This window comes from Dromiciops gliroides, chromosome 6 (assembly GCF_019393635.1).
Source record: "Dromiciops gliroides isolate mDroGli1 chromosome 6, mDroGli1.pri, whole genome shotgun sequence".
Lineage (NCBI taxonomy): Eukaryota > Metazoa > Chordata > Mammalia > Microbiotheria > Microbiotheriidae > Dromiciops > Dromiciops gliroides.
The window spans coordinates 187,347,667-187,469,562 of record NC_057866.1 but is presented as its reverse complement, the minus strand read 5'-3'; the positions used below and the strand labels follow the sequence as shown (position 1 = coordinate 187,469,562).

The window sequence follows — 121,896 nt, the reverse complement described above, 5'->3', positions numbered from 1 at the left end:
ATGTATATTTGATGGAAAACATCAATATTTAATCAGACATTCCACACATATTTGAACTGCCTGCAGTCTTTTTTTTTAAAGCTTCTTTTCCCCTTTAAGTTCCCTTTATATATTCATTTTAATTTGATTTTTTTTTCCTATATAAAAGGTTAGAGGGTAGAGATATAGGCATGTCTTAGGCCCTGAACTCCACTTTGGGATTGCCATAAACAGACCTCTCTTCCTACCTAGTCACTAATTAATTTAATATTGATAAAATAAGTTTAAATAAATGCACTTAAACCTGATAATTTTTATTACCCCTGATTCATAAATTAGTAAAGTACTGTAATTTTTAAAAGACCCCTTTAAAAGAAATAAGCATATACCTTGACAAATACATATTTTTGGTTCAATAAAAAATTAAAGCTAATTTAGAGGAGGACCTTGTGATTTTTCCAGCTTCATTTCAGGGATAATTAGCAGCCTACAATTGTGAAGAAATGTCAGTGTTTGGGGACCTCTTTAAAGAATGGGGATGTAGTCTCCTAAATTCATCTTTTTTTCCTTTTAATAGTCTTCAACATCACCAGCACAGATGGCAAGCAAAGCTTTCTCATAATGTCCTGAAGCAAAATTCTGAAATGCAAAACATAATGTTTCCAGTAGAAAAATGTGGCAATATTCCAAAAAGCATCAGTCCCTTCTTTTTCAAAGGTAAGACCAGGAGAGGTTTCAGTATTCTGCAGTTCTCTACAAAAAAAAATCTTAAATGATGTGTAAAATAGCTACAATGGAATTTATCATAAAGTGAAGTCAGGAATGTAATGCTTTTTAAAGAACTTGGATGAAGTGATAAATCTGGTTATAAATGACTGATTGGAACAGAAAACCACCTTCCCTCCATCCCCAAGGCCACAGCATTCTGTGTTACAGTCATTGCAATTTATCATGCACTTAACTTGGGCCAGAAAAGTGGTTCTGAATGCAACTAAAATCCCTCCATCCCACAAAATTAGTTCATAAATACAATGATCAAAACTCTTAATTTAAAAAGCCATTATATTAATATTCTCTCTCTTGAGCTAAAGCCAATCATGACTGACTACTTCTAGATGCACAGAATACAGCTGTATTAACTGTGTGTAGGTATGAATGCACATGAATGGGTTGCTGATTTACAGTGAATGACTGAGGACTGGTTTCATTCACCAAGGAAATATGACAGGATAATTATTTCCCAACAGGAAAGTCAGCACAATAACTGATATTCAGTTCAGTTCAATGTAATAAGCATTTATTAAGAGTCCATTAGGGGGGCAGCTAGGTGGCACAGTGGACAGAGCATTGGCCCTGGATTCAGGAGGACCTGAGTTCAAATATGGCCTCAAACACTTGACACTTACTAACTGTGTGACCCTGGGCAAGTCAATTAATCCTCATTGCCTCACAAAAACAAAACCAAAACAAAACCCCAAACCAAAAAACCCTCTAAAACAAGAGTCCATCAGGCTAATTTCTGGGTTTGCCAAGACAAAGCAAAACTGCAGCTACCTTCAAGAAGTTTGCATTCAAGTTGAAGGAGGGACGAACAACATATGCACAGAGAAGTTAAAAAAAATGTATGTTTGTGTACAAACATGTGTATGTATACATACATCACAAATTAATTATTTACAGGAAGTTAGGGGAGGGAATCAATTGGGGGAATTAACGAAGGCCTTTTGTAGCTGCTAGCACTTGACTGGAGCCTTGGTTCCTAAGACTGAGGCCAGGAGAGGGAACCTTGGTGGGGGTGGGGAACAATCTGTACAAAAACACAGAGACTGGAGAAGAGGACCCTGTTCTGAGAACATTTAATAGGCTCTTGTGGGAAAAAAAACAACACACAACACAACAAAAAAACAAAATAAGAAAAAACAAAATAACCTAACATGTGTGCATGTGTGGGTACAGCTTGTTTTTGTTTATTTGTTCTTACAAGAAGATAAGATTGTTAAGAAAATATCTAGTTTCAAGACAAACCAGACAAGATGGAATACTTTACTTGTAAACAAGGTGATTCAAACATGAAATAGTCTAATCAACACACCATATATAGTGTACTGTATGCTAGAAAGATGTGAAAATAAAACAAACAATATTCCCTGCCTTTGGAAAGCTTACAGTCTACTGTAAGGAATATACAATATCTACAAAGAGAAGTAAATATAAAATAATCTTAGGATCAAGGGAGCAGCAAAAAAACAAGGGATCATATCATAGATTGAGAAATGGGAAGACTTTGGAGTACAGCTAATAGAATTATCTGTTTTTAGAAAAGAAGAAATTGAAGCCTGGGAAGGGTAAGTGACCTGCCTACATTTACAGAAGTAGTTAGGGACAGAATTGGGATTTGAACTCAGGTCCTGAGATTGCAAATCCATCACTTTTACCCTGTAACATGCTTCTTCCTGCATAGGAAAGACTTCAGAGAAGTGATGACTGAGTTGGGAAATCTGGACAAGTTTTGGGTTGGGAAGATGAGTTCCATTTTGGACATGTTTAATTTGAGATATCTTATTAAAGCCTATTAAAATTTGACTAAACCATAAAGTCTAGTAAAAGCTGAGACTTACTTTGATATCATGAAAAAGAGATTTTCCATATCTTTCTTTGTATCTTTTCCGTATATTCATTAGGTCTATTTCACTTCTGGCAATTAGAATCCTGATAATGGTTTTGTTATGGAAACCAAATTCCTAAAAGAAAAGAAAGGAGAAAATTAGAAAGCCTAAGGTGTGTTCTAGTTGTTTTTCTCTCCAAGGATTTGAATGAAAAAAAAAATCTCATGTCAAAATCTGGGCCTTGGAAATAGAAGTAAAGTTGAATGAAAAGTTTCCTGTAAGCCTAAATTAGAAAATCTCAGTACAACAGTAATTAACATGAAAACTCCTGGATGATTTTGGTGAAACTAACCCCAAATGTCCAGAACAAGAGAGGCAGGGTGGTGTCATGGATATTTGAGAGGTGGCCTTGGAGCCAGCTTAACAACTCCCAGGTAAGTTCACCTGAAAGGTTACACTTTTCAAGTACTATATGACTCCCTAGTATTCTAGGCAACTCTTAAAAAACTTTGAGTTGCAGAGAAGTTACCAATCTTCATTGATAGAGGAGGCTTTTAACTTGGAGCCTTCGAAACCCATGAAATCCCAGCTCTAGTCCCTATCCCTGTTCTTAATATGAAATAAAATGGTCAGAACAGCCTAATTTAAACCCATTTCCAATTTGTTGCTTAATGGGGCAATTCTGACATCTAGTGGCCAGCGGTGCTAATCTCAGTTTCAAGATTTGAACATTCTAGTGATGTTCTTCCTAAATCAATTGTGCCTGTTTTAGGAAGATAGAGACCCCATATTCGAAATTTTTTCCATTTAGAGTCCCAAGTCATATGTTGGATTTTACTTGCAGATTGTCTTTAATGTATGGCCATATGGATGATTTCCAAAATGCTTCTGCTTTTTAATTTAGTACAAGAAGCATTTATTAAGCACCTCTTATATGCCAGTCCCTGTGCAAAGATGCAGGAGACACAGAGATAAAAATGAAATGGATGAAAAAAACCCCTGCATTTAAAGAGCTTCCATTCCTCCGAATTATTATTAGAGTTAAGCATTTTGTCTATCTTCTATACTAAAATATTGGAACAAGGCACTTTCTTCATCCTGACTCAATTGAAAACATTCTTCTTTTCTTTCCTCTCTTTTCCTCTACCGTCTTTCCTCCCCTTTCTCCCTTTCTCTCTCTCCACTCTCTCTTCTGTGCCCTACTCTGCTTTTTACTTTCTTTTCTCTCTGCCTCTCTTCCCTCTGTCTTTGTCTCTTGTTCTGTGCCTTTCTCTTCTCTCTATTCCCTTGATTTCTCTTTCTCCTCTTCCTGTCTTTGTTTTTTATCCTTTCTCTTATTCTTTCCATATCTCTTTTTCCTGTTTCTCTAATTTTCTATTTCTATTGTTCTCTGTATTCTCTGCCTCTCTTTGTCATTCTCTCTCTATCTCCCTCTTTCTGTCTCTCTGTCTCTGTCTCTCTCACTCTCTGTTTCTCTCTCTCCTCTCATTCTCTGTCCTTCACTTGGTCACTTTCTTTCTATCTCTCTGTCCCTGTCTCTCTCTGACTGTCTTTCTGTGTGTTTCTGTCTTTATCTCTCTGTCTCTCTCATCAGGACTTGGGATTTCAATAGTGTGTGGTTCTCAGTAAGGAAACTCCCTCCACCAGTGCAGACCAGTGCCTTGCTTGTAGTTTACAGTGTGTGACTGGGGGACTAAGTGATTTGCTCATAGTTCCACATCCAGTTAGTGCCATACATAGGATCTGAACCTATGTCTTCCTGACTCCAAGGTCAGTGCTCTATTTACTATATCATTTGAGCTCAGCACACATTCATACAGATTCACAAGCACTCATCTATTTAGAAGTACACACTACTTCCTAGGGTGGCCCACTATGCAGGGCTGAAGCCAATTTAACTCCCCAGAGTCAAGGCTAGGGTTGGAGGAAATGCTAGGATGATCCTCCCATCTTTGCCAACAAGTGAAGTTTTTTCCAGCTGCAATGCCTTGTTATGTGAAAGAATAGTGACAATGGGCATATTATTCTCTACTCAAGTATCATCTACTAGGTTTTAAATACAAAGTAAATAGTTTTGCACTGAGGAAGGTCTTGAGGCCTTGGGTTTAAAACTTGGGGACAGAGGGGAAAAGCACCTACAATTAACAGGCACTGGGCTGAGTGCTTTACAAATATTATCTCATTTGAACCTCACCAAAACCCTGAGAAGTAGGTGCTACTACTTTATATTCCTGTGATGAAATGATGGGATTTAGCAGATACTCAAAGACCCACCTGGAGATTAATCTAGACTGATTGAATCAAGTGAGAGGGATTGACCGCTGATTAGCCTACTTCAAGTTAACTGGATTGTAATCACACCTGGCTATCCCTTAAGAAGGTATTGTTCTCAGAAGCTAGACTGTGAACTCAACTTGAGAACACCTTCAAAATCATTGGATTTGGATGATGCCAACCAATCAGCTTGAAGCAGTGTGTAAGGACTGCCTCTGTTCCAGACCTATAAAAAGCTTCCACAATCAGGTTTCTGGAGAGTTCCTGATTAAAGCAGGCTCGTGCAAGAGGACTGGAGGAAGAACCCAACCAGGCTGGAACTCTATGTGAGATAGGCCTTTTCTTAACTTTCTGAACTCCATGTTAATACCTGTATGCTTTAATAAATGTTTAATGCCCAAAGATTGGTGCTGAACCTTCTAATTTAAGGCGATCACACAATATAGATTTTAAACATCACATTACAGAAAAGGAAACTGAGCCAGGCAAAGGTTAAATGAGTTGTCCAGGGTCACACAGCTAGCAAATGTCTGAGGCTGGATTTGAACTCTGATCTTCCTGATCCCAGGCCACTGTACCACTGCTTAGAGGCAGTATTTTATAAGAAAAAACCCCCACCATGTTTAGAGTGAGGGGTTTCTGGCTCAAATCCTATACTTAAAATGATTAGCTGTGTTTACCTTGAGCAAGTTCCATCATGTCAAGTTTTCTCATATTAAAATTATGGGTTGGAATACTTATACTAGCTACCTGCCTAACAGAGCTATTGTGGGCAAAACACGTTTTACACATTCAAGTGACTTTGAAAACCTTAAGGAATATCATAAATTTGAGCCATTGTTATTGTTGTGACTTGTCCAAAGTCACACCCCGAGTATCTGTTAAAGGTAAAAGTTGAATCCAGGTTTTCCAGTTCTGGCTCTCTAACTACAAGTATTTAGGTAATTTGGTACCTAAAGCCCTAGACTTTTATGAAGAGGATCTGAGTTGAAAAATTGCCTTAGATACACACTAGCTGTGTGACCCTGGGCAAGTCACTTAAACATTTTCTGCCTCAGCTTCCTCATGTATAAAAAGGGAATTATTATAGCACTTAACCTCATAAGGTTATTGTGAGGAGAAAATGAGATAACATTTTAAGTTGGTTTGTAAATCTCAAAGGGCTACATAAATGCTAGCTATAATTATTACTATGAAATGCTGCCTTTTATCCTCATTAATTTCATTATAGCATAAATGGGAACCTATTTCCATTCTTTGTTTGGGTGAGGGGGATTATCTGGTTCAGTGGGTGAATAATAGTTTCTATGGCCCTTTAAGACTTATAAAATGCTTTTTCTTTATCATCCCATTAGCCTTTATATAGAAGTACAAAATGCAAAGCACATTATAAATATTTTCTCATTTTAACCTCATACCAACCATGGAAGGAGGTATTCACGTAAGAATAAAATGAAGTAGACAGAGGTTAAGCAACACATAGTTGGTAAATGTCTGCAGCTAGATTTGAACTCAGGTCTTCCTGAGTTCCCTATCCACTGAACCACCTTTACTGTTAGGTATGAGTATTATTCTCCCCTTTTGACAGATGAAGAGCCTGAAGTTCAAACATGTTAAGTGCCTCACCCAATGTTACAGGCATTTTGAACCCCGGTTTTCTAACTCTAAGTTGGGGTGCTATTTACAGTACAATGCATTCTGTAGAAAAACAATGCTCATTATGTTAGAACTAAAAATAAAATGATTCTCAAGATAAATGAGCATGCCAGAAGTTCCTAAATAACTATTTAGGAAGAGCTGGTAGCTTATGAAAAATGACTTCTATTTCAATGCAAGCTGTAATCTTTTGAGAACACTGATAGATTTGCTCTCCATATTTTTCTTGTTCTTGAGCCTGTGACACATGTACAACAATAAAAAATAGTATGGCATGCAGCATTTCCACTTGCATTCAAAAGCTTTGTTGTCATTAAACTCCTCCTTTGACTGACTGGAAACTGTCTAAATGAGCAACATCACCCCATTTAATTCAACAATGCTTTTTGAGGACAATCAGCTGGCTCAATAGAGTGTTAAATCTGAGATCAGAAAGACCTGGGTTCAAATCCTTCCTCACTTATCAGCTATGTAACTGTGGATGAGTTGCTTAAACTGTGTTTGCCTCAGTTTCCTTATCTGTAAAATGGAGATAATAATCACGACTATTTCCTAGGCTTCTTATAAGAATAAAATGAAATATTTGTAAAGCGTTTTGTAAACTTAAAGTGCTATATAAATGCTAGCTATTAATTATATTAATACATGGTTAAACTAGCTTGTGGTTTCATAAAAAGGAGAGGGAAACTTCTTTACACTTATCAAGAGAATTCTCTTTGTATCCAGGATTTTGGGGATATTTTTTTTTTAAAAATAAAAGTATTTTATTATTTTCCAGTTACATGTAGAAATATCTTTCAACATTTGTTTAAATAAGATTTCCAATTTCAAATTTTTCTCCCTCCCTCCCCTCCCTCCCCACCTCCCCTAGACAGGAGGCAATCTGATATAGGTTATATATACATAGTAAGATTAAACATATTTCTGCATTAGTCATGTTATATGCGAAGAATCAGAACACAAAGGAAAAACCTCAAATCAGAAAAACAACAGCACCAAAACCAAAAAAAAAAAAATAGTATGGTCCAATCAGCATCCATATTCCACAATTCCTTTTTTATCCCCTGGATTTGGAGAGCCTTTTCCATCATGAGTCCTTTGGAACTTTCTTGTTCTGTTGGATTGGTGAGAAGAATCTAGTCTGTCACAGTTGATCAATGCATAATGTTGATGATACTGTGTATAATGTTCTTCTGGTTCTGCTCATATCACTCATCATCAGTTCATGCAAGGCCTTCCAGGTTTCTCTGAACTCCACCTGCTCATTGTTTCTTACAGCACAATAGAATTGCATTACATTCATATACCACGACTTGTTCAGCCATTCCTCAGTTGATGGGCATTCCCTCAATTTCCAAGTCCTTGCCACCACAAAAAGAGCAGCTATCAATATTTTTGTATATGTGGGTCCTTTTCCCTTTTTTATGGTCTCTTTGGGAAAAAGACCCAAGAATGGTATTGCTGGGTCAAAGGGTATGCACAGCTTTATAGCCCTTTGGGCATAATTACAAATTGCTCTCCAGAATGGTTGGATTAGTTCACAGCTCCACCAACAATGCAGTAGTGTTCCAATTTTTCCACAGCTTCTCCAACATTTATTATTTTCCTTTTTTGTCATATTAGCCAATCTGATAGGTGTCAGGTGGTACCTCAGAGTTGTTTTAATATTTGCATCTCTCTAATCAATAGTGATTTAGAGCATTTTTTCATATGGCAATAGAAAGCTTTGATTTCTTCATCAGAAAACTGCCTGTTCATATCTTTTGACCATCTCTCAATTGGGGAATGAATTGGATTCATATAAATTTGATTTAGTTCCCTATATATTTTAGAAATGGGACCTTTATCAGAAATACTGGCCATAAAAATTGTTTCCCAGCTTTCTGCATCCCTTCTAATTTTGGATGCTTGCTTCTGTTTGTACAAACCCTTTTTCATTTAATGTAATCAAAATCATCCATTTTGCAATTCATAAGATTCTTTATCTATTGTTTAGTCATAAACTGTTTTCCTTTCCAAAGATCTGAAAGGTAAACTATTCCTTCCTCTCCTAATTTACCTATGGTATCACCTCTTATGTCTAAATCATGTACCCATTTTGACCTTATTTTAGCATAAGGTGTAAGGTGTTGGTCTATGCCTAATTTATGCCATACTATCTTCTAGTTTTCCCAGCAGTTTTTGTCAAATACTGAATTCCTATCCCAGAAGCTGGGGTCTTTGGGTTTATCAAACAGTACATTTCTAATGTCATTTACTACTGTGTCTCCTGTGCCTAGCCTATTCCATTGGTCCTCCACTCTATTTCTTAGCCAGTACCAGATAGTTTTGATGACTGCTGCTTTATAGTAGAACTACAGATTTGGTACAGCTAACCCACCTTCCTGCGTATTTATTTTTTTCATTATTTCCCTCGATATTCTTGACCTTTTGTTTTTCCAGATGAATTTTGTTATTATTTTTTCTAGCTCTATAAAACCATTTTTAGGTAGTCTGATTGGTATGGCACTGAATAAGTACATTAATTTAGGTAGAATTGTCATTTGTATTATATTAGCTCAGCCTATCCATGAGCAATTGATAACTTTCCAATTTTTTAGATCTGATTTGGTTTGTGTGAAAAGTGTTTGTTAATTTTGTTAACAGAATTCTTGGGTTTGTCTTTGCAAGTAGACTCCCAAGTATTTTATATTGTCTACCATTACCTTAAATGGAATTTCTCTTTCTATCTCTTGCTGCTGGACTATATTGGTCATGTATAGAAATGCTGATGATTTATGTGGATTTATTTTATATCCTGCTACTTTTCTAAAGTTGTTAATTGTTTCAAGTAATTTTTGAGTTGATTCTCTAGGATTCTCTAAGCATACCATCATATCATCTGCAAAGAGGGATAGTTTTGTTTCCTCCTTGCCTATTCTAATTCCTTTAATTCCTTTTTCTTCTCTGATTGTTAAATCTAACATTTCTAGTACAATATTAAATAATAGAGGTGATAATGGACATCCGTGTTTCACCCCTGATCTTATTGGGAAGGCCTCTAACTTATTTCCATTACATATAATGCTTGCTGATGGTTTTAGGTAGATACTGCTTATTATTTTAAGGAAAGCTCCACCTATTCCTAAGCTCTCTAGTGTTTTTATTAGGAATGGGTGTTGTATTTTTGTCAAAAGCTTTCTCTGCATCTATTGAGATAATCATATGATTTTGGTTAGTTTTCTTATTGATGTGGTTGATTATGTTGATAGTTTTCCTAATGTTGAACCAGTCCTGCATTCCTGGTATAAATCCCACCTGGTCATAGTGTATTATCCTGGTGATCACTTGCTGTAATCTCCTTGCTAATGTCTTATTTAAGATTTTAGCATCAATATTCATTAGGGAAATTGGTGTATAATTTTCTTTCTCTGTTTTTGCTCTGCCTGGTTTTGGTATCCCCCCCATATTTGTGTCATAAAATGAATTTGGTAGAACTCCTTCTTCACCTATTTTTCCAAATAATTTGTATCATTTTGGAATTAATTGGTCTTTAAATGTTTGGTAGAATTCACCTGTAAACCCATCTGGCCCTGGGGATTTTTTCTTAGGGAGTTCATTAATGGCTTGTTCAATTTCTTTTTCTAATATGGGCTTATTTAAGGATTTTATTTTCTCTTCACTTAACCTGGGCAGTTTGTATTTTTGTAAATATTTACCATTTCATTTAGATTGTTAAATTTATTGGCATACAGTTGGGCAAAATAGTTCCTAATTATTGCTTTAATTTCCACTTCATTGGTGGTAAGATCACCCTTTTCATTTTTGATACTGGTAATTTGCTTTTCTTCTTTATTTTTTTAATCAAATTAAACAGTGGTTTATCTATTTCATTTTTTTTCATAAAACTAGCTCTTAGTTTTATTGATTAATTCTATAGTTTTCTTGCTTTCAATTTTATTAATTTCTCCTTTAATTTTCAGGATTTCTAATTTAGTATTTAATTGGGGATTTCTAACTTGTTCTTTTTCTAGCTTTTTAAGTTGCATGCCCAATTCATTGATCTCCTCTTTCTCTTTTTTATTCATCTAAGCAGTTAGAGCTATAAAATTTCCCCTAAGCACTGCTTTAGCTGGAGATACCTTTTTTTTTTTTAAAGAGGTATCTGCAAAAGGAAATTCTCACACTAGGCCACTGTTTGAAGAGAAATAATGCAAAAACTATTATTGTTTTGAAGCAAATATGTTAGTGAGCACTGATTTGGCTGATGGCTATGAGTTCTTCATGAATTTACAATGTATTACACTCTTTATGAAGCAGCTAGGTGGTACAGTGGATAGGGCACTGGGCTGGGAGTGAGGAAGACCTGAATTCAAATCAGGCCTCAGAAACTAACTAACTGTATGACTGTGGACAAATAACAACCCCTGTTGGCTTCAGTCCCTCATCTGTAGAATGGGGACACATGAGAAGGAAATGACAAACCACTCCAATATCTTTGCCAAGAGAATCCCATGGACAAGTCCTTGGAGTCACATAGTGTTGGACGCAATTGAACGATAACAACATATCATGTGTATCATACAACATACTCTTTATATCATGTTTTACATTGTCATTTTACCTTTGAAGATGTGGACCATCAAAATCAAGGAGGTATCTAGAGGCCTATCAAACTACTGATTAGTTTTAAAACATCTGGGGGAATAAAATAAAAAAAAACATCTGGGGGCAATTCAATCCTCAGAAAATACTACTCATGCAATCTGACATTGTAAACAGATGTGGAATATGGGAAAGAATTTTGCAATCAATCTGGGATTCTTCATGATCAAGAAGTCTTCCCAGGATAGGGTATCTTTGAAATGGATATGTTTCCATAGACTATAACAAATGAATAACATTTTAATTAAGTAAAATTGCTAGTTAGTACTTTGGCAGTAGGGACATGATTCATGTAAAAAACTACTTAAATACATAGAGAATAGTACTTACATGGATTGCACTGTACAGTCTATAAGCAAAGAAGGCAGGTTTGTCCCGGACACAGAGAACTATAGGATACAAAAGAGGAAATACTTTGAGATTTGTGAAAGATGGTTGTGTCCATTTTCTTCCACATTTCTGATTAATTTATGGATAAAGGCATAGGATAGTTGAGGGTGATTATCATTAGAGAGTACTGATGAGTGGTGTTCTTTGAAGACATATTTATGTCGTAAATTTTAAGTAAGCCTAGAGATGTGGTCAAACTCAAACCCATTGAGAACGCAGATAGGAGTGGGATAGTTGGTGCCCCTTGACAATGTCCTCATCAAATATCTCTTCCAAACTCCATTTAAAGTTCCATACACATAATTATTAAAGTTGAAAGGAAACTAAGCTTCCTTCTTCTCTCCTAATCCCCCTAATAACCCTCATTTTAACTCTGAATACATTCTTTTAGCTACATAAAGACAAGAATTGTGAAAATCAAAATGAAACTGAGCAGACACAAGGGGTCACCACTATCACAGAAAATGAACTTAGAACTACACATGGCAATGCTCTCTGTGCATATTCAGACCACTGCCTCACATTCCAGTCAATTCTATGCTCTTGCCACCTTAGTAATTCCACCTGGCTTAGTGAATAGAAAGTTAGCTTTGGAATTGGGAAAGCTACATTTAAAGTTTACTTTTAGCATATACTTGTAGGCCATCCATGCCAAGTTATATAAGCTCTTTGTGCTGCAGGCAATTTTCCTAGACTGCAAGTGGAAGAGAGATTGAAAAATTCACATTATTAGAGGGAATTCTCTCATCCCAGAGTTCTCTAAACCAATAAAATCACAAGTCCAGTCCAAAAAACATTATACTTGTAGTATATACCTCATAAGTTTTGGGTAAGGCTGAAATGAGATAATATATGTAAAGTGCTATGTAAATGTCAGCAATTATTATTATTCTTGGGATATTTTAATCCTTTGGGCTACCTATGAACTGGCCATTCATAGAATTTCTCTGGGGACCTGACCTCAACCCAATGTTAGAAGGCCCTGAACCAAAACTGTATTGGGGCTTGATGATGTGTAAGCCTAGAACACAAATACCAGAAAATGGTGCATTGGATTTATTTTCAGAAGACCTGGGGTTGAATTCTGACTCTGCCATGTGATAGCTAGGTCAGTCAGTTAACATACATTTATTAAGTAATTACTTTGTGCTAGGTATGGGATAAACAATGGAGATATAAAGAGAGGCAAAAACAAGGTGTCCTCAAGGTGGTTATATTAATAATAGAAGGGGGGGAAGGGGAAGAGAACAAGAACTTACTAAACATCATTGTATTAAGTACTTTACAAATACTATCACATTTGAAAGAACATGCAAACTGCTAGGTTTATGAAAGATATCGACAGTAAATGGAAGGTCATTTGAAAGGGGGAAGTACTAGGAACTGGGAGAAATGAGAAAGGCCTTCTGCAGAAGGTGACATTTGGGCTGAGTTTTCAATGAAGCCAAGAATTCTAAGGGGGTGGGGCAGGTGAGGAGGGATAGAATTCTACACATGGGGCACAGCCAGTGCAGAAGCAGAGATGGGAGATAGAGTGTCATGTAGGAATAGTGACAAGTAGGTCAATGACCTTGAAGAAATTGACTGATGTCACCAAACCTCTCTTGAGACCTCTGCTTTTTTAACAATAAAATGAGGGCCTTGGATTAGATTATCTCTAAATTCTCTTCAATCTCTAGAGCTCTGATTCTGTGAATAGTCACAAACCTGTTATGTGGCAGATAGTATGGTTTAGACTTCAGGGTATGGGAAAAAACTATTCATCTAGCTAAACCTTTCAGGTTCTATAAAACTACATTAGGCACAATCCAGACCAAACAAAATGCAATGTCTTGTCATTGCTACTGAATACTTGTGTGTTTGGAAAAGGAAAAAAAAAAAATGTTGTTTCTGCTATCCCCCCACCCCCACCCTGCCAAGAGTCAGATTTAATAATGCTATAGGACAATAAACTCTTTCCATTTTGCCTTAATTACCTTTAGGACTAGAACTTGTGGGGGCGGGGGGAAGGGGAGGGGGAGAAGAAAATAAAACTCTGTAATGCCAGGTGGCATAAGATGAGAACAGTCTCAGTATTCTTAAAGATACACAGGTTTCTGGGTGTTGAATTGTAGTGTGTGTGTGTGTGTGTGTGTGTGTGTGTGTGTGTGTGTGTGCTTATGCATGTATTCTGATGTATCTGGTAACTTAGGCTGTGCACCACATCAAGCATGGTAGTGTAATGAATATTTCTATTCTAATTTTGTGTTTTTGTCTCTTACAAGTGAAAACAGCTTCAACAAGATCATCTGTTTTGATTTTTTGTTCAAAGACTATAGTAATAACTTGTATTTTGATAAACCTTTTAATTCTCCCTCCCTACCCCCTGATTCATGAATTCATTAGAGTAATGAACTTCTAGTGTGGAAAATTCCCTTCAGTAAGGTAGATTGTCCATTCATCTGTCACATATTCTTAAAGATCTGACTGGAACTTTGATAGTATAAGTGACTGTGTGGCAGAGGTAAGACTTGAACCCAAGTTTTTCTGACTCCAAGGCTTGCCCTTGCTTCATTTTACCATATTGCTTCCCATATAGAGTATTCTGTTTTACAAAGTACTTTCCTCTGGGCAATTCTGTAAGGTATTTTTAAGGTATTCATTGAAAGTATTGTTATGCCCATTTTTAAAATGAAGCTCAGAGACTTGTTTAAGGTCATATAATTAGTAACTTTTAGAGCTGGGGCTTGAATTCAGGTCTTTCTTAATTCAGGGCTCTTTCTACTCTACCTCATACTCAGAGGTATGTTGGTAATGTTTAACAGCTGTGTCTCCAGAAAAAAAAAAGTGGACAGCAGATGCACTTTTAAATTTAATCTGCATTATTAATATTTTTTCTATCACCTTCTTAAGTCTAGACCATCATTAGAACAGCAAATCAAGCCCTAATTTATCATATTTGTCACTTACTGAAATATAAACACCCAAACTGAACACTTAATAATCAGCTATTGGGAAACATTCCAAGATAACTTCAGCACACCTTTGTGTCATGCTGATTACATGCTAAACATAATTTTATCCTCCTGAGACCTTCTTTCATTCTAAAAATCTAGTAGGGATTTTGGCATCCAAGAGTTCCTTAAAACTAGGAACAGAAACATTTTCTTGTCTTCTAGAAAGCATTGTATAGAAAGAAGCAAAAGGACTGTATTTGGAGTCAGTGGCCCTGGGTTCTTACTCCATCCATCATTCTATCTATCCCATTCTGTGATGCTGGGCAATGGACTATCTACCCTAGTGTATTTAGTTGCAAAATGAAGGACTTGGGCTCTTTGACCCATTACCAATCTATGACTATACCATTCTACTCATAGCAAGGTACATTTTATTAATTATATATATTTAATTAATAAATATTGTATATTTATACAATACATTTCATTGACTTATTCATCATACCAATATGTATTATGTCTACAATATACCTATTAATTGCATTTTGAGACTCTTTAACAGTCCTACTCCAAATTATCTGGGTATCTTGACCTTCCCACTGTGAATATGAGGCAAGTCCCAAAGTAATACAAGGATGAATTAGGACATTTTGGGTTTTTTTAAATGCACAGCAGCTGTGTTTCCCCACACCCATAGCTGTTTTATTTTTGATCTCCTTGAATGGGATAGTTATGCTCACTAGGATATGATAATAAATATTTCTCTTTCCAAGAAGGCTGTTTGACACATGGCTAGAGACTGTTTCATAACCCATTTTTATTCCAGCAGAATTTCCCAGGATAAAGACAAAGTTTTTTTTAAGAGGAGCTGAAAGGAGATCTTAGCTTAGTCAGGGGAGGCCATATTAGAAACATCTTCCTGCCCTTGAATTAATAAATGAATAGGAAAATATGCTGAATATGAGAGATGGTTAAGTGGTTAATATTCATCCTCCTAAAAGATAAAGTAAGTGCATTAACTATTTGAGGTCATGTAGCTAATTTTGTACATCCTTGTTACACAGAACCATAAAATTTCAGAGTTGATTGTGACCTCAGCAGACATTCACACTTAAGGATCATAAATATAGAGCTGAAAGAGACCACTGGGGTCTTGCAAGTAGGGAAATTGTGGTCCATAATGGTGAAATAATTTGTCTAATATCATCCAAGTAGGGATTGGCTGAGTCAAAATTTGAACTCAGTTCCCATGGATCCACATTCAATGCTTTATATGCAGTCTTCTCAAACTTGTACATAGATAGGTGTCCCCTCTACAATATCTTGGAAAAATAGTCATCTGTTTCTACTTGAAGTCCTCTACCAAAGGGGAACCCTTTAATTCTTAAAGGAGTTTACTCTAATTTGAGGCACCCCTAATTATTAGCAAATTTGTCTTCATATAGAGTAGAAATCTGCCTTTTTGTATCATTCTCTCATTGTTCCAAGTTCTGCTCTCTGGGGGCAGGCAGAAATATTACTACTTCTTCCCTATATAATGCAAGTATATAGGTACCAGTATATGAGTTGAACAAAATGGACAACCCTCCTTCCAATTCTGAGAGTTTATGATCATTATCTCTTCAAATGATTAATGTGCCTGTTCTACTTAAAATTAAGGTTCCTTTAGAAAACCAGATTTTTTACCTCCATAATATACATGTGCACAATTTATTTTAATGAGAAAAACATTACATCTTAGTGATTTTGAAAGTTCTATCCTACACATAATAGTTTTCCACTTACCTATTGCCACAAGTAGCTCCTGAAAGTATCCATCATAGCATTCATTAATGGCATCTACCATGTCTTGTCCAGAAATATTTTGAAATTCCTGAAAAACTTCAAAAGATATGTACAACTTACATATAACTTGGCAAAGACTAACAATACCAAAACAAATATTGGTTGGATAGGTTCTGGTGATATATCACCCCTAAAAGAATCTCCAAAAGTTATTTGATATTTACATTGATCCATACTTTCATATGGGTGAGTATTCCCTTCACTGGCGTAGATACCCATCCATTTGTACTGTCATTCTATATGGTTCTTGCTTGCGTTCTCCCATAGATCCTCAACAGTGGATTTACCTTTGGTTCTAGAGGCCTTCTTCTGTGTACCTTCTGTGTGTACTACCAGAAAAAGTACTGGGGCTCTCCCTCTATTATTCCTCATTCTTGCCACATACCTGTAAATATGCTACTATCTATTTGTGCCTACTGTGTATACAGCCTTTACTGAAGAATATCAGTGGCATTCCCTCAGCTCCAATGATAAGGATGATGGGTCAACTACAAATCTACTTCTTTCAGGATTGTGATATTCTAAGGTTAGGAATCATATAACTTCACTGGGAGAACATTTGACTCAAATAAAAGATGAGTTTTTGTGTCAGGGATCTCTTGCAATCATTAAAACTACAGCATAATTTCACATATAATCCTGCCAGCTCTCTATTTTTCCTATTCATTTCTGGGCTAATCTCACTATTCATTTGCAGTTCCTTTTTTTTTTTTTTTTTTTTAGTGAGGCAGTTGGGGTTAAGTGACTTGCCCAGGGTCACACAGCTAGTAAGTGTTAAGTGTCTGAGGCTGGATTTGAACTCAGGTACTCCTGACTCCAGGGCCAGTGCTCTATCCACTGTGCCACCTAGCTGCCCCATAGTTCCTTTTGAGACATATGCACTGATGTAATAACTTACTGAACTGGCAATCAAACTGTATATTACTATGTTGACAATAGGAATTTTCACAATTTGATTTTTTTCTCTTTTCATTGTTAGACCTTTTGCTATTAAGTGATTATCATTAAGGAGACCCTGTAATATTCTGGATCTTGATGCTAGCAGCACAACATAATTTACATATGGAACCATCTGTAGGACCTCGCCACCTATAGGGAATTCCTTTCCCATTTGAACCTTAGTTAGGCACATTGCAAAAGAGTGTATGTCTCCTTGCTTTATGTCTCACTTAGCAATAATAACCAGAGGTGCATTGAACAGCAACCTTTTATCAAGAAATCTTACTTTACCTTATCATGTTCATGAGATATACCTTGTTGAACATCTTCTAAGATTGAATTTTGCTTTCCTGAATCATTTTTTTTAAGTATCAGAAAACATCTAATGGAGCAGAATCTTGTATTCTCTTCTTCCTATTCAATTTCATGTTTCTAAAAATGTAATTTGCTATAAAAAAGTTTGTCAAGGTGTATCTATTTAATATTTTAATTAAGCATACTCTTAATATATATGTATCAATGATCCTGCTAAAGATTTTTTTTTTTGCGGGGCAATGAGGGTTAAGTGACTTGCCCAGGGTCACACAGCTAGTAAGTGTCAAGTGTCTGAGGTCAAATTTGAACTCAGGTCCTCCTGAATCCAGGGCCATTGCTTTATCCATTGAGCCACCTAGCTGCCCTAAAGATTTTTTAAAATGAGAAATTAGGCATAAAGGTCAATGGTTATTGATCTTCTGATGATTGTGGGTAGTAATACCATCCATAGTTTTTTCTTCTATTCTTTTGATATCTTCCCCTACCTGAGATAGTCTGTAAAGAGATTCTCTGATGTGTTCTATATTGTGCCACTTTCAACATAAATTTCCTTTGAATATATTTGGTTTGGTACATCTAAACTTCTCAATGTCATCTTCTTAAGCAACATTTTTACTTTGTCATGTAACATATGGTAGTGGTGGAAGGGTTCATATGTTATGGCCACAATGTGGTGGTTTTACCATTATTGATGATAAATTAGAAACATGGACAACTATTCTATTGTCTAATATTTGACCTATTGTTTTCATCTATGAATATCCTTAAGACTAATCTTAAGTATTCTGCAGAATTTCCTCTGCCCCCCTCTTTTACTGTTCTATGAGGCAAAACTTCTAGTCTGCCATCTTAATATTTTGGAAATGGTCATTTCCTTCATTTGATATATGTCACTATTAAGTAAGGAGATTGAGTGTTTGTTAGTAAAAGTAGTTTCTGGACTCTTTTGACCTACATATGGTGGTGAATGTCTTTTGCTGCTAAAATTTTGTAGAAAGTGGTGATATTCAATGTTGTTATCTTTATCTTTTTACATTGCCCATTTTGATGTCATAGCAAGCTTGTTTGAATATGAGGTCTTACATTCTTCCTAAATGTATACAGTGTCTTCTTGCTGTTATCCTTTCTGTTAATTCCATGTTAGTTTTGAACTTAACTCTAACTAGTAAATAATCTAATTGTATATGTGTAGTTAGTTATGTCATGACTTCAATCATTTTCTATCTATTAAAGGTAGACCAAATTTCAATTTTGGGATGTTTTCCCCCTCAGTATATCTAGAACCTTCCAGTTCTCTTTGAGAAGATAATATTCATGATATACTGGTGTGGAAGTGACCCTGGTTTCTCAAAGACTTGGGGGAAGGAGTGGGGAAAAAAGCAATAAAGCAAAACAAAACTCTGACATGCCCTAATACCCTGGGAAGGCATTGGGCATGGGCCAGGTGATACTCTGCATGCCTTGTCTCTGAGCACCATTCTATCTTTGTATAAAGAGGTTCTTTAGGGTAACCATGAGGTTATGAAAAATTTAAGCCAATATGATTTATAAAAATCATCTACTAATCCTTGGGAAAATTTCAATCTGTATTGGGAGAGAGAGTACCCAGATTGATCAAGTCACAAGTCTTCTAAAGTATAGGAATACAGAGTGGACCTAAGATTTCATTGGTATAGGGAATCTCCATATGAGGAAACTCCCTCTACCAATGCAGGTCAGCAATTTCTCTGTGTGTGTGTGTGTGTATATATATATATATATATATATATATATATATATATATATATATATTGGTGAGAAATTGGGGTTAAGTGACTTGCCTAGGGTCACACAGCTAGTAAGTGTCAAGGGTTTGAGGCCAGATTTGAACTCAGGTCCTCCTGACTCTAGGGCCAGTGCTCCATCCACTGCGCCACTTAGTTGCCCCAATTTCTCTGTATATTAAATTCTTAGTTGCCCAAAACGCCAAGAAATTAAGTGACTTGCCTAGAATCAAACAATCAGGTTATGTCAGCAGTGAAACTTGAACACAGACTCTCCTGCTTTTAAGGCTACTTCTTTATTTGCTATTCCAAACTACCTTTCATTTGAAGTAGATCTTTTTAAAAAGGCAAGTGGAGTCTCTATTTTTTTTTTAATTACCACTTGAAATAGTTAAGCTTTTAAACAATTTTTTAGTGCTTTTGTCAATCAATCAAAGTAAACTAATGGATAAATATTTATTTATTATTCTGTGTCAGGAACTACGTTAGGCACTAGATTCATTTCTTGGAGTTGAGATATAGAATTTAGCTTCAGTTATCTAGAATATTTACAGATATGAAACCACTGCTGGAGGTAGAAAAAATAAGGCTTGCTACATATAAATAAATTTTTGTTGTCTCAGCGTTGTGGTGACTATCCTTTCTCTGCTTTCAGTTTGTATTTTCCTATCTTTTCAGTTAGCTATTTGTCTTTTATTACACACTTAGATAAGAAGGCAGAAATGATTAATAATTACCCATCCACAATTGCTGGTAGCTCTTGTTACAGAGGATCATTTGTAGCATGGTTTTATGTTCTCCTGTCTTTTGTTGACAAGCTTCCCATAGAACCTGGAATATTATGAAACCAGGAAGGGTCATCAGAACAATCCCAAACCACAAGGAGGGATATCCTCAAGGAAAAAAGATGTTTGAAATTTTGTCTTTTTGACTGCTTCACTAGATTTACCATTGCATCTTGGGCAGCCATAGCAGGATTGGCGTAACCTTCCTCCCTGGTTCCCTGTAAAGAGAAATATAATGTTTATTCCTTTTTTGTTGTTCTAAGTATACTTACCATAAACTAAATGTCTGGAGTACCTCTCATAAGTATTTATGTGTTTTTTTTAAATAGTAGAAGCATTGGTAATTCCCAAGAAAACTCCCCCAGGAATGTGAGTGAATGATGTCATTAAAGCACAATTCTGACCATGTTACTCACTTGTTCAAGAACCTTCAGTGGCTTTCTACTGTGTCTATGATAAAATGTCAATTCCTCAGTTTGGCCTTTAAAGTCCTTCACAGTCTGAGTCCAAGCTATCTTTTTAGATTAATTAAATATTGCTCCCCCCGCCATGATCTCTATGTTATAAACAAACTAGATTCTAGAAATTGTACATACATAGTAATCCACTTCCCACCTTTTTATCTTTGCACAGACTGCCCTCCATACCTGGCATCCTCTAATTCCTCATTCCCATCTCTTGGAACTCTCAGGTCATGCAAACAATGTTCAACTCAAGTGCCAACTTTTCTGATTTTCCCAGTTGCTAGTGCTCATCTTTCCACACCTCTCCAACTAGCTATTATTTATTTTGAATATATTTTATATTGATTTATCTATATTTCTATTATTTCTTTCCTTCTCTTGTCCCAGCTTTCTTAAGGTCAGTTACTATTTTGTTTTGATTTTTGAAGGAAAAGAAGAACTGAACATATTTGTTGTTGTACATCCTTCCTTCCCAAAGTGGACCAATGATGTCATGAAGCTGATATCTTCACTTGCCCATGAATTGGATTTAAGTGAAGCAGAGCTACTCAAAGTCATTAGCCTCCCTCTCTCCTCCAGAGTTATCAAAGTCTAGTGGCCAGACAAATGTCAAGATGACTGGTGATGGCCCAGGATGTAGTGGATGACCTTGGTCTTTCTAAGTTAAGCTCTTTCCCAGGCCTCAGTTTGTCCAAGGCAACACTCACTCAATGACTAAGGGCTAAGTGAAAATTGAGTTAAAAGACAGCCTCATTCACCATCACAAAAATATCTATCTGGGAAGGGAAACTCTTATAGTCTTTGGCCAGGACAGAAAACTTTTGCTATATATACTCATTAAATTTAAATAATAAGTCACAGAGGTTTGGGGTGGGCACTGTTATTGCCTATTCTATGAAAGCCAGAGTGATTTGGGTTTAAATCCCTAGTCAAGTAGCTCTCTTTAAAACATAATGGGCTTTTCAAAAGCCTGTTTTTTCAAAGCTATATTTAAATAAATCATAAATGAAAACTGCACAGGACAAAAATAAATTGGTCCAGTTTTTTTAAAAAATGAAATTACCTAAAAATACATAAATAAATAGAATTTAAAAAGGTTATGACACCCCAAATGGACAGAGGAACCACATGTGATGAGGAAAGCAGAAGGAGGAGGAGGAGGAAAAGGGAGAAGCATTCCTTGACTTCTGTTTGAATTGATAGGTTCAGTTCCAAGAAGGCAGATACCAATACTCTCAGGGTTCTAGAGATAATTTTCAGAAACTGTGCTTCTATTACTATAGGTCCTGAGTGCCCAATGCAGAAGTCCCTATTGGCTATCATGAAATAGTCTCATATTTGTATGTGTCAGGAAAAGATACAGGAGAAAGAGAGATTGACGGTGAGATAGGAGAATGAGTGATGGAGAAATGTCCTTGAAGAGGTGGGCTGGGATAAAATCAAGGGCATGAGTGGAGGAACTAGTCTTCCCATTTATTATATACCTCCTATGTCCAAAGCAATATGCTAGCCACTAGGGGAGACATAAAGCATGGATAAGAAACACTACCTATACTTTAAAAGTTTGAAAGTGTGGAAAATGCATTTACATTTTCAATAGCATACATGAGTCAGGTTTGCTACCTATGTGAACCAGTCACATTAACTGGGTCTCAGTTTACTTATCTGAAAAATAAGGGGGTTGGACTAGATGACCTCTGAGTTTCCTTCTAGATCTACAGTCTTATGAACTTAATGCCCCAGTAAGTTCTTTAAGACTCTAAGTTACATATAAGTTGCTGATCTGACAATAAATAAATCTTATGTTTAAAAACTTGCTTCTTCCAAAAAATAAAAGAAAAAGGAAACAATAGCTTTTGGGGTGACTTGAGACCTGGATCGGGGGGGCTAGCTCACCCAAAGAATCAGAAACTCATCATGAATCTTGTAAAATAAAAGGAGATTTATTAGGAGAGAGAAATATATGACTGGGGGACAGAATCACTATGGAAAACTGTCTCACTAAATAAGAAAAGAGTGGTCCTTTTGTATGTTTACAAAACAAAGAAAGTGAAACAACTGGGGAGGGAATTACTAAGCAACTATGCAAAACTTCTGGGAAGAGTCAAACAACTGGGGGGGATTTTTGAATAATGGGGTATCAGTAAGAGAGGCAGCCCCCTTCCACATCTTGCATTTCATCTTGACGACCTTCTTATTGCTTATCAGTATACCAGGGTCATGCTTGGCCACACCATAATCCTGAGGTGGGAGGCAGAGCTGTTTTTTCCTTGATAAAGGGAAAGGAGTCCTTGGAGGTTGGGATCTTTTGGTTTCTTGGAGTCCCACTACAATAGCCACAGCACTTACCTTACAGAGTGGATGTGAAGATTATGTGCACATAGTAAGGCTTAAAGTGCCATATAAATGCTAGCTATTATTACTCAATAGGATATCATCTAATTAGCTTATTGGGTCGACAAAAATGGAGAATGATTTCAGTATTCTACTCCTCACCATGTTGGTTTTGTCAAAGCATTGTGATATATCATGTTAAGGTTTACTTGCCCTTTAACAGGGTTCCCTAGGATTCTTAGTAGATGAAACACATTTTAAGGCAAGAACGAGTCTTTGGAGAGGCATGTTCCTCTCTCTTCTCTTTTTCTTAACATTATAACTATTTAACTGCCAGCAATTCCATGGGCATCTAGCAGATCAATAGAATCCAGAGGCTGACTGATGAGAAACTATTAAAAATGAGCTGTGTGCCATTGGACTGGGTCCACAGAGGCAAAGGCACTGAGTGAATGATCAACATGGACAGCCTAAACTAGCAGTAGGTGATGCTTTAATTGAAATAAATGTCACAACAATAGTATATAGAAGCAGAGAGGTTGGGCTGAGGGCAGGAGAAACAGTAAGGGGAAACACTGATGAGGTCATGCCCAAGAAAGATAAAACTTCCCAATGGTGATTATTAAAGGATGATGGAAATGGCATCCCTAGAGGCATCAGAACAAAGACTGTGAACATGTTTTTGTAAAGAAGAGCTTGAAGCTACTGATGATGGGGCAGGTGGTCTGCGTTTTCTGTATTCTGTTTCGCTAATAGAGTTTTCCATCTTGTTTTCCATCTTCCAACATGTGATTTGTACATCTTGATTAATTCATCCCTAAATGGCTAATTTTTCATTAGTTGACAGACAATAAATTCTCCTACATATAGATATGCCTTGATAGAAGAAGTAAGGGAGTTTAGGAGGCTTTTTGTTGGCTGGCACTTATTTGCCAGAGATGCTGTTCTGTGCTGTCATATTTTACTGGAAGGCCATTGCCCTGTCTCAGAACATTACCCCACATTATATTTTGAACTGCTCTCCTAGTATATGTGACAATTATTTCTGAACATTTCCATTCCATGAACCCTCCAGTGCTTCAATGGCCCCTGTGATCCATAATTGCACTATAACCAAGGAAAAGAATATGACCGAATCAGCAGGAGATTGAAATAAGATCCAGAGAGGTGTCTTCTCTTCGTCCATGCAAGGAAATGATAACAGGCAGGGAAGTGGGAGAGGGGAAATGGCAATAGTGAACTGTTAGAGCTGGAAAGGATTTAGAACATCGTTTCCTCATCTGTAAAATGAGAATGATAACAATAGCACCTACCTCCTAGGGTTATTGTAAGGATCAAATGAGATAATAACTGTAAAGTTCTTACACAATGTCTGGCATGTAGTAAGTACTATATATTAGCTATTATAACTGTGATGATGGTGACAATGATGAGGACGTCGATGATGACCATTAGTACTACTGCTGCTGCTACTACTACCACCACCACCACCACCACCACTACTACTACTACTACTACTACTACTACTACTACTACTACTACTACTACTACTACTACTACTACTACTACTACTATATGATGCAAGAGGTATGGGGAAGAGAGGAGGAAAGCTCTTACAATATACACTACAGAGCATTAAATCTGGGAGGAATCTTAGAATACAAGTAATATGAGCTGGTAGGGACCTTAGAATATAGATTGTAAGCACTAAGAAAAGGCCTTAAAATACAGAATACAGGGACCTTAGAACACAAAATGTTAGTGCTAAAAGTAATCTTTAAGTTAGATCTTAAAGACAGACTATATATGGAACAAGAAACCACTGGTTGAAAAAACCTGGAAAACAGACAAATTCACATTGAAGTGGCAGATCCAGCAGTTAATATTAAGCACCCACTTAGGTTCTATGTACATGTATTAGGCTTTTCTTTCATGTGGACATACAAAAACAAAGGAGAGGCAAGCAAGGGTTAATGTAAAGTAACTAATAGAAGAAAATCCCAAGCTACCCAATTGTATACACCATTAGCACTACCAGAAATAGAACTAGAAGTCCTTCTGCAGTTAACCAGAGGTTTTACTTTTCACTCTGAGAAATAAGAATGTAGCTATCATTCATGAGACCACAGAAGGTAAACTTCAGTATGAACAAGAATAGAGAGAAGACAGTAGATTTCTTCATTCTCCCAAATCCCACTATATTTAACTCCTAAAATAAATATGACCTCAAATGTTGGATACATGTTGAAAAAAAGTCTTAATTTAAGATACAAAGGACTCTGACTCATTTTATTTTATTTTATGTTGTTTTATTTTATTTTGTGAGGCAATTGGGTTTAAGAGACTTGCCCAGGGTCACACAGCTAGTAAGTTTAAAGTGTCTGAGGCCGGATTTCAATTCAGGTACTCTTGAATCCAGGGCTGGTGCTTTATCCACTGTGCCATCTAGCTGCCCCTCTGGCTCATTTTAAATCATGAAGTTCACCTGACCATAAATGAGTGAAATTTGATTTGATGGCTAACCAAAGAGAGCTTATTTACAAGCTAGAATAGTGGAGATAACATTAGAGCATCTGAGTTTGTTCCAGCTCAGCCCACAAATTAGCTGTCTATTGAGTATGGGGATCATATTGTATTTGTAATTGTATACCCCACCCTACAGTGGCCAACAGAGTGCATTGTACAAAGTAGTTGATTCAAAAATGTTTGTTGAATGAATCAATTAAGGGTAACCTAGGCTCTTTGTAATATTTAAGTTCATTCATATGTTTTTATATTGTAGGTAGGAATATTATAAACTCAGAGATTAAACTAAGCAAAATGACTTTTAATTTCTGTTCAACAAAGGGCTTGCTATTCTACCTTCTCTTTGGAGATTCTTATAAGGAAGCCATAATGATAATTGGTGAAAAATGACAAAAAATGTTTTGCCCCAAACTAGATTGCAGTGCTTCAGAGATATAGTATTAAAACTTTGGAAAACTGAACTTAGGGATTTCAGACATGGACTAATGGGGAAAGAATGAGAGTATTGATGACACTGTTGAGGTCAATATTAAATATTGTATATGATGTTTGGAAAATCATTCATTGGTAAAAACCAAAAACAACACTATTGAAAGTAAGATTGATTACGCTCACCCTTCCCACTCCCGAATCTAGGAAAACAGCTCTTGGACTAAGAAAAACTTGTCATTGTGAATTGCAATTTTAAAAAACCCCTCTCCTTTCTAACTCTTTCTTTTTTTCTTCTAATTCCTTCCTTCCTTCCTTCCTTCGTTCCTTCCTTCCTTCGTTCCTTCCTTCCTTCGTTCCTTCCTTCCTTCCTTCCTTCCTTCCTTCCTTCCTTCCTTCCTTCCTTCCTTCCTTCCTTCCTTCCTTCCTTCCTTCCTTCCTTCCTCCCAAGAAAAATACTATCCACCCAAATATACAGATTAAACAACAACAACACCAAATGCTGACCCTAAACTTTTAGAGGATAATCTGCTCATCCATTAGAGTTGAATTAGTTTTGCAAGGGCACCAAGGAGCCATTTCTATTTGATCTCATCCAGTTCACTAAATGACTTTCGGTTGCCTTAGGAGAATTTGATTGAATTAAGCTGAAGCATAAAGACAACAAAACTAATGAAGCAGTAGAACAATAAAATACAAAAAACCAAACCCAAACAGAAGAACCTTGTATTGTCCTTTGGCAATGGATTATAGGATCAGAAAGAATAGGGACTATTATAGAAATGGAATTTCACTGGAAACTAAATCTAGTGTTCCAACAAAAAGTGATTTTTAAGACATCATTAAGGGGCAGCTAAGTGGCACAGTGGATAAAGCACTGGTCCTGGATTCAGGAGGACTGGAGTTCAAATCCAGCCTCAGACACTTTGACACTATCTGTGTGACCCTGGGCAAGTGACTTAACCCTCATCGCCCCCCCCCCAAAAAAGAAATAACTAGAAATTCATATAGCACATATACTTATAAATTTATACCAGAAGGCTCCTCAGATCTCTTTGAGTCCATCTCTTTCATTTTATAGATAGAGAAACTGAAGTCAGGGGATGTGACTCAAGATTACTAGTGTAGTTAATTTTAGTGGCAGGGTGTGAACCCAGGCCCGTTGACTTCAGTGATAGTTTTTTTTTTCCATTCTGGCACATTTTCTTCTCAATATGTGGTTTACCAGAAAAGGGTAAAGAAATTAGCTGGTGGTTATATAGGACAGCCATTGGACAAGTCAAGCATTTCACTGTAATCCATGAAATATTTAAAGAATGAGAGAAATGCCTCTAATCTTTTAGGTTGAGCCTTTTTTGGAAAAACAAAACAAAACAAAAACAAAACAAAACAAACAAACAAAAAACACTTATGAAAGGACATAGACAAGGATCCTTTAGAATAAGGAAGCATGGGTGGGCTGTGATTAGAACAGGGGGAGATTGTACCTCATTGATAGCATCTTGTATCCATTGAGGACTGAAGTATGTAAGGTGAAACTCAAATTTTAATTTCTTCCTTTGTCTAAGTCTCAGGAATTTTCAGATTATGCAGTGAGGAGAGATCACATTTAATTTTTCCTATTGTAGTCATTTCATAGTCTATCAGTCAGTGGACATGATATTTAATTGAATGAGGAAATGAAAGATTGTTTAATATAATAATAATGACAATAGTGGGCATTTATTTAACAATGTAAAGTTTGCAAAACACTTTGAAATATTGTGTCATTTGATCCCTTCAACAATATTGGGAGATAGGTACAATTATTATCGCTATTTTACTGATGAGGAAGTTGAGGCAAATGGAGATTATATGACTTGCTCAGGCACACACAGTTAATGAAGCTGGATTTGAACTCAAGTCTTCCTGACTCCAGGTCCAGTTCTCAATCAATTGCACTGTTTAGCTATATAGACTTGTAGAGAGGAATAGCAAGTTGTATATAACAGATTCACAGTTTCATGTGCAATACTATTTTTAAAAAATTATACTATATTATGGACATTTCTTTCCATAAGTTAAAAATAAAAAATAAAAATTTTTAAAAAGTCATATCCCTATAAGATATGATGCTCATACATCAGGAACATTGTCCCAGAGCTTGCTGTTCTCTTTATCTCAGACATTTAGCATTAATTTAGAGAGTGACATATTATTTATATGACTTTTTATTGGCATTATGGGATAGAAGAAGGTGAGCAATTCTATGGCTGATAGAAACTTGAGGTGTCACTTAATGTTGAACTTATTCAGGAAAAAGCTATGCACTGGCCCTGGAGTCAGGAAGAATTGAGTTCAAATCCAGACTCAGACACTTGACACTTACTAGCTGTGTAACTCCGGGCAAGTCACTTAACCCCAATTGCCTCACAAAAAACAAAAAACAAAAATTAGGGGCAGCTAGGTGGCACAGTGAATAAAGCACCGGCCCTGGATTCTGGAGGACCTGAGTTCAAATTTGACCTCAGACACTTGACACTTATCTAGCTGTGTGACCCATGGCAAGTCACTTAACCCCAATTGTCTCACCAAAAAAAAAAAGAAAAAGAAAAGAAAAAAGAAAAAGCCATATACAAATACCATTATATATATATATATATATATAGATAGATAGATATAGATATAGATATATATAGATATATATAGATATAAAATTTAATGCTTAAGAAGATTAATGACATCATTAGTGAAGTTGCTTCCATCATCCATGCATGCCATTCATTTTATTCTCATAGCTCCTTGTGTTATTCTGTTCTATATGGCAAGGATTGGGGATTTTTACTGAGGGGACCTATCTCTAATACATGGTTATGCCAATCATTAGAAGCCTTCTTAAAGAATTGCCTGAGGATCTGAAAGGTTAAGTGCCTGGTACATTGTTACACAGAAAGTAAGCACCAGAGGTGCCATGTAAACACACATCTTAATGATTTGGGTCCAGCATTTAAAGTACTATACCACACTTCCTCTCTAGATTCTTGTCCATGTCATCCCTTATACCCTCCATTGAAATGTCAGCCAGTGCAACCTTCCTTGTCTTTATCATCTCATGAGTATCAGGACAGGACTTGGACTGTCCATTACACCTAATTCTTTCTACTTTATTGGCCTTCCTTCTTTTCTAAGGATAGGATTATAGAATCATTATCCTAGGATTGTAATGAAACACAGAGGCTATTGGATCCAACACATAATTTTACAGATGAGGAAATCAAGGCCTAGGGAGATTAAGCAATTTGCTCAAGTCAAGGAAAGGAAGAATACTTTTGGGGGGGGGGTGAGCAATGAGGGTTAAGCGACTTGTCCAGGGTCACACAGCTAGTCATTTTCAAGTGTCTGAGGCTGGGTTTGAACTCAGGTCCTCCTGAATCCAGGGCCAGTGCTTTATCTACTGTACCACCTAGCTACCCAGAAGGATACTTCTAAGAAAGTATGGTACACATTTGGATGATAACATTTGCCCACCCTTCTTCCACATTCTTGGTAACATGCTGAAGCTTACTTCTTGCATCTGTGATCAAGCTCTTTATTACCCATTTGACTGCCTGCAATCTTGATCCTTCTGCTATTAATCTGGTATAATTATTTTATTTTTTCTTTTCTTTGTGGGGCAATGAGGGTTAAGTGACTTGCCCAGAGTCATACAGCTAGTAAGTATCAAGTGTCTGAGTCTGGATTTGAACTCAGGTCCTCCTGAATCTAGGACTGGTGCTTTATCCACTGCACCACCTAGATGCCCCTGGTATAATTATTTTAAAGTTGTGTCCTAAATCAAAACTCTAGGAAATGGATGACTCAAGACCTAATCTCTATTTGTGATTTTAAATTAAATAAACAAATAATTAATTAATCATTTAATTAATTAATTAATTAAATAGTTTCTTTCTACCTTCCTAGTTTCCTCCACAGTAAGCTCGTCAATCTGTAAAATATCTAGTTATATAAAATATGTTTAATATCTTTAATAATTAGGCTTCCTGGATTCAAACCTAGAGGACAGTTTGGAGCATGTAAAATGAGGTGTTCTACTCACTTTCCCCACAGTTCCAAAAAAACACAAGCTTGCCTATAAACTAACAGGATCTGATTTGGCAGAATGGCATTATAATAAGTTGGTTAATATTTTTTCTTTCTAATATTAATGATGCTTGAAAGATTCCAATCAGCTCAATCATGAGGTCTTCCTAAATCTCATGAGGCATTTAATGATTGGTTACCTCAGCAGTACATTTTTAAAAGCTTGTTTATCCTTGGTTGACAATTACTCTGCCATAAAAATGAAAGAAAGAATTAAAAATCGGTATAGCTTGGCAAGTGTAAGAATAATTAGTTTGCTTTTCCTGTCTAGCAAATATGCTAATTCCCACCTTAATTGTATTCTCCAGAATTTGTGTCAAGCAAAGTATGAAATTTTTAGTCACAACATTTGTACATCAGAGGGACCTGCACAGAAATGTCTGTGAGTGTCCAAATGGGAATCCTGGCCAAATGAGAAAAATGGAAAATAGAAGGATAACAATCTGTGCCTTAAATTTGTAATAGGCTTTTCAAGGAGAAATAATGTATTATTTTATCCCCTTTCCCACTCCAAGTTACTACTTCTGACTCACTTTGATTGCTCCTTTTTCAACATACCAACCAGCCTCAATGAGAGTATGAATAACCCTGGATGATCTTCTTTCTCTCCTATGTAAAAACACCATTTTTTCACTTAATTTTTGGAGATATAGTTTTCTATTTAGAGAACATTCAATTGATGCAGGGAAAGCAAAAATTGAATTTAAGGGAAAAATAAAAAATCCTTTCTAGTTGGTCCTAGAAATATTGGTTATAGTTAAAAGGTTTTAAATTTCTACCTCAATGCCAAAGATAAGCCAACATCCAATTAACCTCCCATTTTCACAGAATGGCTGGAAAACATACCATCTCACCACTGAATATTATGCTTCATGGAGTCATCATTACTAGATTTCCAATTTTCAAACAATTATCAAACACAAAGCTAATTGTTTAACAAGACTGGTCATTCACAGGGCACATCAGGATTTTGTTGTATCTTGGTCATCGATGTATTAACATTTTTTGTTTTTTGTTTGTTCTTTATTCTCAAATAAGACCTTGACATTGGGTGATGTCATGACTTGCAGTGAATTGTATATAAGTAAGGGAGGGTTGTGCAAAGTCACCAATCTCCCTCACTTCTCCAGAACCCTTTGGGTCTAGTGGGAAGATGTGGATGACTGGAGTTGGCTCCAGATGTTTAAAGCAATTGGGGTTAAGTGACTTGCCCAAAGTCACACAGCTAGTAAGTGTCTAAGGTCAGATTTGAACTCAGGTCCTCCCAACTTCAGGGCCAGTTCTATATCAACTTCACCACCTCGCTGCCCCATATGGATAATAGGATCATAGCTGTAGAGCGATGAGGAACCTCAGAAGCTATCTATTCAAGTATGCAGATGAGAAAATAGGGTATTTGGGAATTCAAATGACTTGACCGAGATCACATAAGTAATAATTTTCAGAAGCAGAAATAAACCTAAGTTTTCAGCCTTTAGGGGAAGTACTTATTTCATTATACTGTTCCTTCATTGGGGTACTGGGATGCCATGCCTTTGATTCTTCCACTCACTACTATTCTAACTCCAATATCTTTACCTTTAAATTTCCCTTCCCAACTATAATCATCTAGCTGTTTGACCTTTGGCCCATGTCTATTCCCATTGAACTTAGATTTTTTTTTTGTTCTCATCACTTTTAGTTCTGAAATTTCCGTAATTTCCTTAAATCCACCATTCGTATTTTCCGCTTCATTTACCTTTCTCCTTAGCTTGAACCTCTCGTCCACTCCTAAGAAAATCATTTCAATAGCGCTTTGGATTCTGCCTTTCATTCCCATGCTTTGACCTTCCACTGTTTCTGCCCCAGTCCTTTTGGGTAATCCCAACATCTGTTTTCTCCATTTCTACTCTTGCTCAGCCAAGTACTGCTAGAGAAACTAATGAAACCTTTTTGATTGGTATCTGCTACAAATTTACTCTATTTAAACTCAATTAGGCTTTCACTGTTGCATGGTGATACATTTAATAATCTCTTAATGACACCCTATTGTCTCCTCCAGGGAAGTCATCCAGTGCTGATTAAACCTCTCGCCACTCCACCTGCAATGCTACCAGTGGATAATCTCACATCCTATTTTCTTAAGAAAATTGAAGGTGCCAAACAGCAGGGTTTCATTTGACTCCACCTCCATACTTTGAAGTTTCTTCTTCATTCAATCTCTCCTTCGCTTTCATTGTAGAGGAAAGCAGATATTTCCAGAGGCAAATCCTCCCCCTAAATCCTCTATGCTATCACTCCCCCCACACACACACCCCGTGACTTTGCTTCATCAATCCCTCTCTCTCCTAAATCTTTAGTCATGCCTGAGTCATTGCCTCTTCCCCTCTGATATCAAACATGTTCAGCTTTCCCCTGTTTTGAATTTAAAACAAAAACAAACAAATGAACAACCCCGCCCCCAAACTCCAACTACCCTTCCCTTGATCCTGTTTGTTGCTTCATAACACAACTTCTTTTATCACCAAAATTTTTAGGAGGATGGCCCAGGCTTGGTGCCTCTTCTTCACTATCCTGTTACTACTCTTCAATTTTTTTTCAGTCTAATTTCCAGCCTATCAGTCCAATGCGTTTTCAAATAGTCACTATATTATATAGGATTGTAGTATTAGAGTTGGAAGAAGATTAAAGTTGATCTAATTCAATTCACCTCCCCCATTTTATAAATGATGAGACCAAGGTCCATAGGAGTGAAATGACTTGCTCCAGGTCACATAGCTAGTAATGTGACTGTGGTTATAATCAATATAACTACAGTTAAACATAACTAATATGGTATTTACTGATATAGTAATTAATTTGGAACTAACTAGCTACATCTTATTTCATATATATTAGCATCAAATTATATATAATATACAACTTATATATTTATACATTACACAATCATATGTAATCATGTATAATGCATACATACATTATCATATAATTGGTTTATAATATATAACTGTATATATAAAGTGTATAATTATATATAATTAGTAATATAACTAATTATACTGAGTAAAACTGGAAATTTGAGCCCAGATTCATTGAAATCAGATCCAGTACCTTTTCCACTTCTCCACATTGCTTCTTTTTCTTTTTCCCTCTCAATTTTAGTACCCCTTGTCTTCTCTGAGGCATCTGACACTGTAGACACTACTCTGTTGCTTGATATTCTTTTATTTTTATCATAGTACTTTTCCCCAATTCTCCTCCTACCACAATTACATAGCTTCTACTATGGCTTTTTTGCTCATTTTTCTTCCATCTTCCACTCCCTATTTTGTGGAGAAATAAAAAAGACTGGTTTTGATCCCTCCCCACCCCACCCCACTCTCTTTCTTTCCTTCTTCTTCTTCTTCTTCTTCTTCTTCTTCTTCTTCTTCTTCTTCTTCTTCTTCTTCTGTTCTTGTTCTCATTCTTGTTCCTGTTCTTGTTCTTCTTATTGTTCTTGTTCTTCTGTTCTTCTTGTTCTTCTTTTCCTCCTCCTCCTCCTTTTCTTCCTCCTCCTCTTCCTCCACTTTCTTTCTCTTCTCTCTTGCTTAGCACGCAAAGACCTTCAGAATCTGGTGCCAATCCTGCTCTTTAATTGTGTCTAATATTATTTCCATCCATGTGCTTTGGGTGCACACACCAAATGGAATCACTTGTTGTTCTTTGACCATGCTCCACCACTTTCTGCCTCCATGTATTTTTCTCATGTCTTCTCTTGTGACTGGAATAGTTTTCCCATATTCCCAAATATGCAAGTATTTGTATAGACCAAAATTTTAATAAGATATTGTTGAATTGATAGTACAACTATAGCTAAGGTGTTTTATAGGATATAGAAGTGGCAGGAGTTTTAACTATCATCTGATCTAATTCCTTCATTTTAAAGATAGGAAAATAGACTCAGGGAAACTCTTACTCTCCAGATAGCAAGTAGCAAAGCTATGATTGGAATCCATCTGGGAGTTCCAAATCTACATAGATACTATTATATATGAAATGTTTTATAAGTTATGGCTATTTACTTTATATTATTATTATTATTATTATTATTATTATTATTATTATTATTATTTTGGTGGGCCAATGGGGGTTAAGTGACTTACCCAGGGTCACACAGCTAGTAAGTGGAAAATGTCTGAGGCTGGCTTTGAACTCAGGTCCTCCTGAATCCAGGGCCAGTGCTTTATAAACTGCACCACCTAGCTGCCCCAGCTATTTACTTTAAGGAACAAATACTTATTGACATGGCTGTGTGGCCATAGACAAGTCATTTAACTCCAGAGTGCCTTCAAATTCCTGCCTCGGAGTAGCTCTCTGAAACCATAAATTGTTAAGCATGTGGCAATCTACATTGGTGGAGAGAGAGTGCTCTTTGGAAGTTCATTATATAAATAGCTTCATGAGTTCAGCTAAAAGAAAAAAAATCTGACAATTACAGTAGAACCTTGACTTAATTTGTGGAATATATATTTTAATGTAGCCTTTTTCCTCTTTCTAATCCCTTCCATGTTTTAAAGGAATTGTTTTTCCTAGATCATTCCTGCTCCTTCTGAATTCTGGCATTTTAGATTATATGTCTCAATTCTTTCATTTATTTTGTAATGTGACAAGAATATGGGGTACAGTATTATGATTTAATTATTAAAAGAGCAATTAGAAGTAGGAAACTGCCTTAATATCTGGAGTTAGAAGACAGAAAAGAAACCTTTAAAAAGTGGGCTTTGAATAAAGTCTTTCATACTATTTTTGTTGACACAATGGAAAGACGTGGACCAGGCAATAAATAAGTTAGGTAGATTGCAATTAGTTGAATACCTTCACACAATATGTAGTTATTCAATGTCAACTTCTTGGAAGGTGATGAGTTCTGAATTCACCTAGCTGAATTATTCTTAAGCCCACATCTTTCCACCTGGTCCACAAAAATAGTATGAAACACTTAGTCACATACTGTGCTGAAAGCTTCTATAGCATAATGCTGATAACTGTGTTTATAGCATACTCCTCATCTACTAGTTTAACAACCCTGTTCAAAGAATTAAAGAAGGAAGGAAGGAAAGTAAAAAGAAAGAAAATAAAGAAGTAAAGAAGCATAAAAGAAAGAAAGACTTCTATTCTAAAATCCCGTTGGGGACTTAGAGGAAGGGATTAAAAGTGAAATGATTTTGTATATGTTGAAAGTAATGATTCTAAATGCAAATTTTAAAAAGAAACTATAACAATAATTGCTAACATTTATATAGTCCTTTAATGTTTGCAAAGCATTTCACACATATTGTTTCATTTTATCTTTATAATAACTCTGGGAAATAGGTATTATTATTATCCCCACTATTTTAGAAATGAGGAAACTGAGGCCTACAGTGGTTAAGGAACTTGCCAAGACTGTACAATTAATAAATATCCTAGGCCAGATTTAAACTCAGATATTCCTGATTCCATGTCTACAGCCCTATCCATTGCACCACCTAAAAACTATAGTCATTTATATCAATGTTTAATTTAGAATTCCCAGTAAAACTTAATTTTTAAAAGTCTTTACAATTGAAAATAAATGTTGTACAGAGCATTAATTTCAAATCTCTTAACCCCTTTAGGGAATTATCTTACTATACCAAACAATTCCTTTGAATATGATGCAATAATAGCAGATAAGAAACCAGTGCTTCCTAGTTTAATTGTGAACGTAGTTTTACCTGTATTCATGTTTCTGAACAGTGTACTTCATGTTTGGGTTTGGGATTACATTACCTGGACTAGATTCATAAGTGTGTCTCTGAAGTGTCCAGAAGTCTCTGAGTAAATGTCTTGCTGAAGGTCACTATTGTATTCTGGGAAAGAAAAAAAAACTGTTAAATGGAATGATTTATGATATAGGCCTACACATGTGATGTGCTTAGAATACTCTAGTTATAATTCTCCACTAGCAGTAGGTTCAAAGCTCAAGAAATACATCTTGGCTGTTGACATTTATCTGTCTTTTAACACCTTCTCCTCAGGAGTTATCATTAAGGATCACAGCAAAGAAACAACCAGTTGACTTTTCTTGTTCACTCATAATCCTTTCACAAGTACTGATAAACACCACTGGCAGCTATTTTTATAATGACTTATTTCTTAGAAGGAACTCAGATTTTTGAGATGTAAGGAAACAGAAAAGCCATTGCCTCCCAGAGAAGACCCCTGCAAATACTTATGATGATTTGTATTATTTTGAATTTTCTAAGTGATGGTGCTTCCTATAAATTTCACTGGGAAAATCCATTATATATCTGTGTATGCATGCATACATACACACATATATGCACATCCATATACATATCTGTACACATACACACATATCCATATTTATATATATACATATATATATATATATGCACACACATGATGACTATCTAGTCATCATCCCTTGAATGTCTCTTGACATTCAATTTCAGATCAAGTATGATACAGCAAGTTCCATGGCATTCAAGGTTATTGGAAATAAAAATATCTCACATTTCTATGTTGAAGGTTTATAGAAAATCTGATCTTTGGGCAAAATGGGGTGACACATATATATGTATATGTATATGTATATGTATATGTATATGTATATGTATATGTATATGTATATGTATATGTATATGTATATGTATATGTATATGTATATGTATATGTATATGTATGTATATACACACACATATATAAAGCAAATAAGGCAATTGTGCAGATAATTATTAAAGATATCAAAAGTAAAACATTTCATTGAAATGAATTATTTTATTGGTTGTCTATCATTGTAGAATTCACTAGGTAAGTTTCTAAATTTCCCTCTATTTTGTCTATGGAGAAACCTTCCCTTTTCTCTTTAAGTAGCATGTGAATACATGCCAGTGAGATCACAGAATTATAAATTTAAAGTTGAAGGAATCTTAGATATTAGGTAGTCTATTATCTCTACTTTGCAAAGGACTAAAGTGAGAACTAAAAGGTAAAGTGCTTGCCCATTGTCACAAGTAGCAAGTGGCAGAGTAATGATTTTAACTCAGGTCATTCAGCTCCAAATCTACTGTACAACTCTGGCTCCCAAGAAGAAACTGAATTGGGATATCAGAAACTTTCTGGTAAGTTTCCTGACTTGATAAGAATTTGCCTATGAGGCACTAGCTACTCCCAGGAAAATTTTAATTTAACCTACTTTTTCATGAAAGCAAGTCAGGTTCATGTCACTATCATAATATTGATTGAGAAGGCACTTTCCAAGACATTTAAAGGAAGAGCACATTTTCATGTACTAATGGAAATAGCATGGAATACTTCATGTACTCAGAACATAGTAGGTGCTTAATAAGTGCTTGTTGTCTTGACCTAGAGTTTCTATTTGTCTTATTTGCAGCAAAGTCTAACATGCACATGTGATTATATGCATATTGTATCTAAGCATTACGCAAATAGTATGCTTCTTTCATCTGGAAAATTTCTCCATTTGTTCTTGATGCTAATATATCAATGAGGCAATTCTCTTCTGTGCCTGCCCCCTAGAAAGGAAAACAAAGCAAAACAAAATAAAAGAGAGAGACATATACTGTGGATTAATAATTTAGAAGGTATTTAAATAAGGAGATATTTACAGAGAATTGAAAGACAAATGTTTATCACTCCAGCTACACAATAAGGATTCTTCTTGACTGATGCAGAAAAGGGCATGCTGAGATCATTGAGAGAGCAAAGGCTATACATTTGCTGTTGTTTGTCCTTTGTTCTTGAAGAAGACCATGACATCAGGAGGTGATGTCATGACTCGTAGTGAATTGGATTTAAGTGAGGAAGGACTGTGCAAAGTTACCAGCTTCCCTCTCTCCTCTAGAGCCATTTGGTTCCAGTGTCAATCTATAAATCAGGACAATTGGAGATGGCCCTGGATGTTTGAGATAATCGAGGTTAAGTGACTTGCCCAGGGGCACACAGCTAGTAAGTGTCAGAGGCTGGATTTGAATTCTCATTCTCCTGACTCCAGGGCCAGTGCTTTATCCACTATCCACTAATAGCTGAATAAATTTGACTTATAGGGCTAGAATTCTGGGAACCAGCTCCTAGAGGGAAACTAAGTAGTTTCTGAACCAGTGTCTGATGACCTCTAGGGTTATGTGTATTTCTCTGGTCATGGGTGGGATTCAATTTTCTACAAGTGTTTGTCCAGTTCTACCAGCTGCTTTGTGAAAGTCACTGTTCTAGGTACAGGGCATTCAAAGCAAAAATAAGTAACTAAATAAAAAAAAAGATGCAATAAAAATTGAATAGTCATAGGATCAAAATTTAGAATTGCATGGAATTTAGAGGTTATTAAACCAACCCCCTTGTCTTATGGTGAGGAACTGAGTCTCAGAGAGTTTAGTTAGCTTGCCCACCCCAGGTTACTCAGCTAGTTAAGTGTCTGAGGCAGCATTCAAACCCAGCTCTTTCTGACTCCAAGTTCAGCACTCTATCACTACATCTGGCTTTCTCAATGAGTTTACATCTTCTGACTTGGATAGATCCCAGGTCATTTTATTGATGATTCAATGATTAGGGTGAGAAGTCAGAAAATATGCTGTCTCCTCTTTACATGCCTAGCACTGATTCTTTTTTTTTTTAAATCACAAAAGTATTTTATTATTTTCTAGTTACATGTAGTTTTCAACATTTGTTTTTATAAGATTTTTAGTTCCAGTTTTTTTCTCCCTCCCTCCCCCCTCCCCAAGACAGCAAGCAGTCTGATATAGGTTATATATGTACAATCACATTAAGCATATTTCTGCATTAGTCACTAGCACTGATTCTTTACAAAGGGCCTATCAATTGTGGAGACAGAAACATTTGAATTTTTCAGGGAGTTGTTTTTTCTTCCCTTCTCATTTGGAGGATTACCATTTCTCAGATAACCAACTTGAAATAGAAAAATCTACTGAGTCAGAAAACAATACAAAACCACAAAATCTTATAGAATTTTAGGATTCAGAGTGGCAAGGGGTAGCATTAGAGATTATCTAGTGACTGGTGTCCAACTCAAATAGAAATGGGTGTCAGTAATCCATACATGAAGATTCCTGAAAGCACACATATTGATTTAGTTTGAAAATCTAATATTATCTGTCATCTTGTATTTTTATTCATCATGTTATTTATTTCCTAATTATATTTTAATTTTGTTAAGGTTGCACACTAAAGTGTTGTGGGTTGTGTGTCTGATGCCTTTGATCTAACCTAACCCCTTCTTTTTTTTTTTTAACATTTGAGCAGATTAAGGCTCAAAGTAATTTAAACTTTCCTAAAATCAGAGAAGTAGTAAGAAACACAGTGGAAATTCAAACCCAGTCCTCTCACACTAAAGCAGCAACCTACTAAGTAGAACAGTGGGTGACAATTACTAAGACTAGGATCTGGTTGTAACGGTGTTTTGGTTCCAGGGAATAACTGAGCCAGGATAATTATAATCTTTAGGTGTGTAGATCAAAGGAGATGAAATAAGGATCCTCAGGCCAAGTGAAGGGTTTAATCCACTGGAGGAAATCATAAGCTTTGTCTTCTTCTGTGGTCTGCTTGATCTTAAGACAAAGAACTTTCTAGTACCTAGGTGAGTTATTTCCTTTCTATGTTATCACCAAGGCCTGAATAGTTTGTCTAAAAATAAACTGTATTTGAACAGCAATATTTCCTATAAAAAAAGTCTTTCAATCTTTGCAATTGAAATTTCAGTACATGAACTTTTTTTTAATTAATCAGAATTTTAACTAAGGTCTGTGGGGTTGGGTGTCAAAAAAAAATCATTCCTATTTACACTTTGTCCCTAATTCATTGTGATCAATCTATAATTGTAATGATGATGATGATGATGAAGAAGAAATTTAGTTAACATTTGTATAGTACTTTAACATTTTAAAAATATGGAGGTTTCTCCTCTATAAAATGAATGGGTTCAGATTTTGTATATCCATTGTATATGAATGGGTGGGTACTAGTCCCCTCCTAGGTTTAAGAGTTTTGGACAGTATTTTGTAAATGAGATTACAGGAGGATCTGAAGTCCTATTGATATGGGGAATTCCTTCCTTTCATGCAGAACATTTGGAAAAATACTCCACAGGGAATCATTAGAGAGAGGTTCATAGTACTTGACTTGCTCAGGGTTGTAGTTAGTAATATAAGAAATAGAGATTTGAACCCAGGGTTTCTTATCTGGCAATCTCATTAGCTTTCATTGCCTTTCTATTTTAGCTATTTTTTAGGAAATATTTAGCAACACTTTTTTTTTTTTTAGTGAGGCAATGGGGGGTTAAGTGACTTGCCCAGGGTCACACAGCTAGTAAGTGTTAAGTGTCTGAGGCCAGATTTGAACTCGGGTACTCCTAACTCCAGGGCTGGTGCTCTATCCACTGTGCCACCCACCTAGCTGCCCCTTTAGCAACACTTTCTATTCCTTGAAATCCCTTTCTTGGAATGAAATCCATTAAATTGTGAGCTCCTTGAAGGCAAGGGCTATTTCTCCCTTTTTTTTTTTAAATCCCCAAAGCTATATGTCATTGCCTGACACATAGTAGGTACTTAATCAATGTTTATTTATTGATTTATTAGAATAGTGATGAATAAAAAGTTATGATTATAAATCATTGGTAAGATTTGAATTCACTGATCAAGTTTTGATTCCAGATCTATTCCAGTTCTTAGCCAAATCCCTGAGGTGGATAGAATTGGCATGTATTTTAATAAAATATAAAGTAGTTCCAAATGTAGGGAAGATTTTAATGATGTTTATTCTGGCCCTCTGTGATAACTACTAACTGGTTTTGCCCCACATGCCCTCTGTTCACAGACTGCGATAATCTCTTCTGCCAACTAATTTTAGAAAAATTTCAGAAGTCCTGCGGGTGTTTGAGTATAGGCTTTAAAGTAAGAAGGAATGCACAATCTCCAAACAACAGCAACAATAAAAAACCCTTAATAAAATCTATAATTATTTCATTTTTAAGAAATGACTTTCTTGTAAGAAAAAAACAGCACTCCATTTTTCAAAATGGAAATTCAGATACATGGGGAAGCATATTATTTCATAAAGGAGAAATTTGAGGTCTTATCATAATAAATAGAAAACATGGCATAAACATTTCATCTCTGATTCTGTTTTCTATTTGTACTTGATGTGCTAAAGGGATTACCAACTATTTTTAAGAGCAGAATATTACTTCTGCCCTCCTTAATATGACAACAAACATAAATCATGTTGCACAATGCATTTCTTATTTCTCATTATGGCTCATTTAGAAACAGCCATTCCAACAATTGAGGGTCTGGTTAAATGTCAGAGAGCAAGAGAAATAAATATGATTATAGGCAAATAGTATCTGAGGCTAGTTCTCAGGGTTTTAGGGATTGGAGAAGTACCTTCATGGCATGCCAGAGCTCATGAGCATCATAAGCTGGTGGTGGGTACATCAGACCAACCATAACATCCTTAAAATGTCCTGAAAGATTCTCCTTCAGGTCTTCAATCAAATCCTATGGAGGAAAACAAATCAGTAAATCCATATACTATCCACATCATGACATATCCATCAGAACCATCATGGTTTAAGGAGTCCAGAGGACATAGGTTCAAATACTGCCTCTGACACTATGTGACTAGGTAAGTTAATTAATTTCTCAGAGCATCAAACAACTCCCTAAGAATGTAAATTGCAGAAAGATTGCTGATCAGCATTGACTGAAAATGAATCTTAGGTTCATTGACATATAGATTTAGAGTTAGAAGGGACTTGAGATACCAACTAGTCTAACTCACTCATTTTAAAGACGAGGAAGCTGAGACCCAAGAAGTGAAAGGGATTTATCCAAGCTCATATAAATAATAAATGTCTAACACAGAATTTTAAACAGGTCCTCTGTCTCTAACTACAAAATTTTTCCACTATAGCATGCTCCTTCTGCATTAGGCCAAAAATCTGTGACCTTATCTCTGCTTATACAAATCGTGGAATTGTGGAGAATGCAATAATATAACCTGAAATAGACATCATCCAAGGCCGGTATCTTCCTGTTGAAAAACATAAGTGATTTGGAAACAAACAAATTAGTGGATCTGGTTTGACTGAAAACTTCAAGATTCCTGGCTGACTGAATTTACCCCATGGAAAAAAATATCTTAACATATGCAGCAATATATACACAAGATAACACTGTACCCTCCTCCATCCAACTCTCCAAACACACACACTGCCTTTGTATCATTGTAAATATGAATAGCAATTGAAAACTAAATATGCTTTACCTGAGCATGCTTGCATGATTGCTCTCCTAGTGTCCTTGATTGCCGGGTAGGGGCTTTAGGAAACATTATTCATCAACAAAAAGATTTTTTTTTCCATTGTGGTAATAATGGCCCTTAGGAGGAAGGAACTGATGCTTCTATTGCCCAACAACTTATGTTATCTTTTGTGACTGTTTTTTTAAAAAATAATCTTTTAGGCATTTCTGAAAACCACTGCTTTATTTTTATTGCAATGCATAAAAGAACATGGAAAGTGAAAATAAATATTTTTTCCCTGATGGCAAGCATGCTGGGTTTTCTTTGTTAAAACATGAGAATTTTTAAAAAAATCAATGTTTTCCAGATAACAGAAGTATAAAAATTGATAAGAAAATAGTTTTTATTCTCAATCTAAGGTATATTAATAACAGAAATATATGTACATATTATATATAATATACAATATGCATACATACACACGATTTTTTGTAGTGCATTTAGCTTTTATTAAGACTACTAGAAAAAGGTTTATAAATCAATTTTACATGGTTCAAAGGCTAGCCAAAATGTCTAGATAATATTTCATCCTCCTTAATGTATCCAACCTATTAGTTAAAATCAGTTTTGATCATATATATTAAAATGTCTTAATGACACAGAACAGCATAAAGGCTTTGAGAATGAAGAAAGAATAATCATAAATTGAATTCTCAATGCCACTAGGTAGAACTATTACATGCTTTTATGTTTCATTTTAAGTAAAAAGCCATTTATCTGCTAGCTGAACACTATAGATATGAGGACCATATGGCTTGCATTTTCCTGAACAATTGCTACTTCAAGATTTCCGTCCTGTTGTCCCAATAAAGCACCAGAATTTCTTAGGAATTGGACTATATCAACCACCACAGATTGACAACATCAAGACAATAAACATTACAACAAAACAGCCATAACTCACAAATCATTGAGAACTACAAAAAATGGAGAAATTGGGACAGAAGAAATGTTGAGGTTACTGGTAAAATTCAAGGGCCTCACCCTTTTATATGTGACAAATTCCTTGTTGGTAGTGCTATGTTTCATTTTTTCTTTGTATCTCTACTGCTTAGCAGAAAAGAGTATTGGGCATAACAGTAGTGCTTACTAAATTCTTATTGAAATAATGAAAAAACGAGGGAGAGAATGCATGGAAGATCAAAAAAATTATGCTCCCTGTGTTAAGGAATAAATTAGCAAATTGAGAAAATGTGGTATGTAACTGTTTATTTTCACTTTCAATACTAATTTTACAAATTGGGGCAGCTAGGTGGCACAGTGGATAGAGCACCGGCCCTGGATTCAGGAGGACCTGAGTTCAAATCTGGCCTCAGACCTTTGACACTTATTGGCTATGTGACCCTGGGCAAGTCACTTAACCCCAATTGCCTCACTAAAAAAAAAAAAGTTATGGGGGCAGCTAGGTGGCACAGTGGATAGAGAGAGCACTGGCCCTGGAGTCAGGAGGACCTGAGTTCAAATCCAGTCCTTGGGCAAGTCACTGAACCCCAATTTCCTCAGCAAAAAAAAAAAACACAAAAAACCCACAAAACCACCACCACCAACAATAACAAAAAAACACAAAAAAACTGGGCAGCTAGGTGGCGCAGTGGATAAAGCACCAGTACTGGATTCAGGAGGACCTGAGTTCAAATCCAGCCTCAGACACTTGACACTAGCTGTGTGACCCCGGGAAAAATCACTTAATCCTCATTGCCCCCCCCAAACTATGATACTGGGCCAAATCTAATAAAATGAACTTAAATGAGTAGATTAAGTGAAAAAATACAAGAAACAATCAACTACACCAATATGAGATTTAGTAGGTATGACTAGATGACAGTTTTTCTGAAAAACAATATTTGGGGATTTTAGGGGGCTAGAATCTGTCTGCAAGTCAAAAGTTTGGTTATAACTGCCAAGAAAGCATGGTATGCTGGAGTAGGGGGTGGTGAGAGTCAGCTGTACTCTATCAGACCCCACACCTATAGCACTGTGTTCAGTTCTGGAAATCACCTTTTAGGAGGCTCATTGACAAAGTGGGGAATATGAAAAAGAGTCCAAATGTGATGGTGAGAGCCCTGTAGATCTTACCATATGAGGGTCAATTAAAGTAAAAAGAGGTTGTATGGCATATATAACTTGGGCATGGGGACATCTGATAGCTATTTATACCTATCTGAAAGGTTATCAAAGAGAATTAGACTTTTCTTTGGTCCCAGAGAGAAGAACTAAGATCTATAAGGAATGTCACAAGTAAAATTTAAGTTTGAAGCCTCCTCACAGGATTCTTAGTGAAAAACAAACAAACAAACAAAAAACAAAACAAAAGAAAAACCTAGATCTTTACTTGTCTGACACATTTCAGGGAGGGTTCTTATTCTGGCTTGGTTTGTATTCAATAGCATTTTGAAATCCTTCCCCATTCTGAGATGATATGATTATGATTTCAGAAAGAGAGCATGAGGTGAATGTATATCAGAAGAATGCAACCTTAATGGAGGATGTGGGGTTTTAGTTGGACCCTGGAGGATGGGTAAGATTGGTAGAATCAGAGAGTATTCCACATGGTAGGGATCAAACAGAAAAGAGAAGTGGGAGGACCAACCTTGATTGACTGGGGATCATGTGTGGGAAAGTAATGGGACACAAAGCTGGAGAAATAGAAGGGTTTGAATGCCAGACTGAGGAGTGTCGATTACTAGGTCTTGTCGATATGGAAGAGATAGCACTATAAGAGTTATATGAACTGTTGCTACAGCTGAAGCTATGAGGATGTATAACCACACCAAAAAGAGTGGAGAACTGGAAGAGAAGGCCTAAGTGAAGAATAAGGATAAGGAGACAGTAAGAAACTATCCTGGAATAGCTTGCAGGGCCTGAAATCAGGGAGATTTGATTTAAAACTGACCTCAGATACTAATGAGTTGTGAGACCCTGGGAAAGTCTCAAGGAATTCCCTGTGAGGAAACTTTTTACCAAAATTTTGATGTTAGAATTGGTGGGGGAACTGACAGGTTAAATGACCTCAAGGGGTCACTCAGCCAGTATGTATCCGAGGCAGGACTTCCAATCTAGCGTTTGCTGATTGTTTGGGACCAGCAATTCTCAGCTGCTGGGCTGTGCTGCCTCTCTCAACAAACAAATATTTATTTCCTCTCCTCACATCCCCCTCCTCAATTTCATATTCTTGCTGCTAGTCATTAATTTCTTTTTTTAGTACAAGGGTTCTCAACCTGGATTTTGGGATTTTTTTTAAAAATAAGACTTCAAAAATTGTACCTCAGTATAGTTGGTTTCCTTTGTAAAATTTTGAATTTTACTTTATGCATTTATAGGCTTTATTGTGAAAGGATTTCTAGGTTTGGGTAAAGGTCTATGACACATACAAAAAAGCGAAGAACTTCTGCTCTAGAACAAAAATGTAAGCTTAATTTGTAATGTTCATTTTATGGATTTTGGCTTAAAAATTCGAAGACAAGCAGGCAGCATTTTGCAAGGGAAAATGTGTATTTAGAACCAGAGGACCACTGTTTAAATTCTGGTATTGCTCCTTATGACCGATGTGATCTTGGGCAACTCACTTAACTTTTATGGGTCTCAGTTTCTTTATCTGTAAAATGACAGGATTGGGCTAGAAGACTTCTTTTTTTGTTGTTGTTTTTTTAGTGAGGCAATTGGGGTTAAGTGACTTGCCCAGGGTCACACAGCTAGTAAGTGTTAAGTGTCTGAAGCCGGATTTGAACTTAGGTACTCCTGAATCCAGGGCCGGTGCTTTATCCAGGCTGCCACCTAGCTGCCCCTGCTAGAAGACTTCTAATGCAATGGGAAGGGGATATAAGCCTATAGCAGATTTGATGGAGAAATTCAGACAGTGTTTTGAATACTTTTTTTTTTTTAATAGAGAATGTGAACATAGGATTTTAAAGAAATGGTGCTTTTAACAAGAAAGCAGTTTTGCCAGAGTGGTGGGAATAAAACCCATAAAGCAATGGATTAAAGAAGGAATGGGTGTTGAGAAAATGGAGAAAAATGTGTACATTATTCACTTATGAAATATGCTACTGATAGGAAGAAGAGAATCACAAGGGATGCTGTAAGGGACAATAGGAATAAACAAAGCTTGCTTTAGAAAATGAATAAAAGCTGTGGAAGCTTGACAGAAGACAAGGAAGAGACAAGTACTTCTTTAGAGCTTTGGATAAAACACACACAACTTGGCCATGTGATACCATGGAAAATATCTTGCTCCGGAATCAGATATTTTGACTTGGCCATAAGAACCAGTCAGAGAGCGCTAGATTTGGAGTCAGAAAGACGTGAAGTTCAAATTACCCCTGAGATATTTACTAGCTATGTGACTGTTGGGCAAGTCATTAAACTCCCTGTGCCTCAGTTTTCCCATATGCAGAATGAAGAATTTGGACTTAGTAGTCTCTAAAGTCTCTTCCAGCTCCTTATCTATGATCCTATAATCTCAGTTGAAATACTTGTGGCCTGTATGACCTTGGACAAGTCACTCAGGCTTTTTTTTTTTTTAATTTGTAAAAAGAGATTGGAACTAGATGGTTTTTGAGTTTCCTTCTATGTCTGCATCAATGATCTGATGGTGCTTTTGTTTTTCTAAAAAAAAAAGGGCAAAGAAAAAGCTTTATTAACAGAATTTAAGCTGTTTGACCTAGGAGATACTTTAGAGACCATTTAGAAGCACATGCAAATAGGACAAGAAAGGTTTTTGTTGACTATTAAACAAAAAAAGAACCCATTTTTTCTTAACTCTCAGGCCAGTGTCCTTCCTACTAAAGCATAGTGAAACATAAAAATTAATCACTAATTGTTAAATTTTGGTACACATTTTTCAAAATATATATAATTTAGAGTGAGATTCAAAGAAATATACATTTAGAGGAAAGTTTATAATTTCATCACCAAACTTTAATTAATAATCTTTGGGTAGGGGCAGCTAGGTGGCGCAGTGGATAGAGCACCTGCCTTCGATTCAGGAGGACCTGAGTTCAAATCTGGCCTCAGACACTTTACACACTTACTAACTGACCCTGGGCAAGTCACTTAACCCCAATTGCCTCACCAAAAAAAAAAATCTTTGGGTAATGGAAAAATAAATGCTTCTTTCTCAAAGTTTCAATAATCATCACTTACTCCAAACTCTTCTTATGCTGTGTATGGTATATATAAGTAAGTGGTCCTCCTTTTCTAACTTCTATACCTCAGGGCCACAGACAGGAAGATGCTGGAGCCAGCTTCAACCTGTTTGATTGTTTAATTTTAATTGTTTAATTTTCAGTGTGAGAATTTTCATCTCAGAAATCGATAGTCCATACAAATTAGTGCTTGGTTTATTGTTCTCTTAATTGTTTAAACTTAAAGAAGTTGTAATAATGCAAACTAAATTTAAAAGTATGTGTTCATACATTCCTCTTCCAACCTGCCTCCCTCCAGCCTAATTGACACACCAAGTAACCCTGTTTTACTATATAGAGATTGCTTGAGCTTAACAAGAGAGCAGCAGAAGGCTCACAGAATTATCACCACACTGGAAGCTGCTGCTGTAGTTGCTGTTACTGCAAATAATTGACATTTAAATAGTTCTAGAAGGTTTATAAAATGTTTCACATCCATTATTGTTGTGGGAATGCAGTGGGACCCCAAGAAATCCAAAGGATTCCAACCCCCTATGAGATGTGGCAGAACATGACCTCAGTTTGCTGAGAAGTAATACCAAGGTCTACAAGATGATATGCAAGATATGGATGGGTGCTGCATATCTTACAGATGTCCCATTATTCCAAAATCACCTCCCGGTTGTTTCATTTCCCTTTAGTGCTTTGTAATGTCCTTCCCTCATCTTCGTTTTGTAAAGATACAAAAGACCAGGTGTCTTCTCTTACTCTAAGGGGACAGTTCTCCATAGTGATCTGTCCCCTGGCTATATTTTCCTCTCTCCTAATAAATAATTTTATTTTACAAGATTTGTGATGAGCCTCCAATTATTTGGGTAAGATAGCCCCTCTGAACAAGGTTGCAATTCCCCCCAAACCTTATTTCATTTGAACCTCCTAATATTCCCTGGATATAAGAACAGATTTTGGGGGGTATGTGCATTTGTGTCAACAACCTAGTTTCCCTCCAATTTGTGAGCTTTTTCTAATAGATAACTTTTATTATTCCTTGTAATGTGCCAGAGAAAGCTTAAGCATTTGAACAATTAACAATACATAGACTAACTTATATTTGTATTATGTTTCTCAGCTTTAAAACTGCTTTCAATGCTTGATCACCATTGGTCCCTACACCTACCCTATAAGGAATTTAGGGGATATATTATTATTATCATTTTTCCCATGAGGACATTGAGGTTCAGGGAGAGAGATTTGTTTGAGGTCACATAGTCAATAAATGGTGAAGAGAGAAAATTCTTTCCTAAACAATGATTTAGGTTAGTTCTCAGTACTTCCCATGTATTTTGCCATTACAGCATTTTCTTTGTGACCAAGAAAACTCCTTGTTCCTTGTGGTTTATTTTAAGCTTGAAAAAGCTAGCCAGCTAGGTGGTGCAGTGAATGGGATGCTGGATTTGGAGTTAGTAAGACCTCAGTTCAAATCCTACTGAGACACTTCTTAACTGTTGAACTATGGGCAAATCACCCAACCTCGATGTCCCTCTATCTACTCATCTATAAAATGGGAATAATAACATCACTTACTTCAAGGATTATTGTTGTTAGAAGGGTCAATAGAAATAACAAATACAAAGTACTTTGCATTAACATGTAGCCACCTGTATTCCTGTACCACCAGATACCAACAGTCCCACATTTTTCTAAACATAAAAAGAGTTCCTTGCAAACCGGCTTTATTAATCTTTCCAATTTATTCTTCTAATCCAATCTGATAAAGATTTTTTAAGTGCCTACTATGCGCCAGGCACTGTGCTAAATTCTGGGGATACAATGAGTAAGTAGAAAGACAGTCAGTCCCTGTCCTCAAAGAGCTTATAATATAATGGGGGATACAACACACAAAAAGAAACAGGAAAGCAGAGTGGAGAGATTTGGACTCTAGATGGTACCTTCTATGGGGGTCATCTCATTACATGTGGAGTTGAAACTAGGCAGAACAGCTGATGCAAAGTGGAATGAACTAAAAGCCCAATTTTTGCCTTCTATAAAGAAAGGCATTGGGAGAAGTTTAGAATTCAGTCATCCTGCCCTCCGAACAGAGGGGAGAGTAAGTTGAGCTAGGTGCTATCAGTTAAGATTTGATTCAAAGCTTCCCCTGGAAGCTCCTTGTGGGAAGAAGACTGGGACAACCCCCCCCCCCCCCAATCTCTTTTCCCACCCTCATTTACTCACTTCATTTCATAGAACAGATGTAATAAATGTTTTTGAATCACATTGAACTGAATGTAAATCCCCTTTCTCTTCTGATCAATTCCTAAAGGATCTCTTACTTAATCTTTAATCTCAAATTCCAAAGAAACACTTAAAACCAGTTGTACCAGAGCTCACAGAGCAATAATTTCTGACTCTGACCACAGAAGCTGGTAAATGACCTCCTCTGGATCATGGTTAGCCCTGGGACAAGGCAAGTCAGCAGGTAAATCAGAATATTTACAAATAATAACGTAAGCAGTTGAAAACTTCTAGTGGTGTTTTTGAACCTGGCTTCTTTTTTTTTTTTTTTTTTGCGGGGCAATGGGGGTTAAGTGACTTGCCCAGGGTCACACAGCTAGTAAGTGTCAAGTGTCTCAGGCCGGATTTGAACTCAGGTACTCCTGAATCCAGGGCCGGTGCTTTATCCACTGCGCCACCTAGCCGCCCCCAAACCTGGCTTCTTAAGGTAGCTATTTTTTTTTTAACAAAATTCTTACAATATATGTATGGAAATATTTTATAAAGAGTGGTTTCCTCCCTATGGGGAGAGACAATTTCCTTAAAGAAGAAGTAGAATGTGGGGGGCAGCTAGGTGTCATAGCGGATAATGCACTGGCCCTGGACTCAAAAGGACCTGAGTTCAAATCCAGCCTCAGACACTGGACACTTACTAGCTGTGTGACCTTGGGCAAGTCACTTAATCCTCATTGCCCCACAAAACAAAAACAATAAACAAAGAAGTAGAATGTAAAGGAAATAGGACAAACTTGGCATCAGGACACAAGTATTCAAATCCCACCTCTGATGCTTATTTACTATATGACCACACCCAAGATACAACCTCTTTATGCTTGGTTTCCTTATCTGTAAAATGGAGATAACAACTTGTTCTACCTACCTCCCAGAGTGGTTATGAAAGCAGATAAGAAATGAATTTGTGATTTCATTAGTATACAGAATTCCTAAGTAGGGAAACTCTTCCCAATGCATGTAGGCATCTTCTCTCCAATTTATGGTCAGAGTATTGCCTGGAACACTGAGAGGTTAAGGGAAGTACCCAGACTTGCACAGTCACTGTGTAAGAGGTGGGACCTAGATCTTTCTCTCTTGAAATCAACTATCCACTCTACTGCTTCTCTAAATATGGTGTGGGGATCTCTGGAGGTCCCTGAGACCCTTTCAGGGGTACATGACATCAAAACCATTTTTATACTAAGATATTTTAAATTTTAATTCATTAAATATCAATAGATATAACCCACATAAATAACCACACACACACAAAAAATGTCTTTGGGTTCCTCCATAATTTTTAAGAGCATAAAAAGGTCCTGAGACGAAAAATAAAAAGTTTTAAAAACTACTACAATATACCATGCTGCCTTTATTTCTTGTGAATTAAATCACTATGAAAAACCTTATGGTACAATATAAATATGAATTATTGCTATTATTCTTAGGTTTTTCTGAAGTTGTGAAGGAACCATCTCTATGAGCTGATCTTTTTTTGGGGGGGACGGGGCAATGAAGGTTAAGTGACTTGCCCAGGGTCACACAGCTAATAAGTGCCAAGTGTCTGAGGCCACATTCGAACTCAGGTCCTCCTGAATCCAGGGCTGGTGCTTTATCTACTGTGCCACCTTGCTGCCCCCATCAACTCATCATTTCACCTTTAATTGCATAATATATTTGCTATCTTTCATCATGCTGCTAACATGTTCCTTTTGTAGTAGATCTGTGAATTTTATTGGTTTACTTAATAAACATTTATTAAGCACCTACTATTTTCTAGGCATACTATTAATTGCTAGGGATATAAAGAAAGGCAGAAAATAATTCAAAACGATCTAATCTAATATGCAAAACCTATGTGTAAATAATCCATATGCAGGATAAAAGAAAAATATATAATTAACATAAGGAAGGGACTAGAAGTAAGAAGAATTGGGCAAGACTTCCCATAGAAGGTAGGATTTTATTTGGGATTTGAAGGAAATCAAGAAAGCCAGGAGGTGGAGAAGAGGGAACAATTCAGAGCAGTCTATGCTCTCCAAGTCTTAGAGAGCTGCTTAGAGCATTGAGAGATTCAGTGATTTGCCCAGGGTCATGTAGCTACTATATGGGGAATAGGGTGAGTGTGGTTTGAACCCAGATCTTCTTGATTCCAAGGCTTACTCTCTGTTCACCATTCCATAATGCCACTCTTCTTAGTAACAAGGTAGCACTTAATTCTGTCATGTTTTATGAATCAAATTAAATTTTATTCACAAAATTTTTTAAATAACTGCTATGTTCTAAGTACTGTGCTAGGCTCTCAATGAAGCTCCATCCTATATACAAATATATATAAGTAACAATGCAAAGGATATGCAAGGAACTATGAAATAATATCAGGTATGAAAAAGCCCTAACAATCAGCAAGATCAAGAAAAAGTTTCATATACGAGATGTTATCTGAACTATACTTAGAAGAAAATCAGATATTCTAAAATTTTGAAGCAAGGTAGGAGGATTATTTCAGATGTTAAAGTAAGAAATTTATGAGGGCAGATGGTTGGATTAGGTTATATAAGCTCTTTGAGGGGCCAAGGCTACAAGTACAGGACAACAGTGATTGGGTCGGAGGGAGGACTATTGAACTGGGTATAGTAGTTGTGTTGGAGATGTCTCCATTTAGGGGAGAGTAAAGGAGAGAGGGTAGGAAGTGACCCATTTTCCCACCCCTCCACTCCCTTAAGGGTTGATTCCACACTCTTTGGGGTCAAGCACCCACTTTGGAGACCACTGAATTAGATGTCTGAATTTCTTCTACAATCCCCAATGACTTCAGAACCTTCTCTAAGAAAGGAAGTAATTCACAACTCCTGGTCCTAATTCAATCACAAAAGTAATACTCCCTTATCAAGGCATAGGACAGACTTTGCCCCAGGAGAACTAGTCAAGCTGTTCTGTGGACTTGCCCACTGGTTCTTGTCTAAGATTTTATTAACACTCCCTGCCTATTCCAGTGTCTCAAAATTTTTTCTTGTTTGTCTTAAGACTCTGGACTTAAACTGCAAATCATGTCTATTTTCTCCAATTTGGTTCATTGACCTTGGCTTTGACCTCAGCTTTGCCTTTAGGATTCACCAAAAATTCACCTCACTTACACTGCCCTATCTGCCGGGCCATGATTCCTACTTTGCATGCTGCACTAGTCATTCTCTGTGATGGCGAGGTTCAGCTCATAGTCCCAGAATCAGTCCTTAACCAGGGTTTAAAGTTTAGCAGCTTACATAGTGTGCATCAGAAATAGCTCTTCAAATACAATTTCTATTAAAAGCTTCATTGTGAATTAGGGAAAGTTTCATTTCTAAAAGAGATAGTAGCAAATGGAGATAAACTTATAAACTCAACAACAGCTCAGTTTCAATAAAAGCCTGATTCCCTGAAGAAGAAGAAAAAAAGAATAATTGAAGGTATCCACAGGATGCTGAATATAATTAACATGGTAGATAGAAAAGCAATAGGAAAGAAGCCTTAGAAATTTTGTAAAAAAGGAATTTTATGGTCAAGAAACAATTAGTAATCTTCACTGAATGCACATTAGCTACATCTGACAATCACTAAATCACAAATGGAAAAGAAATTTATTCATTAAGACATTTCAGTACTGACACCATGCCAGTGGGAAAATGGATTAATAGTTAGAATGAAGACTAATTAAAAATTACCCCCTGCAATCAGAAACAGGATTAATGGAGAGAAGTACTGAGAAACAAGAAACTAAATTGTCATTATGGTGTTTTTTTCTAATTGTCTCATGATGTAATTGAAAGAAGGCATTTTAGACTCTATGCATGTTCCAACCAACTCACTAGGAATTTACTTGTTTTTTCCATTTCCCCAAATCTTAATTTTTTTTCCTCATCCTATGTCCAATTTGGCATAACCACATATTCCAGATTAAGCATATTTCTGAATTAAATTTGATTTTAATTTTTTTAAATATTTATATTACTACATTGTAGTGGCAGTCTAGTAGGCCTGGGTATAGTTAGGGATACTCTGACTGTGAGGAGAACACTCTGATCATGAGAAATAATACAGTTGATCAGCTTGCTGGGGTCATTTAGAAGGCACTCTTTCCTTGGAAAAAGTAAAGCAATTAATTAACCAGATAGTGGTTAGTCAAACAGATAAAGCAGACATGTCATGGGCACCCAGAAAGTTGGGTGCCTTGAAATTTATAGGAGTATGATTGGAACTCAGATCTTCTTGTTACATGACTAGGACCAGGTAATGATGATAACTTTGTGGTCCCCAACTATTTCAAACATCCCCACTCCCCAACAGCTTTAACTTTCCAGTTTCACATCTCCCCCAATCCTCCTATAAGAGCATTGTCTTTACTCTGAATAATTGAAGAACATGCCATAAATCTGGTCCTCCCCAGGAGGTGAAGTTCAGACTTCTTCTCATATCCACTTGTGACAAAACAAAAACAACAACAACAACAAAACAAAACAAAACAAAACAAACAAAACAAAACCCCTTTTACTTAAACTTTGATTGGATTGTGTGTGCAAGTAATTCTTTGATAGAGGGATATTTTTCAGATCCAGTTTTGTGGTGTCATATTTCTGGTGCTAAAACCCAGGAAAAAATATTCCTCATTCTTCTCTCCAGAATACCTGAGGTAAGATTCCTTTTTGTGTATTTTCTCCTTCATGCCCTGAACCCACTCCCTTGTGGGGCAGCTGCCGAAGGGAAGGGATGCTGGTCTCCTGGGTCAAGGGAGTGTTGTCTTCCTTGCGAGGGGCCATGCCTGCTGTCCACACAAGAGTGTCAGGGGAATACTTGACCTGTGTCCAGACATGGTGTTGATATCTCCCTGTATGTGGGGATGATATATGGGTAGCTAGTAGCTCACTCAGCCCTAATTCCTATGGGGCAGGGAGACAGTATACTGAGGGCTTTCCCCTGGCATACAATTTGAATAATTAGGCTAAATTTGACCTTACAGACCTGAAAAAGAAAAGCATGGTCTTCTATTGTAACACTGCGTGGCCATAATATCAGTTGGAATCCAAAGAATTTTGGTCATTAAATGGGACCCTAAATTATAACACCATTTTGCAATTGGACTTATCCTGAAGGCACATGGGAAAATTCACAGAGATCCATTATATACTAATTTTGTTGGCCTTAGGGCCAACCTTAAGGTACCTTAAGGTATAACTCTAGGAACCATGCAGAACAACAAAAACAACAAAAAATCTCTCCCCTTCAGAGGATTCCTTCTGTTGTCAGGAAGCCTTGGTGTGTGGGACTGGCTGGCACTAAATTCCATCTATCCTCATTCTATCTTTTCCATCTCCTGCACTCTCATACCCAGAGTGGGCTCTAGTAAAGTAGACAAGAAGAAATAACCTTAACATGGGGAGCACTATTTCACAGATGTTTGTTTGTGTGTTTTATTGTGAGTTATGTGTCTGTCAAACATTGTACTTGTGTGTCTGGACAGTACGTTTTTTTTTTTTTATTTTAACTGATAAAACAAAGAACCCATTGCCTTCCTAAGTTTTGGCCAGGCTAAGAAGTGGGGGAGTGTACACTGACTGTAGGATGTCTTTCCATTCTACTAGGTTAATAGCTACAAGACAACAAGAAGAATGAGTATATGATTCTTTAATTTCCAAAACTGTTCAATAAGAAATCAAGGAGTTCCTAGAGAATACCTGAATTTTGAAATAGGCAGATTAATGAAGAGAATCCCTTGGGTCTAACTTTGGAAAAATAGGGTTTAAGTAAAATATTGGCTTAACTGCCATTTTCCTACTTTCAGATGATTTAAGTATGTTGAGATGGTGTGAGGAAGTTTGATTTTGTTTTAAGTAAAGAGGGGGAATGAATGGGTTAGGAAGCTGTCATTCTGTTTGACCATGTGATCTGAAGTACTATGATTAAGGACTTATACTGTTAACTAAGCTATTTGGAGTTATTGTTTTAATCAAGTATTTATGATTGGTAAAAGAAAATAAAAAAAAGTTGTACCCTGTTTGCATTGACAGTGTGAACAGGAATCTGAGAGTAAACAGTTTGGAAACTTTTGAGAGAGAAAAAAAATGTGTTGGGGAGGTGGTATACTGTGGCTTTAAAACCTGGCAGTAACAACACTTAACCCTTCCTTGGCTCACAAAAAGAAAAAAAAAAAGGTTTGTGTGAGTTGGGAAACAAAAAAAAGGGGGGGGGGAGTGAAAGTTGTTACATGAAACCTATCACATGTATGTATCTCCTAGTAAACTTTTATTTCGTATTGCAACTAGAAGATATGAGCAGAATGCAAGTATGTAAGATTTTACTGTTTTCAGTCTAAATGTGTGGTCACTCAATGCACAAAACAACTAAGTACATTAATGATCAGGTTTGGCATCTGCCTGCTAATGCTTACATGGTCATCTAATTATTAATTTACTTCTAGTGATACATTTTAGAGGGGAAAAAAGGAGAGATTTGGCATTTTAAAAGATATTATCTCATGAAGGTTTGGTGAATATTCCTTTTAACATCAGGATAAATTTTAAGCTGTTTGTCAAAAGAAATTTTCAGGATATAATGTATACATTTTCAATTAACATTTGTTTGATTTTTAGAAGGCTTGCTATCTTATTTGTAAGCTAATTTGTTGCAATGGCAATTTGATATTGATAACAATTCTGCCCAACACTACTGTGATTTGTGAGACTTTATTAATTGAGGGAAAATCTTTTCTGGAACCCTGAATATTCTCTTTGAGTTTCATTCTTAGGTTTGGTGTGTCCTGCTTATAACTCTCATAGCATATTTCTGTTACCAGAGTAGATAAAGTTGAAGTTTGTTATTGTAATATTGAAACAATTGATTATTAAATTAATACTAAAACATCTAATAAGCTGTGAGATTGCTGTTTTGATCTGAATTTATTGGTATTAAGCAATAGTTAAATTAGTAGCCAAACTTGTCATATGTATAAGATATATTAGTGAACAATAATAATTTATGAGCTATATTATATCACCTTAATGGGGAATCTGAGTTTACCTCTGTTTTTTTATTTAATCTGAAATTAGAACATGTGTAGAAACACATGTAAACTAGTTGAGTCACCATAAAGATGTTCCCATTGTTTAAAACCTGGCAGTAACTATGTTTATGCTTACATGGTTAATACCTAAAGCTGTTTTCCTCTATACTATGATATGAAACATTTTCTGGTCTGTTCTCTGTATACAATTTGGGATTATTTACACTCATTTCAACTCTTCTATTATTTGTTATGAAACATCTTAAAGCAAATCCATTTGTTTAATAACTTAGGGATGAAAATCATCTATTTATCATAAGTACATGAATAGTTGATACTCGCTATCTAGCATATGTGCTCTTTGAGAAGTGAATTCATTTGCAGTACTGATTATTGGAACTTGCTATTTAAGACATTATGGGATAGTTAACTGTTATTATTCTGAGTCTGACTCCAGGTATCATCATCTAGGCCCCAATATGATCCATGATGCCAGCAACCCCTATGGGATTTTTGTGTGTGTGCACTGCAGGTGGAGTTCTCTTAGGGAAGGCTGGGAGAATGACTCAGCAAAGGTTGAGGTAGGATTGTGTGTGAATAATTCTTTGATAGAGGGATATTTTTCAGATCCAGTTTCATGGTGTGAACATCATATTTTGCTTAGATCAGGAATAAAGGTTTGACATTGTTGCCTTATGTATTAACTAATAATAAGAATCACAAAAATATTTCACCACATAATCTCTATATATTATAGTGTTCTGGGATTTGACTAAGTTGTCATAGATGCTGGTCTTTTTTATCTTTAAATGAAATTTGCCACATTAAGGTAATTTACCATCTTTGTTTCAGCCAAGAAACTTAAGGTATTTGGGGAACCTATAAGGTTATTAAAGCACACTTTTTTTTTTGCTAGTACTATAAACCATTCTGAGTTCAAATCCAGGTTCAGACACTAATTAGCTCTGTGACCCTAGGAAAGTCACTTAACCTCTGCCTGCCTTAGTCTCCTCAAGTTATAAAATGGGGATGATGATAGTGCCTACCTCCCAGGAGTGTTGAGTGGATTAAATGAGATAAAGTGCTTAGCATGGTGGTTGGCTTACAGTAGGTGCTTCATAAATGTTGGTTCTCTTTTACCTAATTTTGGAACTTAACCGGTTTTGTTTTCTTTCCTTAATTTCATTCCTAATTATTTCTCTCTTTCCTCTTTCTTTTCACTTTTAAAGCTAAGTAGTTAATTAAAAGTCCTCTCCCTTCTCCTACCCTCCAATTTATTTTGTTTCCTAGCTTTTAAAAATCATTTTCTGCACCATTTCCCAAATAGGATTTCTTTACCTTGCTCTCTTCAATAATTTTCTTCCAATCTTGTCTATTTTATTCAGAAATTCTTTTCTTTCATTCATGGTGCGTATACTTTATTATTATTTCTTTATCTTTGTATTTTTCATAGAATACAAGCTTCCCCAATACCATGTTTAAATCCCCTCTTTTAACCAACTTCTATTACTTTCACAACCATCCCCCCACCCCCCCACCCCCGCACCACCCAGCTAAAGGTCCTCTACCTTTGCTCCATACTCTTCTTCTTTTGAGAGGTGTTTCAGCTTGGATAAAATGTCTAGTGCTCTTTTTGTTTGTTACATTATCCAGAAGTCATCACTCTTTGCTATTTTTATATTTGAATGGAACTAAATAGCTTGAAGGCATTACTTCTCACAGTGTAGAATATAACATTTGTTACCACATTGCTGTCTGGAGGAATTTTTTAGATTATAAGATTATGGAGTTCATAATAAAATCCTAAAAAGGAGCAAGCCTAGTGACCAAATTTGATTTGACATTTATAATTATCTCAGACAATATCAGAAAGACAGCATGGAATGAGTAGAAAGAGCCTGGGCCTTTGAGCCAGGAAGATTGGGATTCAAGTCTCACTATAGGTACTGGCTAGATCATTTAAAAAAAAATCAGTAGACTCAGTAACTCAGAAAATTCTATAAGAATGAATAAATGTATGAATAAAACATTTATTAAGCACTTACTATGTGCAAAACACTGCTGAGGGCTAAGCATTTAAATATGGGCAAAAACACAACAAAAAAACCCATTTCTTTTCCACAGAAAGCATACACTCTTTTTGTTTTCTTTTTTCTTTTTGATAATAAACATTTTTATTTAAAGTTTTGAGTTGCAAATTCTACCTCTCCTTCCTCCCTCTCCCCTCTTGCAGAGGTAACAAACATTCAGATATGGGTTATACATGTGCAATCAATTATGTATAACATTAACATATTAGTCATTTTGTATAAAAACTTGAATAAAAGAAAAAAAATGAAAGTGAAAAATAGCATGCTTCAGTTGATTTTCAATTCATATTACTGTTTCTGCTCACTTCATTATACCTCAGTTCATACAAGTCTGTCCTGGCCTTTCTGAAATCATCCTTTTGGTCATTTCTTATAGCACAGTAATATTCCATTACAATTATATACCAGCTTGCTTAGCCATTCCCCAATGAATGGGCATGTCTTTGATTTCCAATTCTTTGCCAACACAAGAAGAGCTGCTATAAATATTTTTGTACAAATGGGTCTTTTTTCTCTTTTGGGGGATGTCTTTGGCATATACACCCATTAGTGGTATTGCTGGATCAAAAGCTCTTTGGGCATAGTTCCAAATTATTCTCCAGAATGGTTGGATTGGTGGATTAGCATCCTAGTTTTCCCACATCCCCTCCAACATTAAATATTTTCCTTTTTTATTATATTTGTCACTCTGATAGGTGTGAGGTGATATATGAGTTATTTTAATTTGCATTTCTCTGATCAATAGTAACTTAGAGCATTTATTGATATGATTATAGATGGCTTTGATTTCTTTGTCTGAAAACTGCCTGTTCTTATCCTTTGATCATTTATCAATTGGAGAATGATTTGTATTTTTATAAAATTGACTCAGTTCTCTATATTTTTGAGAAATGAGGCCTTTATCAGAGATACTTAAAAACAAACAAATAAAAAACCTCTCCCAGTTTTCTGCTTTCCCAACAAGTTTGGTTGCATTGGTTTTGTTTGTGCAAAAGCTTTTTAATTTTATATAATCAAAATTATCTACTTTACATTTTGTATTGCTCTCTATATCTTTTTTGGTCCTAAATTCTTCATTCTTCCCCTGTCCATAGATCTGCCAGAGGAATTATTCCATGCTCTTTTTTTTTTTTATTAGTGAGGCAATTGGGATTAAGTGACTTTCCCAGGGTCACACAGCTAGTAAGTGTTAAGTGTCTGAGGCCGGATTTGAACTCAGGTCCTCCTGACTCCAGGGCCGGTGCTCTATCCACTGCGCCACCTAGCTGCCCCTATTCCATGCTCTCTTAATTTGCTTATGGTATCACCCTTTATGTGTAAATCAGTTACCCATTTTGATCATATTTTAGTGTATACTTTGAGATGTTAGTCTATATCCAGTTTCTGACATACTATTGGAAAATTTCCATTTTTCCCAGTATTTTTTGTCAAATAATGAGTTTTTATTCCAAAAGCTTTGAATCTGTATCATATACTAGATTATTATAGTCATTTACTATAGTGTGATTTGTATCTATTCTATTCCACTCATCTACCTCTCTATTTCTTAGCCAGGACCACATTGTTTTGATAATTATTACTTTATGATACAGTTTAGGATCTGGTACTGCTAGATGACCTTCTTTTACACTTTTTCCCCATTGATTCACTTGATGTCCTTGAGTTTTTGTGCTTCTGAAAACACACAGTATTATGAGGAAGAATGGTTATAAATTATAGAAGCAAAATCTAGACCTGATGTCAAGGAAAAATATTCTAACAGAATATTTAGGTAACAGAACAATGGACTGCTTCAAGAGTTGGTGGGTTCTCCTTCCTTGGATATGTTTAACCAAAAACTGGATGGCTGTTTGTTGGAGCATACTGTGAGTTATTTTTTATTTGTTTGTTTGTTTTTGTTTTGTTTTATTTTGTTCAACTATGGATTGGACTCCATGGTCTTTGTTTATTCCAACTCAGAGATTCTTTGATTCTGAATATTTGTTCTATTAGAAAGATTGTCTTGATGATACTTATGAGATTCAAAAGCCAACAGAATAAAGCTGTGAACTATTAAAACAACTTACATCACTTGACTTCAGATAATCTTGATAAACTGATGACAGAAGATAGTGAAATCTGAGAGGTGTGATAAAATAGTGGGATTTAGCAGATGCCCAGAGGCCCCACCTGAAGACTGATTTGGAATTGATTGAATTGGGTGAGACTGAAAAACTGACTGAGAACCTACTTAATATTGATAAAATCGAGACCACGCCTGGCTGGCCCTGAGTGGGATGTTGTTCTAAAAGGCTGAAACTACTTAAGGTTGATTAAATTGAGACCACACCTGGCTGGCCCAGAGTGGGGTGTTGTTCTCAGAGGCTGTGGACTACAACATCAACAGGATACCACCCTCAACCAATCAGCTTGAAGGACCTCCCCTTTTGGGAAGGGAGACAAGAAGTAGGAAGGTGAGGGTGGCTCACTGGATCTTCCACTTTTCGTCCAAGACTTCAATGTGGTGGTAGAACTTCAAGTGTTAGGTAAAAGTGTTAGGTAAAAGTTCTCTCTGTTTATTGCTCATAGATCAAAGCTAGGGTTTTCCATTCTATAAGAGATCTGTTCTCACCCTCTCTCTCTCTTCACTAACTTCTAATACACTTTAATAAATACTTAAAAGCCTAAACTGTCACCACATTTATCAGTAAATCTTAGCTAGTTTCTCCCCAAAACTCTGGGTTGGGGTGGAGGACAGGTAAGGACCAACATTAGATTTTAAACATCACAGAGGTAAATAATTTCCTAAAAGGTTCATGAAAAGATGCCTTAGTACATTGCAGTATTTACTGTGAACCTCATAAATAATCATGAATTCAAGTACAAGGCCATGGAAATTGAATGCAGTTCTGATATATTAAAAATTGATAAAAACATCTTCCACAATATATCTTTAGTTTAGAAAGGGACACAAACCAAGCAATTTTGTTATTTTTGAATATGCACATAAAAATTGTTTATAATTGAAATTCAAAGGTTTCATATTACATCCCTTCTTATTCTTTGTATATTGAATTTTTGTTGATGACTGTTGAGTTCATTTTATAAAAAAAATAGGAAATATATATCTTTACCTGGACCATTGGAAATTTTTTTGAGACTGCAAAGGATTATTAAAATAAAAAAAAATTCAATCTAAATGTAACCATAAACAAAGAAGACTATTCAAATATACAGAATAAAAATATTATTGTATTAAACTTCATTATTTATTAATATAAAATAATATTCAAATGAGTATTAATGAGTATATTCTATTTAATTCCATTTCTCCTTTTGATTTTTTTTTGTTTCTGATGTTTTTCCTTATTTGTTTTTAGTATTATATTGTTTACATAGTTGTAATCAACATATAGAGGGTAGGTCAAAAATCATGATGTTTTAATAACTTTGGGAAAATTATTTTTCTCTACTTTTTGACAATTACAAATTTGCTTTTTCACACATAATAAAAATTGATTTCCTATATATACTGTATATGATACTATAGTATTGTAAATTAAAAACAAAACATAATGTACTTATTAAATTGAAACCCATTTGTGACTTTTGGCCCACCCTGTATATATATTACTAATTTTTCATTTTCTATTTGAAATCATTTTATGTCTTCCTACAGTTCTTCTTATTCTTCCTATTTCTTGTGATGTAATTTGATTAAACTCCTATACTCTAATTTGTTCTAGTTATGAATGCTACTGTCAATCAATGCTACTGTGCCTAGAAGGGTGGTCTTTCCTCTTTTAATCATATCCTTAGGGCATTGTCATGGCAGTGGGTTCAAAAATTATTAAAATATTGTAGCTGTTATTATATAATGCATAGGATCAAAGGATTATATGTGTAGAGCTTTAAGAGACTTCAGAGAAAATTGAGTTCAACCCCTCCATTTTTTTTTTCCTGTGGAGCAATGAAGGTTAAGTGCCTTGCCCAGGGTCACACAGCTAGTAAGTGTCAAGTGTCTGAGGACAGATTTGAACTCAGGTCCTCCTGAATCCAGGGCCAGTGCTCTATCAAGTGTGCCACCTAGCTGCCCCCCTTCCACCCCCAACCCGTTCATTTTACAAATGAGGAAAGTGAGCAATTAAGTATCTGAGTAATTACTAAGTAAGTATCTGAGATAGAATTTGAAGACAGGTCCTTTCTGATTCCAGTTCTAGCAGTTCACACAGCATACTGCTTTCCCAAAAGACCACTGCCAATCATGCCTACTTCTCTAAAGCCTCAGCAATAATGATTGTTTTCATTTCATACTATTTTCTTTTTATTTTCATTTTTTCAGACTATTTTCAATTCAGTAGGCACAAGATGGTCTCTAATAGTTCTAATTCTATTTATCTGACAATTAGGAAACAATTTGTCAGTGATCTTTTCTTTGTCTTTCCTTTGAGAATTTCCTATTCATATCCCCTAGTCATGCATCCCTTGATGGTAAATTGATATTGCTTTTAAAATTCTGAGGTAATTATAAGTAGGTTTTTGTTTGTTTTTATTTTTTGTTTGTTTGTTTTTGTGAGACAATTGGGGTTAAGTGACTTGCCCAGGGTCACACAGCTAGTAAGTGTCAAATGGCTGAGGCTGGATTTGAACTCAGGTACTCCTGACTCCAGGGCCAATGCTCTATCCACTGCGCCACCTAGCTGCCCCATAAGTAGGTTTTTGGATGTCAGATTTTTATTGAACAACTTTTCTCCTCAATCCATTTCTGTCCTTTTGTTTTTGGATACACTGGGGTTTTTTTTGTTGTTGTTGTTGCTTTTGGTAAAATTCTTTAATTTTCTGTAAATGAGTCACTCTATTTTGTCTTCTGTAATTCCATTTATTTGTTGCAAGGTGTTCTGTAGTGGATTGTAAGCTCCTGGAGAGAAAGTACTGCTTTGTTTTCTCTTTTTGTCTTTGTATCCTCAATATGTAGTATAGAGACCAACACGTAGTAGCTTCTTTGCATATATTAACTGCATAATTATCACATCACCAAATTAATTTGATAATGAAATGAATATTAATGAATTGCATATTGTGGATGTGCAGAATGACTCTTTCATGTAGAAACTTGAATGTTTGAAGTTACTCTGCTCATTTTTTTTTACCATGAAAATTAGTCTCTGTTAGGTCAATGCTGGACCATGATGGAAACTTGCCACTGAAGTCAATGAACCAATGTAAGGCAAACTCTAAAATTCAAATCAGCCTTTGTAGCATTGGCATCTCAACTAGCTATGAATTAATCTTTATCAGAATGACTAGATAGTAACAGAACCATTAGAAGCAAATCTTATTGAGACAGTTGCCTTCTTTTGGGGGGGGGGCGATGGGGTTATACCACTTGAAGATTTTCCAGGATTACAAGTAAAGTCAGCAATTCTTTCCTGGTACATTGAAACTTCCGATGTTATTTTATTTGTATGTAACACAATATTTGTATATATGTATACATATTTTTATTTATCAACTTTGTATTTATTCTCTCTATATATACATATTTGATATATACACTTGTATATATTTGTAAATATGTATACATACATATATACATGTATCTTCCACTAGAATATGAGCTTCTTTTGATGGTAAATTTTCCCCCTCTTTGCACTCAAATCCCTACAGTTTATTTAGCTCAATATCTGGCACATGATACATGCTTAATAAATATGTTTAGATTGAACAATTGTTATTTATTTGCATGGAAACAGCCCTAGCAACATATTCCTCTGGATCACCTTTCTTGAATTAAAAAAAAATGTTTATTAGGGGAGTTTTGGGGGAAGAAAGATTTGGTGTATGTCAGGGAGTCCTATTGTATAACATTAGTGTTTTGTTTATTTCAGTTATTGCTAATGATATGTTGCTATTGAGTTACCTTTAAGGTGGAAAATGATCACTTCTAAGATGGAGAATTTACCCAGAAGTTTTGAAACAAAGGACTGTCAAATGAAGTTCTGCATGTCCCTAGCCTTTTTTGCAGATACATGATGAATATCAGTTCCTGGGGGTAAGAGACTGCCATTTTTTTAACCTTTATATCTCCAGTAGTTAGCATCTATTTGGTTCTGGGTATTTAAATATTTGCTAAATGAATGAATGAATGAATAAGCCCAATTCAAGATTCAGATTGCCACTACAAATAGATTTAGTGATGGGTCATGAATAGTGATGAAAATACTTGATTTATTTCCCATGGACCAATGGCAATTTGTATTTATTAGCAATATATTAAAGTGAACAGTTTAAAGCAAAAGGAATATTAACTTCCTGCTATTTCTATAAGAAAAGAGTATTATCTTTAATAAATATGGAATTATTCAAAGTAGATTATCATCTCCATCTAAAGTCAGGGAGCTATTATTTCTACAAATGCAGGATTTAAAATATTATGGGAGGTTTACTTTCACATTTTAATAAATTGCACAATCCATAGAGGTTTTACATGTAATGTGAAATTTATATTAATATATAAAATTTCTTTGTTTCTTTAAATATGGCTTATCTCTTTTTGGAAATAAGAGAATGAGTTTGGGGGGAAAAGATTATTTTCAGAGGAAAACTATCATGGCTTTGTTAAATAGGATTTATTTCAACACTTTAAAAAAAGGTTGCCTAGAGTTTTTATAGAAAAATGTGCTTTTGGATTAAAAAAGAATTTTAAATAGTTAAGCTCCCAGATGAGTCCCAGAAAACTGTCTTTGCCTATTATGATATTTAAATTAGATAATGCACTAAGACTATTTAAATTACACCTAATCACCATTTATGATCTTGCTTCTATGGGAAAGCCTGAGGACATTAAAACTACTTCCCAATTTACCAAAATCGGTCTAATTTGTTTTCCTTCTGCTCAATTTGGGACCCACTTCAATGTTTCTGAAATACATGTCCTAATACACCAACTTTATTGTATGTAGGCAAATATATATTGTATTCTGGACAGTAGACATTCTTCATCTACTTGGTTTTTCTTATGTGGATAGTTACATCAAAATCTTTGGATTATTACAGATTTCCTTAGATGTCTCTTTCATGACTCGATGGAATAAACACAATGCCATTCACAAACAGGACCACTTGGCATACTTTCCCCTCTAAAGGTCTGAATTGGATTAAGGAATTTGTAGTGTTTTTAACTACTCTTAACTTTTGCATGAAAGAGATGTAAAATTCTCCTATCTTTTTCTTTTGGGGTCCTTCATAGTGTTAATATGAATATACAGATCACCTGGATTTGATGGAGGTACCTTATTATCCAAAAGTATTTTTATGAAACACTGGATTAATAGGATTAATAGGAGTAAAATGTCCTTCAACTGAACTCCAAACTGAACCCAGATAGCTAGCAGATAAAAGACCCTACCTAGTGACTTCTTTTCCCTCAGGATAGTTCAGTCCCTATTTTATGGTAACATCTGGGTATCCCCATCCTTGACAAACCCTTTTTTGGGAACTTGTAATCTTATCATAATACTTCTGTATTTCCTCCATACTTGTTGTGACTGAAGTTGTTAAACTGATTTTTGCTTCTGGGTTGATTTCTGTATCATGTTATGGAAACTGACAATGCCCTGTAATTGGTGGACAAAAACCATATATACCCTCAGAAATAGGGAGTCCCCTGAGCTTCCCTCTTAGGAGGGAAATCTCCACATGATCATGTGTTATATATTTCTTCTTGGGACAAAATATTAAATTGGGGGCAGCTAGGTGGCACAGTGGATAGAGCACTGGCCCTGGAGTCAGGAAGACCTGAGTTCAAATCCAGCCTCAGAAACTTGACATGTACTAGCTGTGTGACCCCGGGCAAGTCACTTAACCCAATTGCCTCCCCCCCCCCCCAAAATAAAAAAATAAAAATATTTTAAATTGATATTTTGTTTATTTCTGTCTGTCCCTGATCTGTTTTGTAGGAGGGCAGGTTGGATATCATGTTCTCTGATCTGGTTTTGGTAGGAGATATTATAAGATATTATAATTTCTCTGATTTGTTTATTCATTTTATAAGAGATTGAAGATTATTTCTTTAATCTGTTTATAAGAGATAGGCAGATACAAAAACTATATTTTAATATTCAACAATAGGTTGGATATTTTCATATGGCAGATTGACTTTATTACATTCAGTCAATGTGTCAAAAAACATCAAATACCTACTATATGCCAGACACCATGCTGAGAACTAGTGATATAAATAAAAGCCAAGGACAGTCCCTCCTCTGAAGGAACTCACCACCCCAGTATCTTTTTGTTTTGTTTTGTTTTGTTTTTGGTGAGGCAATTGGGGTTAAGTGACTTGCTCAGGGTCACACAGCTAGTAAGTGTCAAGTGTCTGAGGCCAGATTTGAACTCGGGCCCTCCTGAATCCAGGGTTGGTGCTCTATCCACTGTGCTACCTACTTGCCCCTCTATAGCATTTTAATGTTTGCAAAACACAAATATTTTCTCATTTTATCCTCAAAACACTGGGGGACAGTAGATGCCATCACTACCTTCATTTTACAGATGAGGAAATTGAGTCAAAAAGAGGCTAAATAACTTGTCCAATGTTATACAGCAAGTAATTTTGAAGCTAGAATTAGAGTTTTTAACTTCAGTTAAGCACTCGATCCATTTTTACCATCTAGCTGCCTTTACATAGAGCTATATTGAGGGGGAGCATGGAAAAATAAGTAGAGATTCAGCATAGATACCAGGAAGATACCTTTAAGTCCTGCCTTTGACATGTATCTACCATATGACCCTATTCAAATTACTCACCATTTCAGTTGTTGTTGTTTCCTTGTATCAGAAATGTGACTGGGTGAGAGAAAGCAAATCATAATAAGCTAATAGGCTTGGTAACAGGAGAACTGAAAAGACAAAGTTAGAGTTTGTACCTTGCCATACATGCTCTGATATGCCTCTGCAATCATAATCCTTTGTGCATTACAGCGCTGAGTTAATATATCAATCAACATGTCTTTGTTGCAGTCTAAAAAAGAAGCAAAACAATATTCCAAGATTAAAACTACTATTAATCTGGGGGCAGCTAGGTGGCACAGTGGATAGAGCACTGGCCCTGAATTCAGGAGTACCTGAGTTCAAATCCAGCCTCAGACACTTGACACTTACTAGCTGTGTGACCCTGGGCAAGTCACTTAACCCCCATTGCCCCACAAAAACAAAACAAACAAACAAACAAAACTACTATTAATCTATGTGTACGTAGAACCTTGATATTTTGCAAAAACTCATACTTTGCTAAAACTAATCCTCATATTTCCTTTAAAGAAGAAGAAAAATACAAATTAGATCCTGAATTCATAAGGAGATATTGAAGGAATTCATTAAAAAAAAGGAAAAACCCCTGCTTCTTATTTCAGTATTTTTGCTACTGCTGGGATGCTTTCCTTTAAAAAGGTAGATGAGCAATTGCTTACGTGCTTATGTGTTTCCTTAGGCCAGTTGTTAGCAAAATTGTACAGTAGGTGGTATGTCCCCAAATAATCCCAAACTATATCTTTCTTTTTCTTTTTCTTTCTTTCTTTCTTTCTTTCTTTCTTTCTTTCTTTCTTTCTTTCTTTCTTTCTTTCTTTCTTTCTTTCTTTCTTTCTTTCTTTCTTTCTTTCTTTTTTTTTGTGAGGCAATGAGGGTTAAGTGACTTGCCCAGGGTCACACAGCTAGTAAGTGTTAAGTGTCTGAGGCCAGATTTGAAATCAGGTCCTCCTGAATCCAGGGCCAGTGCTCTATCCACTGTGCCACCAAGCTGCCCCACCAAACTATCTCTTTCTGTGGCATTTCTTTTCATTTCCCTGACTATTTTGGTATCCAGTGCCCCTGAAATCTGTCCCAGGTCTATAGACACATGCTATTAAAATCAGGCTCAGAGAAGAATTTCATATTTATTTTTAGCATTTATTTTAATAAAGCTTTTTATATTCAGAGAATAAAAAGTCATTATTTTTCTGTTAAAGTCATTTTGGTCTGCAAATAGGTGAAGCAAGCATTTTTAGGGAACTATGTGTGGAGAAATTGGTTTCTGTAAGCTCTGACTTCCAGGGCCAGGTAGAACAAGTCTAATAACTTTTTTGGCATGACAGACCTTCAATTATTTGAAGACAGTCATTTTGTCCCCAGTTAAATTTTGTAGACCAAATATACTCCCCGCCCCCACAGCAATTTTACCAGTAACCAAAAGAACTTTTTGAAGACAAAGTGGCTTGGCATACCAAGAATCCTTTATGGTGACTGAGAGTAAACTTAGCTGGATGTGTAGAAAATCAGCAACTCTGAAGCCAATTAAGTTCATATCAGCTTTGAAGCAGACCCAGAGCCACTTGATGGTTTATGGACCCTTAAGAGACATCCTTATCTGCAAAGATTCTCTGTTTTACATCCCCTATGCTACTATTTGTGCTCAAGCCCTGCACTGTCAGGCTGATTTATGTATCCAAGGGCCACATATCTGACACCTGGCATTTCTCATTTCCCTTGTTTCCTGGGGTTTCAGCTTAGGATCTGTCCAAATCCCTACATCTTCTTTCTTTGTTCAAAAATTGAATAAATATCTAACTCTTTCTTACTGGGGTTTGAACATGCCAGAACAAACATTGTTCCAGCTTGCAAGATTATTCTCAGGCAATAAATGCATCTGTGTAAACTGTGATGAAACTCTGGTTCATTTCAGGTTCCCTTTTTTGGGTCTGGGGTTTCTTCTTTTTGATAGTTCTCAGTTTTTTCCCCCTTTAACACTGTCATCACCTTGAATAATCATTCTCTCTATTTTAGATTATCACAAGGTCTCAGGCAGGAGTAGTTTGGGTCACCTTTAAGTCAACAGATATTTCTAGGAAACTAATGTTTTATTTTCCCCTCCCTGATTTTCCCTTTTATCAGAGTATCATTTAGTTGCCTTGTAAGAATCATTGATCAAGACTTATTTTCTAATATTTTAATTGTTTTTTTTGAGTCTTACCTCTTGACCTAGAGCCCCTCTAGACACTCCACATACTTTTAAAATGTGGAAGCCCCAAACTCTCAGAGAAACCTTCCAGAATATTAATATTTACTGGAAACTTGTGTATATCAATAATATTTGACATTCTTCTGTATCTTTTACTTCTTTACAGGATAGGGACAAAGAGTCATGTAGTCTGTATAGGTTCAGAGGTATCTCAAAAGTAGGCAACTAGGAAATCTAGTTTAAAGGCTTTTATGTAATAAGAAGGGCTTACAGTGGACTTTAAATTCCCATAAAGCTTGAGTTTACATGGCAAAGGTATACTGATTAAACTGCCATTGTAATTTTTCTAGATCTGCTTCAAACAAGATATTTTCATAGGGACTTGTTTAAATGAATCCTTGAAAATATTTAGGCTCCTTCAATATATGCAATGTTTTAAACTCATCTTTGGCCATTATTTTTATTTTATTTTATTTTTTTAATATCAGAGAACTACTTGTTTGGCACAGTGGAAGGCATACTTAGATATGGTCTCAAAACCAGGGGTTAAATCCCAGTTCTTTCAGTTAACTAGTGTGAGCCAGTGAAAACTGATTTCTAATTGTCCCAGAAAGACTCGTATAAATTGATCAACATAATGGAAGCTGAACCAGGAGATTATTTTCTAGAATAATGGAATCATTATAAAGGAAACCAGCTTTGAAAGACTAAAGAACTCTGATCTGTGCAAAGACCATCTATCATTTTAAAGGATCAGTTAAGCAACATGTAACCTACTTCTGGACCTAGCTAGAGGTGATAGCTTTATGGTATAGAATGAAATGTACATGTGTGGAAGTGGTCATTATAGGGAGCTATTTTGCTTGACTATATCTGACACAAGAGTTTTGTTTTTGTTTTTGTTTTTCATTTGAGTTTGGGAAGGAAGAATTTGGGAAGAGGCAGTGGAATTAGTATTATGAAAAAAAATCCAGAAAGTTACAAAAAAGAGACACAATGAAGTATTTGAAATTCATAGATAAATAGAATGAAGGTCAGTAAGAAACACATATGTAAAAGCTCATCTTATTTAGTGTTGATAAAGTTCAAAATTTTCAAAAAAGGGGGTAAAATCAAAGTTGCTAATTAGCTTACTTTTGCTGAATGTAAATAGACTTTATTAGCAAATACTTAATTCCTCCTTTCTTTCCCCACCCCCATATCCAGGTTTGCCATTCATTCATCTCCTCTGGCGCATCTCACTGTCACTATTCAAACAGAAGCAATTATCAGAAGATTAAAGATGGAAGCTTTTCTGGGACCTCTGACTCTCAAAAGTTTTAGGAGAAGCAAATGAAGATGGCAGTCAAAAACAATCCATATTCTGACCCCTAACCTCAATATCAGGTAGACTGAAAACTGATAAAGAGGGAAAAAATGCTTCAGTGAAAAAAAATAGATTTTTCTGATCTATAGACTGAAACTACTGCATTCCTGAGGGGGAAAAATTAATCTATAACTTTTTGTCATTTTGTCTTTATAATTTTTTCTAATGATTGATATTTTGAAAGACACAAAAGCTTTGCAAATTTCTAAGATAGATTGTTTTTTTAGAGGGCACAATTAAAGTCATCTTTGTTGTCACTCTCTGAAGTAAGAAAGAGACAGCAAAAAGTGACTTCTTCCTAAGGGCCACTTTTTCTTTTAAGAGATGGAGCTTGCTTTCTTGGGAAAGCTTTTGTAGTTTTTTAAACAAATGTTTCTTTTAAGGTTATTGATTATCACAGTTTTACCAAGAGACCCCATCAAAAGACTAGATCCATTTAAAGAAACACATAGGTGCATAAAAGATACTTTATTTAAAATTTATATCAGTACTTAGAAGAAATTTAATTAAAAAAATCTTTTTGCATGTTCACCTTTAACCACCTGTTTTGTAGAGGCACTATTGTGCAGTAGATAGAGAAATGGCATGAAGTTTGGTGTTAAGGCCCTAAGGTCCAGATACTGGCTGTATGCCCCTCAGCAAGCCATTTTAAGACTTTAGTGCTTCAGGCAACTCTCTAAGACAGACATTCTTCTTCTTCTTCTTTTTTTTTTTTTTTTGGAGGCAATAAGGGTTAAGTGACATGCCCAGGGCCACACAGCTAGCAAGTGTCAAGTGTCTGAGGCTGGATTTTAACTCAGGTCCTCCTTCTGAATCCAGAGCCAGTGCTTTATCCACTGTGCCACTTAGCTTCCCCTAAGACAGAAGTTCTTAACCTTTGAACTTCCCTCCCTCTAACACTCCTCTCCCCCCTCCCACACTTAATGGAGCCGTGAAGTGATTTTAGGGGACCATGAACCTGAATAAGAAGAAAAATACATCTTCATTTTCACTAATCTTTATTGAAATTTAGAATTTCCTTCAATTATTTAAAAACATTTTGTTTTTCTGAAAAGGGTCCATAAACATCACCAGACTTCCAAAGTGCTCTAAGAATTAAGAAAAGGTTAAGAACCCATGCCTAGCAATAGAAGGTGCTGACCTGTTCTAGTAGAGGAAATTTTCTCATGTTAGAATTCTATATACTATGAAATCACAGATCCAGTACCTATCCCAATACTACCTTTTATTTTTTTAAAAGAAAATTATTAGGGGCAGCTAGGTGGCACAGTGGATAGAGCACCGGCCCTGGAGTCAGGAGTACCTGAGTTCAAATCTGACCTCAGACACTTAACACTTACTAGCTGTGTGACCCTGGGCAAGTCACTTAACCCCAATTGCCTCAGTAAAAAAAAAAGAATAATAAAAAAAAGAAAATTATTATTAATGATAGATTTCTTGGGGGACCCAGAGATCAGTTTCTCAGTCCTTTCTCTCACTCCTCCCCACTCCAGAAAGTCCAATTCTCTTTGATTTGGGACAAAGCCAAGAGAAAAAAAGAAATGGAGACTGATTCTTTTGTCTAAATGGGTGAAAGACTAGGTAATGGACTTTGCCTAAAGCAACTTGAGTGAGGGTGTTTTGCATACTTTTCCCTGATGTCATCTGTAGAGTTCATTTTAATGTAGAACACCTTCAAATCATGTCTACTAATGGAATTGAATGATGCTAACCAATTAGCTTTGATCAATGTATACTAATTTGGGGTTTTCTTGGCAGATACTAGAGTGGCTTGCCTTTTCTTTCTCCAGCTCATTTTACAGATGAGGAAACTGAGGAAAACAGCATAAAATGACTTGCCCAGTGTGACACAACTAGTAAGGATCTGAGGCCAGATTTGAATGCAGGAAGCTGAGTCTTTGTGAATGCAAGTCCTGTACTCCATCTACTATATCATTTAATGCCAACACTTGATTACTCTGTGGACTCTACATTCTTTTCTGTTGCCTACTCTCTTGTTTTCTCCTCACTCAACTTCAATCTCCCTCCTTTTTTCTCCTTATTCAACTTCTTTTCCACCTACATTTCCTGTCCTACTGTCCCCAGTCTTTTTTGCAAGTACTTGTATGTTTAAAGATACTTAAGTTAAAAAGAAATAACATTGAAATAAAAAGGCAAAAGTCAATATATACAAAGCTTACCAAATCCTTGAAGGGCTCCCCCTATCATTTGGGCATCCATAACAGGATTGAAATTTGGAGCTGGAAGGATGGTTCCCTGTACCTGGTTGGAAGGGAAACAATAGAGCTCATCATTATTGGCATTAAGGTTGTCTTCCAAATAACTTAGTGAGACAAAGTTTAAGAGGACCCTGAATGGCAGCATTCTATATGTGCATTAATAACGGCAAAGTGAATATATTTTATTAGATTGTAAAAGTATGGTCACATAATCTCCCTTTCATATTTGGATTGGGTTGCAATCTTGTTGCCTGGCTTTGTATAAAAGACAAAGGTAGCCTCCAGATTCCAATATCTTGAGATCTATTGGTGCATATCACTTTGCAGTGTCATAGCTAACATTAGAAAAGTATGAGAAGTACTGGATTTAAACCATGTTATTTTCATTTTTTTTCTTTAGAAGGATGTTGATAGCCTGAAAATGGACTTGTATATAGAACCAGTTTTGCCTTTTATGTGTATAAGAAGTAGGACTTCCTTCCAAACAGTACCATGCTGCTAAAATCATTCAGGGAAATGGAGATTGCTTAAAAGGATTATGGGAATCTAGGATTGCAAGGCAGTTTATAGGAGTGGATTCTAAGAATCACTAGGTAAAGTGACATGATGCCTCTGCCGCTTTAAAGAAAGAAAGGCAGAAACATTTAAGTTTTTGTCAAGTTCAGGTAAAGCTCACCAGTGACAGAAAGAATCCCAAGATCTTCCCATCATTTTTTTAATGACATTTTAGGCTAACAATAAATTGGTGAACTATTTGAAAAAGGCATTTTCTTGACATGGTCCATTATTTCAGAAAAGTTATGAAAACATAAGTGTTTAATAATTAATTAGTCAACAGTCATTTATTAAGAACCCATTCAGTTACTGGGCACTGGATATGTGAAGACAAAAATTCAATAGTTCCTTCTCTCAGGAGGTGAGATTATATTAGGAGAGGCAAGGGGTACATTAATAAGGATGTGTGTGTGTGTGTGTGTGTGTGTGTGTGTGTGTGTGTGTATAAAAGCACAGGGCCAGTTGGAAAGGGAGGTTAAGGACAGATTTTGAAGGACTTTAAAATTTAAACAGAGGAGCTTATATTTAATCCTAGTGACAACAAGAAGCTATTGGAGTTTTCTTTTTTTTTTTTTTTTTTTTTAGTGAGGCAATTGGGGTTAAGTGACTTGCCCAGGATCACACAGCTAGTAAGTGTTTAAGTGTCTGAGGCCGGATTTGAACTCAGGTGGTCCTGATTCCAGGACCGGTGCTCTATCCACTGCGCCACCTAGCTGCCCCCTATTGGAGTTTTCTGAAGAGAGTGGTGACATGGCCAGACTTGCACTTAAGGAAAATAATCACTCTGGTACCTCTGCTGAGGATGGCCTGGAGTGGGGAAAGACTTGAGGCAGAAAGACTGATTAGGAAGCTGTAGCAAGAGAGGAAACTCAGAGGTTTTTCTAGTCCCCCTCCCCACTTCTTTTACAGAAGAGGAAACTGAAAGCTTGAGTGGAAAAGTGTCCAAGGTCACAAAGGTATCAAATGGCAGAATAGGGATCTGAGCCCTAGTCCAATAACTCCAAATTCAGTACATTCCTTCCCATACCACAATGCTTTCTGCTTTCATTGTATGTCTGCCTACAGGAAATTTAGGCCTATGAACAAAATGTATCATTGACATGAGCAGTGTTCTAACAAGAAAGAAAGTCATTTAACAAGCATTTAATAGTTGCTTACTGTGTTCTAGGTAGTCCAGTAAGAACCGGAAATTAAAAAACAAAAACAAAAACAAAAATAACTCCCTGCTCCCAAGGAGATTATATGTTCGCCCTTCCACATGACTTTACTCATCACAACTTTCCCCAGTTTTGAATTGATTCAAGTATAATACAATTATTTCTATACCATGCCATTTACACGCCAGCCATTACCTCTAGCTTCCTCATCCTTGTCCTACCAGATCTTCCCACTAGCCACTGGGAAGCTAAGTTTTAATATTGTTCTCTCTCCTGGAGCCAGGGTTCCAAGTTCTATCCTGATCATTTCCACAAAATGTCACTGTACACATATCCTGTCCATTCCCCCTTAGATTTTCCCTATTGTGTTGTGTTTCCCTTTTATAATGTAAACTCCTTGGGGTCCATGGTTGTCTTGCTTAAATGTATTTGTACTTCTAGCACGTAAGATGGAGACTGGCATATCAAAAATTTAATAGGTTGTTTATCATTCATTCATAAAAGTGATTAGAACCTGTTCTGAGGACTTAGGGTCAGGTATTTTTCATCATCTGAAGGTGATACTGTTCCATGATTGTTTTGGGGAGATTTCATAGGATTATTCATATATTTGGAGCTGGAAAGGACCTTAGAAGCCATCTAGTCCAACCCCCTCATTTAATAGATGAGGCAACTGGGCCACCAAAAGGTTAAGTCAGTTCTTCATGATCATGCAGTAAATTCTTATTAGGTGGGATTTCCTAGGTCTTCCTGACTCAAAATTCAGTCCTGTATTTGCTCTGCTATGCTGCATCTCATTGAAAGCATCTTGCAAATGTTTCCTGGATCTGTAATTTTCAGGTCTTCAAGGATTCTTATGGATCTTAACTGTGTTTGGCATTTTTTGCAAATGGTTCATTTGACATGGTCAAGCAAGGTAGAAGGTGGCAGTAGTTTGGTGAATTTGGTCTACATTAGCCACCAACTTAAATAATTTTGGGTTTTAAATGTGATCTGAAAGCTTCTTTGAATTTGAGAATGATGAAGGACATGGTGGGGAGAAAAAGAGAAGTGCAAGAAAAGAGTTATAAAAAATGACATTTGAGCTAAAGTGAACTTAAGAAATTTTCTTATGGATTCAAATTCAGAGGACCCAGCTGTGCTACTTATAACTTGTTCTTCAATTTCCTTTTTTTTTTTTTTTAAATGAGAGGACTGGATTAGATGATATTGAAAGGTCATTCCATTCCCAACTCCTCTGATTTTATGAATGAAAATTCACAAATTCCTCATTTTCCAAATGCAAAGGCATAGACTCTAATGGTGTTGTGATTTTCTAAAAAAAAAAATCTTACAATTACTTAATGGCAGAGCTGGAAGGGCATTCTATGTGTTCTGACTAACTGCCTTTCCTGTTGTGTAACTGTGTTTTCTTTCCAAACCCTTGACCTGGGTGAGATGACAGGGCTTTTATGCAGGATACTAAAATTTAGCAAGGCATACTTCCTTCCTGGTATGTCTCTGGTCCATGATTCTCAGTCTTTGTGATAATCTGCTATCCATATTCCACAGTGCTCTGTATATGCAACATGTTGTTCCTCATTTCCTTGACCGTGGCTGTAAGTGGCATACATGAAAGATGATTGAGATGCAGTGAAGGTGAAAATCTGGTGTGTATCTGGGTGTGTGTGTGTATGAGTGTGTGTGTGTGTGTGTGTGTGTGTGTGTGTGTGAGAGAGAGAGAGAGAGACAGAGACAGAGACAGAGACAGAAACAGAGGGAAACAGAGTCACACGGGGTGTGGGGGGGTGATTCAGAGGTCTTCTTGTACCCCAGGCTCCACTTTTCTTTTATCCCTTTCAGTTTCCCTATAATTTTTTTTTCTTTTTCCAAGTTCTCCTTGTCCTTGTTAAAGGAAAACTCCTTCCCCCCTCCCTGTCCCCTGGGGCCAAAAAGAGGGACCCTAATGAAATAGAGTCCATCACAGATTACAAAGTATTTATTATTTCAGAAAATAAAGCTTACAGGGAGAGAAGATCCTGCAAGGAAACAGAGAGGGAAAGTAAATTCTCAGCTACTAAAAGGGTAGTGGAAAAGTAGTGATATAATATAGGTTGTTTTTTTTCTGGGGGTGAGGTAATTGGGGTTAAGTGACTTGCACAGGGTCACACAGCTAGTAAGTGTTAAGTGTCCGAGGCTGGATTTGAACTCAGGTCCTCCTGAATCCAGGGATGGTACTCTATCTACTGTGCCACCTAGGTGTCCTGATAATATAGTTTTGAGAGGCTTTTGGGCAGGGAGCAGGGGGTTAAGGGAGAAGGGATCTAAAAACACAATAAGCCAGGATGTTTAGAAAGTTCCAAGCAAAGTCTTGAGTGTGCAGCTGCTTCTGAAGGTTACTGTTGAGCTGTTTGGTTTCTGGCAGCTATAGGCATCTCCAAATTCAGCTGGAGTTCACTAGCAAAGGATCACTGGTATGTCAAGCAGTTTTGGGCTTCAAAAGCCTTTCTGATTGGCTAGATATCATATAATTCTGACAGGTTGGTATAGTCACTATAGAACCCATGTTCCCACCCTAGATCCCAGAATTCTAATTATGACTCTGCTTCTATTTGACACTCCTGCCAGCATGATTTTTTTTTTTGGCCATATATGAAATCATAACAGTATGGTCTGCATCCTGTCATATTGTTAGCATGTTGACTTTTACATGGTTAAAATGTTCTGTATGTGGTAACAAGAGCTACAAATGAAATATGGATGGATATGTCCTGTGAAATCAGAAATGTGACAACAGTCATAGCAATCAAAATGTCCACAACTGGCAGACTGGAACTTGGGATCTTTCATCTTAATAAGATAAGCATGAAGTTCAGTGGAAAGGCAGTGTGGGATAGTAGAGTGAGAACAATATTCTCAAAGTAGAGCTGGTTTGAATCCTGTCTTTGATACTATTTGTTTTGCAATGTCATGTAATTTCCTTGTGCCTTAGTGTCTTAGTTTGTAAATTGAGAATAATATTTTAGTATTTCTACTGCCTACTTCATAAAATGGCTGAGTAAAGTGTGATACACACATAAATAAGTGTGTATACATATATGTATATATAAATAAACATAGTATAGGAATTTATAAATATACATATTTATATATAAATAAATATATACACATTAATATATGCACATATATAATTAATTGGTTTCATTGTCTTTTTAAACAGTACTCCTTGAACACAATGCATTGATTCCAATTTTCTCATTAATTATACTAATATTTTGGGAACATTTCCATGAAAAAAAAACACCTGAGTAGGATAAAGTTAAATGTCATGAAATATTAATAATGATTGCTGATGCTTTACATAGCACTTTACTCAAAATGTATGCTCATTAGCTTGTATGATCCAGCAGAAAAATCCTTGTCAATATCTAGTATAGTTATCACCCCAGTTTTACAAATGGGGAAACTGAGACCCATGACCATCCCAAAGTCACATACATAGTTAGTTAAGAGGTAGGGTAATGATATAAATACCTATCGCTTCTAAATCTATTGCCCTTTCTATTACATGAGAGGTATCTCCTAAAAAGCAAGTGAATTTACCCTCCTTCTTAAGTTGGTATCAAGTGAGTCAATCAGGAAGGTCTTGTAAAGAATTAATTGTTATTTGAGGTTTTTATGCCTGAGTGAGCACTGGCCTGGGGCTCCGCAAACCGCACGGTGCTCCGCCCACTGGTTGTAGCTGTTGCCAGGGCTCTGGCGCCTCATGTCATCACCACTCGACAACGCCTACATGGGCCTGGCAAAATTATAATGATTGGAAGCCTAGTGAGGGCAGTCATGTGACTGTCAGAGCAGCCATCCCATTGGCTGGGGCTGTGTGGGGGTGTTTCTAGGTTTGGGGGAGGAGAATTGGGCATTCTAGGTGGAAGCTGGAGAGCAACAGGCATTCTGCTGCATATTTTCAGCTGATTCCTGGGCGGTGGTATTTTTCAGGTATTATAATTTCCCTTTCCCCATTTTATTTCCTTTCCCTTGATCCTACTGATCCTGTTTTGTTTTGTTTTTAAGTTCGTTCTTGCTATAATAAATCTTGTTCTGTTTTGAGGGAGGCTGCCAGTTTCCTTCCTTGCCCCAATATTGCGGTGAGCCGCTTAGCTAGCACTCCCCAATTAAAAATTGGTCCCTGCAGTCTTCCTGAATAAAGTGGCATTTTTACTGGGACTTAGCAGATGGATTGAATTTAAATTAATAGAAATGAATGAGGGGGTCTGCAGTGGTGGGCAGTGGGGAAATAATCAAGGAATATGGAACCATACAACCCAAAATGTGAGGGTTAGATAGCAAGGAGCATGTTTGGGGGAGGGAGAGAAGGGGAATGACTAACAGTTTAGTTTGGTGGGGATATAAATTATGTACATGGTATAGGCTATAAAACTTGAAAGGAGTGGTGATGCCTAATTGTGTGATGTCTTGATCTGTCCCCAGATTTGTATATTATTTTTCTGGTGACTTTTGAGTTTACTAGCCTTTCAGAAAATAACCTTGAGAGTTTCTTGGGTTCATTGCTACTTTTTTTGGTTCTATTATCACTTCATGAGTTTCTGATGGATCTTCAAATTCACTGTCTTGTCACATTATATGAGGCTTCACCAGATAAAAGATCAGGCTAGGCTTTTACTTTATTTATATTTCATAAATTTTAGCTATATCCAGAGAAAACTGATGTTTACAAAAAGTGTAGATGTCATATATGTCTATTAGATGTAGATAGAAAAGAATTTTCCACCTCTGATAATCACATGCATTTAAATGTTTTCAGATTTAGAATGCAATCTGCGTACATCTTATTTGATCCTAATAAAAACTTTATGTTGCTATTTACAGGTATTATTATCTTGATTGAACAGATAAGGAAACTGAGACTCAGAGAGGAAGTTACTTGTTCATGGTCACATTATTAGTAAGTGTTCAGAGGCAAGAATCAGACCCATGTTTTTTCTTGGTCCAAGTTCCACAGTCTTTTTGTTATATCATGGCAGACTCAAGCTCTCACCCCTGTTCCCCTGGGCTCTGATTGGTGATCATTCACTTATCTTGGCCACTTGCAAACCTACCATTCCACTTCCGGGACATCTCCAGTCAGTACCATAATGCAAATATGCTTTGTCCCCTATTGCCCTTCATTTGTAACTTTAGCTCTGAGAAAAATAATCAGACAAACATCATTTTTGGAATGCACCCATCAATCATTTAGCCCATGACTCCAATCCCTGTCCCTCTGACTTCCCTGTCAAGGATTCTGCTCTTTGTTCTGTCTTCTATTAGAATGGAAATTACTTGAGAGCAGTGACTGGCTGGCTCAAACTTGAGCCCCAGTGCTTAGTAGCATGCCTGGCAGGTAATAAGTACTTAATAAATATTTTTTCTGCCTGCCTGCCTGCCTGCCTGCCTGCCTGCCTGCCTGCCTGCCTGCCTGCCTGCCTGCCTGCCTGCCTGCCTGCCTGCCTGCCTGCCTGCCTGCCTGCCTGCCTGCCTGCCTGCCTGCCTGCCTGCCTGCCTGCCTGCCTGCCTGCCTGCCTGCCTGCCTGCCTGCCTGCCTGCCTGCCTGCCTGCCTGCCTGCCTGCCTGCCTGCCTGCCTGCCTGCCCGCCCGCCCGCCCGCCCGCCCGCCCGCCCGCCCGCCCGCCCGCCCGCCCGCCCGCCCGCCCGCCCGCCCGCCCGCCCGCCCGCCCGCCCGCCCGCCCGCCCGCCCGCCCGCCCGCCCGCCCGCCCGCCCGCCCGCCCGCCCGCCCGCCCGCCCGCCCGCCCGCCCGCCCGCCCGCCTGCCCGCCCGCCCGCCTGCCTGCCTGCCCGCCTGCCCGCCTGCCCGCCTGCCCGCCTGCCCGCCCGCCCGCCCGCCCGCCCGCCCGCCCGCCCGCCCTCCCTCCCTCCCTCTCTCCCCCCCTTCCTTCTAACAATTCTATACCATCAAATAAGCTGTAGGAACATAAGGACTAGAAATCCCCATTATTATGGGTTTTATTATTTTTTGTCATTCTTTTAAAACTATCTTTAATGGCTTTACTGACAAAGAAAAGTTAATTTTCTCTGTTGATTCTTTAGTCCTAACCTTTAGGTCTTTAAGATATCAGGACTTTATTTCTATTAAAGACTATATTTCTTGTATTTTAGCTACAAACCATCAGTTGAGTGTGTTATTATTCTGTCAATGCATTGTAAGTATTGTTTATCTGGAAAGTGTAATGGTGGCAGTACCACTAAACATGCTGACAAGAGCTTTAGTATTTCAAAAAAGATTAATATGGCTTTAATAACTACATAACAGTGCTGTGTAGATGGGAATATATCTACCCTAGAAAAATCAACTTTGTCAATGTTCATCACAGTAACTTTAGAAATACTTAATGATTACTTCAAGTAGATATTTTATGCTATATTCAGGAGCTGCCCTTCATAGTTAATCAGTTCATTACATGGATTCTATATCCTGTGCCAATAAGGATGTGACAATTATTGAATCTCTAAAATCAATTCTTTGAATAGGGTTTTTGGCTTGTACATCTTAAAAACAAAAATAATGGTGAATTCAGCCAAATAATTTGACAAAATAAGTCACACAATTAACCAAGTGCTTGATTGAACCTATTGGCTGTTGTAGTGTCTTATTTCAATAGAGCAATGAAACTAATTTCACTGATGTAAATATTGCCTTTGATTGTTTAGCTCATAACCGGTCATGCCTTCTTATCCGGTGGGACATTTGTCCATTTCTTGCCTTCTCCTTCTGAAGGAGATTAGTACATTTCTTTTTTAGGAATTCTCTTCAATGAACTATTTAATGAACAGTCTTCCACTGGATCTTTTAATATGCCAAAGATACCAGGTAATCTTTTTGTATGATTTTTATTCTTTTAAACTTAGCTCAAAAGTGGTGGTCTAATGACCTATTGGAAAGCATGCTGGATTTGGGGTCAGTAAGCTCTCAGTTTGAATTGCAGCTCTAACATTTGCTAAACATGGGACCATGAATCACAACCTTTCTTTCTTTCTTCCTTTCTTTCTTTCTTTCTTTCTTTCTTTCTTTCTTTCTTTCTTTCTTTCTTTCTTTCTTTCTTTCTTTCTTTCTTTCTTTCTTTCTCTCTCTCTCTCTCTTCCTTTCTTTCTTTCTTTCTTTCTTTCTTTCTTTCTTTCTTTCTTTCTTTCTTTCTTTCTTTCTTTCTTTCTTCCTTCCTTCCTTCCTTCCTTCCTTCCTTCCTTCCTTCCTTCCTTCCTTCCTTCCTTCCTTCCTTCCTTCCTTCCTTTCTTTCTTTCTTTCTTTCTTTCTTTCTTTCTTTCTTTCTTTCTTTCTTTCTTTCTTTCTTTCTTTTTTGTTTAACAAGAACACTAATATCTATAATCTTTATCTTATAGAGTTCTTTTGAGGTTCACATGACAACAGACTATATATATGTATATATACACATATATATATCTTAAATACACTCACATGTTTACACACATACATAAACAAATAAATGTACATACCAACACACATGTATGTATAGTGCTTTACACTATTTAAGACACTGTATAGATACTAGTTATTATTTTGAGGATTACTGATATAGAGATAAAAGGAACCTTAGAAGTTATTGACTTCATTTTACAAATAAAGATATTATTAGGCATTGATTCTTTGTTTTCCTTGAATCTAAAATATGCTTTTTATCCATACTATTACTCTTTTCTCTCTCAATGCATATTCTACACATCTTTCAAGATCCAAATCAGGGGCACATTCCTCTGTAAAGCTTTTCCTAAACCCCCTCACCTACATTGCTATTGTTTTTCTAAATATATATTTTTAAACATAGACCTCTCTTACCTTTCCAGTCTTTCTATACTTTAATTTTTTTTTTTTGTGGGGCAATGGGGGTTAAGTGACTTGCCAAGGGTCACACAGCTAGTAAGTGTCAAGTGTCTGAGGCCGGATTTGAACTCAGGTACTCCTGAATCCAGGGCCGGTGCTTTATCCACTGCGCCACCTAGCCGCCCCCTATACTTTAATTTTTAATCCAGTGCACTGAGCTACTTGTTGTTCCTCATGCTAGATGTTTCATATCTAGAATTGGGGCACTTCCACTGGCTGCTCCTAATTCCTAGAATTCTTTTTGACCTTCTGTTTTTCTTTTGGCTTCCCTGATTTCTTTTAAATCCCAACTAAAATCACATCTTTGAGGAGAAACCTTTGATGATCTGCCTTACTGGGAATATCCTTCCTTTATTGATTATCTCAAATTTTTCCTTTATATATTTTGTCTGTACATAACCATTTCCATGCCATTCCCTCATTAGACTGTAAACTCCTTGAAGGTAAGGACTATCTTTTGCATTTCTTCTCATACCCAGAATTTAGCATAGTTCCTATTGTTTAGTAGGCATTTATTGACTAACTCTTATATGTATTATTATCTTATTTAGTTCTCTAATGGCCTGTAGCCCAAACTGAATGATTACACCAGCTAATTAATCAATAAGAATTTATTAAATTCCTTATGTATGCTAGGCACTGTACTAGGTACTGGGTATTTAAACACAGAGAATGAAACTATCCCTCCTCACAAGGAGCTTATGTTCTAGTGGAAAGTCAACTAATACATATGTAAGTATATAGAACATTAAAATGAAGAAATTAATGCAATGAGATACATGGAATTTAAATATAAGGTAATTTTGGAGGGAGGGCACAGGCAGTTGTTGGATCAGGAAAAATTATGTAGAAGATAGTGCTTATACTATCTTAAAAGAGCAAAGGGACTTGATCTGACAGAAATAAGGAAAGAGTATATTTCAGGTATTTGGTTTGTAAAGAAGCACAGGAAAAGGCCAGTTTGGCCAGATTGTGGGGTGCAGGAGAGAAAATAATATACAACAAGCCTGGAGGGATCATTTAGACACAAGATCTGTAGGGTTTTAAAAACTAAATAGAGAAGCTTATAGTGTATCCTAGAGGAAATCCTCTGGAGTCGGCCAAGTAGAAGATTCACATAGCCAGATTTGTGCTTAAGGAAATTTGTTTTGGTAGCAATATGTAGGATGGATAACAGTGGGGAGAGACTTCTGAGGTAGGTAAACCAATTAGCAGGTTGTAATAATTAAAATGAAAGATGATGATGGTATGAACTACAGTGAATGGAGAGAAGGGCTTGCAAGCAATAGGTGTTGCAGAGGTAGAAATGGCAAGATTTAGTAACTGATTGCATATTTGTAATCAGAGAGAGGAAGGAGTCTAGAATAATGTCGAAGATTGATCAACTTGAAAGACTGAAAGGATGATGGTGACTTTGATAGAAATAGAGAAGTTTCTAAGAAGATATTTTTTTAAGTGAGAGGAAGATAATTAGTTCAATTCTGAACATGTTACTTTTGAGATGTTTTGGGTATATCCATTTGTAAATATTCAATGGGCAACTGGTAATGCCTGTCTGAAACTCAAGGGAGAGGCTGTGGCTGTATAAATTCATGTATATACTTAAGTATATATGCATACCCACATATATGTATCTATGTCTAACATCTATATATCATCTATCAATCATCTATCCCTCTATATATCATCTGTCATCTCTTTCTATATCTCTCTATCTCTATCTCTCTCTATCAAATTTCTGAGATAGAACTTAAAGGAATATGAGGGCCCAAAACTTAATCTTGTGGAATGCCCACAGTTTTGGAATGTGATATGGATATAGCTAGCAAAAGAGCTGAGGAGTGCTCAGAGAGATAGGGAGAGAACTAAGAGAAAGTAGTATCACAAAAGCTTAGAGAAGGTCAAGTATATAGGTGGGAAGGATGACCAACCCTGCCAAATTAGTGGATATGTAAAGAAGCAGTATATAATATTTTATTTGCTATTCCCTTCCCACCCCTTGGCTTCCCTCCTTTGATCCCTCCTGCCCACATCTCATCATAGCCATTTGATGGCTCATGCTACTTGTGTGAGATGAGAGTCACCAACTCTATTCCTTCTATTGAGTTTAAGGACTACCAGGCCTTACCATTTTCCTTGCCCCTGCCTCCTAAGCTTTATTACATGCCCTACCTCTATGTCTTCTTCCAGCACCTCAGCTATGACTGAATGTGAAAAATGAATAGAATAGACACAAAGTTTATCCAATCAGTTTGTCATATATCACCCTTAATTGCACAAATGTTCTTGACTGGCATAATTTACAATTAATGAGATAAAACATGAAGGAAAACAGGAGGCCAGGAACAATTAAAATTCTTATGAAATTATTCTTTCCTCACTGGGGTACTAGATATTAGGAAAGAAAAGATTGTAATTAAGAATGAATTTTCTCTCCTTTAAGAAATTTTTGAATGCAGTGGTTTCTTTTTCGTTTTTAATGATAGCTTCTCCCTTTAAACACATTTCTCTGAATTTTTTTTAGAATAGGCTCTGAGAAAGAGGCCCTCTATGGTTCAGAAGATATACTATGAGATTTTAAATGCCCTCTGGTGAATGAAACATCCAACAGGGGTCTGAATAATTCAGGTAACAATGCCTCATCGATCAGGATGAAATATTAGAAAAACCCTAACACTGGTATCATCATTCAATTCCAGCAGCTCTGAGATAGCAACCCCATTCCAGTGGCTCCTTCTGTGGATTAGTCTGAAAGATTTCTTAGGACCTGAGAGCACATCATAAATCAAGGTGAATAAGAGCCTACAGGTTCCTCCCTGAGATGGAAAACACAAGCTTGTAGTTCCTGTAGAGCCAGATCATTGACTCTGTTGTGCTTGGATTTTGGACTGAAGCTCAGTGAGTTAGAACACCATGTGGTTGAGGATATGGCTTGGAGCTTTACCAGTTAAATGGAGGACATGTGCCAGTCTTGTATCCCAGAACCTCAGAGTTGCAAGGGATTCCCACAGGTAATCCAGCTCAATTTATATACCTCAAGAGAAGTCCCTCCAGTGCAGGTGCTCTTAATCTGGAGTATGAGAGCTTGGTTTTTTTTTTAAATTTTGATAATCATATTTTAATATAATTGGTTTCTTTGGTAATATTATGCATTTTATTTTATTTAAAAACTTTATTCTGTGAAGTCCATAGGATTCACTAAACTGCCAAAGGGACCAGGGCACAATATTAATAATATTTAACATAAAGCATTTACTATGTGCTAGACTAAGTGCTAAGTGCTTTATAATTATTATCTCATTTGATCCTCACAATGTCCCTGGGAGTGGATACATTATTATCTCCATTTTACAGATGAAGAAACTGAGGTTAAGTGATTTGCCCAGGGTCACACAGCTAGGAAGTAACTAAGGCTAGAACTGAACTCAGGTCTTCTGGGTTTTAGTCCAGTGTTCTATCCATTGCACCATCGAGTTGCCTAAGATGGTATTTATGACAAGTAGCCATCCAGCGGATGCTTGAAGACCATCAGTGATTGGGAACATGCTGTCTTGCAATTAATTACAAGGACAATTCTAATTAATAGGAACTTTCTTCTATAAAACTGAAATTAACGCCTCTGGAACTTGTGCCCATTACTCTTATGGTAATTCTCCCACAGAAGGCCAGGAAGAAAAATTCTAATTCTTTTTCAATATCAAAGTCCTTCCACTTCTTCAAAAGAGCTCTTGGGGCAGCTAGAAGGTGTAGGGGATAGAGCACCGGCCCTGGATTCAGGACCTGAGTTCAAATCCAGCTTCACACACTTGACACTTAACTAGCTGTGTGACCTTGGGCAAGTCACTTAACCCCAGTTGCCTCACCCCCCCCCAAAAAAAAGCTCTCATATCCCTTTTGACCTTTTCATCTCCAGAATAAATGTCTTTAGTTCTTTCATTTAACATATTCTTGTCTACTGTAATCTCTAGTGCTCTCATCATCAAGGCTGCCCAGCTTTGGACATGCTCATTGTTGCAAGTACCCTGCAAAAACAGTGTCCCTCAGACTAGAAGACAATGAGGTCTGCCTAGAATAGAATAAAATTTGGCCTTTCACATTTCTCTGTCTTGACAATAAGCTGTCTCAATGAAACCTAAGTTCATTTGAGTTTTTTGGCTGTTTTGTTGGAGTGACACATTGATCTCAAAGGCTCCTCTATCTCTTCTTCCCATTTAGTAGACTATGAGCTCCTTGAAGGCAGGGACTATATTTTTTCTTTGTTTTAGTCTCTTCAGAATCTGCGGCAGCACTTTTCATAAAGCAGATGCTTAATAAATGCTTCCACCCCCCTTTTTTTTGGTGAGGCAATTGGGGTTAAGTGACTTACCTAGGGTCACACAGCTAGTAAGTGGAAAGTGTCTGAGGTCGGATTTGAACTCAGGTCCTCTTGAATCCAGGGCTGGTGCTCTATCCACTGTGCCACCTAGCTGCCGCTATAAATGCTTTTTAAAAATTGAACTGTTCCAAGTTCTATCCTGTTGGTATCTTTTTGAAGCTTGACAATGACAGGATTTTAAGAGGTTAAAACGAAATAAAAGAAATGTCCCTTTACTATTAAGGAACTTTAAATCATTCTGGAAAAGCAAAGAATTAAAGGCGTGCCTCAAAATTTAGAATTATATGTTTTTATACTGTTTTAAATACATTTTTGGTGGGACAATGGGGGTTAAGTGATTTGCCTAGTGTCACACAGCTAGTAATTGTCAAGTGTCTGAGGCTGGATTTGAACTCAGGTCCTCATGAATCCAGGGCTGGTGCTTTATCCACTGAGACACATAGCTGCCCCCCAAATTATCTTTTTTTAAAAGCAAGCATATCAAGATATATCTAAATGGAGTTGTTACTGCTAAAGCAATCATCTTGAAAGGCTATGCCCTCATTCAATGATGTTCAAAGGAATGAGGGTGATTTTATGAATCAAATGAATATTGCCCTTAAAAGTATTCACCTCAAGAAGGTAGAAACATTCTACTACATCTGATGCTATTAAATTATTTTGGTGGGATCTTCCATATTTAGATTTATTCAGAGCATTCAAATAGGAGGCTGGTAGGTGGTCCACTGGGTAGAGCATTGGAGTCAGAGTCAGGAAGATACTAGATGTGTGACTTCAGGCATGTCACTTAGCCTCTGCTGCCTCAGTTTCCTCATCCACAAAAAGGGATAAATAATAGTACTTAACTTTCAGGTTTGTAATGAATATAAACTGAGATGTTTGTAAAGTACTTTGTAAACCCTCAAGCATTATGTGAAGTCTCAGTATTATTATTAGTGCTAAATGTCATTAAGGTTAACAAATCTTTATAATTCAGAGAAACTTTTGGTGATTTCAAGTAAACAAATATACATTTGGCATTCTGTCTACGGAATAAAATGCACGGTCAGTTTGGGAAAGACATAGCGGGTCCCAGATAAAATGAGTCTTTGAGGTCTTGAGATTGGTTCTTATCATGGTGCCTTGAACAAATGCTGGGTGACCAACTGACAGAAGCTTTTGTGAGGTTCTGAAGATTCTCAGAAGTGTTTTCAGTAGTGGCAGCCTAGGTAGAATAAATGTTCTTCTTCTGAAGGTGACTATTTCTAAGGACAAAATTCATTTGACTCAAAAATTTTGGGATTTTAAAATATCAATCTCATTTCTTTCAATGGTGAGGAGGGATAAATCACTACTACTTCCAGTGCAAGCAAATGACACATATCTTATCAATGATGGCTGTAATAAAGAGTGTTTGGATAGATGATTAAAGAAGATTTGGGCAACTTGAGTCAAATTCAATGAGAACATTTGCCTTGTGTCAGGCCTCAGGGTGAGTGTTAGATGTGTTGCAACAGACAAAACAAAATAGTCACTGTCTCAAAGCACTAACATCCTATAGGGTTGAATTAACTTGGACAAAAATCAAGTATTTCTCAAATATATACAATGAAAATATAAAAGGGGAGGCACCAGAGTGTAGTGGATAGAGTTAATAAGACCTGGGTTCAAGTCTAGCCTCTGAGGCATATTGCTCTGTGATAAGGGCAAGTCCCAACTTCTTAATGTCCCATGCAACTCTCTAAGCCTTAAAGTTACAGAACAGGTACTAAGTGTCCTTCATAGGGAGAATTTCCTAACCAGGGAATTAACTGCCTACGCCAGTGAAATCACAAATCTAGACCAAACCAAGTCAAGTTAAGCCAAGCTAAGCCAAGCCAAATCAAACCAAACTAACAACCTCAAACAATGGCTCTGGGACCCAGAGCTCCTTTGTCCACTCATTAGGTTTATATTTAATTGCTTCAGAGGCTGTGTGCCTCTGTTTTCAGTCTAGTCAAATGACACTCACTTCTCAATCTATTAAAGTTCCTAATCAGATTTTACAAGCTTGAGTTCCAGCATCCCAATTAAAATTTTGAGAGATATGGAGGAAGTTTAACTATTTGTGTGGGTTCAGGGTTAGGAGTAGGAATGAGGGTGTAGGGGGATGTCATAAAATCCCTCGTGTGTTCCAAAACTACTTTTTATTTCAGAATAGTATTTTTATATTTAACTCAAACTGTAAAGCTTTAGTTTATATGAAGGTAGAACTTTTTCCTTAAAAGGTTTTGAGCTTAAAAAAACTTGAGCATTCTTTTGATTTCAAAACTACACAAATTTAAGGGAAAATTTGTGTAGGGATTTTCAGTTAGACATAGTCTTTCTTGTATTTGCCAGTAATTACAATAATAAAACTTGGGTCTCAGTCTCTGTTGACATGTATATAGGATTGATATCAATTAGCTGCTCAGCAGAATAGATTTTTCATGTCTTGGTCTATTTCTCCCTTCCCTGGGAGTATGCAAATTCCATCTAAGGGAGTCCAATAATAGCTAAAACAGTCAAGGAATGAGAAATATGGCTGTGGCTGATGGTATTAAGCATTAGATGTCATTTAACTGTTAACAAATGTTTACCATATGATGTCATATCAGCTTATAAAATATTACATGGTTTTGACGTGGTGGTACTGATCAAATTAATGGAAGGAAGAGCTCTAATGGGCTTTTAAAATAGAATCCAGCAAATCAAGCTTGTAAAATTGACTGGAAATTTGAACAGACTCAGATGTAAGTGTTGTTTGATTGGATTGCAAGTTGGGGAACACAGTACCTAGGATAGTAAAGTGGTTACCTGATGAGCAGATAGAGCTCTAGGAGATGGTGATACTGTTTAGTGAGGGGCACAGCAATTGGGATTAGTTGAAATTCATTTATTCTCTTCAGTAATGACCTAGAGGACATAGTGAATACCTCATGAATTAATTAAATTGAGTGTTGTCTATCGAGGCACATGGAAGATTAATATCAAGGAGCCTAGAAAACTTGTAAATATGGTAAGAAGATATCAAAGAGAGAATCTACCTGGGAAAAAGCAGGGTATATCTTTGGAGAATAACAGTTTTGAAAAGAAATATTTAATAGAAGAAAAACTGTAGGGACACTGGATTACTGAAAGAGAAGTAAGTATGGAAGTAGAGAAAGATTAGGAGAGAGAGCTTGTTCAAGGGGTCAGTGTGAATGATGGATGTGCATCAGAGGGAGGCTAATCCTATTTTATATAACTCTAGTGAGAATTCTTTTAGAGTCTTTAAGAAAAAAGAGGGAGAAAAGTGATGCTCTTTGGGGAATAGAAGAAAAATAAGGGAGCCTAAAGGAATGTAATTGGAGAAACATGAAATGCTGAATATGCTGAGCATGGCTGAGTGATGACAAAGGGCTAGAAGAGAATGGTACAGTGCTGCAGATATTTAAAACAAGCAAAGAGACAGGCTGTCTAGGTTATAGCAAGTGACAATGAGATAAAATTAAGGTCACTGTTATTGGAGCTGGGTGTGAAGAAAACTACAGAACAATTTGAATTTGTTTTTTTGATGGGGGAGAAAGTAGAAACTGTCCCCTGCCCCAGCCTACTGATGTGAAGGCATTAAAGTTAAGCTAGGGCAATGGAAAGAGAGTGAGGGAAAAGGAAAAGTTCACGCAGTACATGTTTTCCTTCTTATTTGGTGATTAGATGGGTATATACTTAATCCTAAAGTCCAAACAGATTAAAAATCCTCTATGCTTTTGTATAAGGTCTTCATTAATGGCTGTTGCTACCACTCCCCATAAAATAGTATCTTTTAATGGCTAATCATGTAAGGAGAATTCTTCCAAGATTCACTAGTCTATTCCTTGGGTACTAGAGTTCATGGCCAAGCCCTACAGACATCAACAATCATGGATACTTCTATATATAAAAAAGAAGAAAAAATATAATTCTAAATGAAACTGTAAACTTCTGTTACAGGTGGCTTTTATAAAAAGCGTATATTAAATTTAAAACAACCATTACAAAATTTCCTTGCTTTCCTTTGGCTCCCTCTGAACATTTTTGCTGTCTTTTGCGCATTAAAATAATATTTCAAAGATGTTCTTTCATTTAAAAAATATTCTTCAACTCCCCTTTTCTGACCAATCCATAGTTTAAGAAACTAAAAATCCCATAATTTTTCCATCCCAACATAAATGGAGCTTACAGTGGGCTCCAAATCTGGGTGTTATAGTGTATCTTGCTGCTTCCTGCTTTCTCATAATACTTGATTGGTCGCTCTGTCTTTTTCCCTTCATCCTTATCTTTCTGTCTTTCTTCCTTCCTATATCCCTTTCTCTGTCATCTTTGCTTCTTTCTCCTTCACCGTTATAACCCATCAACTACCATACCTGTCAATTTTACTTACACCATATATCTAACCTACACCCTCTTCTCTTAGATCACAAAGCCACTATTAAAATTCAGACCCTCATAAACTCTTACTGGACTATTATATTATGACCCTAGGAAATCTTTCAGCCTCTAGTTTCTTAGTTTTCCAGTGTATTTTCTAGATAGCTGCCAAAATGAAGTTCCTTGAGTACATTTCTGACTATATTAGGAAATCACATGTATTCCCTCTTGTCTCTAAGACAGAACTAAAAGTGCCTCTATTTTAAAATCCTTCACAGGATATTTTCTGTTGTAACCAAAGCAGTCTGTTTGTGCTTCCTCAAGAATGAAAATCCATCCTCTTTCCTTTGGACAGGTTGTCCCTTATGCTTGGAGTGTGCTCACTGTTAGTTCTATCTTCTAGAATCTCTTTTCAAAGCTTAGCTCAAATGCCACTGTCTACAGGGAGCCTCTTTTGATTCTTCCAATTGGTAGTGCCCCCTTAGAAGTTATTTTGAATATGTGTAGATGGAACCTTCCCCAATATAATGTAAGTTACTCTTGAGCAAGAGTGATTGCATTTCTTGTTATGTACCCATTACCTAGTACAGTGCCTATCACAGACCAAATGCTTAATAAATGCAGATGATTGAGTAATAAATTGATGCCTTAATAGAATATTTTCCCCCTAATAGTAGAACTCAGAGTGAGTCTAAAGTGGATATTAAGTATATATATGATGTTCAATGAATACTAGTTTGTTGTTGGATTAATTTAGATAGAATCTAATCCAACACTAGTTTGAAATTCTGGGCACTAAAAAGCTCTGACCTAATTGCATGAATTATTTCTGAGCAGACATCATATATCAAGATGTAGAAAAACAAACCACTTTTTACATTTTCTTGATCACCCATAGATCTTGTGAGTGTCTTTGACTCTTCCATAGCTAAAAGATGATCATGAATATATGCCTTAAACTCAAAGTATCAGATTGGGGAAAACCTCTTCACACTTTTATTTTTAACACAAGGATTTCTGAGGAATATTTGAATATGCAATATTCAAAGGTAAGAATGTGATAGATGTACTATTTCATATTGTCATATTGCAAAGTACTTTCCTCCCAATATTCTCAAATAGGTAGCACAGACACTGAATCCTATTTTACAGATGAGGACACCAAGTCTTATAGAGTTTAAAGCATTTGTCCAAGGGGCCAAACTGTGATTGAAGCTATAGTACTTTGAGTCTAAGTTCAAACCCCTCTCATAGAAGCAATTAAAGGATGTTAACTGTATCAATTGTATCGGCATCTTACTATACTGCGGTGATATATTCATTCAAGATTGATTGGGTTAAGACCTTTATTTGTCTTAACTGGTGATGTGTTCCATAATGTACACAATACAAAAAATGTTATTTTGTCTTTTATCCCCAATAAAAAGACCGGAGACTCACAGCCAGGACAGCTAGTTAGAGAGGTGATGAAATATGTAACAGCTCCTATCAGGAAAGTGGTAAAAGAAGTAAATTCAATACATGCCTGGAATGATGTTCATGCTCAAAGTGTAATGTGTGGTTTTGAATTTCACACTTACTCTCTATTATGCTGACATATCATCTGTGAAATATTGTATTTCATGGAGTTATTAAATCTACTCCAGCAAAACGAAGTTGTTGTTCTTAGATGAAGGGTGATTCCACAAATTCAGCAGATGATTTTACCTTCATCGGCTTTCTTCAAAATAGGTCACTAAGCAGCCTCACTTAAAACATAAGCAGTTTCACAATATGGAAACAGAGGGCAGAGACTATGGTGGTTGTCATCATGGGACCCTGAACAAACCACATAGTTAGTGCTTTATAAGTGTTGGTCCACTATAATGTTTTTTATCCTATGATCAAAGTGTCAGTTTTCCATGGTCAATGATGATCAAGATGGTGGATTTAACTTTTTTGTGATTGAAAAAACAACAACAACAACAACAAAAAGCCCTAGACCTGTGATTCCATCAGTGTAGGGAGCTAGTTCCCTGTGAGAAACACCTTCTAACAAGGCAGGTCTTTAGCTATCCCTTAACATAATTTTCAAGAGTTATTTGGGGATACCATTAAGTTAAGTAACTTTTGGAGGGTTACATAAGCATTTTGTGTCATGAGTGGGACTTGAACCATGGTCTTCCTTATGCTGAGGCCACATCTCTTTCCTTTATGCAAGATTCTAATCGGCTGCTCTGCTTGTTTTTGTCTCCAAGAACATCATCTCTTTTCCAGAATAAGCTTATTTCTGAAATCTCACCGTCATGGGGATTGATTAAACTTTAATACTCAACATCTCTGTAGCTTCCTCACTTGCCATTCCCTTCTGATTTGAAGGCAAAACAACAAGCCTTTACAAAAGCCTCCTTTTATAGAGAACTTCCATTTATCTATTTAACTTCATTTCCCATCAGCTGTTTTCTGGGGGCCTCCCTGAATTTTTAGCTTTTTTTTTTTTTTTGGATATTGTCTTTCCCCATTAGGTTGTTCTTAGAAGATAGGGACTGTTTTACTTTTTCTTATTTGTGCTCCCAGCCCTTTGCATAGTGCCTTGCACATTGTAGGCACTTGATTAGTGTTTATTGCCTATTGACCAGTGAGAATAAAATGGTCCCAATTATGTATTTCTGAGTTTCTATCAACTCAAGGAGTATTAGATTTGGAATTGGAGATCCTGACTGGCAATCAGAACTTTGCACTTATCTGCTACATTTCTTTGGACAAATTACTTTCCCTCAGTTTTCTTATCTGTAAAATAAGGTACTTGGATTAGATAATCTTTAAGGTCCTTTACACCTCCAGATTCTATGGGAGTAGGTTGCATGGGCAAACCAATTTGGAAATAAATTGTTTTGATGATTCCCAGAGACAAAATGTCTACTAGGTACAATTAAAGATAGATTATTCTTAGACCTAAGATCATATGACCATGTGGCCCAACCATGATTTAGATACTCTGAGCTCAATCCCAGTTTAGTAAAAGTTATTTCCTGTTTTCAGTGAATACTTGGTGTGACCTTCACTCTAGCTTGAATCATGGGTTCAGAGATATAGGGCAGAAAGGAGACTTAGAGGTTATCTTGTCCAACCCCTTCATTTTACAGATATAGAAAATGAAGCTCAGTGAAATTAGCTGACTTGTCTAATGTCTCATAGGTAATGAATAAAAAAGACTAGATTCAAACTCAGGTCCTATAATTTCAAATTCATCACTCTTTCCTCTATACAAAATTGCCTTGGGTAAATTTGGATGTGAATTATGCTAAAATAGGTCTTTGTGGATTTTCATCATAGTAGTTTTCAAAGGTCATGCTAAAGGAGAATTATTAACATATGTGGGCCCTGTTTAATTCATGAAGAGTTTTATTTATAGATATCAGGTAGGCACCTGATCATAATTTCCCAAAAGTACTTCTATTTATTTGATTTAAATCTGTTTTGCTAACTAGATTTCACATTTGGGGGGGGGGGAGGACACATATTGATGGAAATCTGTTGATGAAGCCAAGGTAAGATATTTTAGATAACTTTTCCAATAGCTGAATGAAGATAAAATATTTAAACTATCTAAAGGTAGTTGCCAATTTCCCAAGGGTACCTTGCTTTATGAAAAATCTGTATTTAAGACTCAAAATACATGAAATTGGATCAGTGATACAGATTCTTTATATAGAGACTTCATGGCATAGTAAAACTGTGAAAAACCACAGGGAGGAAAAAAGAAAGACTCAGGAAATATTGTTAGTAGAAAAGGGAAAGGATAGACAAAGAATACTAGCAACTGTCCAATGCTTTGGACCCCCGGTTATAGGTATGATTCCATGGCCTAAGGTTCTCTGGAGGGAGGCAGTCAGCCAGTCAATCAATCAATCAATCAATCAATCAGCATTTATCAAGTCTCTATGTGCCAACCATTGGGAATAAAAATAAAATGGTGAAACAGCTTCAGCGTTCAAGGAGATTATGATGTATGAAAGAAATATTTATAAATATAAGTATATACATTTTTTGTACAAAACAAATAAAAGATAATTTTGAGGAAGACACCAACAGCTGGGATGGGAGAGATGAAGAAAGACCTTATGTAAAAGATTGTTGGGCTGAGAAAGGAATTATGGATTCTAAGAAGTAAGCTAAGAAAGAAGTGCATTCTCGGCATAGGAACCAATTTTTATAAAGGCATTGAGATAGGAAAGTGTCCTCCATGTATGGAAAAGATATAATGTAGAGTTCAAAAAGGGGGTTAATAGAATAAGGCTGAAAATGTAAGTTGAGACAAGGTTGTGGTGGACTTTAAGTGCTAAGCGGAGTAATTAATATTTGACTATAGAGGTAGTAGGGAATCATCTAAGTTTATTGAGCAGGGGCATGACACAGTCAATTATATGCTTTAAGAAAATCACTTTAGCAGCTGTGCAGATGGTGGGTCAGAAAGAAGAGAGATGAAAGTTATTAGAAAGCTACTGTAATAAATCAGGTGGATGGTGATGAAGTTTGAAAAAAAACATTCATGACTTATGTAGGTAGATAGAAATAATGGATGAAAAATTCAGTTTGGAGGTAAAATCAATGACTTGACAACTGAGTCATCCCAAGAAGATGTTCAGTTAAAAAACACAGAATTCTAATGACGCAAACAATCCAGATAAAGACAAAGGGGAAGAACAATCTAAGAAGAATATTGTGGATGCACAGGGAACTCCTCAAACAACATGGATTTTTAAAGGACATCTGTAGAAGATGGAAGGGACCAGTTAAGGGAATCAAAGATTTATAATGGAGGATTTTTTTAAAGCATGGGTTTTTTCTTTAATAATAGTTTGTGGAGTTCTGAAAGCTTATAGTGAGTTAATTTGTACAAGCAGTCTTGAGGATTTCAAATGAATCTTTTTTAAAGTTAGTCTTGGGACAAGAAGGAAATCAAAGAAGGGATAGGGCCACAGCTCAAGACAGATGGGATGCTGATATGAGTGAGAAGGTCAATCTATTCAATTTACTTATTTTTTTTCTTTAAAGGAGTATAATTTCCTTATTGGGAAGGATAGAACACATTTTTTGGGATATACAAATGCAACCTCTCCCTGCCCCCTCACTACACCAATGTTAAAACTTTACCATTAAAGGTATGGCTTATGAGAACTTAAAATGGCATGGGTTGATTGCAAAAAACCAAAAAACACAAAAACACAAAAACAAAACAAGCAAACATAAACCCTAGGGTCTCATCAAGAACATTTATGACTAACCTGATATCTTTTTTGTTACAGACTTGTAGGTCAGGGAAATTTTTCAGATTTATTCCTAGATTTTTACAAATCATTTGGTGAAATCTTCCATGACATCTTTGTGAACAGCATGGGGAGATGTGGGCTGGGTTCAGTTCAGAAGATTTAGAACTACTTGAAACACCAAACTTAAAGTGTAGTGATTGGGGGATTGATGGCAATTTGAATGGAAGTTTCTAGTAAAGAAGCTCAGCCTTCTGTCCTTTGCTTTGTGCTGCTTTATATTTTAAATGGTTATATAGATGCTTTGCATAGATGGCCTTATTAAATGTGCACATGATTTAATGTTAGTAGGTATACCTAACACTTTGGATGATAGAGTCAGAATCCAAAAAGATATTTCTAGGCTGACCAGAAGTGTCAATCTTACCAAGCCTAGCAAAATTTCTGAGTGTAGCCAAAACCAGATTAATTTCTGAGAGCATCCAGATTAAAATGATTGCAAAATATTTAACAAAACAAATAAAAATACAATAAGATGCAAAAAATCTTAATTTGTGGCATTATAAATTAATACATGACCCACAGGGATCCATTTCTATTTGGGTTTGACAACACTGGGTTAGGACATTTACTGAATCAAATGAAGTGAAGTTGTTAGCATTAATTTGTAATCATTTCTTTATCAGTATTCAAAAAGCAAACTCTCAAAATACCATAGGAGGAAGGTGTAGATATCTGAAAGTCCTATGAAAATGATCTGGAAATCTGAAGTGTCAACAGTGATTCATAACAGTCTAAAAAAAGCTAAAGACATTCTAGATTGCTTCAAAAAGGAATAATGTCCTGAATGAAGGAAGTTGTTTAAACATGGGCTTATGCTCTGGTTATATCATACTTGGAATATGGTGTACCAGTTTGGGCCTTATGTTCTAAGAAGAATATATACAAGATGGACAGTATCTAGAAATGAATGATCAATATTGTGAGATGTCAGGAAAGAAGGGGATACTGAAGTCAGCTGGAATTGACTCTCAACAAGTGATTGTTAAGTTTTCAGGGTGAGCATTTATACTTTGGAAATTAGAAAATAGTACAATTCAGTGCTCTATCGATTGTTCAGTTGATTGCCTCGACTTAAGAAAATGATGGAGAAAAATGTCAATTTTAAAGTGGGTTGTGCATACTTTTTTCTTTTTCTTCAGAGAGTGGGATGTTAAACATTTACAAGAGTAGTGATTACTGAAAACTATGACATAAGTGGAAGGTTCTGTTATATCTGGAAAAGAGAATACTGAATAGATTAATAACCTTTGAACTATTTGAAGGATGGCCATATAGAAGTGTTATGTGGAAATTACCAATAACCAGAACTAGGAAGTAAATGAAATTTGTAGAAAGGCAGGTTTCAGTTTGACTTGGTCCCTCAACTTCTCTTCTTTCCCCCCACATACATATACATACTTTTCTGATTCATTTTTGTGTTGTTTCTCTAAATTAATAAGGAATTTCATCGAGGGAAAGAGCTCTCTTTCCTGTTGCTTGTTGTTGTACTTACCACACTTACAGTTCTTGGAACATAGTAAAAGCTTAATAAATGCTTGTTGTTGATGATGTGAGGAAAAAAACAACAACACAACAACTTAAATCGTAAGAAGATCTATAAAAAAGAAGAGTTCACTTCTTCAGGACTTCTTGTAGGCTTATAAGAAAAAGCTAAATGATCTCTTTACTATGATAGGATTATAGATTTAGAGCTGGGAGAGAACTTCAAGGTCATCCCACTGAAACCCATCATTTTACAGATAAGGAAACAAGGTCCAGAGAATTTAGGTGACTTCGCTAATATCACAAAGGTTAGCAAGCAACCATGGTATTTGATCTCTAGCCCTATAAGTCCACGTGGAGGGTTCTTTTCATTATACCATAAGATTCCTGCTCATGAATAGGCTGAGGTAGAAGAGCTGTGATTTTCCTTCCATCTATGAGATTCAGAGTAATGACAGAAGCAACCACAAGTAAGTAGCAAAATGGAAGGAGGACAACCTGAGATAGTCAAGAAATGATATGGATTCATCTTTTTTTGACTTACTGATACCTTATCATGGCATGAAGATGGCCCAGAATCCTTCAAGGCCAGGACAGTGTAATCTCATCTCTGGCAAGTCAAGATTTCAATCTGGAAGGGACCTTGGTGGTCATATGGTCCATCACACTCAACTCATAGATGGATAAATGGAGGCCCAGAGGTTGTGACTTGTCTAAGGTCAGAGAGGTATGGAATGGAAGAGTGAAGATTTGAGTGCAAGTCTTATGATTCTGGATCTGGTGCTCTCTCCACCATACATGCAGATGGACACACGTTTGAATGCAAAAAGCAAGAACCTGATTCATGCATTATAAAATGTTACAAGTCTGAAGTGAGATCCAAGTGTTATCAGCCCAGGGCTCCTACAGGTGTTTAAATAGGATGCAAGACTGGCTAGCCCATGTATACATGATACAACTATACTTGCGCTGCTCCATTCTGCCTCCGAGAAGACGCTTGATCTTCGCACAAATGTTTGTTTGCTGTGAGGATGCTCACGTATTTAGAAGTACAAAGGAGGTAAGTTTTGGTCAGGGCTGTGCCCAGGCTATATACAACCCATGTTCTAATAGGTGTAACAAAGTTATATACCCCAAGATTTTAGGATTTGAGAATGATAACCATGTGGACCCAACTGCTGGCTCAAGTAGATCTTCTTGTGTTTTATATCAATATTTGTTTCTAGACCATACTCTTTTATGCTGAAAAATTGAGGAAATTCTTAGTATTATGAGAAGGATGTTTGTACTTTCAGTTGGAAGTACCAACCAGGACCACCACAAGGACAGTCATGGTAAGACCTATACACAACCCTCTTCAACTGCTTCCAAAACAATTGAGAGACAAGAAAGGATGAAAACCAATGGTATTCTACAATGCCGTACTGCACGTAATTGTCTCTGGCGTGTGTGTTGAGGAAACCTGTAGTTAGCTTTGCCCAACACAAAGCCAGGCATCCAAGAGGAGAGAATCCTGAGATTCAAAAAAGTAGGTAGTTACTGATAGATTCTCTGCCTGTTATCTCTACAGGGCTTTTTCCCTCCCGAGGAAAGAATCAGCTCCAATGTCTCAATAGGAAGACAAAATCTCATATGGTAAAAGTGAAAGCTGGTTGTATAAAAACTTGCTTTGGTCAAAACATCTGACCACAGTATAAAATATTTTATTTTCTGTGCTTTCTAAGAATGGTTTTTTTTTTCTGGTACTTAGCATAGCCTGAAACATAGTGGGTGCTTAATAAATGTTTATTAATTGATTGATTTTTCATCTGGAGAAGACTCAGGCTTGATGAAACATACAACAGTTACTAAATATAGGTGGTGAAAGACACATAGATCCTGTCTGTGCAACCAGTTAGAAATCCTTCTATCTTTCAGCCTAATGTGACTGCTTTTTTAGTTAACCTTTAAAACAGTGACATTTCAGAACTGGCAACTAAATAAATGCCTCAGAGAACATGTAAATAGGTTCAAATTCTCTAAAGGTTGTACAATAATTTAAGAATATCCTATTTAGAATTGTTGCAACAGTATGAGAAGGAGTGATAACTTTATCTGGCTTTAACACTGAGTGACTTTCATTAAACAACTTTCTAGCTCTTGCTAATGTGTGGTACCAAGGGCAATAAACTTTCTGCAAAGAGAGGTTTCTCTTTTCTTTTCTCTTCTTCCCTTCCCTTTCTTTTCTTTTATTTACTTTTCTTTCTTTCTCTTCCTTCCTTCATCCTCCTTCTCTCTCTCTATCTCTCTCTCTCTCTCCCTCTCTTATCCTTGTCTTTTCAGCCATAGCTGACTTCTTTTTAAAAAAAACAATTAATAGCTCAAATGTGACGAGAGAGCAATTAAATTCATTTAAACACTCTACTGTTTATTCCAAATTATCTTCTATCAATTTGGGCTAAAATAAGGAATTAAAGAAATCACCCAAAGTCATTTGGGAGTGAGGTTAATTTCTAATTTATCCATAACAACAACATGCTGAGTGCTATTACCTTGGGCAGAAACTGCATGTAATTAGTTTTATGTGCCATACAAGGTGTTTGTCAGGGTCTATTTTAAATTTTTTCTATGGTTCCTTCAAGCATAATTACCAGATTAGATGAAGCACATAAATAACATTGTAATTGCTTAAGTAAGAATGTGTTCACAACTATGTGATTATGATGCGGGATTACTCAAGCAAACGACAATAGGCTAACATGAAGTCTGATGTGATATTAAATGAAAAGAATGGCAAGAAGTTTGATACCTTGCCTTGCATCACAGAATATGAAAACACAGTCCAACAGCTCTTTAGACTTTTTAAGTACAATAGCAACAGCTATAGTTCTGGGATGGAAGTTGGGGAATTCAATTCAATTTAATTCATTTCAATGCGCTTTGAGCATACAACACATAGTATATGATTAATGAATGCCTTTTCCCCTTCCTTCCTTAAGTAAAATAGACAAATGGTCCACATTTGTTGACATATGCATATAGCCATAGTTTTCAATCCTTCTTTTGAAAGGAAGGACATATACACACACACACACATACATACATATACACACATGTATATTTATGTATATATACACACATACACACACATATTTATGTATATATATACATATATATACACATATATATTTATGTATATATATATATATACATATATATAAAATTTTGTGGGGGGGGCAATGGGGAATTAAGTGACTCACCCAGGGTCACACAGCTAGTAAGTGTCAAGTGTCTGAGGCCGGATTTGAACTCAGGTACTCCTGAATCCAGGGCCTGCACTTTAACCACTATGCCATCTAGCTTCCCAGGATATATATTTTATCACCATTTCTGTAGAATCAAGTTGGTGTATTCATTGCATTGACCTAAATTCTAGTGTCTTTTTGCATAATTTTCCTTTATCGTGTGATAATTGTGTAATCAAGAACTTTTTGTCCTTAGTATATCTAGAACTCAAATCTGGCCTCATACACTTATTAGCTATGTGAACCTGGACAAAGTCACTTAACCCTGTTTGCCTCAGTTATCTCATCTGTAAAATAAACTTCAGAAGGAAATGGCAAATCATTATAGTATCTTTACCAAAAATACCTCAAGAGACTTGGACATGACTGAAAAGATGATTGGATAACAATAGATTTGAAGCATTTCTTCATGCTCTAGCCTTACTGTAATTATAGGAGTAGATAGAATTCAGTCACAAATTGACCATTCCTAGACTAAGAAATAGGGAGGAAATCCCACCTCCTAGAAACAAAAAAGCCAGATTCCAGTCTATATTCCTCATAGAAGCATTGATATCACAAAGAAGTCCTCTGCCTCTTCTGCTTCAAACTGAAATAAGCACACCAAACAATTATGGCTATTACCTTCCTAATTCCTTAAAAAATTGAACACTGCATTCCAGGACTAGTGGATCACACATTGAATTAATTCTAGAAAACAAATGCAGGAGGTCCAATAGACCTTACTTTGCTTCTGGTGCCAAATTTACCTTCTTGTAGAAGTAGGTTTTTAGGAAGACAAAAGATTTCTAGGAGAAACCCAGACATTAATTTTATCTGCCCTCTGTCCCACCCCAGAAATCCCTGCCTGGGATGAGTTCAAGTGAACAATGAGTTCAAGTGAACAAAAGGAATGCAGCCTGATTCTTTTGTTTAGCTAGAGGAAGATATACCTAGACATAGAAACTCTAAGACCACCCCTCAATTCACGGCAATCAATGGAGCTAAATGATGCTATAACCTATTAGCTTAGATCAATATATGGTGACCCACTTCTAACTAAGGGGGATAAAGCTCCTGGCTACACTAGTGTCAGTCTCTTTTCCTCCCCACATGCTCTCTTCTCTCTCTCTCTCTCTCTCTCTCTCTCTCTCTCTCTCTCTCTCTCTCTCTCTCTCTTTCTGTCTCCTGCTTGCCCTTTGGCTCAGAAGGCTGTTTCTTAGGGGTATGTAATTGTTTAGGTCTGTAAGCCTGTGGCTAGTGAAGAAGTCAGGGAGACACCTTGTATGTAATATTAATTAATAATAAATACTTAGTGCCAAAATGGGTGCAATAGCCTTTAATTTATAAGTAGAGATAAGTTTAGAAAGCACGGCCTAGCCACAATAATTTAACTAACACACTGTTTCTAAAGACATCATTCATCTAATATTATCTATTTGCCAAGGTGAAGTTTAAATCCCTTCTCTGAGAAAATTCCCTTCTTCTTTCCATTCTATGTTAATTCCTCTTTTTTAAAAAATGAATTCTTAAAGGACCTACATTTGAAAGGGCACACTTTAGCACTTTATTATTTCCTAATGCTTCCTTATGGACAATTTTTTCTCAATGTAATTTTAAGATTTCTGAGGGCAGGGGACATGCCTTATGCTTCTTTTTTCTCTTAATGTTCTCTTTTACTGAACATAGTCTTAAACACGGAACCATAGGGTTATAGATTTAGACCTAGAAAGTACCTTAGTAGTCATCCTGTCCAATCACTTCATTTTAAAGATTAGAAAGCTGAGGTGGTAGTTTGGTTAAGGTTGTAATTTGGCTAAGGTCAAACATAGTAAGTGGCCAATTTAAACTAAAGGCCTCCAACTCCAAATTTTGTTTTCTTACTACTATACCACTACCTGTGCCTTCCTATCTCAATTTCTACAATTCTGTCACAGGCCTCTATGATATGATCTTACATCTGAACTACTGCAAAACATCTAAAATATCTGGTAAATGCTTTCCCTTCCTTGCCTCCAATCCATTATATAAATATATATATACATATAAATATATATCTATATGTATATTTATAGCTATCAATATTTTCCCGTATATACGTGCTGTCAAAGTCTACATTTTTATCTCTCTATATTTGTATACACATGTATAAGGATCAGAAGTTGCCATTGATATCTACATATTTAAATCCACTTTTCTGGTAATAAATAAACATGATTATTTGAGATACAACATGCCATAGTAGATAAAGCATTAACTTCTGAATGAAGAAAATATGGGTTCAAATTCTGCATCCTATATTTATTGACTGTGTCACCTAATATCATTTGCTATTTGGCTACCATCACTACTCTCCAGAGTTCTCTCATTCTGCAATATCAGATTAATTCTCTAAATCACACCTCTACAAGATCCCCTGCTCCTGGGCTCCTCCTTCCCTCTGACTGGAGAGGATAGAGGGTAGACAGTGCTGAGGTCCTCCTAGATCTTCCACACTCCCAGGGCAGACATTTCATCATCTTGACATGGCTGCAGTCCTCTTGACTTCATCATGTCCTTATACTGTGTACCTGCTCACATTAACCCAACTCCCACATCTTTGAGGATTCTATTTTGTATGTGTGTGTGTTGTGTACACTGTCTTCCCACATTAGATTGTGAACTCCTTGATGGAAGGGACTATATTTTTGTCTTTCTTCGTCTCCTTAGCACTTAGTACAGTCCCTTATACATAGAAAGTAATTAATATATGTTTAATAACTAATTAATAACATATCAACATCCCTGGCAGCTCTCTAAATCGCTTAAGTTTTATAGTAGGTACTAAGCTGCATTGTAGAAGGAGTTCCCTTATCGGGAGTTCCCCATGTTAATGGGACCACAGGTCTTGGTCCCCCTCCTCCTAGAATGATTAAATATAAAAAGGGAAATTAGATCCTAAAATTTCCCTTGGATCATGGGACTGCTTTTATCAAGGATCTTCCAATGATCCTTTGTGGCCTAAAGCAGGGGTGTTAATCTTGTTGTCACAGGCCCATCTTGCCTACAACACTTTTGAGTGCTCCCTGATTAAATGTAATTGGGCAATAGTTAGCAAAATAAATAAAAAATATGATAATACATAGATAAAATACAATAATACATGTTAATATTTGCTTTTTTAAGTCAACAAATACCTGAAGGGTCCTTATGTATAATTCAGGGGTCCCCATTTTTATCTGAGTTTGACTTTATTGGCCTCCAGGATCAAGTTTGTTATTCACCTTCTCCATAATCTGGCCTTACCCTACCTGTTTCATCTCAGCTCTCAGTCATTCCTATCACGAACCCTTTACTACAACAAGGTTGGTCATCTAACTTCAAGATGTACCCATGTTTTTTTACCTGCCTTGAATATTATTATTTCACTGCTCCATGTCTTTACAGCCTACCAATTCTTTGGAACTCAGCCTGAATGCCATGTCTTTCATAAAGCCTTCTTGAACTACAGGAGGCCATATTAATTTCCCTCTACTTTGAATTCTCATAGAATGTCTTTATCTAAGCCATTCTGACTCTTAATCAATCATATGCCTCCTTCACACTATTAGTTAACTATACCATAAAGGCATGTCCTCAAGAGGCAGAACGGTAACATGGATGATAAAATGGTGGGGAGAAGGGCACTTCTTCCCTAGGGAAGCATCTTTACTCTCTGCTATGACCACCATCCTTGAAGTCTTCTGCTACTGCCACTGCCACCTTCCAAGGTGATTATTTGTCACTTAGGTGATTACCTACCCCTCAAGAGGGCACCTACTGGAAACATTAGGTGAATAGTTTTTCTCCTTTCTTGCATAATTTATTTATACTGATTGTGTTTAGGATAGCCATCTATTCTATACTTCAGATGAATGTGTTAGAGGCACCCGAATTCCTAGTTACAACTGACTAGACTCTAAATCCCTAAAGGGCAAAAACCACATCTTGGTCTTAAACTTCCCCCTTACATCCCTCCATCTCCCCTCCTCCACAAGTACATAGAATATTTACTGGACACACATTAAGTTCTTACTGTAAGGAAAGTACAAATATTCAATTCAATTATAAACATAAATATATATGTATACACACACACACACACACACACACACACATATATATATATACAATTCAACAAAATTGGAGAGGAAACAGAAGATATATATGGATATTGAGATGTAATATAGAGTCTTTGTTAAATGGGGACAATAATTTACATGCAAAATTCAGGTATTTAATCTGTGTGCTTAGTCTTAAGTAGTGAGGGAAAATATATATGTGTGTGTATGAGTAAGCAACATATATACATGTGTATATATACATATATATACACACAGACACACACATATATATTGCTTACTTTTTCCACTTTAGACCTAGTGGTCTCATTATTTTAAAAATATTGCTATTACTGTTAAGAAAATGATTCACATTTATGTCTGCTTTTTTTTATAATTCAAAGCTCTCAGATGGGTGGTCAATGAGTCCTTGCTGATCGACTAACATCTACCACTTTAAGGAATTAATATATCTCATGGCAGGTCAGGTAGACTATGTATAATCATGGGATACAAATAATTTTTCTTCACTGTTTCTCAAAGATATCTTAAAATTGGAGGAATGGTTTTCTTTCCATGTTTATTTTTCCATCAGGCTTATCTTTTCCGGTACTTACTTTGATTGCAAAGACTGACCCAACATCCTCTCCATAATTCCCTCCCCCTCCCAAGTTTTTAAGACAACTGCTGAGAACTTTTAGAGTTTTTTCTAACTATAAGCATATAAATTGGACCAGGAAAGAAAAAGGTGCAACTTTATGATTTCTTTTGTCTGAGGCTTAAGGAGTTCAACAGAAGCCTCAGGAAAGGTTGAAACCATAACTAGACTGATTCACAACTTTTATTGAATCAAGGTGTGTAAAGTTCAGGCAATGCAAGTCTTGTGATTGGAAAAAGCAATCTGGAGTGTGAACAACCTTTTAATAATATTTGTTCAGTAAGTCATAGTGCTGATAAACAATCAAAGTCAGATTTCTTGGTCAGAACAGTTTCTGTGGGAATGGCCCCCTCTTACCCTTCAAAAAAAGTTTCTAAAAGCAAGCCATGCACTACCTTCCTTTATGAATTGCTTGTTTTCTTCCATAAGGTATACTAAAGGTAATGTTCAGTCCTAGATAAAATACTTTAGAGTACTTTGGATTTACTGAAACATTTTTATAGTATGTACTCCACTTAAAGTCTATACACAAACACTTTTATATTTTTCATACCTATGATTTAAAAAATAGAGGGAACTGTAAGTGAACAACTTTTTCTATGAATACAGATGGTACCTCTTCTGCTATTAACCTTAGAGAAAGGCATCCTAACCTTTCTTGTGTCATGGACTCTTTTTTGGCAATTAGAAAAAGTGTACAGACGCTTTCTCATAGTAATAGTTTGAAATGCATGAAAATATACATAATTAAAAAGGAAATCAGTAACATTGAAATAAAGATGAAATTTTCTCTATTCAAGTTCACAGACCTTCTGAAATCTATTCACAAACCCCATGGGGGTCCATGGACCCTCAGATTATGAATTCTTATCTTAGAATTGTCTTGAGGTTGGGCTGGGGACTGAAAGCCAGAATAGTACAGTAGAAAAATCTGGTCTCAGAGTCAAAAAAGCTGGTTAAAGATCCACTTCTGCCACAAAAAATCTGGGGATTAGCCTGGTCAAATCTAAGACAGCTCGTTAGATGGACCGATAGAGAGATGTCAGGGAACATTTATTAAGCACCTACTATATACCAAGCACCTTCTTAAGTGCTGACAGAAAGACAGTTAGATAGACATGCATGTGGATGTATGTGTGTATATACATACTATATACACATGTATATATAGTATATGTATATATAAACAATATATCTTTGTATATATACACATATCTATACGTATACAAATACATGTACATGTACATATATATAATACATACACACACACACACACATATATAGAATACAAAACCAACATAGCTGCAGATGTAGCTTTCTGAAAATACTGAATACCCATGTGATCTATTCTTTGGAGACATAATAATGTCATTGAGTCTCTGCTATGGGGACCTTCTTCACCCTATCACAACTATGTTGTGGCCAAGTGAACAATTTCCTAGACTGAGAAAAAGTAACTTGCCTTAGTATATGTCATCTATGGCTTTATTTTCTCCAAATTAAGGCATCTAGCATGTCGGGTATTTCCTCTACGAACAACTTACCAGAAGATATAGACAAAAATTGCACAGGATGACCTTTTTTTTTTTTCTTTTTTTTTATGGGTCAATGAGAGTTAAGTGACTTGTGACTTGCCCAGGGTCACACAGCTAGTAAATGTCAAGCGTCTGAGGATGGATTTGAACTTAGGTCCTTCTGTATCCAGGACCAGTGCTTTATCTACTCTGCCACCTAGCTGCCCCCCAGGATGACTTTTTTCAGTGGAGGAAATACCAGCATCAATAATATCATGGGTGCAGGGTTATAAAAAATCCCAAATATTTACCCGAAGTCTTGTATATTTAAAGCCCAGAAAACCCATTGAATAAGTAATGTATACAAAGTGTTATATAAATGTTAACAATTAAAACCCTGAAAGATTCTTTAAGAACAATCTTTTTGATTACCACAATGGAATTTAGTTAGAACGTTATCTGAAAGGTTTTTATTTTTTGCATAAATTTGCACACAAATATGAATCTAGTATTATAATAGATTATAATTATTACCTATCAATCAGTCAGTCAGTTAATCTATAAGGTATTATTAAGAACTTACTATGTAATAAAGTCTAGAGATACAAAGTAAAGCAAAAATATGGGGTCCCTGCTTTTTTATAATTATTACCATAATCATTATTAGCTTTTTTTTGGGGGGTGGGACAATGAAGGTTAAGTGACTTGCCCAAGGTCACACAGCTAGTAAGTGTAAAGTGTCCAAGGCCTGATTCAAACTCAGGTCCTCTTGAATCCAAGGCCAGTGCTTTATCTATTGTGCCACCTAGCTGCCCCGACCATTATTAACTTTTAAAGTACTGACCTCAAATGTTTACAGTAGAAAGCTAGAAATGGGCTAATTTCACATTATAATTTTCCATTTTGGTGGAGTTTTCATTAGAAAGGCCAGCAAACCTTTGTCTAAGGTGTATCACAGTGGGAAAAGTACTGAATTAGAAATTAGGGGATTTAGGTTTAAGTTTCAGCTTGGCCAATAATAATAATAATAATTTTAGCTAACATGTATATAGTCCTAACTCTGTGCCAGGCACTATACTAAGCATTTTATAATTATGTGATCATCACATAATGCTGGGAGGTAGGTACTATTATTATTTCCATTTTATGGGTGAGGCAAACAGAGGTTAAGTGATTACCCATTGGCCAGTAAGTGTTTGAGATCAGATATGAAATTAGGTGTTCCTTACTTCAGGCCCTTTGTTGTGTCCACTGCACCACCTAGCTGCCCCTCTAATTAATTGTATGATCTTACCTTTCTGCACTTTAATTTTCTCCTTTATAAAATGAAAGAGTTTGACTAAATGACCTCTAAGGGGCCATCCAGCTTAAAATATACAAGGCTGTGAACTATACATCTTATGTATTGTTAGCATGATCCCTTTTTAACTATCTTTGGGATGTAGTTTCAAATTTATCTCAAGGGTTCTTTTGATAAATTGGCATGCTAATATGAATCTGGTGTTATGAAGTACTGAATATGCAGTATGAATTATACACAAATAATTAGGCTTGATTAGTCAGAGACAAGAAAAAAAACCCCAATATCCTGCTTCAAATTGAATCAATTCCCAAGCTGGCTCAAACGATCTAATCCCCTTTTGCTTTCTAGTGAAATGTAATGATCACAGAATTAATAAAGTAGTAATACAAAATTCAGTGCTTATCTGGGAATGTTAAGTACAAAAATGGACTCAAGTTTCCTAAATCCACACTGGTAGAAAATCAGATTATTATAGACCTCTATTTAATGTCAATTGGCCTGGAGAAATGAAGATGGTCAAAAAAATTCTAAAGGGAGAAAAGCTTTTTAATTAAACCGAGATGACTCAGTGAAGCAATAGTAATGCCACCCAAATGGTTTAAAAATCTCCTGTTAGGTCATGGTATTATTAGAATAATTTTGTTCCCCCCAAGCATTCTTAAAAGTCTAGGGTTGGTTTTTTGTTTTTTTTTTGTCAGCATCAAAATTTATTACAAATACATTGAAATACTTCTGGAAGTATCATGGCTAATTTTTTTTAGAAAACCTGGGTTCAAATTCTTTTTGTGACCCTTACTAGCTATGTCTTTATAAGCTTACCTCTCATTCTCTCAGACTCTCAGTGTCATCTACAAAATGAGTAAATGAATATATTCATTATCCATCTGATAGGACTGTTGTGAGTCTCAAAGGAGAGAATGTATGGAAAGCACGCTGGCAACCTTAACCTATAATATACATGTTAGTCATCACATACTTATTTATTTTAATTGCTTTTAAAATGTATACGTGTCGATTGTTAGATTGATAAATTGATGACCTTATACTTGAGCCAAGTAAAGGGATTCAAATTTCTTACATTGGTCAAATTGATCAGATACTTTTTCAACTGTTTGTGGGCAACGTGTCTTTTTTTCTGCTATTTTTAATGATTGTATCCAATATCGTACTTTTGGACATCAATACAGAGAATGCAGCTCTTCCCTCAAATGTATTTTTTCTTCCATAACAGTTCTACTCATTATAAAACTCTATTAGAAAGCTAGTAATATTAAGTTTGTCCTCATCATCCTCACCAGGCACTATCTCAACTTTAAAATAGGCTTGAAATACAATAACATTTTCTTCTCATTAACATGTATTAACTCACTGAATTTATAGTACTAGAGTAGGTAAAAGATTGGACTAGATGTCTCTTCCAACTCCAGATTGTTCATGACGTTTAGAGCTGGAAGAAACCTTAGAGATCACCTGTTCCTATACCATCTATTTTTATAGATGCTCCGCATATAATAGGTGTTTAATAAATTTGATGCATTTTTGATGAGAAAACTAAAGCCTAGATAGGCATGGCCGAGCTGAGATTTGAAGCTTAGTCAGATAGCTCCAAATTCAGCAGGTTTTCTATTATATATAAGCAAAAGAATCACAAGTACATTGCATACAAGAACAGCATTTTTCTCCTGAAATTCTAAATGGAGGCAACATTTTTATCAACCATTCACAGTTAGTGACTCAGATCTCAAAAAACTTTGGGATATTCCACAGAAATATCATATATATATATATATGTGTGTGTGTGTGTGTGTGTGTGTGTGTGTGTGTGTCCATGTGTATGTGTGTATATATATATACACATACACACATATATGTATACACATATGTGTATGACACAATTATATTTTATATCACATATGATAACACATTATCTTGTATATACTATGGTATATGTAACATATATAAAATGTCTATACTACAAAATTCTACTTACATAGTCTCCAGAAAACATTTTGATGTTGGAGGTTAATTTCCGTCTAAATCAGAGAATTAGCTAGAAGGAAAAAAGATCAGTTGCCGTAGCAAGAACTTACTTCAGTAACACTGGTGTTAAAAGGAAATGACAAACTAGAATAGCCAATCAAATTTAAATGTTTCAACCATTCAAATTAGTTTCTGGGGTTACAATTAAACCCTGGTACAGTATGTCCCCAGATGTAATATTTATACTATGCCATTAATCATAAACCAGTAGGAAGAATTATTGCCCCAAACAAATAGAGCTATTGATTTCACACCCAGATGCATATTGATTCAAGGAAATTGACCCAACTGGCCAATGAAAGAAGCAAAATCCTCTGAAAATGATGCTTTAGTTAAAGGTTAGATTATTAACCAGTAGGTTAATGATTTACCTTTTGCCTTAAAATAAGTTAGTATCCGGGCTCTACATAGCACATAATTTCAAAATATTACAGTTAAAATGCCAGCTATTATACTGCAGACAATAAGATGAAATGGTGTATAAATCTAGAATTTGCTGGTAATGATTTTGAGAAAGTGAGGGGGAGGAATACTGGAGCAAACTATAATGATGTAAAAAAAGGCACCAAAAATTTTTTTTAAAGGAAAAAAAATACTGAAAGTCACTCTATCAACAAACATTAATAAATGCTTAGTCTGAGCTTCAAACCATTGTAGGTCACAATCAGTGATCTCTTCAGCTCATACATTATGTGCCCAATTATCATTACTACACAGACAACTTCCAGATCTATATATTCAGCTCTAATGTCTGGTTTTGTTTGTTTGATTTTGCGGGGCAATGAGGGTTAAGTGACTTGCTCAGAGTCACACAGCTAGTAAGTGTCAGTCTAATGTCTGTTTTGAACTCTTGTCCCATTCGTTGCCTTTTGGACAGCTCTGCTTCTATTAGGATGTCCTTTTCTTATTATCTTTATATTCACCACCATACTCCTCCAAAACTCCCTCTTTCTAATAAGGGAACCATAATTCTTCCATTTACAACCTTGGAGTCATTCTCCCTCACCACCTATTTCTAATTACTTGCTCAATCTTGTCTACAATCACCAGGTCTCTCTGATCCACTATCTTCTCTTTACTCCTTCATTTTTCTTGTATTTACTTGCTAACTTCCTTTTTCTCTCTCCCCCCGCCCCAAATGTATATATAGATAGGTGGCACAGGGGGTAGAGGCCTGAATTTAAAAATAGGAAAAACAGAGGTCAAATTCAGCTTTAGACACTTAATAGCTTTGTGATCCTCATAATTCATTTAAAATCTGTCTGCCTCAGTTTTCTTATTGGTAAAAGGTGGATAATAATAGCTCCTCCCTCCTAAAGTTGTTGTGAGGATAAAATCTATTAATTTGTAAAGCATTTTGCAAGCCTTAAAGAGGTATAAAAGCATCATCATCTTCATAATTTTTATTATTAATCTACATGTGGCAGCCACTGTGAAGGCAGGGGCTGCTTCATTCTGATCTTTGTAACTCCAGTGCCCAGAAAGGAATTGTACATTATCCTGTTTGGTTTCACAGACCCCTGCCAACATCTCCATGCTATACTATCTCCTCTCTAGCCTTTCACTGTCTTCCAGACCAGACTATTAAAGTTTTTTGGACCCTGGGCTCTGATAGCTAAGCATTTAATTTTATTTTGACCACTCTCAGGCCCACCATGCATATTCAGACCATATTCTAGTGATGCCATTCTTCCCAGGCATCTCTAAGTCCTTTTGAACCCCTCCCACTTTTCCAACTCTAACTCTGAGAATAGTCACCAAATCCATATTGGTGTGCCTTACAGGATGCCAATCAAGTATTCCATTCACCCCTCTCTGTCCAAAACACTCCTCCCAGGTCCAACAATGGCCTAATAGTGTTGTCTTCTCCTATAAAAACGTAAGCTCCTTCCAGGCATGGCCTGTCTTGTTGGCTTGTAATTGTATCTCCCATACCACACTGCCTGCCACATACTAAGTATTTAATAAATGTTTTTTTTTCATTCAAATAAGACACTTTATAAATGCCCTTTGGTTTTGAGTGGATTATTCAGCATCGCAAATAGCCACATCCTATCATGTGTATTGAAGAAGAAAATTAATATTGACATCAGGAGCAGCTTTGCATGTAAAACAACATGAGATACAAGACAGAAATCAACTGTATGCCTAAAAGGCAGCAATGTGCATCAAAGGTAACTGCTATTTAGACATAACCTCCATCAAACCCTCAAGTCCATGCTAAATGAGAAATCATGCTGACCTCGCTTTTTGTATCAATAGAAGTTATGAAAAAAAAACTTCATTTAATTATTTTCCCAATAGATAGTCATATCCTTGTGAAATGACAACTTAATTAAAAGGTAAAGTAAAAAGGGAGTTACCATCAAATTATTCTCTTTACTTTTGTGAAAATAAGATTCCAGCATATGTTCCTTGTATAAAGTTAAAACAGATTTTACCTTGCTGAAATAAGTTTCAAGTACTTTTTTTTAGAGATTGGACATCAATGAAATATTGAAATTAAAATTATGAAAGAGATCCAAGAATCATCACTGGTCTAGTCTTCATTGAATATTAGGAATCAAATTTAAAAATGGAAGTAGTAGAGAAGATATACGTGTTAGATTCTTCTTTGTGTCTATCAACATGTGCCTTATAATAGCACAATTCTGTTCAAAGCTTATTACGGCACAATATAAATTAAAACAATAAGGCAAATGATTTTCCAATCAACATGGATGGAACAGAAATTTAAAGGGATAAAGGCTTCTGAAATTCTTAAAACAAAACAAAAAAACCCCAACAACCCCAAAACAAATTTGGAAACACTTTAGAGAAGTAAAATAGCTAAAGAAATAAGAAATGATGAATGTGAAGGATTGAGAGAAACATGGGAAGTTTTCTATGAAGAAATTCAGAATAAAATAGAAATAAAGGAACACACCACAGTGAATACAACAACATAGATTAAAAGATCACTCAAAGGAAACCAAATTCAGAGTAATTGAAAAACCAATAATGATCCTAAGTCATAAACCCACCTCCTTCATGGCTCAGAGATGGAATATTAGTAGGGCAGAATGGATTATGCATTTTCAGTTATATCAATGAAACACATTGAATGTTTTAGCTTGTTTCTGTTGCTGTTCAAACTGAAGGAGGAAAAATATATTTTTATTCTACCCCCCCCCCAAAGATAGCAATGCAAAAAAATGCATAACATATAAATAAATAGCTTAAAATATAAAACTAAAGGCTAATTAAAAGTTTAAATAGGAGGGGGCAGCTTGGTGGTACAGTGAATAGAGTACCAGCCCTGGAGTCGGGAGGACCTGAGTTCAAATGTGGCCTCAGACACTTGACACTTACTAGCTATGTAACCTTCGGCAAGTCACTTAATCCCAATTGCCTCACCAAAAAACAAACAAAAAAAAAGTTTAAATAAGAAAGCAAATAAATTATTCTATTAAAAATAATTGGTGAGCAAGTGAATTAATTTAAGTACCATAAGCAGTGAAGATGGAAAAGAATAAACCTAAGCTATCATAAGAAATATCCTCCATTAGATGAAACATTTAAAGGAATTATGTAGGAATCAACATGGAAGAAAAATCATTAAATTAAAATAACTTTAAAAAATAATGAACATTTTTATTTATTGTTTCGAGTTCCCAAGTTTATTCCTCCTTCTCTCCCTTCCCTCTCCCCTCCCCAAAGCAGTAAGCAATCAGATACAGGTTATACATGTGCAATTATGTAAAACATTACCATGAGTAATTTTGTACATGAAAACTTGAATAAAAAGAAAAAAATTAAAGAAAGTGAAAAATGCTATGCTTTGGTCAGTGTTTAATCAATATAAGTTCTTTCTTTGGAGGCGGAAAATATGTTTCATCAATAGTCCTTTGGGATTGTTTTGGATCATTGTATTGCTAAGAATAGTTAAGTCATTCACAGTTCTTCAGCAAATAATATTGCTGTCTCTGTTCACAATGTTCTCTTGGTTCTTCTCACTTCACTATACATCACTTCATACAATTCTTTCCAGGCCTTTCTGAAGTCATCTTGCTTTGTCATTTCTTATAGCACAATAATATTCCATCACCATCATATACAACAGCTTTTTTAACCATTTCCCAATTGATGGGCATTCCTTTGATTTCCAATTCTTAGCCACCAAAAAAAGAGCTGCTACAAGTATTTTTGTGCAAATAGTTCTTTTCCTCTTTTTGGGGATGTCTTTGGGATATAAACCTAACAGTGATATATTGCTGGATCAAAGGTTCTATATGTCTTTGGGCGTAGTTCCAAATTGCTCTCCAGAGTGGTTGGAGCTTTTCACAACACCACTAACTGTGGATTAGCATTCCAGTTTCCCATATCCCCTCATTGCCCCGCAAAAAATAAAAAGGGTATAATCAGCCAAGTATAGTGATATATGTCTAGAATCCTACCTACAAGGGAGACAGATATTGGTGGATCTCTTGAGCAAGGAAATACTATAATTCAGTGGGCTGAACCAATCGTGTGTTCGTACTAATTTCACCAATATAGTTAGTGTCCTAAGAGAGGGATCCATCAGCTTGTCAAAGGTGAAATGAATTTAAAGTGGGTCCAAGTTTGAAAATGAGCAGGGGAAAGCTTGTTGCTGAACAGTAGTGGTATTGGGGCCTATAAATGCTTCCTTTATTTTCAACCATGAGAAAATATCTTTTGTAAAAGATGCCGAGTCTTTAAAAATAGGAGGAAGAGAAAGGTTGGTAATAATCAGTCCTATGACATCATCTATTTCTAGATTGTTCTTCAATATATTTGCATATGTCTACCATTCCAAAACCATGTGTCAGAAAGTCTATTTCTATAAGCCTTTACCAATATTTTTACTATTTTTTATATTTTCTGCTTTTAGTTTTACATAATGTGATATCTTAAAGTTGTTTTCATATGTAAGCCTTGATTCTTAGGAAATGAGAAATCTCATGTAGTTATTAACAGTTTTTATTTTCTCCTTTGAAAATTTTCTCCATCTATTTCAAACATTGCTCCATTGGAGAATACATATTAGTGTTATGAATATGTATCAGTTCCTTTGGGGCAACTAGGTGGTACAGTGAATAGAGTGCCAGGCCTGAAGTCAGGAAGACTCATCTTCCCAAATTCAAATCTAGCTTCTGACACTTACTAGCTGTCTGACCCTGGGCAATTCACTTAACCCTGTTTGTTTCTGTTTCCTTATCTATAAAATAATTAACTTTCTAGGTAAAAAGGTAACATCTCAACTGATCTGTATCTCTGAAATTTAGCATTGGGATAAAACAGGGACTGACAGAAAAGTGCTATTACCCAAAGGAAGTGATAGAAATTAATTGAACTGATGTTATGGCTCACTAACTTTTCTCCAAAGTGCTAACTTTTGTTTGTTTGTTTTTGTTTTTTATTTGGTTTTTTTGCGGGGCAATGGGGGTTAAGTGACTTGCCCAGGGTCACACAGCTAGTAAGTGTCAAGTGTCTGAGGTTGGATTTGAATTCAAGTCCTCCTGAATCCAGGGCTAGTGCTTTATCCATTGCACCTAGCTGCCTCCTGATTATACATTTTGACCCCAAAAAAATCACCCACTGAGAAGGCAAGCAATATGATGTCAATTATACATGTGAAGTCATGCAAAACATATTTCCATATTAGCCATTTTGCAAAAAGAAACAAGCTAAAATAACATGAAAAATATACTCTAATGTGCACTCAAAGTTCATCAGTTCTCTCTCTGAAAGTAGATAGCATTTTCCATCATGGGTTACTTGGAATTTTCTTGGATCATTGTATTGATGTGAGTAGCCAAGTCTTTCATACTTGATCATTTTTATATTTCTGTTACTGTGCACAATGACCTCTCTGTTCTCATTTTACTTTGCTTCAGCTCATATAGATTTTCTCAGGTTTTTCTGAACCATATTGATCATCATTTCTTATAGCATGATATTATCCCATAGTAATCATACCACAGCTTTTTAAGGCATTCTCCAAATGGTGAGCATCTCTTCAATTTCTAAATCTTTGGGGAGCAAAATTTTAAATGTCTATTTCAACATTTCATCTCAGTACATATTTTGCTACCTACTGCAAGCCCACAATATGTGAAGAATCAGTGATTTTCTGAATATAGAGAGCTCCCAGTGTTGAAGTTTTCTCCATTAAGGCAGACCACACTATGTATGCTTTAGAAGATAAGTCCTAAAGAATTGTTTGATGTAGAGAACTTTTTGAGGATATTTGAGGCACAGGACCTTTTTGAGAATAATACAGTTAATAAGTGTCAGAGTAGAGATCCCAACACAAAAGTAGATTGCTTGGGGTTTATCTCAGCTGTTAGTTATTGGATGTGAACCACAAATAATTCTAGAAAGAATTAAATGTGTCTTAAGGACACAAGTTGCTAATAGTAAATTGAATCATGTTTCTGAATGATACAACCCCCAAGTCTCCCTTTGTCCCCACTAATCTTCCCAGTTATTTTCACTTTAGTCCTAAATGTGTTTTGGCTAGAATGATCCAGATGTAATTTCCTCAGCTCCTCTCTTTCCTTTCCTTATTAAAAATATTCTGATAATTTCATTTTAATGTAATTAGCTCCCTTTGTATTTCGATTGTAACGATTGGAATGGCGCCACCTGCTGGAGACTTACTATAGAAAAGTTCCACCATGAAAGGAAGGTCTTTGAGGGCAAGAACATGTGTCTTTTCTTTGGCATCAGGAAGTGATGTTTTGCTAGTGGGAGGAAGAAGGAATAGCTGGGCATTCTGACTTGCTCTCTTTCCTTTGGACTCTGGTGGAGAGTGGAGCTAGAAACGTGCTCTCCCTTTAATAGATAGATGAATGTAGGCCTTTCTCTCTCTCTTTTTTTTTTTAAGTGAGGCAATTGGGGTTAAGTGACTTGCCCAGGGTCACACAGCTAGTAAGTGTTAAATGTCTGAGGCCAGATTTGAACTCAGGTACTCCTGACTCCAGGGCCGGTGCTCTATCCACTGCGCCACCTAGCTGCCCCCTTTCTCTCTCTCTTTACCAAATTCTTATTCTCCTTAATAAATGCTTAAAAGTCTAACTCTTGCTAAAGCTTATAATTTATTGGCGACCACTCATTAGATATTTTAGACAGACTAGCTAGAATTTTAGCCCTTAACACTATGTAATTTATACATCTAAAATGTTATTCTGAGAATGGGTCCATAGTCTTCACAAGACTGTCAAATGTGCCTAAGACAAAAAGAAAATTCAAAATTCCTATTTGAGGTTTTGTGGCAGGGAGAAGCATGGTGCATAGTGGATCTCATACAGCTATTGCTATCATGTTCTTCCAAACTAAATAGGAGTAATAAAAATCTGGTATTTCCTCCTTTTCTGGAAAACATCTTTTAACCATGTTAGAAAAGGGGCAAAATCGACTCCCTTTGATCTATTGATGTAACTAATGAGCATATATCCCAACGTCAAATGTCCAAATTTACTAAATTATTTATAGTAGGACTCTTCATGGCATCAAACCCATAGAAAAGAATGGGTTCCTTGGGCAGCTAGGTTGCACAGTGGATAAAGTACCAGACCTGGATTCAGGAGGAACTGAGTTAAAATCTGGCCTCAGACACTTGACACTTACTAGCTGTGTGACTCTGGGCAAGTCACTTAACTGTCATTTCCCTGCAAAGGAAAATAAAAGAAAGAAAGAAAGAAAGAGAGAGAGAGAGAGAGAGAGAGAGAGAGAGAGAGAGAGAGAGAGAGAAAGAAAAGAATAGGATTTTTTGATTTGAGAGTGGTAGAACAAATTGTAATGCATAACTATCATGGAATGGAATTGTATTATAACAAATGATTGTGAGGCACTGAGAAAAACAACAACAATGACCACATGGGATGTACTGTATGATCGAATACAGAATGAAGCAATGGGAGGAGCCAGCATAACTAAGATCAATGCTATGAACAATTTTTACTCTAGGGATAGGATAATGAAACATATATACCTCCCTTTGGTAGAGAGGTGATGGACTACAGGTATAGAATGAAGCATACATTGCCACACCGGGTCAGTGTGACTCCCCTGCCCCTCCCCACCCCATGCCATTTTGTTGTACTTCATTACTAGATAATTTTAATGAAATGGAGAGGTATCAAGCTAGTGCTATTAAACATCAATCAAACATTTTATAGGCAAGTTAACAAATTGATTATTTTAGTTGTAACAGGTAAAATTAGAATGGTGTATCACAGAAGATTGAGAGCCTAGTCCAAAAGTAAAAAAAAAAAAAAAAGACCTATGTTCAGGTCTTGCCTTTTGTATTGGTAAAACTTACCCTCTCAGTTTTTCAGGTAATCCTTTAACATCATAAGTTTCAGAAAAGGTCATCATTTTCATTAATAGAAGGGTTTTCCTCAGTGGGAGCTCCCTTAACTAATGAATTCACAGGTCCTTGTCAAGGACACATATACCAGGCTGCTTTGGTTTCTATTACAATTATATTAATATTTCAGTAGTTATTACTACTGCATGACTACCACTAATAAATAATTACATTCAAATTCTTCTTAGGGTAAGGGTTATTAGTCACAATAATATGTATGTTGCATGCATAACTTTTTTTTTTTTAGTAAATTGCATTCATTGTCAAAGTAGTTATCAATTGTGGCTATGTGGGTGTGGTTACAGGAAAGGGCCAGGTACTGAGTAATCAAGGGTATGGTCTTTTAACAAAGAGTTCGGTTAAGCAAACTGTTAACTTCTAAAGGGGCCCCATAAAGTACCATAAGCATGATAAAGCATTCACTATCCAGTTTAGAGCATGAGGAAGACTACCAAACTGGGTAGCACATGGCTATCAAACTATGTGAACTTTAGGAGTTTCTCTTCCAGGTGGAGAATAGCATTTATAAGATTTAGAGAAGGAAGGTCCAGAGAGGAGTTATAACTTGTATAAGCTCAGACACTAAGCAGCTGAAATCAATTTCAAATCCAGGTCTTTTGATTCCCTGTTCATGGATCATTCCATTACATCTGTGCCTAATTTGTGTCTCACATTTGGGGAAAATTTGCTGAGGTTTCTAATATATTTGTTACTTATAAATTAGAAGTTTTGGCACCAGTTTTGGGGCATGAAGCATTTATTAAAACATACCAAGTATTAGTGAAAGGAGAACAACTGGCTCAGAAAGTTAAGAAAAGGCCTATCTAGCCTAGAGCTCCAGCCTGGCTTGCTTCTTCCTCCAAATCCTCCACCACGAGCCTTTTTAAGAGCCAACCTGAGAGTGGAAGCTTTCTCTGTGTCTGAAGGAGAGGTGGTTCTTAGACACTGCTTCAAGCTAATTGGCTAGCATCATGACCCAAATCCATTGGTTCACTGGACTTGATGGCGGTCCCATGTTGAGGTCAGAGTTTACACCCTCTGAGAACACACTCTCTTGAGGGCCAGGAAAATGCGGGTTTAATTGTATTAACTTTAAATGAGTTAATCAGCAAAGGCAGTCAATCCAATCAATTCCCTCCAGCTGGGGCCTTTGGGCATTCCAAAACCCATTATTTTCTCACACATCTTATATTCACTTAGATTAGGGTAATTTCTACCAGTCAGTTAGGCCAATCAATTAACTACTTAACATATTCTAATTTTCTCTCTAATAAAGAAACAAACAAACAAATAAATGATGATAACAACAACAACTACTACTACTCCTACAACAACAACATCAATAAGACTAAGACTGCTTTGTGGTTGAGAAGGAGAAGGGGGGAAGATTAACTGCCCAGAGGTTGGGGCTTTCATGCAAAAATAGCAGTTTGAGGTACAATGAAAGAGTGGCATATGGGGTTATAGGATCATGGATCAAGAGTTGAAGGCAGTTCAGATGTCATCTATTCCAACCCTATCATTTTATTATATGAAGTATTCATTTCTCATAACAGAAGTCAAAACATCCTCAGGTATGTTTCATTCATTAGCCTGAACCTGTGATTTTGTGAAAAGAGGAAGCTCCCAGTGAGGAAACCTCTTCTACCAATGCAAATTGCCACCTGTTCTGCAACTTAAAAGCTTAAAAACTAAACCCAGGATTAAATGACTTGCCTAAGATCACTCAGGTAGTGTCACCACACTGAGTACCAATGGTATTTTTGCTGGGATTTATCGAATCAATGATGGAAGAATCTTGAAAAGTTACCTAGGTACAGATATGAAAGCAAGCCACTGTATTCTATAGACTAGAGAAACTTAAGCATTTCCCATTGTACTTTTACTTCACTAGTGATATAATCTTGGATTCTTTAGTTTGAGATTAGAGAGTTGGCATGATACAGTGGGATTGGAGTTTTTGGAGTTAGAAGTCTTGGTCACAATTCTCTGCTTTGCCATTTACACATACTCTCTCTCTCTGTATTTAAACAAGCTGTTTAATCTCTCTGTCTTCAACTTCCTCATCTTTAAAACGATTTGGATGGAATAGCTCTCTTCCAG

The 121,896-nt window shown here is 36.3% G+C and overlaps 1 protein-coding gene across 1 annotated transcript; it reads right to left on the bottom strand.

The window, feature by feature from the left end:
* Positions 1–549: 549 nt before the first annotated feature.
* ANXA10 (annexin A10) lies at positions 550–73,550 on the bottom strand. The gene is made up of 11 exons (XM_043972298.1): positions 73,367–73,550; positions 67,755–67,849; positions 41,422–41,535; positions 37,452–37,542; positions 35,774–35,853; positions 20,297–20,350; positions 20,085–20,178; positions 16,271–16,366; positions 11,490–11,548; positions 2,598–2,720; positions 550–618 (listed from the first exon to the last, which is right to left on the bottom strand). Exons 1-11 carry the CDS (start codon positions 73,548–73,550, stop codon positions 550–552), a joined length of 1,059 nt encoding a protein of 352 aa, XP_043828233.1.
* Between the last annotated feature and the right edge of the window lie 48,346 nt (positions 73,551–121,896).

What these genes read in the sequence shown, in the direction of transcription:
- ANXA10 (XM_043972298.1), bottom strand. Translation starts at nt 73,550, where the DNA reads ATGCTGCCATTCAGGGTCCTCTTAAACTTTGTCTCACTAAGTTATTTG. An exon ending in GAAAGAAGCATACTATTTGC is followed by an intron (nt 35,854 to 37,451) that starts GTAATGCTTAGA and finishes TTTCTTTCCCAG; the next exon opens with AATACAATAGTGACCTTCAG. An exon ending in TGGCTGCCCAAGATGCAATG is followed by an intron (nt 20,179 to 20,296) that starts GTAAATCTAGTG and finishes ATAATATTCCAG; the next exon opens with GTTCTATGGGAAGCTTGTCA.